General features: G+C 46.3%; 4 protein-coding genes and 1 pseudogene across 7 annotated transcripts; 2 read left to right on the top strand and 3 right to left on the bottom strand.

Moving 5' to 3' along the window:
* Positions 1 to 19,865: 19,865 nt before the first annotated feature.
* LOC143410288 (dual specificity protein phosphatase 1 pseudogene) lies at positions 19,866 to 20,963 on the bottom strand (annotated as a pseudogene).
* Positions 20,964 to 22,615: 1,652 nt separating this feature from the next.
* On the top strand, positions 22,616 to 34,452 carry Lrrc59 (leucine rich repeat containing 59). Its single transcript, XM_076869822.2, has 7 exons — positions 22,616 to 22,953; positions 24,659 to 24,718; positions 26,370 to 26,528; positions 26,748 to 26,852; positions 28,992 to 29,064; positions 31,446 to 31,619; positions 32,477 to 34,452. The coding sequence occupies exons 1-7, from the start codon at positions 22,849 to 22,851 to the stop codon at positions 32,722 to 32,724; spliced, it is 924 nt and encodes a 307-aa protein (XP_076725937.1). The 5' UTR covers positions 22,616 to 22,848; the 3' UTR covers positions 32,725 to 34,452.
* Eme1 (essential meiotic structure-specific endonuclease 1) lies at positions 34,259 to 42,330 on the bottom strand. 4 transcript variants are annotated; one of them, XM_076869820.2, is made up of 9 exons: positions 42,285 to 42,330; positions 40,122 to 40,919; positions 39,909 to 40,036; positions 36,762 to 36,848; positions 36,546 to 36,667; positions 36,228 to 36,345; positions 35,889 to 36,004; positions 35,096 to 35,300; positions 34,259 to 34,851 (listed from the first exon to the last, which is right to left on the bottom strand). In XM_076869820.2, the coding sequence occupies exons 2-9, from the start codon at positions 40,885 to 40,887 to the stop codon at positions 34,675 to 34,677; spliced, it is 1,719 nt and encodes a 572-aa protein (XP_076725935.2). In that variant the 5' UTR covers positions 40,888 to 40,919; positions 42,285 to 42,330; the 3' UTR covers positions 34,259 to 34,674. The 4 variants fall into 4 exon arrangements, with proteins under 4 accessions (XP_076725935.2, XP_076966616.1, XP_076725934.2 ...); XM_077110501.1 differs by having other exon boundaries at positions 35,096 to 35,285; positions 36,228 to 36,384; positions 40,122 to 41,099; positions 42,285 to 42,317; XM_076869819.2 differs by having other exon boundaries at positions 40,122 to 41,099; positions 42,285 to 42,317.
* A 25-nt stretch (positions 42,331 to 42,355) lies between these two features.
* Mrpl27 (mitochondrial ribosomal protein L27) lies at positions 42,356 to 48,147 on the top strand. Its single transcript, XM_076869823.2, has 4 exons — positions 42,356 to 42,429; positions 44,239 to 44,370; positions 44,639 to 44,706; positions 47,762 to 48,147. The coding sequence occupies exons 1-4, from the start codon at positions 42,390 to 42,392 to the stop codon at positions 47,966 to 47,968; spliced, it is 447 nt and encodes a 148-aa protein (XP_076725938.1). The 5' UTR covers positions 42,356 to 42,389; the 3' UTR covers positions 47,969 to 48,147.
* A 5,946-nt stretch (positions 48,148 to 54,093) lies between these two features.
* On the bottom strand, positions 54,094 to 73,763 carry Xylt2 (xylosyltransferase 2). Its single transcript, XM_076870346.2, has 11 exons — positions 73,535 to 73,763; positions 60,670 to 61,162; positions 60,255 to 60,427; positions 59,761 to 59,963; positions 59,246 to 59,326; positions 58,838 to 59,054; positions 58,584 to 58,760; positions 58,083 to 58,345; positions 57,598 to 57,793; positions 56,579 to 56,912; positions 54,094 to 55,217 (listed from the first exon to the last, which is right to left on the bottom strand). The coding sequence occupies exons 1-11, from the start codon at positions 73,667 to 73,669 to the stop codon at positions 54,895 to 54,897; spliced, it is 2,595 nt and encodes an 864-aa protein (XP_076726461.2). The 5' UTR covers positions 73,670 to 73,763; the 3' UTR covers positions 54,094 to 54,894.
* Positions 73,764 to 116,020: the final 42,257 nt, after the last annotated feature.

The raw sequence follows: 116,020 nt of genomic DNA, 5'->3' as shown, positions 1-116,020 counted from the left end.
CACTAACTGTTAAGAAAACAAATATCAAAACCACAAGATACCACATTATATCCATAAGGATAACTACTATTAAAAAATAACAAGCCATGGGGCTGAGGTTGTGGCTCAGTGGTAGAGCGCTCACCTCCCACGTGCGAGACCCTGGGTTCGACCCTCAGCACCACATAAAAAAAAAAAATAAGTGAAATAAAGGTGTTGTGTCCAACTACAACTAAAAAATAAATATTTTTTAAAAATTAACAAGCCAGGAATGGTGGTGCATGCCTGTAATCCAAGCTATTCAGGAAGCTGAGGCAGGAGGATTGCGAGTTCAAAGCCAGCCTTAGCAAAAGCAAGACACTAAATAACTCAGTGAGACCCTGTCTCTTAAAAAAAAAAAAAAAAAAAATACAAGATAGGGCTGAGGATGTGGCTCAGTGGTTGAGTGCCCTGAGTTCAATCCCCAGTAACCTTGCCCCCCCCCAAAAAAAACAGTTTGAGGCCAGCCTCAGCAATTTAGTGAGACCCTGTATCAAAATAATAAATAAAAAATAAGAGGGTTGGGGGTGTTTTTCAGTGGTTAAGCACCCCTGGACTCAATCCCTGGTACCAAAATAAAATAAAATAAAGGACTGGGGTTTTAACACAGTAGAGCACTTGCCCGGCACATTAAAGGCCCTGGGCTTAGCCCCAGCACTGCAAAAACAACAACAATGAGTGTTAGTGAGGATGCGGAGAAATTGGAATCCTTGTGCTTCATGGAATATAATCATAAAAGCATAATATGCATTGTTTATGAAAACAAAACCTAGACTAAAAGCACTTATTACTCACATGTCATGATTATAAGTGCTTTTCCTTTTTTTTTTTTTTTTTTTTTTTTAGTCATTTTGTTGGTACTGGGGAATGAATCTTGAGGTGCTTAACTAATGACCTTTTTATTTTTTATTTTGAGACAAGAGCTTGCTAAGTTGCTCAGGGCCTCGCTAAGTTGCTGAGGCTGGCTTTGAACTTGTAATCCTCTTGCCTCAGTCTCTGAGCCATTGGGATTACACTGGCTAATTCTGAACAAATGTAAAATGTACAGAGAAAATGATACAATATGCTGTTTATGGACTCAGGGACATTTTAAAAGTAAAAACACATCTAGGCAAAGTGGCACATGCCTGTCATTCCAGCAACTGGAGAGTCTGAGGCAGGAGTATTGCAAGTTGAGGCCAGCCTGGACAAACTAGTGAGACTGTCTCTCAAAATAAAAATTAAAATAAAGGGCTGGGGATGTAGCCCAGTGGTAGAACACCCCAGGGTTCAATTCCCAGTCCTGCAAAAAAAAAAAAAAAAAAAATGGTAAAAAGCGTTGGGCCTTCAGGTGTAGCTCAGTGGTAGAGTTCATGCTCAAGATCCTGGGTTCAATCCCCACAGTACAGCCACTATGGAAAATAGTATTGGGGAGAGGGGCTCCCAAATATAAAAAATAGAGTAACAGTATGATCCTTCAGTTCCACTCCTGAATATATATATTTACCCCAAAGAATTGAAAATGGGGACTCAAGACTGTGTGTTCATAACAAAATTACTCACAAGAGCAGAAAGGCAGAAATAGCCCAGATGTGGTGTATCCATACAACAGACTACACTCAGCCTTAAAAAGGAAGGAATTCTGACACATGCTATAATACAGATGGACCCTGAAGAAATGCTAAGTGAAATAAGACAGGCAAAAAGAGTATGATTCTACCTGCAGGAGGAACCTAGAGAGTTGAAGTTCTCTCAGGACAGTTGGGGCCAGAGATCTGCTGCTTTTTATTTAAAATTTTTTTTTTCTTATTTTTATTTTCTAAGAGGGTAAACATTTTTATCTCCCCGCCCCCTTACCTCCCAAGGTCCTGGGGATTGAACCCAGGGTCATACACATGCTTGGCAAATGCTCTACCATTGAGCTACACCCTCATCCCTACATGTTTTAACTTAAAATGTATTTTTTTTTAAATTTGTAGCTGTAGATGGACAGAATGCCTCTGTTTTATTTGTTTATTTTTTATGTGGTGCTGAGGATCGAATCCAATGCCTCATGAATGCGAGGCAAGCGCTCTGCCACTGAGCCCCAGACCCAGCCCTAAAAATGTATTATTAACAGGCTGAAGCAAGGTCTCATGCTAGGGGCATCAGTGGGTTATAGGGACTGATTTTTTTTTTTTCCCAAGTACTAGGGACTGAACCCAGAGGTGCTTCACCACTGAGCCACATCACCAGCTCTTTTTATTTTTTACTTTGAGACAGCGTCTCGCTAAGTTATTGAAGGTCTTATTAAGTTGTGGAAGCTGGCCTCAAAATTTCAGTTCTCCTACCCCAGCCTCCTGAGTCACTGGGATTACAGGTGTGTGCCAACCATGCCTGGCAGGGACTAATGTTTGATGAGGTTCCCACTGCTAAAACTAATTTGAGCAAAGGGGTTCCTTAAACTTGAAGTCAGGTCTTGAAAGGTTCCAGGTGACTGCTGTCAATGGCCTTGAATAAATTACTTTTCTCTGGTGTAATTTTTTTTTTCATAGCTCTCTGTTGTAATTGACTGTTTCCAAGCAGCATGTGAAAAAATGTCCATTTTAAAGAAATTCCTCACTTTTTATCTAAGAAAGAAGCTCAAGAAATGCAGTGATCAGGAAGGAGTGGTGGTAAAATGGAGATTCTGGACTAGGAATGTAACTCAGAGGTGAGCTCTTACTAACATGTGAAGGGCCCTGAGTTCCATCACTGGCACTAACAAGATAAATAAATGAGAGAGGGGGTGGGGGGGAAGGCAGAAAGGACTGCTATCATTCACATGGAAAAGTGGGGGGAGAGAAAGATGAGGGAATTTTAATTTTCAAAGAGATTTCAGTGACTTGGACCATAATGCTTATTTTCTGTCAATCCAGCCAAACAGCTTCAGAAGCCAGTACCAAAACACACACACACACACACACACACACACACACACCCCGAAAACAAAAAACAGGACAGAGAAAAATTATTCTAAAAACAGATGTTTCTGATTTTCAAACTGAAAGTGAAAATAAGGAACTTGCTCTAAACTACCTTGTAGAGTAAAACTAGTTTGAGCACAACTAATGACCGATGGTAGATGTAGGCACATATGATCTTACAACTTTTTTTTCCCCCAAGGGCTGGGGATTGAACCCAGGACCTCCTGCATGCTATGAAAAACTCTACCACCTGAGCTTCACCCCCAAGGCCTGTGAGCTTAAATTATCAGTATTTTCTTGCTGACATTTCCAAATTGAAAAGCTAAATAAATCACAATCCCAGCATCTGCCAAAGGTTGTGAAAGCCTTACTTTAAAATTTTTTTTTTTTTAGTTGCAGACCTTTATATTATTTATTTATGTGTGGTGCTAAGACTTGAACCCAGTGCCTTACACATGCCAGGCAAGCACTCTACCACTGAGCCACAACTCCAGCCCCCAAAGCCTTACTTTTGGAAAGAGAAGAAAACAAATATCTTTCTTTGGAAGATGTAATTTATCTTTTATTATTTATTTGGTACCAGGAGTTGAACTCAGGGGCGCTTAACCACTGAGCCACATCTCCAACCTTTTTTTGTATTTTATTTAGAGACAGGGGTCTCACAGAGTTGCTTAGGGCCTTGCTAAATTTCTGAGGTTGGCTTTGAACTCAGGATTCTCCTGCCTCAGCCTCCCATACTGCTGGGATTACAGGAGCACACCACCCCCTGCCTTGCTTGTAATTTTTCTTTTCTTGGGTTAAAATCAAGAGCTAAAGTCAAATGTGAAGTCATGGGTAAAGACCCCATGTTATAAGACCAAATTTAATTTCTCTTCTTTCACTATTTATTGGTCCAACAGACATTCATTAAGTGCCCACTTAATAGCAGGCATGATCCTGAGTTTAGGTCTGGAAAGATGAATGAGAGTATCTGTGGGAGACCAACCTTGAACGTGACTGAGTCACACTCCTCCGCTGGGTGATGAAGCGCTCAGTCAAGAAATATGGCGGAGCTTTCCCAACCCTTCTTGGGTTCGAGGGACAGTGTCATTGCCTGGGCATGTCTTGCTACAGCCCCATGGGTGGAGCTACACTCACCTGTTCCTTTGTAATATTACCCCTTGCCCTGTTTAGAATAGAATGTTCCATGGACGTGCCTTATGTGTGTCCCCTTCTCTTACTGTGCCCTTGGGTGTGTCAACCTGCTGACAGTGGACATCATGAAGTTAGACTCAGACCCCTGAAACCTGGCCCCTTGCCTCATTGAATAGCTTCTCCTCAATAAAATGGGTCAGCGCGTGCTCTCGCTCTCTCTCTCTCTTCCTGTGAACCCTTAAGGTCAGAGGAGCCATCACAGTGACCTCAAAGAAAAAGGTATTAGTGTCTCTTGTGTGGTTATTTTGCACAGCCCAGTCAGCCCAGTTTTCCTGGAGTGACCCCCTGAGCCTTTTAATCGCGAACAGAAACCCGGCAAGTATCCTCAAGAAATTCACTATTAGCAGAGGACCCCAACCCTAGGGCTGACAATGTCACATGATGTGACCAGTGCTGTGGGAGCAGGGAGAGCCAATCACCCACCCTAGCCACGTTGCAGAAGGTCTATTGGAGGTCTGAGCTGAGTCCTAAGAAATGAGCTGTGTGTTATTCTACTATTGTTGCTGGACAAATTACATACATTTAGTGGATTAAATGACAGATATCTGTACTCTCATAGTTCTGAAGGCGGGAAATCTAAAGTACGTCTTATGGGACTAAACTTAAGGGGTTTGCTGGGCTGGTTTCTTCTTGATGGTCCAGGAAATAATCCATCCCTTGTATCCAGTTTATGATGGGTCCAGATATTCTTTGGTTTGTAGTCCCATCACCCTAATCTCTGCCCCTATGGTCACATTGCCACCTCTTCTATGTGCCCTTTCCCCTTTCTTTCTTATAAGCACACACCTGCAGTCCCAGAGATTTGAGAGGCTGAAGCAGGAAGTTTGCAAGTTCAAGGCCAGCCTTGGCAACTTAGTGAGAACTTATCTCAAAATTAAAAAAAAAAAAAAAAAAGGAAGAAGAAGAAGAAGAAGCTGTGGATGTAGCTTAGTGTTAGTGTGTCCCTGTACTCGTGAATACACGAGTATACATGTAGACTCCACCCAAATGAACCAGGATAATGTCTGTATCTCAAGTTTCTTAATTTAATCCCATCTGAAAAGCCCCTTTATTATTTAAGGTAGCATTCATATTCAATGGATCAGGACATGGATCTCTGGGAGCCACTATGCAGCCCACCATTTATAGGATTTGCAGGAGAATCTGTGGACAGCTGATGAGATGTTGTGATTATAAAAGGAAAGCATATCCAAAGACAAAGGCATGTACATTCTGGAAATTTCTCACAATTTTGCTAGGAGAGTAAAGAGCACTTATTAGAGAGTAGTAAGAAATAAGGCCGAGCCTTATGAATGAGACAGGCAGCGCCTCTGTTGTAATGATTATGGATTTTATTCCCAGTAAGCCCCTACGTGGTGTGTGGCCTGTGGTTGGTATTCAATATACTTTGGATGACTTGAGTAAGACAAATGACTAACGAAGAATATTCATAGAACACCTACTATATAGTTGTCAGAGACTAAAGAGAATTTTCCATTTGGAGGTTCAAACCAAGAGATGAGGTTTTCAGGCCTGGGACTGGGTGTCAGGTGGCTTCCAGATGCTACTATCAAAACCCAAGCCAATCCATCCTGCCACTCTGCCATTTGCCAATGTGAAGCCAGTGTCTTTCCTCATAGTCTCAAGTTGGCAATTCCAGGCGTCACAAACAAATGTAACTAGCGAAGAGGCTCGGCACCGTTTGATTAGCGAGGAAAGCATTTCTCTTTTGATGGACTTGCCTTGGATTTCCTTGTCATTGTAGTGATCCATGCCCCAAACTCCAGTGCAAAAAGGACATAGTGCTGTGAGTCCTGCTGTGGCCAAAAGCACTGTGAGGCATCAGCAGAAATAGCTCACTTGTGGTCAGGGTGACTAGGCAAGTTTTCCTGGGGAGATGGCAAGAGAGGAGTGGGCATTCCACGTCAAACGGCGTGAGCAAAGGGGAAAAGATGTGGATGTGGAAGAGGAGGTGAGTTGAAAAGTTTCACAGGAATTATTTTTTAAGCACTTTCTAGGGACTGTGAACTTCATGTAACTTTTTTTCATTCAGTCCTTATTTAAAGTGTAGCTTGCCCAACCGGACTTAATTATAAATGTAATCTTAATTATATACTAAAGATGTACATTTGTATGTTTTTAGCCTCTCTGTTTTGTTTCATTGAGATACATGCCTTTGGATAATGTTGTGCTGTGTTGACTATTATTATTATTAGTAGTAGTAGTGGTATTAGTATTGCAGTGCTGGATCAAACCCAGGGCCTCAAAGCACTCTATCATTAAGTCACATCCCCAGCCCTTTAAAACATTTTTTTTTTTTTTTTTGTAAATTTGCCAAGTTCAGGGGTACATGTCTGTGATCCCAGTGGTCGGGAGGCTGAGGCAGAAGGATCGCAAGTTCAAAACCAACCTCAGCAACTTAGTGAGGTCCTATATAACTTAATGAATCCCAGTCTCAAAATAAAAAAAAAAAAGGCCCGGGGGGTGGGGGGGTGGGGGGGGGGCTGGAGATGTGACTCAGTGACTTAATCCCTGTACCAAAAAGGAAAGAAGGAAAAAGGAAGGAAGGAAGGGAGGGAGGGAGGGAGGAAGAATGTTTGAAAAAATTTTAAGCAAAATCTTGCTAAGTTGCTCAAGTTGGTTTCAAATTTATCATCTTCCTGCCTTAGTCGCCTGAGTAGCTGGGATTACAGTGATGTGCCACCACACCTGGCACCCTGGACTTTTCTTCTAAGGTCTAATAGCTAGTAGGACAGAGGCTGGTTGCTCTTTCCTTCTTTCTTCTTTTCTTTCCTTTCTTTCTTCCCTCCTTCCTTCTTTTCTTTCTCTTTTTTCTTTTTTTTAGATGAAGAGTCACCCTGTTGCCCAGGTTGCCTGGAACTCTGGCTCTCTAGTGATTGCCCTGCTCAGCCTATGGTGCAGCTGGGACTTCAGGTGCGCACGCCACACCCTGTTCCATTGCTATTTTTTTCATAAAGTATTCATGGTGATTTTTGCATATTCATATTTTCATATGAACTCTATTTTTCCCTTCATCTGCATCTTTGTGTTAAAAATACAAAGCTCAGTGGCAGAGCACTTGCCTAGCATGTGTAAGGCCCTGAGTTCTAATTCCTGGTACTGCAAAAAAAAAAAAATTAAAAATACAATTGTTATTCATATTCCTCCAGATGCTTTTCTTTTTTCTTTTTTTCTTTCTTTCTTCTTCTTTTTTTTGGTTGTTGATGGACCTTTATTTTATTCATTTATTTATATGTGGCGCTGAGAATTGAACCCAGTGCCTCACACATACCAGATAAGCCCTCTACCACTGAGCCACTACCCCAGCCCCTCCTCCAGATGCATTTTAAGATAATTTTTACATTGTTTCAAAAACAAAACAAACATATAATTTGTTATAAAGATTCTTTTTTTTTTTTTTTTTTTTTATAAGACAAATTCTACTCTGTTGCCAAGCTGATCTAGAATGCCCAGTTTTTTACAGGGATTTCTAATTGCAATTGCCTCATATTTGAAGGTTAACTTGGGAAGGGTCTTGGCATCACTGCGCATAGGCAGATTTATTTGAAGCAAGTCTGTATACATAAACTATCTAAACAGAGATCATTCGTGTTAAAAAATACTATGGGAGCTGGTGTGAGGGTCCCTGCCTGTAATCCCAGTGACTTGGGAGGCTGAGGCAGGAGGATTGCAATTCAAAGCCAATCTCAGCAATTTAGCTAGGCCTTGTCTCAAAAGAAAAAAGAAAAAAGGCTGGAGATGAGGCTCAGTGGAAAGGTGCCCCTGGGGTCAATTTCTGGTACCAAAACAAACAAACAAACAACAACAAAAACCCTTTAAGGTCTCTAATTCAGGGCTTTCAATCTGCCTTTTTAAAACATGGTGCTTCTGCCAGTCATAGTAGTGTGGTGGTGCATATCTGTAATCCTAGAGACTCAGGAGGCTGAGACAGGAGGATTGCAAATTCAAGACCAACCTCAGCAATTTAGCAAGGCCCTAAGCAATTTCCAGGAGATCCTGTTTCAAAAATAAAAATAAATAAAAATAAAAAAGGCTGGGGATGTAGCTCAGTGGTAAAGAGTCTCTGGGTTAAATTAAAAAAAAAAAATTTCTGCTTCTGGTTGTGAGGACAAACCTCTGGGGGCACGGTGCTATTGTCTCTTTCTGTATGTGTCTGTCTGTGCATCCTTGACACTTCCCCACACTGTGGCACTCATTTTACAGAAGAAAAGCAAAAACTTGGAGAGATGCAGGGACTTGCTAAGATTGCCCTAGAGCTAATAGTGGTAGTGCTGGTCTGACATCCAAGGTCAGAGAATTCACAGTGCCAGTCTGCCTCCGGTCCTGATCTTGATCTTTGGCTTCTCCAGGGCTGCTGGTACTGGTGTTCTCTCTGAAAACTCCCAACAACCCTTGGACACACAGGCACAAGGTGGCACTTGGTTTTGTGCAGGAGGTGCTGCAGCACAGGGCCGACAGCTGTTCCCAAGGAAAAGCCTGCACGAAATGACAGATTTCACTTCCTCACAAAGCTGCTGGTTTCCAGCCCTGATCCCTCCTTCCCTCCTACCTCCCTCTCTTCCTTCCCTCCATCCATCTTGCTGTATTGCCCAGGCTGATCTCCAACTTCTGGTTTCAAATGATCCTCCCACCTCAGTCTCCTGAGTAGCTGCTACTACAGATGTGCACCAGACAAACCAGGCTTGACCCATTCTTCAAAGCCTAACTTCAACTGCACCTCCTCTTTGGAGCCTCTTCTGATTTCTTTCTTTCTCGCAGGCTCCTCCTCCTACCATACTGGGAACTGATTCACTTCCTTGTTGTAATTGTCCTTGAATAGTTGACCTCTCAGAGCTTTAATTCCTCCACCTGGAAAACTGCCTATAAAGTGTAGGAGGACTGAGTTAAAAGAAATAATAGTGGGGCTGGGGTTGTGCCTTGGTGGTAGTGTGCTCGCCTAGCATGCATGAGGCACTGGGTTTGATCCTCAGCACCTCATAGAAATAAAGAAAATAAAGTCCATCAACAACTAAAAAAATATTTAAAAAAAAAAAAAAAAAAAAGAGAAAGAAAGAAAGAATAGTGACTGTAATTTCAATAGCTCCGGAGGCTGAGGCAGGGCAGATTCCAGTTTGAGGCCAGCCTGGTCAAGTTAGGGAGCCTTGTCTCAAAACCAAAAATAAAAAGGGCTTGGAATGGACATCAGTGGTAGAATGCCCCTGGGTTCAATCCCTAGTGCAAAAAGAAAAAAGGAAACAACAGGGGACTATGGACAGTAGTCCAGGGCAGGTCACTCATGCACAAGGTCCCGAGGCCCTGGCTTTAATTTTTAGCACTTCAAACAAATGAGAAGAAAAATAAGGAAAAAGAAAGAAACAGTATATGTTAATCACTGTTCAGGGCACAAAGGATGCTCTTGCATGTAAGCACACGCAAGCACACACAGTCCTACATATTCACACACCTATTTCATATGTATATGTCAGGGCACTGATTCTACTACTTCGTATGATAATTATTTTGTGCACTGTAGATTTCCTTGAGGCAGGAAAAATAGGGTGCAGTGAAAAGAAACAGGATTTGAGGGCTGGGATTCTGGCTCAGCGGTAGAGGGGCCCTGGGTTCGATCCTCAGCACCACATGAAAATAAGTGAATGGAATTAAGGTATTGTGTCCAACTACAACTAAAAAAATAAATATTAAATAAGTATTAAAAAAAAAAAAAAAGAAACAGTATTTGAAATCACAAGATTTGGTCTATCCCTCAATCACTAAGATGGCTGAGAACCAGAACCGTCACTTTTTTTTTTTATCTGAGCTTTGGTTTCTTCCTCCATAAGATCAAAATCACAATAAAATGGGCCTCTTCAACTTCTCACGTACTTTATCAAGGTAAGATAATGGATGCCTGAGGATTTGGGCTGCCAAATGCTAATGTATTATTCTCTAATTGCACTTGTCTTCCTCCTAGCAGCCTAGTACAGTGTCTTGCTTGGGGTGGGAGGTTTGTGCCCAATTATTTATTAAATAATAGGTGATTTCACTGACATTTGGTCTTCAGTCCCCCCCACCCCCGAGATAAGCTTTAAATTCCCATTTTGAGATGAACAAATGATGAACCCATCCTGATTCCATTTTAAGTTTGGGAGCCATCTCATCACAAAGTCATGAAAAGTTAATTTCTGTTTTACTATAAATTACTGCGATTTCTAAACTTGCCTGAAATGCCTGCCCATGCCTTGAAATCACCCATGCCTGGGTTTCCCTGACCAGATAACAACCCTCTCTGAAACCTCAGCAGCACCTCATAAATTCTGGTGTTGGGATCTAAATTTACCCCCTAACTTGAAATGTCGAACCATTTAGATCATTAACCTACTACCTGCCTTTGTATTATGCTTGTCAAAATCCTGTTATCCGTAAGTTCTGAAGATACCCCCCCCACACACACAACTTTTTGTGCTCCTAGAGAGCTGGGGTACTGTACTCTAACCCAAGGGTTTCGAGAGAGACAGTCCTGCATGGAATTACAAGCTTGGTTTAATTTGATTTAAAATTGGATTTGGTGGAATTTTCTTTGCATTGCAGTTTAACATCTGAAGGCCCCAGCAAAATCAAACCACCAAAAATTCTGAAGCTGGACCTTTGCTCTGGGACTCGGGGCTGGAATGCCGTTCCAAGGGGTGCACAACTTGAGATGTCCCAAGGCCCCAGGTGTGCCTTTGCTTCATCAGATTGCTGGAGTGAACTGCTGCACTAAAACAATTAGCAAGCATTCAGGGGAGGAGGCCTCCATAGGTAAGTGGTGCCCTTATAACATCTGGTATTGGGTTAAGAGAGATCTCTTGTGGGGACAGAGAGGTGCCTGATGAGGCACATACACTCCTGTCTAGGACAGTAGTGAAATATGGCTTTGTCCTCTGTTACTGGTTCAGTAAGGAATTCCTCTGGAAGGAAGAGAGATGTCGAATGAGGAACATACGCACTCCTGTTTGGAGCATTACAAGACTTTCTCTGCTCCCTTGGTTTTGGCACCTGGTTCTTGTTTTCTTGTGTCTTGTTCTGTGTTCTATATGTTTTTTGGGGTTTTTTTCTCCTTTTCATTGTTTTTCTCTAGTAGAAACTTAAGACAATTGAACATCAAAATGGGTAATAAGGCAAGTAAGCCTGAAACCTTTGAGCTGTGTTTTAAAAAATTTTGATAAACTTTACCCCCCTTTGTTGAGCAGGATTAGGGAAGCTATGTTTTCTTTTCTTCCCCTAGTTGACTGCCTTGAGCACACCCACTGCAGGAGGGAAATGCATGCTGGAGATCTAGGAAATGAATATCTTCCAAATTAACAGGTGAATCATAGCCTGCCATCAGGGCACCCTGGGAACCCCTATCGAAATGTAACTCTTAGAAAAATTCCTTTAAAACCCCTTATCCCTCCAGATCAAGAGAGTCACAGCCTTTGGGACAGGAGTCCCCTGTGTTTCTCCTTTGTTAGCAAAACAATAAACCTTCTTTTTCATTTTTTCTCAAACCCTGTCCTCATTATTAAATTCTCATTAATAGGTTGAGGATAGGAACCGAACTTTCAGATACAAATTTTGACACCCTGGGTGGAACTCCAAAGGTGTCCCCCCAACCTGCTTTCTTGGGGAAGCCTAGCACTCCAAGTAACTGTACTTCCATGCCAAGGATGTAAGATGAACTTTTTGAGAGCTGACGACTGGAAAGTTAGGAGATGTGCAAGTGTGCCTGGGGTTGGACCAAACCAGAGAAGCTATTCTTGTAAGTAAAGGGAGGGACTGAGGAACTCCCAGTAGCTGCCAAAGTCCCTTTTGCTTTGGGGAACTCCTGCCTTCCTTCCCTACACTGTAAGGATTGCTCCATCTCTGTCTACTTAAGACAAACAAACAAAAAACAACAACAAGAAAAAAAAAAAAAAAAAAGAAAGAAAGAAAGAAAAGAAAATGAACACAGTAAAGTTGACACACTGAGACCCTTGATTTTACATGTCTGGTTCCCTCTTTGTGGGAACATCTGGTCCACTCGTGGGGACATGGCGCCACTGGTGTAGGCGTCCTAGTTAAATGGAAGTTGGAAACTTGGGGAGATTTTTCCCTTATCTGGTCTGTTTTAAAGATTCCTGTCGGCCATAGTTTGGAGCTCCTCTCTGACTGTCATTGTGTCTTTGTATCTGTTTCTGGTCCTTTAAGACATGGGCAATAATGTGTTGATATTATAGATTATTTCTTTGGAATGATCTTGGCTGAATGGTCTACCTATAGATGTATATGTGTCTAAGATGATGTTTTGCTGTAACAATCTGGTATGTAAATGGGTTTTTGAAACTTTGTACAATCTTGCAGTTAAAAGTTGATTTGTCAGAGATAAAATAATTAATAAGGAGTCTTAATAGTCAAAAACTGAGTTGGGTGCAAAAGGTGCTGCCTCGAATGCATGAACACAGCAGGACTCTCAGGAGGATTCCTGTGCCCCCACCCCCGCCCCCATACTTCAGCTCCTCTTTCTTTCTGGAGGATGATATGAGCACCCACAGCTACTTAAATGCAGCTAATGCAGCCACAACTCTTCAAAACTTGGGAGAAAAGTTTCCTGGCCTAGGCAGCTCTCAATCACCATTCAATACAGAGCAGGCATGTTGGGCTCTGCCTTCCAAAGCTGTTTCCTACTTTTCTATCCAGCCCCAGAGAACAATTGAGTTCTTTGTTTGTATGTGGTGCTGAGGATCGAACCCGGTGTCCCAAGTTCTGATCTGCCTTAGATTTGTGGAGGTAATTTTAGCCTCAAATGCCCCAGGTATGCTTCTCCTGCTTCTCTGTAGGGATCTAGAAATCAATTGAATACAAGTGCCAGGTTTTCTGTTCTCACCTCTTACCTTAGACCTCTTAAAAATATCTGAACAGCCTAATACCAAAGATTTACTCCCCTTGAGTTTTGAGCAGGCTTTGGAGCAAGATTTATCCTGTTAGTCACTGAGAGAGGAAGACAAAACCTAGGAATGGCCACACAAGGTAGTGGACCTGCTCAACAGCAAATGGCTTATCTTAGTAAGTTAGTAAGGAACTTAACATCATAGCTTTGTTCCCAAAGGTAATAGAAAGTAAGGTATCATAATTTTAGACATTCAAACCTAATTACAAACTAAGGAGAAAAAAAAAATGGTTAAAATGCCTTAGATATGAGGTTTCTGCTCAGAACAGCAGTTTTCCCTAGCTCCTTCTGAACCTCAGCCAGGACTTACATTGAAATGCAAATGGAAGCTCAGTAGGAGATCTCAAACCCTAGGGGGAAAAAAAGTAAACGTGCCCTTTAGGGCTGGGGTTATGGCTCAGCAGTAGAGTGTTTGACTCCCATGAGCAAGGCCCTAGGTTCAATCCTAGGCACCACATATAAATAAATAAAATAAAGTTATATTTATAAAAAAGTGCCCTTTACCTGAACCTATATGAGACTAAATCAAAAAGGAAATTGTATGATACTTTACTAATTACTGGCTGGTCATTTTTTTCTAGGACTCTTGCTTTTTCTTAGATTCTGTATTTTTTGAGCTCATGATTTTGATCCTACAGACCTAAGTTAATGTTTTTCCAATCAGCCCTATTTTTTATTCAACTATGGAGTTTTTAAACATTGCAATAGAGATTTCACCTGCGAAAAGCTATAAGGCCTTTACTATTGTGTTATGTGTGCACACTTGTGTTATATGTTGTATGTGCATATGTCCATATATCATGTACATGATATGAAAATTGGCCGATATATAAGGAGCACTCATAAAATTAAAAATGGGTTCAAATACCTTTAATTCACATGATTTAAAAGAGTTCAACTTAAATTGGATAAACAGATGAAAATAAATATGTCTTTAAAATCAAACTTAACTCACAAGTTTCTCTAGGTGGTCAAAAAATTAATAAAATGTTGATGTCTATAAAATGTCTAATATCCCTTGGTTCTAGAAATTTTCTTCAATAAGGAAGAAATGGCTGATGCTGTTCAATATACTTGTCTGGTATTTTGGTAAAGAAGTTAAGTAGATTTGACATGGGATTACTCATATTTATCAATAATTTTGTTTTTAGACATCTGATTAATTTACAAGGTTAAAATGCTAACTGTTAAATATACCATCAAGTACTCTTAAATCCTTAAATTCCATTGGGTAACATTATTGATGTTTTTGTAAATTTGAAAATGAAAAAAAAGAGGGGGAGGTTAAAGTTGCTTTGTCATCACTAAAAAAGGTTTTACTAAAAATTTAAAGCCCCAAAAGGCGTAATTCTATATACTTAAACATTGTGTTTTCATGAAATGGTAAGCAGATGTAATTCTGTATACAAAGGTTTATTGAAGATTTCTATATGCAAAGGTCCAAAAGTTTCAACTGTTCCAATTAAAAGTAATGTAAACAACATGAAGTATTTCTTTTTATTAAAACGAAATAATTTGTTTAAATTCAAAAATTTACAAGAATTGTTTCATATTGTGAGCAAAACGAGGGATGACAGACAGAAAAGAGAGATTAAAAGTTCTATATGAGTTGGTTTTATATATGTATGTAAAACAATCAGTCAAGGCTATTTAAAGTTTTTCCTTAAGGTCAAATGTTAATATACTGATATAAACCAAAGTTTAATCTATATATTAAAAAGACAAGGATTTCTTAAAACATTGATTTACCCATAACATTGTGTTTATTAAGTCTTATTTTTTTTGAGCAAGTCATCTTAAATGAATTAAGGATTATATAATTATGATTAAACAACAACTGTTACTTTAAAATATTATAATGTTATTTCCTCAAGAGCTAAACTTAATATAAAAAATCAATGTAATTATGGTGCTATTACTATTATTTGTGTACTAAATATGTTCATATCTTCCAGGTATACAAATCTTTAAGATAGAAGCTTTAAAATAACATTATATCAAGCTGGTGTTCTCCAAACTAAAGTTGTATAGTAATTTTGGGCTTATAAGTATAATAAACTTTTTTGGAGATTTATTTATACCATTTAATGTTCTACAACTAGACCTGTTATCAATAAGATATAAAGTTTTTATGTTACTTTTTACACTGGGGTAAAATTTAAATATATTTTTAATTTAATGAGAGCCTAATGTATGTAAAGGTTAATATTATAAAACGAAACATTTTGCAACTTTTCCATAAAAGTTTAAAAGCTGCCAGCCTTTCTGTAATTCATGTTTTAAATATAATATCATATTGTGTTAGCTAATATTCATATTACCTTGAAAGATATATATGTAAACTTTATAAATGATATTTAAGAAACAAAAATCAGCTTCAGAACTAGAACACCTTACTTAAGATTTATAAAGAGCCCTGCCTTACCTGAGATAAGTCTCTGCCTCCCATCTTACTACATGTCAGAATGACTCCACAGCAGGCCAGACTTCAGTTCATTTAAAGTTGTATTCAAAATATTGATTTTTACTGTTAAGATTACTAGGATCTCAAACAGGGGTTTTGTCAGAGTCCAGCTCCAACAGGGGGTCTCAGGAGCTGAGCAGGATGGTGAGGAGTTGTTGAAAGGGGGGTGGAGAAACAACACAGACACCAAAGTGAAGGTGCTGATCCCAATCTTTACTTGTGAAGTTGATCATATATACTTTTCATTTTGGCAGGCTCACAGTACTTTGTGGTTACAAAACAGGAATCATTATTCAAAGAAACAAAATATTACATAGCTACAATTAGAATAGAATAATGTATCTTGGCTTATGCATAAGCAAGCATTTTTCCTTTCAGTTCGCGTTTTGCTTTGAGCTGTTTCTGTTTAGTTAACTTTTAATAATAGTTAGAAATGTCCCAACTATTGGCCTATACCTGACTATTCTTTCTTGACTTACTGACTGGAACCGGTGCCATGGTTATGGCAAGTGGTTAACTTGTTATTAATTTTAATCAAACAAGAGTAAGAGCACAAACCATTGTGCACAGGAACAAGAACAAGTTGCCCAGTACTAAGCACTAATCTGTCTTCTTAACATTAATTCTTCTTCTCTAGATTTTAATCTAATTTCTCAAAAACTTCCTTGACAGGAATACAGGGAGTTTTTCCATTAGACATTAACAATTTACGCTCCACAACTGAATCATTGCATTTAGAGCAAACAGATCTATTCTTAGAAGTAGTTGCATTAATTGGGAAAGTCATGTTTTTTCCTTCATACTTAATGGTCATATGAGAAATCGCAACTATACTTATTAAAGGAATACAAAAACAAACCAGCCCATTCCCAGAAACATACTGCGCTCCTCCAGAGGATGGACGCCTTGCTCCATCCACCTCAGTAGGGCCTTGCCATTGCCTGAGTCAGGGGAGGGGCGCAGCAGGGTTTAATAGAACTGAGTCAATGGGCTGGGGATGTGGCTCAAGTGGTAGTGCGCTCGCCTGGCATGCATGCGGCCCAGGTTCGATCGTCAGCACCACATACAAACAAAGATATTGTGTCTGCCGAGAACTAATAAATAAATATTTAAAAAAAATATATAACTCAGTCAAAATTCAAGGTAGTTAGTACACAAAATAAATATGTTTTTACTCTTGTTAATTTTATTTTGTACTTTCCTTATAAACGGTCTAAATGTTGCCTGTTAATGTTTTACAGAGGTATTGATTCAAGAACACACAACCTGGGTTACTTTAAGATAATAAGCCATCACTTAAAGGACAGATAGGATAGTACAGACTCCAATTAATAAAAAGGGATAAATGACTGTAAGGTTATAGACATTAAAATTAAAGCCCAGTATTCTTAATTTAAGACTGGTGAGATTGACTTGCTAGATATTTAAGATCAAGACAAAATTTAAGATCAAGACAAAATTAAAGTTAAATTAAAAGGGACCAAGAACCAATATTTGGCTCTTGCCTTCTGAGTCAGTCTAAAACCCAGGGAACAGGGAACTTCTTTAAAGAGCTTTGCAACTCTGGGCCACATAACCTCCCAATCAGGAAGATTCATGAGACCACTGGAGAACAGAAAGCCAATGGAGGCATTTACCATGAAGAGGAGGGTTATTGGAGAAGGGAGACATCCCTGGTGCTTGCAAGACCTGGACCCATACTAGTGCAAAACTAAGAAACTGCTCTCAAGTTCCCCCAAGTGACTCTCATGGAAACTTAGCTGACTCTTAATAATAGATAGAAATAAAAGTCAGTTTGACTTGCTTCATCTTAAACACCTAAGGAAAAAAATAAAACAGTTTAAACCAAAACATAGCCACTCCTGGCATTTAAAGATAAATAATAATAGTTAAATATAACTTAAGATATAAACTTATGGGCTTGGGATGTGGCTCAAGCTGTAGCGTGCTCGCCTGGCATGCATGCAACCCGGGTTCGATCCTCAGCACCACATACAAACAAAGATGTTGTGTCCGCCGAAACCTAAAAATAAATAAATAAATAAATATTTATTAAAAAAATAAGATATAAACTTATGTTATTCCCCAAAATAAGTAAGACTGGAGGCTTCAAAGAAAGATGCTTATGAATGCCTGATAACTATCAAAAGAAACTATCAAGAGGAACTGCCAGAGTCAGAAGTTTTTAGTTAATTTAAGGCCTACAGATATTCCTAACCTACACAGGTAGGCTTGGTGTTTGCTACTATGATTATCCAGCCCTAAGTAACAGAAATAAAGGGTTCTCTACTAGACACAGAGGTCATACCAGCAAAAATTTTACAAGATCAGATGACACTGAGTAGCTCAACTACATCTCATGGGGAGGGACATGTGCAACATTAAAAGTTAAATGTTGTGTTTACATTCCTGATAACTTTAAAGATGTTAAAGATTTCCATTCCTATACAAAGACCATGTCCACTCTGGCCTTATTATGAGGACAGCTTCTCAGTCTTCACACCTCCTGGTGAGAAATTATTAGCTTCTGTTGTCTTCATGATATTCATTGACATGTTCCAGAGGTGGGAATATGTGTTCAGTACTCATGTTTTTTGTTTCTCTTTCATAGAACACTCATCTGCATAAGACTTTACAACCTGTCCTTCCCCACCCAGACTTCTATCTGACCTGAACTCCAAAGCTGTTTGCCCCACCCCACATCGCCCCCCTCGGCTCTGAAGAAGCCAGAATAATCATTGCCCCTTTTTCTTACAACAATGAAGTCAGAAATAGATAGACCGTCAATATAGATAGGTAAATCAAGTCAGGTCAGATCAAGGAGGCCAGTTTGGGGTGAGTCCAGGAAGTTGGGGACTGTTACCTGAGGGATTAAAATTCCTTCAGAGCTCTTCCTCTACCCTATCAAAGTTTTGAAAGGGACACATAAGACAAGGGGGGAATGATGAACCCAGCCTAATTCTATCTTAAGATTGGGAGCCATATCATCACAAAGTCATGAAAAGTTAATTTGTTTTACTATAGATTACTGTGATTTCTAAACTTGCCTACAATGCCTGCCTGTGCTTGAACTCACCCGTGCCTGGTTTTCCCTGACCAGATAACAACCCTCACTGAAACCTCAGCAGCACCTCATAAATTCTGGTGTTGGGATCTAAATTTACTCCCTAACTTGAAATGTCGAACCATTTAGATCATTAACCTACTACCTGCCTTTGTATTATGCTTGTCAAAATCCTGTTATCTGTGAGTTCTCAATACACCCTCCCCCCGCTTTGCAACTTTTTGTGCTATAAAACTGTGCTCCTAGAGAGCTGGGGTACTGTTCTCTAACCCAAGGATTTCAGGAGAGACAGTCCTGGCTGGAATTTCAAGCTTGCTTTAATTTGATTTAAAATTGGAGTCAATGGTCTTTTCTTTGCATTTGTGGTTTAACACAAACTGAGGTTTGGAGTGGGAAAGCATCTCATTCATTCATTCAACAGACATCTGAAAGAGTAACTCCCATGCATAGATGGCTTAGACTCCAGGGATACAAAGATGATTAAGACAGTCTCTGCCCTCACAGCCCACTATGGACAGACACAAAGTGTACTAAAGTAGATGGAGAATTATAGCTAATAGTCATTGGTATTTTTGAAGAAACAGTTAATTGTCACGAGCTTTATTCATTCAATCCTCCTCAAAGTCTATCAGCTAGATACTTTTTTTTCATAGAAATCACATAATTTATTCTGTTGTATAAAAAAAGTCATCCTTATGTGACAAAATGTCTTCTTAGAAGAAGAAATATATTATTTCAGGTCATAAATAACCAGCAAACACACAATTGTTGGCAACTAAATAAACCAAAACTTGTGTTTTCCACCAGTGAGAACAGACCTGCTCAGATCTATTTACAAGATAGTACAGTACTGAACACAAAAATTGAGGTATTTGGTTCTTCTAGGACTAGACACTGACATTTGTGAAGGCAGACCGCCTATGGGAAAATAAATAAGGTATATTCTCTTATATATATGTCATCGGGAATGGTAATACTGGTAGGTATGTCAAGCATCAAATTTCTAGAAAAAATGGAGGCAAGCAAAAAGAAAGCAGCTCACACACGAGTCCTTTATCTTCTGCCCCGTTTTGTCAGAGGGACTTGATGTACCCACTGTATATTGGTCCGCAAAGTGCTGAATTCTCCATGGTAACTGCTCAGAACCCAGGAGAACTTGGGTGAAATTAAATAAATAAGGACCAGCACCCACAAGCCCATCTCTGGAGTTACTGCCTCTCTTCTGGAGGAAGAGTCTGCAGTCCTGGTGGGATGGAAGCTCCTCACCTGAAGGGCCTTTCAGCAGCTGAGGGAGGTGGTGATGGGGCTCCGAAGGTAGCTGAGGGCACTGTTCGTGGAGTAGACGGGGTTGGAGACAGGGAAGTTGAAGATGGTAATGGTGGAGGTGCCTCGGTCCAGCACAGCCATGGCAGGGATCCTGGCCTCTGCCGAGCAGTGCAGGGCCAGCACCTGGGACTTGAACTGCAGCAGCTGGCCCATGAAGCTGAAATTGGGGGAGATGATGCTTTGCCTCTGCTTCACGAACTCAAAGGCCTTGTCCAGCTTCACCCGGTTAGTCCTCATGAGGTAAGGGAGGCAGATTGTGGCTGACCGGGAAATGCCGGCCTGGCAGTGGACAAACACCCTTCCCCCTGCATTCTTAATGGAATCTATGAAGTCAATGGCCTCATTGAACCAGGAGCTGATTCCGCCTTGTGATTGTCCTCCACAGGAATGCTCTTGTACTGGTAGTGGCCCTCAAAGTGGTTGGGGCAATTGGCTGAAACATTGATCAGGGCAGTGATGCCCAAGGCATGTCCTTGCAGGAAGAATGGTAGGCACTGCCCAGGTACAAGAAGGGCAGGATCTCCACTGGGCCACCTTGGTTGTAAAGTGGGGTGCTGCAGGAACTGCATCCAGATTCTGCGCTGTCAGGGACACTAGTACTCAGGGGAAGGCTGAGCCCCATGGGGGTCGACTGTTTGCTACAGAGCTCCGGACAGGAAGCTGGAAAACCTTCAAACCCTCCTTTGAGAAAGAAAACTTGCACGGCCCCACGCCTCGCGACAGAGCGCTCCAGCGGCCAGGGCTAGGGCCAGGGTGCTGTCGCGCTTGGCGCCGTCCAGGGCGACGCTGCATTAGTCCAGCAGAACCACGGCGTGGTAGGCGCTGGCCAGCAGGCGGCCGCGAGGCTCGGTGTTGGGCACGATGTGCTCCAGGCCCATGGCGCCCTTGGCACGGCCGTACAATGGTCTAAAGCGGACGTTGACAGAGCCGGCGATGTGGCCGGCATTGAACGCGAGGAAGGAGCGGCAGTCCAGCAGCAGGCACTGCGCCGCGCTCCCACAGCAGCGCCCACAGGCCTCCGGCGTCCAGCGTGCCCACCTCCATGACCATGGCCGGCCCCAGCGCTCCCAGCGTGCCTGGTCCTCGCTGCTCTTTGTCCTTGGAAGTCAAAGGCAGGGCGGCGGCTTTCGAGGAAAAGCACGACCCTGGGTCTCTGCTCTCGAACCTAGCAAGGGGTGCTAGCGGGACTCCGGGCCTCTCTTGCTCTCTGCCACCCTGTCCGACCTGTGCGGGCCGCGTTGCTCACATTTCCCATAGATTCACAGATAAGACAGAGTACAAGGATTGTATAAGGTTTCATAAATAGCAGTGGCAGAGCCAGGATTCATACTCAGTTGGTTCAGTGCCAGAGGTTCCACTTAGCCATATTGTTGTAGGGACAAACGAGGCAAGGCACCGAAGATAGCAGGAAACAGTTTTATTTGGCTGCAGCCAGGTTCAGAGGGCACAGCCTTTGCGAAAATCAATCAGTCCCCTTGAACCCAGGGTTCAGGGAGTTTTAGAGTTTTATACCTAGCATGTAAGGGGAGGGGCTCAGAAGTTCACAGTCTGCAGAAGTTCACATAAAAGCAGCTTTTTCTTTCACTGTTTTGGGCAAGTTCACTCTTCAAGGACAACACCTGAGAAGGGGAGAGCTTCTTCTCCCCTTTCTTTCTTCCCCCTGCCAGCTGTTACCATGGAGCCCATTTGTAACTTATCTTAAAAATGTAGACATCTCTGTGAAGCCCAGCTCAAGGCCAGAGGCCTTGTTTGCACATTTCTTCAAAGTATATACTGGATACGTTTGTGAAAACTAGTAAGGGGGTATCTAGCACCTGGAGTGCTAGTATCTTTTCAACAAGTGGCCAAGTAAACAGGGTGACATGAAAATAGGAAGTTTATCTTCAATGGACTCTTGCTGACAGTCCTAAAATCAGCCATGGTGAAGAGGGCTTTTCTGTGGAGAAAGGGGGTGCCACTTCAATATGAAGCTCTAATATTACTCTGATAATAAGGTTGCACACCTTTGGCAGTACCAGAGCCCTAAGGAGGGACAGTGGTCAGGGGAGGTTTCCTGAAGGACTAAGAGTTAGCTATTGCTGGAGAAGGAAAGGCCTGGAAGCCACTTAGGAGGAAATGTGCACAGCATCCAGTCAGGCAGGGATAGGAGTTTGCAAAGAGGCACAGGGCAGGCTGGACCCAGGTTAGAAACGACAGTGGTTCATATCCCAGGGGCAGCTGGAGGTCTGGAGTGTTTTAAGCAAAGAAGAGACTTGGTCAGATTTCCATAAAAACCATTCCAGGAGCTGGGTGAGGGTGGATGGAAGCCACAGAGACAAGGACAGAGGCAGTGGGCGGGGGGGGGGGGGGGGGGGGGGGGGGGGGGAGAATCCAGGAAGTCCATGGTTATTTGGGGTTAAGAAAACAGTGAGCAATTTTGGAGAACACCCAGTTTCTGCTCCTAATCCAGCGGGTGGGGGTGTTCTGATGAGGTCAGTTTGGGTTGCGAACCCAGGTCTTGCTACTTCCAGGAGCATGGCCTTTCTACTTCCAGGAGCATGGCCTTTCGCTGCCTGGCTGCAGGCCATCAGAGAACCGGACTGCCACGTCTGGCTACCGAAATGCTCTGGCTGAGGCGGCGCCGTGCACGGTCCTGGGCACCAGGGGGCGCGCCCGTACCCGCTCGGGCCGCTCTGGCCCAACTCGTCTCAGTGGCCGCGGAAGGTGACGTGGACACGGAAGTGGTCGTCGTCGCAGCTGCACCGGTGGGAGCGGGGCGCGGGGATCGGAGTGCGTCCGGCGAGTGGACGGGCGGCGGCGGTCTCGCAGCGGCGGTAGCGGCGGAGGGCGCAGGCGTGGTCCGTTGGGTGCGCCTCTGCTGAACGACGAGCGACCTTTCAGCCTCTCTCCTGCCGGTGGAAATCCCGCAGTCGGGGCCCGCTCAGCCGGCGTCATCATGACCAAGGCCGGTAGCAAGGGCGGGAACCTTCGCGACAAGCTGGACGGCAACGAGCTGGACCTGAGCCTCAGCGATCTGAATGAGGTCCCGGTGAAGGAGCTGGTCAGTATAGCCCCACAAGGCCCAGGAGCCCACTATGCTTGGCGCTGGCCACTGCGTGGGCCGCCTCCTTTCTCAAGCCTCAGTTTCCCATCTTTAAAACGAAGTGGTGGGAGAATGCTAAGTGCTTGGTGGGTTGCTGCGTCCGGCCCCAGCGTTTCTGGGATGTACACGTGTCACTTTGGCGCTGTTCCAGAAGATAGGGAGGATTTGCCTGTCCGACCCTGGTCATTTTCAGGGCCACGAGTGAATCTGTCCCCGTCTTGGGGGCTTTCACAGCGCCCAATTACGTGCAGGACCCCCGGTAGGAGCGGCCACGGGGTTGCTGGATGTATTTCAGAATGAATGAATGAATGAGTCGGTCCGGGAAAGCAGGCCTCCTGATAGACCTGGGTGTGGCCCAGAATCCAGCTTTTCTAGGAAGCTGGCCATCCCAGCTGGCTGCTCCAGCCTCCAGGCATCCTTCCTTGAAGAAGGTGAAGTCTCCTTGCTTGACTCTCAAGGTTTCATCTCACCTGCGCTGAACCTGGCAGGAATCCCTGCCGACTACCCACCCCACCCTAAGCTAAGGCCTGGGGCCCCTAGGAGATCACACATATAGTTGCCATTGTAGAGCTGGGTCGCACGTCCCTGCTTTTCTAAACCACCAGATCCCCATCCCCATCACTACCCCTCTGGCCTGCCTCACTTGGGATGGCCTACACTCTCCTTCCTTTCTTCCTTTACAAATTACATTTGCCCTTGACCCTTGGCCCAGTCTTCCCTTTACTGTGGCTTTTAGTGTGGTGACTAGAATGGGATTCTCAGTTCATATCCCAGCTCCATTGCCTAATAGCTGAGTGCCCTTGGCAAGTTGGTTAACCTTTATGTCTAAATTTCCTCATTTATAAAGTGGTACTAATAGTTTCCATCTCATATACTTTTTATGAGGATTAAATTGTAATGTAAAATGCATGGAAGGTAGCATGTGCTGATAGATGGAATTGTTATTGAAGTGTTTTTCTCCTTGTAGTATCCAAAACTTTTTTGGGTGGTCATACTTCATTTTGAGGACTTTTGACAGAAAAGTCAAGGTTGGCCCAAGGTCTTTAATTAAATGTTCACTTCATTTCCCACCCCAAGAAGATGGTCAACATTGTTTTAGTCTGGCCTTAGGCTGCTCTCTGAAACAGTTTAGTCCAATGGTCAGTGCACATTATCTCCAGAGGGGAAAATCTGGACACTGTGGAAAAATTGAGGTGGGCTGTGAGGGCCTCCTTTCACTCTGGCATTCACTCTGGCATACCTGTTCCTTCAGCCACGAGTTGGCCATCACATATGGGATATTCAGTGCCTTCTTTGAGGAAGGCCCTGAATTGGGGAATATGCAAATTGCAGAGATTTATAAGACCTAGTCCCTCCCCTAAAACCTAGTAAGGGGAAAGTAAGGGGAGTGATAGAGAAGAATTTTAAAGTGCTATGGAGAATTTCTAAGAATTGAAGTTTTCCTTTCTCAGAAGTTCCACAGCTAAATCCCTCCTCTTTATATTCTTCCCTAGATCATGGTTGACTGGCTAATTTTTTTCTTTTATCCCCAGGAACATGATACTTTAGTGATTTTTTTTTTTTTAAGGCCTTTCTTAATTGGGGGAAATTTCTTTGGAAAATGAGCAGATGTCACTGAATCGTTCCAGGTATTGGTTCGACATGTTTTTCTTATCTCTTCTAGGCTGCACTTCCAAAGGCCACCATACTGGATCTGTCCTGCAATAAACTGAGTAGTCTACCGGTAAGATTGGCAAGCAACCATGACTTCTGGAGCCTGGATGCATTGTCTTCCTGTTGCTGGGGGTGGGAGGGTCATAATAATTTCAGGATTGGCCTACAGGCAGGCTCCAGCTAATCTGGGTATGTTGGGGAGGAGATGGATGGAGTGGCTTGTCTCAGAGGGAAGGGAATTGAGGTACAGGCCTCATTCTAGCAGTGGGGAAGTCAGGCCACAGAAAACAACATCGACAGGATCCTGGCTGGTCATTTACAGGGCTCATCTTTTTTCTTGCTTTATTCCTTTGAAAAGTAATTTACTTCCCTATTGCACAGAGGAGGCTAGAGACCATTTTGTTAGTTGCTTTGCATTGCAGAGAGAAAGTACGAATAGATTACCAATCCCTCCATGCATCTTGTGATGAGACACAAAGCAGAATGTGATTTTATAAGACTACCTTATCATTATCCTCCCAAAGACTTGAGTTACTTCATATTTGCTTTGTTTTTATGTTGGGCACATCTATTCTGTGTCAAAACCTTTTGATTTTGCTTGCATCACTTTTCCCAGTTCTCCCTTTGCTCTCTTGCTCCTGGGCAGGTGCTAGATTCCTTCAGCCCCCTCAGCCTCTGCTGGGGAATGACTCCCTCCTCCATAGCACTGCTCTTGCAGTCAGGCCTGTGTTGCTGTCACTGCTGCCTCTTCCACTCTTCTCTCTGGCCATGCCACTCCTTGTTTTATCCCAGGGTAGATTCCCACTGGGTTTGACTTAGGGATCAAATTCAGAAGTTGGCAGTTTCTTCTTTGGATCATTAGTCCAGTTCTCTCTTGGCATTCTCCTGAGCCTCTTACTGTCTATAGCATCTTTTCACAGCTCATCAAAACTGTTTCTAACAGTTCAGGAAGCATCTGAGGTCCCACTTCTTCCAGGAAGTATTGTTTCTAATTAAAGAAGGGTAGCAATTCCTTGCAGCTTCACACCTGCTATACATGTTGCCAGAATCATTTGGTGTCCCCAAGTGCACTTTTCAGTCTGTTTTGTTGTCTGTCCCAACAATTTCCATTTTGCTTGGCAGTGCAGATCCCCTGGCATTTACAAGTCCCCAGAGAGCATGAGTAGTGCCTCATTAGCCAGCTAGTGCCATCACTTTCAGATGGGTTCTGGGCAAAGGTTGAATGTGTTTTAGCATTTGCTGAAGAAGAGCTGGGTTATAGGCTTGGTGGGCCCTAGCCAGTCAGCCAGCTATTCCAGGAACACTCATTGAGCACCGGTGCAAAGTACTAGGTGCTGCAAGTAACAAGACTGAGATTGAGTACTCAAGGCTTAAACACTGTGTTTTGAGAGATCCTATGAAAGATGAAGATAGGGTACTGTGGAAGGACAGAAAGGTCCCTTGTCACTGTAGTAGCAGTGTGGAAGATGAGAGGAAGGAGAACAGAGGAGGAAGGGATGTACACATTTTTTTGCTAGATGGTACTATGCTGTCTTACGCGCCTGCTTCAGTCACGACCACTAGCAATGGCAGGTTTTCTCTCCATGTTCATGCTGGGAGGAAATAGCTGGTAAGAGGTAGAGCTGGGATTTATGCCTAGGTGCCTCTAACTTCGGGACTCCCTGGCAATTAAATCAAAGGGTGTGAGCCCCAGGCTTAAGTGGTCTCTCTCTGGGTCCTAGTCGGATTTCTGTGGCCTCACACACCTGGTGAAGCTGGACCTCAGTAAGAATAAGTTGCAGCAGCTGCCAGCTGATTTTGGCCGTCTGGTCAACCTCCAGCACCTGGATCTCCTCAACAACAGGCTGGTCACCCTGCCTGTCAGCTTTGCTCAGCTCAAGGTAAGAAGCCATGCACCATGGTTTCACAGCCAGGCATGGCCAGGCCCAGGGACTGATTGTGCATGACACTGAGAAAGGTAGTAAAAAATATTACCTTGCTGGCCTAAGATGGCATCCCTGGGGGTGGAACACAGAGGAGCTTCCTTTTTGCCCACTCTTCTACCTAGAGGGATGGTGTGTGAACTCAGGCTTAGCCTGCCTCTTTACCCATCTCTTTAGAACCTGAAGTGGCTGGACCTGAAGGACAACCCCTTGGACCCTGTCCTGGCCAAAGTGGCCGGTGACTGCTTGGATGAGAAGCAGTGTAAGCAGTGTGCAAACAAGGTGAGCACGGAGCTCCTGGATGTCTCCTTCCCATGTTCCCGTAGGACCTTCCTCGCCCTCTTGTTTTTTTTTCTTCCAGGGCACTGATAGCTGTTGATTAAAGTGCTAAGGCCTCAGGGAATTAGTCTGTTAAACCCTGGGGAGATTTGTTTCTATGTTTACCTTACAAGTACTAGAATACCACCATCTTCTACTTTATGCAGTACTTCCTTTTCTAAGAATCCAGGGCCTGGGCTGGGGGTGTAGCTCAGTGGTAGAGTGCTTGCTTAGCATGTGCAAGGCCTTGGGGGTCATCCCAGCAAAAAACAAATAAAAAAACCCAGTAAATCAAATGAGTAAATGAGAAAAACAAACCAAAAATCTGCATTAGAACACTATGTTGATATTGGTTTTAATGAGAAAATAGGGATAGGGGCTATATAACCCTTTTGAGGAACAGTTATTGTGTGAGTTTTAATAAAGGTATTCAGATTTATAAATTTAGGGCTGTGGATACAACTAAGTGATAGAGCGCTTGCCTAGCATGCTCAAGGACCTTTCAATCCCCAGCAGTTGGGGAGGGGATTTATAAATCTATACCTATAAACAGACAAGTCCAGTGCAGACATGACATTTGATTATAATTGGGGTCATCTGATAGAGGAGTGAAGATCTACAGGCTTCTCACTAGGCAAACTTTGCCGTTGGCCAGTAACCATGACAATGTGCTGCCCTCTCTGCTCATTAAGAACAGTATTTTGTGGAGCACAATCACATACCTGTAACCTCAACAACTCCGGAGGCTCAGGCAGGAAGACTACAAGATCCAGGCCAGCCTCAGCAATTTAACAATACCCTGTCTCAAAAAAATAAAAAAACTGGTGACGTAGCTCAGTGGTAAAGTGCCCATGGGTTCAGTCCCTAGTACTATAAAGAAATAAAGAGAACATGGTGCTTTAGAAGTGATATAAATTCTAAAAACTGACAGTAGCTACCACTGATTCTTCCTTGGTCCTAGTTGCTTTGTATATGTCATTTCATAGTCCTCCTAACTCTAGGAAGTAGGTATTGCTTCCATTTCTGTGCATACACTGTCATTTAGTTCTTCATTCAGCAGATATGTTGGATCATATTAAATTGCTATTTCACAGTTTGTGGTTTACGAAAGTAGTTTTTATTGAGTGCAAAGGTCTTTTTCTGCTCACGCATCCCTTTCAGACATGACCAGGAAGCACCATGCATTTTGGATATGGTCACAGAAGCCACAGTCTCTGGCACTTTGGCTCCAGAGCTGCAGCACACCTGTAGGCATTGTAGAGGAGTGGGTTGGGCCAGTCAGAATGATGTTGCTGGTCTCTAGGATAAAATTTGTCCTCTGGGAACTCATAATCTCCATTGGAGCAGTCTCTCCCATTTCTGAACTACCTGTGTTTTCAGATAATTAACTCCTGATGGTAGTACTTGTAAAAAGATAAAAAGGGACATCTCTTAGCCAGATCAACTGGGTAATCGTGCATTTGTTTAGTATTCACATTTTGTATTCAGACAGAAGCTTTGATGCCCTTACCATTGTGCTTGCCCTTCTCCAGACCTGCACCTCTTTGCTGAGCAGCCATTTTTATCAACTCAGCTGTCTTGGGAGAGGTGTCACGTATCAAATGCCTCCAGTTACCTACACTCTGTGCTAGCCACATGGGATACCTATGGACAGGATAGTTGCAATCTTATGACTGAGACAGGTTGCAAGGAATTACAGGGAGAGGGTTCCTGAAGTAGGTAAAGACAGGGGAGGGTTAGGAAAGTGTATTGGAGGGAATGCTGTTCCTGCTGGTCAGGGAGTTTCTGAGAGGATCATATGAAATCATGCACTTGAGAGTGACTGTAGATGGCAGGACTGTCTAGATAATAGACAATATTGTGTTCCAAAAATTTTCCTGGCAGCTTTAGTGAACTGGGTTTATATGACTCTCCTGCTACTGAGGTTGGTGTAATGACTTAGGATGCAGAAATGGGATTAAGTCATCTAGTTCTGCATTGCTGCCAGGGCCCCTGGTGATCTGGGATCCTGAAAAAAGCAGTCTTTTTTGAGACTTCCTGAGCAAACATGCACTTTGAACACTACTACTTGGAGTAGTTCAGAGCCCTCCTTTCCTCTGACAGGTGCTACAGCACATGAAGGCTGTGCAGGCGGATCAGGAGCGAGAGAGGCAGCGGCGGCTGGAAGTGGAACGAGGTAGGTGGCTGTCCCCCATCTGGTCATCTTCCAGCCCTTAACCCAGCCAATTGAGTCTTATGCTTCAGGTGCTGTGCTAAAGAGCAAGTGCTGATGGACAGTATGGTGGTAGATGGTGTCATCTTCATCTGATGACTCTCTCCAGTCCTGGCTTCTCCACTGAGCTCCACCCTTATTCTTAGAGGGTTAAAAGGCATCTCAGAAAAAATAATTTGAGAAAAGGTATCTCAGATATGGCTGAAGCAGACCCATTTCCCTTCAGCCCTTTCCCAGTCTTCCCCCTAAACAAGAAGTCACTATCTTTGTAGTTATTCAAACCTGAAATAGGAAAGATGGATCCCTTTCTTTTGTTATCAAATCTAGTCTGTCAGCAAGTCCTCTTGTGACACTTTCTCTACCTTCAGCACTACCTCTGAAAGAGGACTTGAATGTGCCATATCCATTAAACTCATCCTCACATGGCAGCCTGGGGTATCTTTTTATTTTTGTTCTTATTTGTTTGTTTATTTTGTGTGGTGCTGGGGATTGAACCCAGGGCTTTGTGCATACTAGGCAGTGCTCTAACCTAGAGCTATACCTCTGGCTTTTGGGGGGGTCTTTTTAAATAAGCAGTGCTACTGTATGCTTAAAACCCTCTAATGACATTCCATTGAATTTAGAATGAAGTCCAAATTCAGGTGTTGGGACCTACAGGCCACCTTGGCCTAATGTTGCCTGCTACGCAGTGCCATTAACTTAGCCACTGGGGCCTCTTCTGTTGCTTGGATACACTAACTGTCGCCTTGCCTTAGGGGCTTTGCTTGGTTCCTTTCCTTCAGCTGTCTCCTGGTTTGCTTCCTGTGACCCCTCCTGTCTGATCCAGTATTGCTGTAGGTCAGCCTCAACCCTTGCCAGAGCACCCAAACTCAAGTAGCCATCCTACTTGCCACCCCTCCCCCACCTCTTCTGTTGACCTGGTGGCACATCTCTCTGTTTTTACTGTGTTCACTCATGGATCGTGTATCTCTGTGCAGGTGCTAGAACCTACCCTTCCTTCTCCACTGATGCACCTCAAGTACTCAGAACGGTCCCTGGCATGTAGTGTGTTCTGCTGACTGGCTGACTTTTGGTCCCCTTACCAAGGACCAAAAGGGGTGCCTGCAGTACTGACTACAGGCAGTCCCTGAACTCACAATGCCCAAATAATAGTGTCCCTTCTCCATGCACAGCCACCATGGCAGACAAGCCCATGTTCACTCTGACCCCTCCTGCTTTGCTTCTCGATGGTGCATATTCTCTTGAATATGCTGTAGTAGGTTCTTGGCATTCTTGGTGCTCAGCCAGAACGTGGAGCTGGTGTGACTGTAGAGAAGCAGTGGAAAGCTCTCGTACTTACAGTACTGCTGTTCAGCTACATTATGATTCAGATAGGCTTTAAAGTCCTAAAAGGACATTGAACTACCATTTTGTGGCATTCGGGCTTTGGAAAAAATGTATTTTAGGCTTCCAAATAACTGATTTGGAAATGCAGTCTTAGAACCCAGTAATTTGGAAGTTGAGTGCTACATGTAAGCATACTTGAGCAGTGCTACTGTATGCTTAAAACCCTCAAATGGAACATAGATTCCCAAGTTGGTAGATAACTGACAAATCATTTGTCACTTTAGAAAAACATTGCTGTTAGCTGTAAATCTAAATGTGAGTGATCATGGTCTTCTTACTTGCCCTCCCCCGCATGCTACATTGATTTCTAAAGTGTGGGAAGATAGCAGTCCTATAGGAGCAACCCTTTCATTGTTCCTTCTCTTCATGGCTAAGTTCTAGGAGGTTGTTGATTGCTCTACCATTTGCTTTTTTTTTTTTTTTTTTTTTTTGAGTCTGGGCTCAAGTGACCTTCCTGCCTCAGCCTCCTATGTGCTGAGATCACAGGGTGCACCACCAGGCCTGGCTTGCTCTGCCTTCTGAAGTAGTACCTAATTCTAGAGGAATGCAGACCTGTCACCTGTGCTTGTCTTAGTTCCCTTTGTTATTTCACTCCAATCTCTCCTGCCTGTAGACAGGATATCCCTTAATAATCCCTTCAGCAAGCCCTGAGAGAGATTTTTAGCAAGAGCTTACTTCCTAGAGAGTAGAATGATGGCTGGTTCCTTTTTCTATTTTTGGAGGGTTTTGTTTCTTATTTGTTTTTGCTGCAGTGCGGTGACGGAGCCCAGAACCTAACGTGTGCTAATAAGCAAGTGCTTTACCACCGAGCTACATCCCCAGTCCTCCTTTTTCTATTTCTTATGTGACCCATGGCATAAAGCAAAAGGCAGCTGAATTCTTGCTTTTAATTATTGAGGAAAGCAGGCTGCTGGAGGGTTGGTGGGAGAGGAGTCATGTTTGGGTATATTTTGTTGTAGAGGCAGAGAAGAAGCGGGAGGCCAAACAGCGAGCTAAGGAAGCTCAGGAGCGGGAACTGCGCAAGCGGGAAAAGGCAGAAGAGAAGGAGCGTCGGCGAAAGGAGTATGATGCCCTCAAAGCTTCCAAGCGGGAGCAGGAGAAGAAGCCCAAAAAGGAAGCAAATCAAGCCCCCAGTAAGTTTGCTGTCTGGGCAAAGTGGCAGCCCAGGGCAGACATGTGCATGTTTTCAGGCATGAATGAGTGAGCAAGCTCATAGACCAGTTACATAAACTACAGTCATACCTGGGAGTAGTGTGGGTGTCTGAAGAGTGTGGCCACAGGGAATGGAGGACTCTCTTGGGGAGCTGGTGCTGGCTGGCTCGTTTCCCAGTGCCACATATGGGTGTGTCAGTCAGTTGTGTCCTAGAGCACTATGGAGCAGGGAGTCTCACTTTCTCTAGGGCTGACATCCTAAAGCCTATTTTTTATTTTTTCTGATTATAAATAATATGTGTTCATTGCAGAGGTTTAGAAATGATATAATCTCAGAAAACAGCAGTCACCTATAATACATTCCCAGTAGTAATGCTATTTACAAGTGATATATTGTATTACCTTTTAGGCTTTCCATATGTATATTATATAATGATGACATTCACAGTATTAGTAAATCTGGACTCTGTTCCCAAATGGGCAGTAGTCTATCCCTGCTGAACACCCTCTGATAAGCCCTTCCTGCTCCCAAGGGGCTTGGGCTATCTTCATGTTACTAAGGAGAGTGTAGGAACCTGGGGACTGAGGTACAGGAGTCATGCAGAATGAGTTCCAGTTTCCAGGGTAGTCCCTTGAGATCCCAGGGATGAGACATTTATGTTGTGGTCTCTGTGTAGCAGAGTCTTGAAGAGCTCTAATATCCATAAGACATCTTTCTCCTCAGGTCTCGAGGAGTGGCTGAGTAGATCTATTTGCAGGGAGACTTGCATAGACTGTAGACAGTGGGTCTCCTCAAACTAACAGAACTTCATTTTGTCTCTTGTGACTTTCTCTCCAGAATCTAAGTCTGGCTCCCGTCCCCGCAAGCCACCACCCCGGAAACACACTCGGTCCTGGGCTGTGCTGAAGCTGCTGCTGCCGCTGCTGCTGCTGTGTGTGGCCGGTGGGCTGGTTGCGTGTCGGGTGACAGCACTGCAGCAGCAACCCCTGTGCACCAGTGTGAACACCATCTACGACAATGCTGTGCAGGGTCTGCGCCGCCATGAGATCCTCCAGTGGGTCCTGCAGACCGACTCCCAGCAGTGAGCTTGTCCTCCGCACCTGCTGCCTCCCGGCCTTGGAGCTCGGATTCCTGTGGAATTGGCTTCTGCTGGACACAACCTTTTTAGCGTCAGACCTACTTGCCATCATCAAATGGCTGCCAGTTGGTACTTGAGACCTCCCCCTTGTAGGACTTCTTGTTGTTCCTTAGTCAGGGTTCCCTGGTGGAATGAGAAGAAATGGGAGGTGGGGAGGGATAGTTACCTGCATGCCTAAAGGAATAGGCTTGGGGGTGGGGAGAGAGAAAACAGCCTTTTCTAGTTATTGTACTAAGCTGTGTAAAGGCAAGGCTTGTTTCTACTAAATGGTCAGCTGTCACTACATTTATACTTTTGTATGTCACAAACCCTTTCTTTCATTCCTCCCTGGGTAGCCCAGGCAGATCAGGAGGCAGTGTGTTACTGGGGACTAGGGGACCACCACATTCAGTAAATCCAGTCGAAATTGGGGAGGAGGTTACCTATTTCCTAAAAAAAACTCTGAGACATTCAACATTTTAGTGACCATCAAAACCTCTGGCTATGAAAGGGACTTCACAACCCTCAGCCCCATGTAACGCTTGTAGGTAGAGAAACTGAGGCCTTCCATAAATCGCCCAGTCTCCCAGAAAATATAAGGCAGAACTAGACTCCCACTCTGGTATTCTTTCTTTCCTTGACATCATTTGGCCTCCTTTGTAAAGTTCAGAGAGGACAGAACTCACACCAGAATTCCGACTCAGGCAAGGTGTAGACACTTCACAGTAGACAGAGTCATGACTCTATTCATGCCATCAGGGTCTTGGGCAGCTCCTGTGGAGTCCTGCCCTAACTTAAATAGCTTCCACAAAATGGCAGCAGGCCCAGCTCCTTGCCTCAGGTTCAGAGCATTAACTCCCTGATTGCCAGGAAATGAGGAGGTGTATCTCTGCAAGGCTGTATTGTCTGTGACAGCTCCATTAGCACTAGGTGTGATTAAATACCTCAGAGGCAACCTGAACACTCAGCTTCATAGACACTGAGGTTCAGAATTGTTTGATTCTAGACCTATAACAGAAGGGAAGGAATGAATGCAAACTATAGGAAATGAAGGGAAACAAGTAGCAACAACGGAGCTGAAAAGTGGTGCATAAAACTAAAGACTAGCACAAACTAGGGCAGTACCGTCCATTCTCTTGGCTGCTAAATTAAGCATTTTCTTGCCTATGCTTCATCTTTTCACAACAGCTGGATGAAGGGATCAGAAGGACCATGTCTCGGTGCTCATTCACTGAAAACCCAATTGCAAGCTCCTTGCCTCTTCCCATAGGGAGCAAGAACCTGCTATAGTTTAGAGACAGAGGGCAGAGTCCAGCTTTTTAGCCCTAGTGGCCCTTCCAGGGTAGTTCTATTACTCATGACTGTCTTGGTACTGGAAGAAAGGACTTTGCTCTCTCCTCCCCCAAGGTAGCTGTGCCACGCAGGTCCATACCTTACTCAGAATCACTACACATTCCTTAGTCTTCCTCCAAGCTCCAGAGCCATTGGTATAAAATGCTTTATTGAAACTTAACACATAATACATAACAATGAAATTATGAAAATACAGAAGTCAGCCTAGTTATCATAGTTCCTTTGGCCGGTTGAGGCAGCTCAGTGACTGAGCCAACCTGCAGGCAAGAGTTCACTCCGACTTCGAGATTTGATGCTGATTCTTTTGGATTTCTACAATTATTAAATCCATGTCTGAGTGGTCTGTCTTTGTTCTTTTGTGTTTTGAGGGCTGGCTGGGGCAGGGGTAACAGCTGTTTTTGCTGGGAGAAGAGCAGAACCAAGTATCTTGGCCTTCTGCCCTGAGTTCACAAGTAAGGAGAGACTGGGCCACCCCCTGGATACTGCCTCAGGAGGTGCTTCCAGTCAGGTTCTAAGGTTGAGGAGGTAGAAATCAGCATTTTATCCTTGTCCCTGTGGACTAGCATCAGTCAGCACTATCTAAAGTGAGATCTGGCTGCAAAGTGGTCATCTGAAGGTAGACACGCCTAGACACCTCTGGCCCAATACGGCGGGAGGTGGATGTCACTCCTTCCCCGCGGCGCACCTGTATGTCTGCCAGCAAATTCTGGCGTTCTTGCTCCGAAAAACACTGCCGATAAGCCTGAAAGCAGAAAATGACCTCTTAATGCTGTACCATCCCCAGCTGTCTCCCATCCATGAGCAAAAGGGTGGCAGGCTTGGTCTGGGGAATGAGAACCCAGGGTCCCTCTGGGTCAGCATGAACTGAGCCAACCCACACTGCTGACAAACAGGGCATCTTTGGGTCCTCAACAGGGCTGTTCATGGAAGTCATCTGGGGGGCCCACTGAGGCCAAAGCAGGTTAGGTGACCCTGGAGTAGCATACCTGTACCAGGAGCCTTGGGGAGGGATAGGCATCCACAATAGCACTGGCCATTTCCAGGCTGACTCGGTTCAGCTGCTGAATCTGTCTTCTCCAGACTAGTGCCAGTCCCCTGCCAGTGCGGTCTACCTTCACCCCTCCAGCCCAGTCGCTCTCCAGGCAGAAGGAGAAGCTGTTTTCATCTCGGAGTATCCTGCAGACAACACAGCTGGGAAGCTGAGCTGCTCATTAGTCCTACACTTGTCCCTTCAAATAAGGACTGAAAAGCACTCTGTCCAGTGACCTGGAGGTGGATTCAGTGTCATATCTGGCCAGTTTGAGCCTTCAATGATTTGAGCAATTACTTCATTTCCAAGCATAGTGTTAGTTGTGATTTCCCTTAAAAAACTAATTAGTCCCTTTCATTACTATAGAAGGTACCAGATTCTTCTGCTTGTAAGCTAAAGGAGAGTATTTTATTTTTTGGTCCTGGGGACTGAACCCAGGGAGGGGCACTTTATCACTGAGCCACATTCCCAGCCCTATTTATTTATTTTTAAATTTTTGATGGTGTTGGGGTTTGAACCCAGAGCCTTGTGCATGTGAGGCAAGCACTCTACCAACTGAGCTATATCCCCAGCCCCTCTTTTATTTTTTGAGACAGGGTCTTGCTAAGTTGCTGAGGCTGGCCTCAAACTTGTAATCCTCCTGCCTCAGGTTCCTGAGTTTTTGATAGGAAAAACTAGCATGGCTGCAAGAATTATCCCCAAAGGCAAGTTCCTACATGGAGGCAGCAGGCTTTTCTGGGGACACTCACTTGAAGGGTGCCTCAGCCACGGCCTTTGTGAATGTGCAGGCGAAGTCAGCCAGTTCTTTCCAGCTCTGCACAATCCGAACCTGGGCTTCGGTATGTAGCTGCAGATCCACCAAAGCCTAGAAACCCCCAAAAAATGATGGACTGGAAGGGCAGAGAGAGACTAGTTGGAAGTGGTTCTCCCACTATTCACAGAAACTGCACCCCAGCCTCTTAGCTCCTTATTTGATCCCTTCTCTCCTACTCAGGCAAGTATAGAAAGCAGTGTCTAGTGGATAGTTTATTCTCTAGCAAATCGGATTACATGACTAGTGAGCACCCACATGAACAGGAAGTTCTTACCTCTTCCACTTCTACCCTGGACACCACAGGCCCTGCGCTGGGCTCTCGTCTCTGCTGCTTCTCCTTGGCCTGTTTACTTGACGCTCCTTGTTTCCTTCTCCTTGGAGGGTTCTGAGCCCTGGAGCAGGGGAGCAAAGTAAAGGACAGCAGCTCCAGACTGCACGCAGGCAGAGGGGTGTAAGAAGAGTGGACCAGGACATCCCACAGGGCTTTCAGGGACATCATCTTGCAGTGATTTATAGATGGAGTGAAGAAACTCACCCTTGTTGGCCCAAGAGCTACCTCATTTAACACTAAGTCTCCAGGGAAAATCCAAACCTGAAGCATTTCTCCTGATCCACAATCACCAACGATACAGCTTTCCCTGCTGTCCTTGCTGTGACGTCAGTTACAAAGCCTTGAAGTGTGTCCTTCTCTTTTCTGGCACTGCCTGGACTTCCCTGTGTGAAGGGGCAGAAGGTGCATTAACACTCCCACATGGTAAGAGGGCTGCTGTGTTCCATGCCTCAGTCCCACTCCTCTGGCCCTACCCACCTGCTTAAAGTTGCAGATCATAGACATAAAAGCTTCTGCCAGGAGTAACACAAGGACTGTTTGCTCCTCCACCCAGTCCTCTCCATCCTGCCAAAGGGCCCAGAACACAAGACAGAGAGGGAGGTCAGCAGGTGTGGGGCCCCAAGAGTGACCCAGGTCTTCTAGGTGAATGAATTCCCTGCCCCTTGTGCTGTTTCCTTCTCCCCTCACTTCCCCTTTTTTTGTGGTTCTTGGGATCGAACCCATGCTAGGAAAGCGCTCTACTACTGAGCTACATTCCCAGTTCTTTTATTATTTTATTTATTTATTTATTATTATTATTATTTTTTTAATTTATTTTTTATTTTTTTTTATTATTTTATTTTGAGACAAGGTCTCACTAAGTTACCCAGGGTGGACTAGAACTTGTGATACTCCTGCCTTAGCCTCTCAACCTCCCAAGCAGCTGAGATTACATGTATGTGCTTCTGTGCCCAGTTTCCTTTTCAACCTCCCCCAACCGAGTACTGAGGATTAAATTCAGAAGGCTTTAATATGAGCCACACCCCCAGCCCTCTATTAATTTATTTTAGTTTTAGTTTTGGGTACTGGGGATTAAACCCTAGGCATGCCCCCTCTTTTTTTCAGTGCTGGGTATCAAACTCAGGGCTTTAGACATGCTAGCAAGTGCTCTGCCAGTGAGTTATATCCTCCACAGGGTCGCTTTACTGCTGAGCCACATTCCCACCCTCTTTATTTTTTACTTTGAGGATAGGGTCTGACTAAGTTGCTTAGGGCCTTGCTAAATTGCTGAAGCCATCCTCCTACCTTAGCCTCTCATATTGCTGAGATTACAGGTATGAACACTCCACACCCAGCTTATTTTATTTTTTATTTTGAGGCAGGGTTTTGCTAAGTTGTCAAGGCAGAAGGATCACCCTTGCAATCCTCTGCCTCACCCTCTAAGTAGCTGGTATTACAACCATGTGCTACCACACCCAAACTTTTTCTTCTTGACTGAAGTCAAGGTACCAAGGAACAACACTAGTGATCCTATTCCTCCCTAGCCCTCAATTCTTTAACTTGGTGCACTGCACTTCTGAAACACTGAATAAGAAAGGAAGCATTGGGGTGCAGCTCAGTGGATCATAACCTGCCCTACAAAAAGAAAAAAGAAAGCAAAAAACAAAAAAGAATTAGAGGAGGAGGAGGAGGAGAAAGAAGAAGCTGGGAAATTGGCACATTTAAAGGGGCTGAGAAGCCAATTTTTTGTGTGCATTCTGAATAGGGGAATAGAGGAAACAAATAAACGACTGCACTTTGAAGGTAGAGGCTAAGAGTTGAATGGCCCTTATAAACACAGGTTGTGGATGAAAAAAAATCACAAGAGGAACCTCTGTGAGAATAACTCCTCTTCATAATAGCAAGGACGCAGTCAAAGCCGAGGCTGCTTCAGGGCCAACAATCCAACAGCAAAACAGTATAACGGAGAGACTGCGAGACTGCAGAGCAGGAATTTTGCAGAAAGATTTCTGATTGGGTCCCTAAAAGCAAAAGCAAGACCCCTCAGATGGTAAAGTGTAGATGGCAGAAGCTCTGGGTTCTAGTTCTGGCTGTGGTTCTGAACTAGGCTTTTAAATTCTCTGAACCTGTTTCCCAACCTGTGATGTGCAGAAAATTCCTACTTTATATGATAACTGAGACTGAAACAAAGAGAGGATACAGGAGTGCCTAGAAAGGATAAAGTGCTAGACAAATACAAGGGTTTGCTAATACCCTCAAATAAAAAGCATGAGTTATTGTTCTCAATTACTGAGAAAGTTACGAGATCCAGAAAGAGAGGGGGAAAAAAATCTTGTTTCATCTCTAAACTCTTGAAAATGATGGGTGGAGGACTGGGATGCTCATACTCAGACATGAGGTATGACAGGTAAAGTATAGTAACCTAGGGATCCTCAGTGGGGAGGAACATATACTGAAGTCTACAAAATGCTGGTGCTGGGTAATCCGAATTCCCACAACAGGAGGACTAAAGTGATGTAACAGTGTCCTCATTTTACACATGAGGTCACTGAGGCACAAAAATATGCGTAACCCAAATAACTTACCCAGAGTAGCAGCAATAAAACCAGGAAGTTGGGATTCAAAGACAGGCCCCTGTTCCCAATGCCCAGTTAGAGAATTAAGAGTCCTATGTGGATTATCTTCCCTTGCCCAACTCTGCCTGAGGAGGTGATCTCTACAGACAACACAAGGTCCTCATGTCCACAGGCTCCCAGGTGGGAACCCAAATAGGGGACTAGAAAGGAAGAAGAGTGTGAAATCAGGGTATTTCTTTCCCCGGTTCCCTCCCAGTGGGGTCCTTTGGCATTTGCTACACTTCTTCATGAGAGGACATAGTTTCTCTGAAGGTGGCCTTCTCTCTATTTCTCTTGAGGGTTTTCTTGGGGTAGGTACTGGGGATTGAACTTAGGGGCACTTTACGACTGAGCTACATCTCCAGTCACTATTTTTTTTTCCCCCCAATAGAGTCTAAGTTGCATAAGCCCTTGCTAAGTTGCTGAGGCTGGCCTTGAATTTGTGATCCTCTTGCCTCAGCCTCCCTAGTTGCTGGGATAACAGACATGCAAGACCTCACCTGGCTTTATGTCTTCAAAATTCTGCTAACCACTTTCTCCTCTCATCCCTCAGGCTCAGGGATTGCAACTGCTATGCCAGTGCCTCTAAACCAGAGCGATTTTTCCCACAAAGGACATTTTCTAAATTGTTACAACTGGGAGGGGTGTTATTGGCATCTAGTGGGTGGAGGCCAAGGATGCTGCTAAAAATTCTTCAGTGTACAGCCCCCACCCTACAGAGAATTATCAGATCTAAAATGTCAACCTTACTGAGGTGGAGAAGCCAGGAATTATGCTAGCAAGACCCTGAGCTGCTGTGCTGTCCCTTGTAGTTTCCTTGTTCCCTGCCCACGCCTTGGGAAGCAATCTCTTTATTAAATCCTCCTCAAATTATCCTAAACTGAGTATGCCATCTGCTTTCCTGAAGCATCCCTAAACGATGTATACCCTTTAAAGTAAAAGCATCCCTAAATGATGTATACCCTTTAAAATTACCCTGTAATCCTAAAAGGTAGAAGGGGAGAAGAGCCATTAGCCAGAAGACCCCTACCTCAGCCAGTCCTGCCCGTCTCCTCCAAGTGATACTGCAAGGCACAGCCTGTGCTTCAATTGCACAGCAGCACTCCATGGACTGCAGAGCTCCCAGGAGCTGGCCCCCACCTTCCATCTGTAAAAGCACTGCAACAGATGGGAAAGAGCCTATCAGTGGGTGGTCCTGAAAGCAGACAGTTCAGCTCAGGGTGAAGACAGATGCTAGGAGAACCTGGATCCAGCACCACAACGATGTGCTTTAAGCATTCCTCTGGCCTCTGGGCTTTCAGCCTGTTGACCAGCATTGCCTTCTTTCTTTCCTGTTGTCTTGGGGTGCTTTCCTTCCGGCCTGCTTTTTCCTGCAGCTGGCATCTCTGCAAGTCTCTTCTCGGAACATTCTTCCTGTGCTTGGTTCTCTTCTGGGGCGGGGGGACATCAGAATTTGTTTTGGTTACTTCCAGGCTATTGTTCTGAACAAGGTGGGTAAACTGGTAGGCTGGAAGCTGAATGCATGGATTGTCTAAGACAGGGTCCTGGTTACCTAGTACACTCCTCTCTAAGGTAACATGGAGGGGAACGTCAGGGATCTTTGAAAAGGGCTGTTTTTTCCAGTCACTTGATGCTTCTTCATTATTTTGATGATTCAAAACACTTTTAACTGGGGAGCTAGTGTCCTCAGAGTTCAACTGCTTGTAGGTCAAAAACTTACACTTAAGCCTCTCAGCTAGGGGAACAAATTCCTCTTCGCTCTCACTTCCACTACTTAGTACTCCAAATGGTTTTGTTTGTGTGAGAGTTTCATCAGTGTCTGAGACAGGTGGTGGATCTTTCAATCCTGGTGACAAAGGACAGGAGGCCTCAGAATCTGAGGAGTCAATCACTACAATCTTCTCTGCCCTTTGAGGCTGCCTCCTCTGTGTTGAGGATGGTTCCTTCTTCAGAAAGGAAAAAGTTGGCAACTCCTCGGAATCACTCTCACTGGATTCTAATGACTTCATTACAGCCCAATATGTGCTTTCAAATTAATTGCCTAAAAGGAAAAGACATAAATGGTAGTGTCGATTCAGTTCACTAGACATGTTCTTATCACCAAGCTTCATGAAAATAAATGAGCCAGGTATGGTGGTGCACGCCTGTAATACCAGCAACTCATGAGGCTGAGGCAGGAGGATTACAAGTTGGAGGCCAGTCATGGCAATTTAGCAAGACCCTGTCTCAAAAGAAAAAAAAAGGTCAAGCTTGTAGGTCAGTGGTAGAGTCCACCCTGAATTCAATTCCAAGTACCATCAAAAAAAAAAAAAGAAAAGAAAAAAAGAAAAATTTCAGTTTAGAGGGAGTAGCTCAGTTGTAGGGTGCTTGCTTAGTATGCACAAGGCCCTGGTTTTCATTCCCAGTATTGCAAAAATAAATAAAATGCACACTTTAGTGGTTTTCATACATTCAATGTTATGTAACCATCACCACTATCTAATTCCAGAACATTTTTATCACTGCAAAAAGAAATTTTATAGCCATTAAGAAGTCATCACCTTAGCCAAGTGTGGTGTGAATACTATATCTACAGCAACTTTGGGAGGATGAAACTAGAGGATCCCAAGTTAAGGCCAGCATGAGCAACTCAGAGAGACCTCACCTCAAAATTAAATAAAAAAGCTAGGTACAGCACTAGTCTACATGTGCACACCCCTGGTTCAATCTCTAGAAAAGCAAAAAAAAAGTCACTGCCTTGACAACCAAAAATGCTTCTATAAATTTGGATATTTCCTACAAATGGAATCATACAATATGTGGCCTTTTATGACTTGCTTCTTTCACTTAGCTTCATGTAATATTCCACTGTATGACTATGCCACCTTTTGTTTATCCGTTCATCCCTCGATGTACATTTAATTCCTTTCCTTTTATTTACTATCATGAATAATGTTATTGTGAACATTCACATACAAAGTTTGTGTGGGTTTATTTTCACAATTCTCTTGTGTATATACTTAGGACTGGAACTGCTGAGTCATAGGCAAGAATCATTCTTAGAACAAATACTGTGTATGGACCTAAATAACCCCTGTAATCTTCCTGGGTCTCATTTTTCTTTTTCAGTATAATATGGCTTGAAAGAATTAAATGAAATAATGCATTTACCACGCTTAGCACCATCTAGCATTTTTTTTTTTTTTTTTACTAAGTAAGTTTAATATTACTAGGGAGGGGTCCTGGGTCTCAGTTCTCCTGCCAAATGACGGAGTGGGACAGGCGGACCCCTGTGGGTCATGCTCCGCACCGCGGAGGCCGGCGGTCCGCTGCAGAACTTCCCGCACGCCCTGGCCACCAACCCCTCTGCAGTCGTGCCCAGGCCCGCAGCCTTCACTGCGGAAGGTCCGTATCCCGCAAAGCTCACCTGCAACTTCCCGCGCCACTCTTTCAACTGGCACGTATAACCCGGAAATAAATCTCCCGGTAGCGGAAGCAGATTACCAAGACCGGAAGCGAGTGTGAGGCAATCATGGCGTCGGCGCTTCTGGCGCTGAGGACGCGGGCAACTAGTAAGTGGGGTGCTGTAGTCTTTTCGGGGAGAACCGGGAGGGAGGCCGGGAGTTGGAAACTGCCCCCCCGGGTGGCCTTGAATGCGTTGGGGTCGTGCGAGGGTTGAGGGGGTTGCTGCCGCTGATCACGTGACAGGTCTTGGGCGCTCCTGCGCGGGGCGGGGAGGGTTGGGGAAGCACGTGTCCTTCCTCTATCTGGAACACAGAGAGAGGACTTCCTGGGCGGTTGGTGACGCAGGCACACCGCTTCCCCTCTCTTGGTTTGTGTGGATCCTTTTATCCATGGAAAGGACTGAGTCCAAACAAAGTTAATCCATTTGTTAAACAGATTTAGGTCGTTCTCTGTGCCAGACACTGGTGAGTGTTTAGAATATCAGAAGAAAATATGAAGACATGGTCTATAGCCGCCGGGCAGTTCTTGCTAGTAGATGGATCAGTAAGCATATATCAGTAAAATAGTTGATTTTTACAAGTGCCATGAAGAAAGAGAATATGTGCATCCTCTTTTAGATTGAATTGTCAGGAAAGTCCTCTAAGGAAACCTCTGAGGTTTAGACCTAAAGAACAAAAGGAGGCGGGGCGAGGTTGCAAACGCCTGTAATCCTAGGGAGGCTGAGGCTGACCAGTCGTTTCCAGGCCAGCCTTAGCAACTTACAAAGACCCTATCTACAAATAAAAAGGGCTGGCCTTTACTATCCCATTTCTCCTTACCAAATCCTTACCAAGTCAAACTTGGGATTCTCCTGCCTCAGGCCCTTCAGTTGCTGGGATCACAGGCCTGCACAACTCTCCCCTGGCTTTTCTGTTAATTCTTATCCGTGCTCCTTTGTTCCAGCTAGTTTCTGTTCTCATGAAAACTTCAGAAAGCTAGGCTTCCAAAATGCTGGATAAAGAGGCTGCAGACACTCAAAAAACTTCCCTACAGATGTTTGCATAGTACTCAAACCATGACTGAGTCTGGAGATCTGAAAGCTAGGACTGCTGTTCCTAGGTTTGTCGTACAGCACGAGGCTTCCATGTTAGTATGAGTTTGAATTCATTGTCCTTTTTAAAATAAATGCCCTACCTTCTTGGCCTTGAATTTGTTCTTATTAATTTAAAATAAATGCCTTTGAGCACTTTAGGATGAGGTCGGATTAACTTTTTACATTGTATTGATCTTGGTTGGACTTCTGTTTGATGTATTTTGGGAAGAAAGGGAACAACTTGCTAAAGTGTCCAGAAGCCTGTAGGAGCAGTGCTCCACCAATTGCACTTTTTGAATGTAGTTATCTGGTTGCAGTGGGTGAATGGATAGCTTCAAAAGGGTGGGGAAGCTGCAGCTGAGGCTGCTCTGGGTGTCCTGTTGTTGGCCTGTCTGGGTTGGCTGTGCCTCTCCATGGGGTGTGAGGGTGAGTGAAGTTCTGAAACAGGCAGTGCTGTGGTGTCCTCTTGCTGGCTTTGTTTTTTTTTTTTTTTTTTTCCAGTAGGACTGAAAGGCCAGGATCCAGAACATGTGATTTTTTTTTCCCCATTAATTTTTTCCTATTCTACCCACGTCTGTACACCCCACTTCCCAGTGCGTACATGCACACATATACACTCCTATGCCCCTACCTCAGTCAGCACTAAATCTCCAGACAGTACAAGAAATGAATGGTCCCCTGCTATGGGAGAAGGCCAAAGGACTTCCAGGAATTCCTTGAAATCTAACACTTAGCATTTCTGTTCCCCTCACACATCTTTCTTATTTCCCCTGTCACCTCTTAGCTTAGCAAATGGGCCATGGAGGCAGAGAAAGATCTAACAGTGTTTCTGTTTTCTCTGCAGTTATAGCCCTGTTGAGCCCTCCTCCAGCTATAACTCTTGCTGTCAGAAATGCATCCAAGAAGACAGGTGGTAGCTCCAAAAACCTTGGTGGAAAGTCACGAGGCAAACATTATGGCATCAAGAAAATGGAAGGTGAGAATGTGTTTTAGCTTCCATACTTCAGTTTAAGGCTAAAGTATCTTGAAGCTGAGTAAGTGTGAACTTTAGCTATGAAACTAGAGTGAAGAGGCTGCTGGGTAGGGGATTGGGCACTGCTTGGACCATTTGGCAGTTGTTTCTGTTGAGGGACATGCTTAGAGGTTGGTATGCAACACTTGGGCCAGCCAACATGTTTTCCTAGAAATTTGCTGTGCTGTCATATCACTGGGGCTGAGACCACACTTGTGGACTTCTCTTCTAGGTCACTATGTTCATGCTGGCAACATCCTTGGGACTCAGCGCCAATTTCGCTGGCACCCAGGTGCACACGTGAGTTGCTTGGGGACCCTCCCCTTTTTTCTAGGACCACCTTTCTGTCCCTAACTACAGTAATGATAACAGTTGCATTTATTGGATACTTACCATATGCTAAGCATTGTGCTTATTCCTGCCCTTACTATCTCATTTCTCCTTACCAAATCCCTGTCAAGTGGGATCCATCCCCATTTCACAGGTGAAATGCCAGAAACTTAAGAGAGTGGCAGGGCCCAAGTAACAGTGTTGTCTAACATTAGATGATTGCACATCCTATGTTTCATTTTCTTTTCAGTGGGAAATAGGAGTGGGTTATATAATTTGGTACATGGGGCAACTGCAGCTACCTGAGCACTGAGAAGTAATATGCTTAAGCTATAGTAATGCAAAGATGGAAGTTTTAAATGTTTTTAAAAGTTACATGTTTTTTTAAAAGTTTTTAATAATGTACAATTCTAAGCCAGGCATCGTGATGCACATCTATAATCTCAGCTACTCAGGAGGCTTAGCAGGGAGGTCACAAGTATGAGGATAGCTGGGGCAACTTAGGGGAGACCTGTCTCAAAATTAAAAAAGAAAAAGGGCTAGAGATTTAGCTCAGTGATGAATACCCCTGGGTTCAATCCCCAGTACCAAAAATAATATTTTTTAATAATAAAAAATTAAGAAAGTAGACATTTCCCTTTGTATGACTGAAAGGAGCTTTTAGAATTAAATTCAGAAAATCAAATTCAGTAAATTATTTTTCTTCTGTTAAAAACTAATGATGGTGGCTGGGGTTGTGGCTCAGTGGTAGAGTGCTAGCCTAACATGAACGAGGCACCAGGTTTGAGCCTCAGCACCACATAAGTGTAAAATAAAGATGTCTACTTAAAATTTAAGAATAAATATTTTTTAAAAAATTTGAATAAGGGCTGGGGTTGTGGCTCGGTGGCAGAGCGCTTGCCTAGCATTTGTGAGGCACTGGGTTGGATTCTCAGCACCATCTATAAATAGATAAAATAAAGGTCCGTTGACAACCAAAAAAATATTAAAAGAAAAAAACTTGAATAAAACAACAACAAGCAGTGTAGTGAATAGGGAGTCTGCCTAGCCGTGTTTGCCTTGGTGTTACGTTAGCCTAACATTTTGGTTCTCCTTTCCAGTCCTCAGTTCTTAGAGGGTAAGATGCCTTGTAAGTTCAGATATTTTCTTTTTTTTTTTTTTTTTGAGTCTTAGGAAATTAAGTTCAATTTATTCATTTTTCATGATTTCTAAGATTTTTCTTTGCATAAACTTGCTATGTGGTTGAAAGGTAGCTTGAATTTAGTAAAAACAATTCACTGTGTGTGTGTGTCAGAAATTAGATCCATACCAGGCAGGGATTCCAATTTCAGCAGGTTGGGCTTAGTTCATGAGATAGAAGAGTTCTTTGTTAAGACAGAACTATACTGTACCCTTCACATTATTTTAAGTAATAATTTAGTCCCCCCCCTTTTTTAAAATCATCTACCCTTCCTCAGTTTAGTTTCCTTTGTAATTAAGCTTCCCACCTCTTTGTTGTGGGTAGGAGGTTTTTGTTTGTTTGTTTTCTAGTGCTGTGGAGCAGATAATAGCCAAATGTTCCACATTCAGCCATACCACCAGCTCATTTATTGCTAATTTTAATAGACACAGAAAGGCTGATAGTAATCTGTAATTATTTCAGAGATGCTAATTTGAATGTGAATTGATTTCAAATGCAGTAGCTTTATTTTTTTAGAATTTAAAAGACATTGGATGTGTGGCTAGAGAACTCTTGGAACTTGCTAAAATAACAGTGGTAAGAGCCAACATGTTTTTGAGTTCATAGCATTCTAAGCTCTCGGTGACCATGAACTCATTTAGTCCTTAAGATGACCTATAAATTAGTTAGTATTATACTGAGACACAGTAAAATAAATTGCCAAGGATATTAGTGCTTAATAGTTGTCATCTGAAAAATGGGACTGAGAATAGTACGTAATTCACAAGGTCAGGATTAAATGAGTTGATACATATGTATACATATCTGTGTGTATGTGTATGTATACATATATTTGTGTATGTCATTAAACACCAGTTTGATGTACATTTTCATTTATATAAAGTTCAGGCTCTCTCATAAATATAAATTGCCAGGCATGGTGCTACACACCTGTAATCCCAGCGGCTTGGGAGGCTGAGGCAGGATTGTGAGTTCAAAGCCAGCCTCAGCAAAAGCGAGGTACTGAGCAATTCAGTGAGACCCTGTCTCGAAATAAAATATGAAATAGGGCTGGGGATATGCTCAGTGGTCGAGTGCCTCTCAGTTCAATCCCTGGTACCAAAACCAAAATAAAACGTGTGTGTGTGTGTGTGTGTAATCAATGTTTTATATATATATATATTTTTAGAGAGAGAGAGAAAGAGAGAATTTTTAATATTTATTTTTTAGTTTTCGGCGGACACAACATCTTTGTTTGTATGTGGTGCTGAGGATTGAACCCAGGCTGCATGCATGCCAGACGAGCGCGCTACCGCTTGAGCCACATCCCCAGCCCTGGATAATATATATGTTAATACAACAATAATAATAAAGACATTAGTTACTGTAGTGCTTACACATAGTAAGTACTGTATTAGCTGACATTATTATTGCTTTATTAACATACATTATCTATAAAACATTGATCTATATTTTCCATAGAGCCTGGACTTTCTATAAATGAAAATGTATATTAGACTGGTGTTTAATATGACAATTTTTTTAAAGTATTTTAAAGTCTAAATAAAGCACGTTCATAGGGACAATGATTTGAGGCATTTCCCCTGGGAAATTGGGACCATTCAGTGTGGCTTCCAAGCAGCGTTCTGACACAGCATCTAACAGATTTGGCTGTTGGAATTTTCTTTTTCCTCTCTGTTATGGAGCAGAAGGCAAAAAAGTACTAAGCAGTGGGAAGGGAAACATGGAGTTCTCTAAACCTCACCATTCAGCCCCAGGACCTGAATCTTTGGGGGAGGTCTATGTGGAGGCTCTAGGATGTACCACCTGGCTCTTGATCCAACTAACCAGGTCTGTGTGTTGCAGGTGGGGCTGGGGAAGAGGAAGTACCTGTATGCCCTGGAAGAGGGGATAGTCCACTACACTAAAGAAGTCTACGTACCCAATCCCAATAACTTGGAGGCAGTAGATCTGGTCACCAGACTGCCCAAAGGTGCTGTGCTCTACAAGACTTTTGTCCACGTTGTTCCTGCAAAGCCTGAGGGCACCTTCAAACTTGTAGACATGCTTTGAAGTCCTGGTTGGGGCCTTGGAACAGAGACTGGAGCCCAGGTGACAGGAGAAGGTGATACCAGAAGTCAAGTATTAGGGTTACAACAGGGCCTCTAAGGAAGAGGTCTGTTGGAAGTTGACTCTGCAGGAGACTCGGAAGACCTGTCCTGGGCCTAAATAAAGCCTGCTGGAATCACGAATCTGTGCTGTTTGGGGACAAACTTAGATGTAGCTGCTTACTGCTTTGTTGGTTCTTACCCATCTTCTCTTGTGCACACTAAAGGGAGAAAGCAGGAAGGAATCCTGTCAGAGTGAGGAAATGAAAAGGGGGGCTTTGTTTTGAGGAGAGGGTTACATTGGCACCATTTCCCAGAGGAAAAGAAAGAGGAGAGCTTGGTATCCCAGCTACTTTCCCTGTGTATCCCCTAAAAGTCCAGGTGCTGGGTGCTGGGAGGGAGAGAGGTCAATAGAGGAAGCAATACAATTGTATTCTCTCTTAAAGCCACATGCAAAGGAGCAGGCTTTAGCCCCAGAGATGGCTACACAGTAGGCCCCTGCCTGTCTGAGTCCAGAGCAGAGTCTAGCCAGGGATGGCAGGAGGTTCAGTCAGGCCCCATCTGACCTGGAATATCAACGTCCTTCCAGTGGTGAGGCAGGCAGGTAACGAGTGACTTCTTCCCGCTTACCACAATAGCTAGACATAGTTAGCCCACATTCTTCTCTGGTTCTTAATTTATCTCAAACCATATAGCAGCAAACAGTCTGGCTTTGGGAATACTTACTGAGGACCCAGAGCAGGCTGGGGGCAGGCATTCACTGTCAACCCAACCAAACACTTAAAAGGCCTGGCAGGGCGATTGCAGCCAGGGAGGGTAGCCATTCCTGGCTGTTGGCGGTAGGTGGGGTTGGCTGCAGTCCCAGAAAGGAGCTTATAGAGTCCAGTGGCTTTTTTTCTGAGGACTCTCCTCTGCATATAGGCATGGGCTCCAATTATTTGGGGGCAGAGAAATCTTTTTTTTTCTGAAGTTTCACCTTGAACTTGTTACCTTGTTCTCTCAGGACATAACCCTGGATTCCCCACTTCCTGTAGATCCTAGGCAAATGTGACCTGGGGTTTGTGGGGGTCTACTTTGGCATTTTTCCATGTGAAGTACCAGAAAGGCCCAGTAGAGCTAGTCCTTAGGCAAAGGAGATTGGTGAGGACTGTCTCTGCAGGCATAATGCTGTGTCTTCAAGGCCCCTGAAGAAATAGGAAGGGGCAAGATGGGGTCACTCCCTTCTACAGTGATGTTTCCCTGAGCAAGGCAGGTGGCTGCCTCTTGGTGGGTGAGCAGAACCACAGTTGGGTAGTAGTGCAGATAGTGGCAGAGCCTCCTCATAACTTGGTGGCAATTGAGTGATGGAAGAGCAAAGGTATTGGCTGTATACTTACCCTTTTTTGGACTGCTGCTTTTGCGTTCTCTCCCCCAGCAACAGGTCCTTCCTGGAAATAAGTTGGCTCTTTTGAAAACCTCTTTGCAGGGATCTGGTAGGCCTACATTGGCTAAGGTTTGTCATCCTTCCCTATATACAAAGGGAAGTGGAGCCTCCAATCAAATTCTAGCTCCTTCACTAATGGCCCTTTCTTTGTTCCAACCCAAGGGTCTCTAATGAGGCACTGTGTATGAAAGAGTGATACGGGAAAATCAGTTCTCGCGCCACTAGGCTAGGAGGACTGAATGTCTACCTCTGCAGGCCCAGAGCCCAAAGTGTGCTGTCAGCTGGTGAGTCTGCTGCTGCCAGTTCTGTCGAACAGTCTACTTGGGCAGGTGAACCAGCTGCCACAAGGTCCTCTATGGCTCCTGGGGAACCTCACACAGCATACCCCATCTCCTTGGGGATAACACCGTGACCAAGAAAAACCAATGGAGCCAGAAAGACATGCCACCATTATCCAGCTTCTGCCTGGATCCCCCTAATAGGAGTCCCACATTCCCTCCTCCCCAAGAAGCCTCTAGGCTTCATCTCATTCTTTCCTTCCCTTGCATTCTTCATAGTCTCCTTAACCAAACCAGGCTCCTTGCTGGCTTCAAGAGCCAGCACACAAATCTTCCACCACTCCCAGATGGTAGCCCCAAAGTTCCTCCCTCCCCTGCATACCTCAGGACTCCTGTTCCTTCACAGGGGCGTGCCATGGTGCTGAGGTAGGGATGGAGGCAGTAAAGCTTGAGTCACGAAGGATAACTCAAGATGAAAAATCAAGATTTAGGATCATTGTGCAAGAGAGTAGAGTCCAAATGCACTGTCTTGTCCCCAGTTCCCTTTCCTCCCATCCTTTAGACCTCTCTGCCAAGTCCCAGGCCACAACTCAGACCCTCAGCATTTCTGAGATGCATAGAGAGATTCCATTTCTTTTGGGCCACTGGTTTATTCTCTCAACCTGACAACCACCTCTGGTGAGCTTTGGAGGGAGACCTCATACTCCTGTCCCCAGCTCTTCATCCTGGACCTGATGCAGAGGTGGGAGCTGAAGCTCAAGATTGCCTTTGCTTTCTATATAGATGCCATATGGTGCCCTTGTCCCTGACTGCTGATGTTGCCACTTGCCCCTTGGGCCTCTGGGCTTTCCCTGGAAACTGGGAGCTGGGTGAAGACACTGAGGTTTCCCTGCAGTGTTTAACAATGGCCAGTATGTCATTAACCCTTTCCATACTATTGCCCTGACCCACTGGGAACCTAGGCTGGAAGAGGATACATTCAGAGAAGAGAGCCCAAAGACCCCTTCCTACTGAATAACTGCTTCCCCTGAGCAGGGGCCCTCTTGCCAGAATTGGGGAGGTAAGGGCTTGCTGGGGAAGAGTGCTTACATATTGGCTGGGATAATAAAAGAAGAGAAAGGAGCAGAGGACCTGGCAGCACTGGGGGTGGCGCTGGTACAATAGCAGGATGGCAGGAGGAATACCAAGGACAAAAGTACCCTCCCAGAGGCTCAATCAGGGACAGCCTGGGACTGACTGTGGCCCATTTCCTCCCGGGGTTAGAATCCCACTCCAGAAGCTGGTGTGGGAATGACCCGCTTAACACACAGGGCAGACTGGGGTGCAGGCAGCTTCCTTTCTGCTGCTGCATCAACTCTCTGGGCAGGAGAGCACAATGGCTTTGTCCTATGTCTCCCTTCAGCCCAGGGAAGCAGTGCCATGTGTAAGGGAGACTTTACAGAGGGACACATTTAGGGAGGAGGAGCAGATAACCTTAGAAACAGTGGGTCTGAGGAGGCAGGAGAGAACCCAAGAGCCTGAACTCAACCCTTGGTACTCAGCCCTCTCCTGTCAGACTGTGGCACTGTAGAACTTGACACTGATGGGGAGAGACAGTGACTCATAGTGCCTCCATACAGCATTCTTCCCAGGTGGTTTTGGGAGGAATGTTGTTACAGGGGGCCTATTGATGGGGCTGGGCTTCTGGTCTATAGTTAGGGGCTCAGAGTGCATCTGCTCCAACCCTATGACTTGGAATGGCAGTAGGTACTGATCATGGCCGTGACTATAGCTAGGAAGCTGTTGTCCATGGTGTGGACACAGAAGCAGTGGCATGGAGTGCCAGGAAAGGGCATTAGCCCTGAGGGTGGCCACCAGGACCACTGGTCCTCCCCGGAACCAGAGGGTCAAGAGGATCAAGCCCTTCAGAGCCCTGGTACCTGTGAGCACCTCTCCAGGTTTTCCACCCCTTCTGCCTTCTTTTAGGAGTACTAGGCCATGACCTGATGTCCTGTAGATGGCATTCCCATCTGTATGCCTTGAAGCCATGAGGGCATCTCTATCACTTCAGGAGAATGGGTTGGTGGGAAAGGACTCGGCTTCTGCTGAACCTGACAGCCAGGCAGGGGAGCTCCAGTTTGCCAAGGTTCTGCACTTGGTCTCAGATCTCCTTTCAGTCTGACTCTGCCCATCTCTACTTCTTATTGGCCTACATAACTGGGTTCTGGATGCCAATTGGCTGTCTTCTGGTCTGGGCTCCCACCTCTAATGGAACTGTGGATTCCATGGTTACCCTGGAAACTGGGCTTGTACCACAATACACAAAGGCCTCTCTGCTGGGGTTCTTCCTCCTTCCAGAGCAAATATTGTGAGCTCTGGGGACTTGGCCTGACTGAGCTTCCAGGCTGAGCTAACTCTCCCTACTAAAAGACTAGGGATTCTGGCAGAGAAGCTGCTCTCAAACTTGCCTCAGTGATGTGGACAAAGGAGGGGAGGCCAAGAGGGCCTCCACTTTCAAGCCTACCTTCTACCTGTTGGGAAGAGTCCTAGACTCTGGTCCTGGGTCCTTCTACTTCACTAAAGCCAAGACAAGGCAGCCAGAGCAATAGGGCTGGGACCAGACTTTCCTTGTTCTTCTGCCTGCCTGCAAATGAGCATCACTGGCGAGCAGTGACAACCACTGTTGGACTGTCAGACCAGTTAAACCAGGTTCAAGAACCCAAATACAGAATGTTTGCAGCAGATGAGAGCAATATGGAACTAAGACCTGGTGTGACATAGTGGGAAAGACAGGGAATGACACACAGTGCATGAGCCACCCAAACTAAGACAACAATGGTTTGAGAACTGTTGTGCTAGGCAGCCCTGGTTAACTGTGGGCTGCTTTGTGTGCTCTGGGCCAGCAGTTCAACTGTTTTGGTTTGGCCTGTGTTTAATATGCTGAACCCAGATAGTAATTTTTCTGTTTAATGGCCTAAGAGTTGGGCTGGAGATGTAGCTGAGAAGTAGAGCACTTGCCTCGAATGCACAAGGTCCTGTGTACCAACCCCAGAGCCAAAAAACCCTTCAGAGTTGATGTTGAGAAACAAAACCCCCAGTGATCTGGAGGACTAGAGTACAGCTTCAGATATTCACTAAAATAGGAGTAAAACACAATTATATTCACCTCTGAACCTGAACATCATGAACTATATGCTCTTGCTGTTTGCCCCTTCTGGTTACCTGTCTAGTCAAGCCCTTAAGAGAGAGCATAGTTATTTCAGTGGCTAAGGCTTTCTACCTCCTTCTGAAGTCTGCTGCCACCACTGGATGACAAGCTTTGGGCTTGTCATTTCACAGTTCTGAATCTCAGTTTCCTGATAGGCCCCAGGAAGGTAATAAAAGTGCCTGACTTTAGGGGTTGGGAGGATTAAATGAGAACTGCATGCAGTCAGCCCAGTGACTCTGGTGCTGTTATTAGTGGTCAGGAGCGCCCTCTCATGGCAACTAGGAAAATGACATGGGGCAGCCTGGGCGGAATTGAGCCCTTTAATATACCAAACTGAGTTGAGACCAGTGTGACCAGCAGTGGTGATTTGGGGTCTAGAAACCTTCACTCTTGCTCCCCACATTACAGAAGGTGTGAAGAACACTGAGCCCTTGCTAACGACAGGAGGGGAGTCAGAGGTGGGGAAGGGGCTTAAGAAAGGGAAAGGAATAGACAAACCTTTTTTTTGAGGTGGGGTACAGGGGTTTGAACTCAGAGGCACTAGACCACTGAGCCACATCTCCAGCCCTATTTTGTATTTAATTTAGAGACACAGTTTTACTGAGTTGCTTAGCACCTCGCTGTTGCCAAGGCTGGCTTTGAACTTGCGGTCCTCCTGCCTCAGCCTTCCACCGCATGCAGCTAGACAAACCTTTCTAGGATCCTTTCAGGTCCCAGGTCAGAGGCCAGGAAACCCAAGTCTTACTCCCAGCTTTAAGGGACAAACTCCAGCATGACCATCAAGCCATGGCTGGGATTGCCTCTGTTCTTGAGGGTGCTCCACGAAACAGAACAATGAGGGCTTCCAGGATGGGCCCAGGTGACACTGAAGGCAGAAAAGCCAACATCTGCTGCAGCCTGGCGAGGTGGAAGTGCTGGATCAGGGGTCTCAAGAACGAAGCTCCCCTCATGGTGGCCTGCTGAGTGGCAATGAGGAAGTCTCTGAGCCTCCCAGGGCCGTTGACCTCTCAGAAAAAGAAAGGGTTGCACTAGAGTTTTTGCATCCTTTCTGGCTGGGATGGATTTGAAGCTGTTCCTCCTCTGGGGGGCTGGGATTTCTGCCTTCTCAAGGCCATCAAAATAGCAGCTAAGACTCCTAAAAGAAGGTGGCCCTGGGAACAGCGATGGATCCCCGACACGCAGGAGGAAAAACACGAAGCTGCTTAGAGAGATAGAGATATATTTCTTCTGTTGCATATTTCAGACTTCACACCGAGCTTCAGGCACAATGCGACTCTGGGTTCTTCTGAGCCCCTGACAAGCTTCCCACACTGCTAATGAGGCTCACTGCCCTAGGGCACACCTGGGAGTACCTGGGAAACTATAATGGTCTCAGTAGGCCCTGATGCCCTACCTTTCCCATCAAGGGGCAGGGTGTGCTAGAAAAGTCCTAGACCCAGACTCCCTCACTGCTCTAGGGTCCCCTGGCTACCAGGGGAGAGGCTGTCCCTCTAGAGCCCAGCTCCACGGTGGCTCCTGAACACCTGTTCTCTGGGCCTCAGAGCTGGCAGGGTACCTGTACCCTTGCAGGGCCTCAGCCATGAGCACCACAGCCCAGGCTGGGGGACCCAGCCTCTCCAGAGCAGTAGCAGATGGGCTCAAAAGGCCCCGCTCCCCCAGCCATGGCCCACTTCCTGGGGCTGCTCTGAGCCCTATTGCACATCTTTTATTTCTAGTTCCTCCCCCACACACACCCATTTTAAATAAAAATAACAAACAAACTAGAGAGGAGGGGGAGGAAGAGTTGGGTTCGGAATGCTGCTGGAGCCCTTCTCAGTTCCTGTCAACCCTCTGGTCCCTAGCAGAGACATTAGCCCACCTTGGCTGCCGTCTGTGCGGGCTCTGGATGGCTGATGTGGTGCACCCCCAGGGGGCCTCTGGTTCCTGCCTGTGGGAGGGGATAGCCCTCCATTGTCTGTAAGGTGCAATTCCCGGGTTCTCCGGGTGTGCTGGCTGGGGCCCTGCTACCTGAGTCGCCCGTCTGATTTGACAGGCCCCAGCTCTGATTTGGGGTCTGGGGACAGAGAACTCCAGCTGGTCAGTCTGCAGAGATCCAGGGAGGGGCAGGCAGAGGGGCCTATGGCACACAGTCCTGCCACAGACCAGAAGCGTCTCAGTTCCCCATCTGTCCAGGCCTCCAGAGCAGGACCTGTAAGCTCTGCGCGCCGCCGGGCGGCCTCCTCCACAGGCTCTGGCTGAGGCAGGTTCAGGATGCCGCTCAGGCCCTGGAAACTCTGCTCCAAGTATTCATTGTGGGGTGGTCCCGCGTGCAGCCAGAGGGCATCATCTGGAGGTACACAGGGCAGGCAATAAGTACGAGGTCAGACCCCAGGAGTCAGTCGGGTCTGAGTAGCCCAGTTTCCATCCCAGCCCTGCCATTGAATCTCATCTGGTGGAGTGACATTGGACTAATCCAAGGAACTTTCTGTGTCTATAAAATTGTAAGTTATAGGAAACCAAGGATGTACTCCCTGAATTCTCAACTGTTTCATTAAGTCAAACAGAGGATTCAAGGCACTTTAGAAAATAAGGTAACAACCTGGTTTGTGTCACTCACATCCCTTCTTGATCATTGTCAGTGGCTCCTGGAGCCCTTGGCAACCTATTAGATCCTCCCTGTGGGCCCAGTTGCCTGGCCAGCTGGCCTTCCCATCTCCTACTTTCCCTGAACTCTCTGTCCCCTCATCAGATGCCTGCCAGCTTTGTTCCTCCCACTTACATACAGCATGCTCTGCCTTTGTTCTGGAGACCCAGCCCCAATCCCCACCAGCAGGGCTGCCTCTATTCCTTCTTCTGTTTCCTTCACCAGACTGAGTTCCAGGAGGCCTGCAGATGTGGCTCACTTGCCCTACATCTCCCCAATCCCCAGTGTCCCCCGCCACCCTCAACCTGGGTTAACTTTTCTTGAGAGAAGATGTGGAGGGGGAAGGAAATATCTAGCTTGAGCACCCAATGCATACCCCCAGCTGTTACCCAGTACTCGTCCCTGGTATCTCCAGCTCCTTGCAGGAAGCTGCCCAGCCTCTGCTGCTGTTCACCTGCTTCCTTAGCCTCAGCCAAGTCAGGGGAGAGCCACGTGACTCTGCTCAGTCAGTCACACAGTAGACTGAGATGACCAGTCAGAATTGCTGTCCCAAGATCATGGAACTTGGGGACCCAGAGGCCCTGATCAGGCTCTGCTGCTCTGAAAGGCCATGTATGAAGAAGCTGATCTCAGAGAGACTAGGACAGGGGACAAGCTACCTCCAAAGGATAGAGGAAGCATCCTGTATTCTTCCAATGATTCCCCTTTTTAAACTTGAGCGAGTTTAATAATATGTGCCACAGGCACCCAGGAGGTCTGATAGTTGCACTACCCTTCTTCACATGTGAACAGACTGAGGCTCAGGAAGGCCAAGTAATTTCTAAGGCCCAATGAAAGCAGCAGAGGCCTGTTCCCAACCTAAGTCTGATTGACCTTAAAGCTCCCCTTTCCCCTATACCACACTGTAGGGCCCTGCATGCTAAGGAATAGAAGATCAAGGTCCCAACCTCTTCCCTTCCCTTATCTTAAGGATGGGGTCAGCTCTGATGGTCACCTTCTTGAAGTCATCTCCCTGGCAAATCCTATTCTGTCTTTGGGTCATCATTTAGGCACTAGATCCTTACCTTTCCTGAGAGGTAGTTTGCGGTTGAAGGTCAAGGGCAGCACGAGGAAGTGGGTCTCACCCAGAGGTTCCCAGAACTGAAGCAGTCGAACGGTCCAGGCTCCTGGCCGCAGGGGCCGGCTCAGTGGAGGCTTGTACTGTGTGACCTCAGTCTCCGCATCTACCGTGATGTCATATGATGTGGCCACTACGTAGGTTGGGTCAATCCAGACCACGGTGGCTGTGAGGTTGGGGCCCCGGGCCCAGCGCTGCATGGCCACAGGCTCATCCAGTGGTCCCAGCAACCCCCCAAAATTCCGGAAAAGACGCTCTTTGGGGTCCCACTCAGTGCCAACCTGTAGGGAGGGAGGAGGTGGGTAGGAGCCTGGAGGAAATGTCCTTCTCTCTTCTGATGCTGCTCTTACTGTGTAACCTCAGGCCAGTCACTGTTTCTGGGCCTTAGTTTCCCCGTATGAAAAATAAAAGGGTCAGACTTGGAGAATTTTTTTTTTTTTTTTGTGGTGCTGGGATTGAACCCAGGGCCTTGTACATGCAAAGCAAACATTCTACCAACTGAGCTATATCCCCAGCCCCTAGGATAATCTTAATCTCTTCAGCTCTGAGATTCATTCTAGGCTTTCAATCTGAACTGCTCTACAGTGGTGGGGCCATAGGCAGACCATCCCACAGAAGGTAACTAGGAAAGAGAATGAGGAGGCACCCAAAAGCTCAACAGGAACATCCTTATATCCCTAGAAGGATCCTTGTAGTGTAGAAGGACTGGGCTTGTGTTACGATGGAATGACAATCCCTCCCTACTCACTGCATGTCCTATGTCCCCATCTGGGAGAGATCCTCAGAGTGTACATGCAGGGTGACACAGGCATGTCTGTGTGGGACATCACCAAGGCTGCCATTACTGGGAAAGAAGATTCCAATGAACTCAGCTTATGAAGGCCCTATAGAGAATCTGTCCCTCTCTCCCCGCTCCCTTTGTTTTGCTAGGGGTCAAGAGAAACCAAGGGGGAGGACCTGTCCCACCTCCAAACTCTGGAGCCGGCTGGCCTGGTCACTGCGCCCCAACAGCTTCAGCGACCCCTGGGGCATCAGCCACATCTCAAGCGTCTCTGCTGGCCCTTGGACTGAGGGCTGCACCGTCTGCGTCACCAGGTAGCCCTGGAAATGGTCGTCATAGAAATACAGGTGCACGCTGGACGGCAAACCCCTGGGCTCAAACCTAAGGTTCCAGCAGGGAGAAAGGGAGATGCCATCAGCACACCTGACTCAGCCTGGAGTCCCAAGGAGGGGGCACTGGGGAGTCCCATCCCCAGGTACTTCCTTTGCCCCAAATCTCACAACCCATAGCACCTATGTGCCTGGCTCTTGCCTTCTTTATCATTATTTTTTCTTACATTTTTCCTTGCCTTAGACTGGGGACTTGCTGTGGGCAGGGACTGTCTTTTTGATTTGCCTCCCAGAGGGCACCACACCCTGAGGGCCTGCAGTATGTCAGAAGGGGGTCTCACCTGCACAGTGAGGTGGCCGGTGGAGGTGCGGCAGTGGCAGCATGGCGCAGGCTGAGGCGGGTGAAGGCGGTGTAAGCAGTGAGCATGACATCGCTGAGCCCGCCAGGGCCATCGGCCACGTCATAGGTGTTCTCCCAGTAGGCTTTGAGGGCTGGCGTGCCAGCGGGGTAGCTGCCATACAGGTGGAAGTCCAAGATTTCCAGGACCTCCTGGTTCACAGTCGACTCAAACTTCCGGGCGAAGAAAGTGGGTCTGGAGACTTGCTGGAGAGGGAGACGCAAGGAGAGTGAAGGGCTCTGGGACCCCACAGTAGGGCAGAAGCCGGCCCCTCTCAGCACTGCCTAGCAATCAGCCTCCCCGGGCTTTTTCTGCTGCTGCTGTGGGCCCAGACCCCAGGGCTGCTCCCAGTGGAGGCCCATCTTGCCTTTCTGACCTGGAAGGCTCCTGGGGAAAAGCTGGGTGAAGGCCTAGCAAGGCGGCCTCTCAGGCCATGGCAAGCACCTGCAGCCGTAGGAAGTCCTGTGGCTTGAAGTCGTTGGGGGAGCAGCCACACCAGTCCACGATGTGCTTGTACTGGCACTTGCAGCCCAGCTTGCGGTTCCAGTTGGTGACCCGCAGGTTGTTGTCCACGAGGCTCTCACAGGCTGGGCTGTTCTCCAGCACGGTGTGGAAGAAGGACTGCAGGTGGCAGGGGTGTGGAAGATGAGCTGTGGGTAGCCCAACCCGCACCCTCTCTGGCCGGCCCAGGCACCCACCTCAGCTGGGAGCAGCGTGTATGTGTAGAACTGGCGGAGCTGGGCCACAAGTGGGTCATCCGTGTACACCACATACTCCACAAAGCTGCGTGTCAGCACAAACCAGTCGGAGCCACCATCCACCACGATGCCTGAAGGGATCTGCCGCTCACCCAGGCGCCACATGTGCGAGTCACACTCGTGGAAGAGCCGGTCCAGGCCCTGTTTCTTGATGAACCTGGGGGTAGCAAAAGGACCATGGCGAGGGATCCACAGAGCGGGGCCAGGCCTTCTCATCTCCCAGCAAACAGCACTCCTCCATCGGTGATTGGTCTGGAGACTCTGGAACCCAAGGCTGGGGCCACTAAGTCCCCCTGTGTGGGAAGGGTTGTGACAAGACACTAGGGCCTCCTTCCACACCTCCCTCACCTGGAGTTGTCCCGGCCATGTGACTTGAGGAAATTCTTGTCCCGGTTCTTGGATAGGAATGCTACCAGCTCCTCATTGGTCCTGGTGAGAGAATGGGGTGTGAGGGGCGGGTGCTCAACCACTGGCCCGAGCAGACTTCCTCCAGCACTTTCCCTTGGACCTTTCTCTCTTGCTGGGAGCTCTCTGGCCATGAGCCTTATCCCTCCCTGGCTAATTCTCTATGGTGGTAGGCACGTGAGGTCCCAAGAAAGATCACATCATCTTCCCTCCCTTGCTAGATGTACCCAGGTACAGACCTCTGGCTCCTCCTTTTCCCCTTCTCTTATCATTCCCAATCCTCAGATCACCTTTACCAGCTCCTCCTCTAATACATGGCTAGGACCAAGGGGGCCAAGAGGGTCATGTATGGATCCCAGAATGAGGTTCAGGGAGGAGGAGCCCATCAGGGCCCTCCAACCCTGACTGCCCAGCTGGGGCACCCTCCCACCCAGAGGTTCAGAGCCCCATCCCCACACCTGGTTGGGTAGTCAGTGGCGCTGAGGTTGATGAAGAAGTCCCAGGCCCAACCAGGTACCTCTAGCAGGTCCCGCATGCTCCGCAGGTACATCCTCAGAAGGCTGGCCCCACCCCAGATGGTGACCATGCGCCAGGGTGTCACCCGCACATTTTCATACCGCTGGGCCAGCTCCACCACCTCCCGGTGCAGGTAGTTGGAACGCTGGGGAAGAGGGGGTACTCAGCTGGGCGCTACTCAGCTGGGCCCTAGGGTTACAATTCCCCAACTCCACCCCAGGGGAGAGCACAAATAACATGGAGTAGAGAAAGCAAAGGGCAGGGCTCTAGTTCCTAAAGGGTTGCGCCACCTGCTGCTGGACACGTCCCCATTCTGAGCTTCAGTCTCCCTGTCTCTCGGCTGCCTAAGCCAAGACAGAGACCCTGTCTATTTGTGATCTTTGTAGTTTCTGCTCTGCTCACTCCAGACACCCTTGGTCTTTCCTGCTCCCAGTACCTTGTCCACATGGATATAAAAAAAGTGCTGCTCATGGTAGACGGCCTTGAGGAGACGCTTCAGCTGGCGGATGGCGCGGCCGTGAACCACCAACATGTAGGCGATGCGTACCAGGGGGCCATCCACGGGCTGGGCTCGAATCTCTTCCCACTGGATGCCAGGACTCATCTTCCCTGAGAGTAGAAAACAGACACATCTTTGAGGTCCACACAAGGTCACAGGGTACGGGTGAAACACCTTTCAATGGAAGAAGCCCACATTTGGAGCCCTGGGTCCCAGCTCCCTTTCTTCCACTTAACACATTTAACAAAAGCTTGGGCAAGGAGATGGGCCCTCTGGGAAATAAGGGTGAAGATCTGAGCCAAGCTACGTCCCCATCCATGCCTAGGAAGGATCAGAGTGCCCTGTCCCTTACCAGCCAGCTGGCAATGCCGCGGCACAGCCTTGGGCATAAGGCTCCCGGCCTGGTGCAGGCACACCACGTTGGCGATCTCCTGCTGGCACTGCTTGGTGCTGGCCCGGGCCAGTGCAGACAGCGCATCCTTGCCCACGATCTCGCACTTAGGGGTAAAGCCGTTGTCTGTGGGCTGGGGGGCACCCTCCACGCTCCCTGTGTCTCCATGTGGTGGGAAGCCGGCAGCCCCTACCAGCGCCTCCCCAGCTGCTGCCCCACTCAGGTTCTGGCGCCCTGGGGCCTCTGGGGGTGGGGCAGGGGGGACCCGGCGACTGGCTCTGTGCCTGCTGGTTACTGCCCGTACCACCTTGGCCACGGGCAAGCCTGGGCTCTCAGCACGGCCCCGCCAGCGCCCATGCCTTCTGCCCGCGCTGCCCCGCCGCCCCGCTGAGCTGTCTGTATCCTTGGAGCCCTCGCCAGGGTCCAGTGGTCGTGGCTTCCTCTGCCTTCCTTTCTGTAAAAGATATGCAGACAGAGGTCACTAGGACAGTCACTCGCCTACTCTGCCTCCTTGAGCTCTACCTTGGCAGGGGGCACCCTCAGACTTAGGAGCTCCTGCCTTTCCCTAGAGAAGTCCTGCGCTCCCGAACTTGGCACAAGGTCTGCCTGTAGGTGGTAAGTCCCTGAGCCACCACCACACTTGGTCCCTGGCTGGAAAGGTGAGGCTGAGCTGGGCCCACAGCTGGAGGCTGTCCAACCTGAACTCTCAGCAGGTTCTCCCAAAGGAAACAAGCCCTCCACGAGCCTGCCACATCCCTGCTTCCTGGCTCTAAGTGCTTCCTCTAAGTGCCTGCTTCCTCGACTCCAACCCAGGCACTTCCCCCATGGCCTGGTCAGCTTGAACCACCCTCCTCTCCAGTCCTGTCTCCCCTTCCCTGGCTGGCAGCCATCACACTTGCCCTAGAGTGGGGATACACTGAGCTCTGAGGCCCTGGATGTCCCTGTAGCAGACCATGGACCCCTTGAGGGGAGCCATGGCAGCCCCATTTCCCCAGAGTCCAGTGGAGTAGCTGACACACAGAGGCATTTGGCTGGTGTCTTGAGACATGGAAGTGACAGAGGAAAGAGAGGTCCCGAGTCCCCAGAGCTCTGAGCTCAGCTCTGCCCTATCACCAACAGCCGCTCAGTCTCCCTGAGCACATGCCCTCAGCCATGAGTGAGGGGCAAGAGAGAGAAAGCATGGAGAAGGCAGCTTGAGAGGGTATCTCTACCACTGTCCCATTCCCCTCCTGCACCCCGTGCGAGCCCTCTCTCATGGCCCCTCTCCTCCAGCCCTGCAAGAGCTCAGTCCTTTTCTCACGTGGCCTGTGGGCAGCACACCTCAGTGGGGCAACCTCTTCCCTTGGCTTCCAGGAGACCCTCCTGGGCCTTCCCACACCTCATCAGTCTCTCAGCTCCCAAAGGGAACCCTGGGGCCTGTCCCCAGCTTAGTGCCTTCATTTCTCAGTGATCTCACTCAGTGTCTCAGTCTCAGTGTCTAAACTTCATCCACACTCCCAGAATTCTCTCTCTCTCTCTGAAGCATTTAAATAGCAGCTTCCCTGTCATCTCTCTTGGGAGCATAAAGACCCCTGACCCACAGGTCCGAGTGGGAGCACCTGCTCTTCCTCCCAACCTGCCCCTCCTTCAGCCTTCCTCTCCACCTCAGTTAATGACAACCCCATCCTTAAGTGGCTCAGGCCAAACACACTGGAGTCAACTTTGATTCCTCTCTCCCTCGCACCCAGTCTATCAGCAAGTCCTGTTGGAGCTGTCTTGTGCCGCTGTCTGGCTGGGCACAAGATCACGAGCCACTCAAACAGGAACAAACTTTATTTGAAAGAACCGCCAATAACACGTCCGCCCGGGAAGCTTCCCGATCCACCCACGCGGCGTTCTGCTGGTTCCTTCCCGGAACTCTAGCGCAAGCGCCTCCCCGGAATTCCCTCCTACTGCACTTTCCCAACCAATGGGAACTCTCCAGGAGTCCCGCAGCAGGAGTCCGGTATCCATATGAATGTACTTTTTAACATAATCGTATCATCTCAATGGCTAGCTGGCATCACCTTTCAATCAAAAATGCCATGCATCATATTAATTGGCTGTGGCTCCCAGCATCTCCCCCTTTCTGTTTAATTAAGCAACAAGTAATGTGGCTAGGGACCGTGCCTGTTAGGTTTGTCCAATTCAACATATGGTTCTTACCCGTCATTGGAAAACTGACCTTTAGGCGTCAGCCTCCTGTCTTAGGTTGATACCATTGCAATTGGATCATACCCGTCACTGACTACCGATCCAGCATATAGCCATACTTGTGGATAGGCCTATGCACCAGTGGGGGGGTGAGGTTCTTTGCCTCACCTCTGTTGGCCCCCAGATTTGGCCTTGGTGCCAGTGGGGGGGTGAGGTTCTTTGCCTCACCTCTGTTGGCCCCCAAAATTAGACCATCACTAGTAGAAGGGAGGAGGATACAGAAATGCCACAACACCAAATCAATTGACGACTCCTAGGGAAAATTGCATCACTGGTGACACATCAGCAAAGATACGCCAGCATTACCATAATTTGTTGTATCAACAGATAGATCACAGTGCATACAAGTGATACATAGTCCAGGCAAGTTTTGTAAGCAGTTCAAAGTGGAGGAATCTATCAATATGTCCATTTCCTCCCAAGATCACTGATGTATCAGTTTATACAGTTTGTTGTGATAATTATCGAAGAAGTTGTAGTTTGGTTTCATCTTTGTCTTCACCGGCACTGGGATGAAAAATAAGAATTCTGACAATGATGTTAAAGAGAGAAAGAAAAAAAAAAAAAAAAAAAAAAAAAAAAATGTAACATTTTAACAGGTACTAAGAAAACATTTTTTTTTTTTTTTAGAACAATTTACATTATCTTGAACAGAATTATTAAATATAATGAAAAGGAAAGATGAAAATAAACAAACAGATTTGTTAACCTGCTTATTTGTACACATATTAAAATAATTTTTAACAGCTGTTTACCCAATTTAAATTAAACCATTAAAATTACGTGAATAATAAAAAGTACTTGGATCCATTTTTTTTTTTTTTTTTTTTTTTTTTTGAGCACTCCTCATATATGATCTATGGACATACGCACATATAGACACATAACACAAAACAGAAGTGTGCACATATAACATACAACACATAAGACAATAGTAAAGGCCTTGTAGTTTCACCTAGGTGAAATCTCCATTGCAATGTTAAAAACTCCACAGTTAAAAAATAAAACTGATCAGAAAAACATCAACCTAGGTCTGTATGAGCTCAAAAATAAAATAGAACCTATGATATGGAAAAATGCAATAATAAAATAGATATTGAAAAAAGCATCCTGGTTAATCAGTCGCAGATGTAAGAATGGCCAAGCTGGAGTTCTGGATATCAGCTGTTATGGATTTGAGTCAAATTATCTTCTTTTTGATCTGTAGAAATCGTTTTAGTTAGTCTTTCTGGAATCCAAATCGGCTGCTGTTCTCCCTGTGGAAACACGCAAACAGAGCCCCGACTCCAGACAATTACTGGGTCAGGACCTTTCCATTGTCCTGTTAGAATATCTTTCCAAAGAACTTTAGGCTTATGCACATTTTTTGGATACATATGCCTTTCCGCAGCACTAAGTCCTGATGAATCCAAATTTAAAAAGTTTAGAGTAAAGAGGGTTATTTTAAGTTTATCTTTGGGGGATATATACCCCTTTCCAATTCCCTCCTTTTGTTTTAATAAGTACATTTTAATAGTTTGATGAGCTCTTTCAACTATGCCTTGTCCCTGTGGATTGTATGGAATTCCTGTTATGTGAGTAATGCCAAATGATGAGCAGAATTGTTTAAAAGAGGTAGAAGCATAACCGGGACCGTTATCTGTTTTTAACTGTTTTGGAACGCCCACAGTGGCAAAATTTTGTAAGCAATGAGCTATAACATCTTTAGTTTTTTCTCCGGCATGAAGGGAGCCCATCAAAAATCCAGAAGAAGTATCAACTGTAACATGCAAATATTTTAATTTTCCAAATTCTGGCAAGTGTGTGACGTCCATCTGCCAAATATGGTTAGGTATCAGTCCTCTAGGATTGACTCCAAGATTAACTTGTGGTAAAAATGTCACACAATTTTGACATTGTTTTATTATATGTCTGGCTTGTTCTTTAGTTATTTTAAAACGTTTTTGTAAAGTATTAGCATTGACATGAAACCTTTTATGAAAATTTATAGCTTCTTCTATTGTGGAGAAAATATGTATGTCATGTGTAGATTTATCTGCTAATTCATTGCCCAAACTAAGGGCTCCAGGCAATCCTGTATGTGCCCTGATATGTCCTATAAAGAATGGATCTTTTCTGTCCCAGATTAGACTTTGTATAGTGGAAAACAAAGAGAAAACAGTAGAAGAAGGGGAAATCCTACCTGCATCTTCAAGGGATACTATAGCATTAACTACATATTGACTATCAGAAAATAAATTAAATACGGAATCTTTAAACATCATAAAAGCTTGTAATACTGCATTAAGCTCTACCTTTTGAGCTGATTGTTTGGGTACTAAAAATGTAAAAGTTTGATCAGGGGTAACTACTGCTGCTGTACCATTATTTGACCCATCAGTGAATATATTTGGAGCATTCATGATAGGGGTCTTTCTTGTCATTTTTGGAAAAACTACAGGATGCTTAGACCAAAAAGACAACAAAGGATTAGATGGCAAGTGATTATCAAATGAAACATTAGATTTACACATGATTATTGCCCAAGTATTTAACTCATTGGCTAACTCATCAATTTGATCCATAGTATATGGAGTAATAATTTTATTGGGAGAAATCCCAAACACTCCCTTTGCTGCTTTTATTCCTTTGAGTATTAATTGTCCTACAGCCTCAGGATATCTAGTAAGAATAGTATTAGGAGAATAAGATAAATGTATCCACAATAATGGACCTTCTTGCCAAAATACTCCTGTAGGAATATTTTTTGTTGGTAGTACAATAAATAATAAAGGCAAACTTATATCAATTCTATCCAAGTGCATATTTTCCATATATGTTTCAATGATTTTTAATGCCTTTCTTGCTTCAGGCGTTAGCATGCGGGGTGAATTTGGATCTGATGGACCTTTTAGGATATCAAATAAAGGTCCTAGCTCTCCTGTTGGTATGCCTAGATAAGGCCTTATCCAATTTATGTCTCCCAATAACTTTTGAAAGTCATTAAGTGATTTGAGTTGATCTACTCGTATTTGAATTTTTGGTGGACGGACCATGGTTGAGGATAACAGGACTCCTAGATAATTAATTGGAAGATTTAATTGTACTTTATCTATTGCTATCTCTAGATTATAATTTTTTAATAAGTTTGTAAGTGTGGCATAACATTCCAGCAATATGTTTTTATCTTTATGTGCCAATAATACATCATCCATATAGTGAAATATTTGTAGTTCAGGATTTTGATTTCTAAGTGGTTGGATTGCTTTGTTAACATAAATTTGACACATAGTTGGACTATTAGCCATCCCCTGAGGGAGTACTTTCCATTCATATCTCTGATCAGGACCTTCATGATTTAGTGCAGGGATAGTAAATGCAAAATGTGGACTATCCTCAGGATGAATAGGAATTGAAAAAAAACAATCTTTAATATCTATAGCTAAAACATACCAGGTTTTTGGTAAAGCAGACAATTGGGGAATCCCTGATTGAGCAGGTCCCATAATAACCATCTCATTATTAATGGCTCTTAAATCTTGTAATAATCTCCATTTACCAGATTTCTTTTTAATAACAAAAATGGGAGTATTATGGGGAGATATGGAAGGTTGTATATGTCCTTTCGCTAATTGTTGTTTAACCAGATCATGGGCTACTTGTATCTTTTCTTTAGTCAGGGGCCACTGAGGAACCCACACTGGTCTTTCTGATTTCCAAGTAATTTTTATTGTCTCAGTGGCCCTTTCTGAAAATCCAACCCATGTCTGTCTGTTCCTTGATCTATTTGAATTGGTGCTGCTATATTTTGTCCTTGTTTTCCTAATCTTTTTTCTTTTTTAAAACCTTGTTTAGCCCTAGTAGTGGGCGCATTAGGATTGATGTTATTTGTTAACGTTAAACCTAATTGATCTAGGACATCTCGTCCCCATAAATTTATAGGAAGATGATCCAATACATATGGCTGTATAGTTCCCTCACATCCTTCAGGATCCTTCCAATCTAATACCATTGCACTTCTATGGGGATTAGTAGCCACTCCTAGGCCTCGAAGCGTTTGAGTGGCTTGTTGTAATGGCCAATGTTTTGGCCATTCCTGACTAGATATGATGCTAAGGTCTGCACCTGTGTCCAGTAGCCCATTAAAGTTGTATCCTTGAATATTTAGTTTTAGCATGGGGCGAGAATCTAAATTTAAAGACAGCATAGCCCAATCTACACCTGTGGAGCCCAATCCCCTGGTACCTCTTTCTACAGTACGACTAGAAAATTTATCATGTAGGCTGGGTATTATTAGTAACTGTGCTATTCTATCCCCTGGTGAGATAACTGATATGCCTCTTGGAGAACTAGCTATAATTTTTATTTCACCTTCATAATCGGGATCAATTACCCCGGGACTTATCATAAGTCCTTTTAGTGTGGAAGAACTGCGTCCCAATAATAAGCCTACCGTTCCTTGGGGAAGAGGTCCTTTTACTCCTGTGGGAATAATTTGAATTCCCATCTCTGGAGTTAGTACTGCTCTTGCGGAGGCGCAGATGTCCAGCCCTGCGCTCCCTCTAGTTTGTCTGATGAGGGATTTAATGGATAATGTGTCCTGGGCACTACCTTGATGGTGCTGTTGGGTTCCTCCATTGCCCCGTATATTTGTGGTTTTGGGCCCCGGAGCATTGGGCCCTCCAGTCCGTTTTTTGGCAATGGAGCCTGATGCCTTTCTCCACGATATCGTGGGTAAACACTTGATCCTTGTCCGTTTTTTGATAACGGAGTGCCCTCTATGGTAGTTTGAGAACGGCATTCATTAGCCCAATGTCTCCCTCTACGGCATCGTGGGCAAATACCTGGTATTCTATTTCTTTGATACCTAGCTTTGTTAAACCCTCCTCCTATGGGACAATTCCTTTTAAAATGTCCTGTCTGATCACAATTGTAGCATGTTTTTGGCCTGGCATCTAAAGCCTGTTGTACTGCTGCTAAGACTTGTCCTTGTTCATTAATGTCTCTACATAATTTAATATATGTGTTTAAATCTTCATGTTTCCATGGTCTAATGACCTCTCTGCAGCAACGATTTGCTTGGTCATAAGCCAGTTGTTTTATAAATGGCATTGCTTGTTCTACATCTCCAAATATCCTAGAAGCTGTCTGAATAAGCCTATCTACAAATTCAGCGTAAGGTTCGTTAGTTCCTTGTATTACCTTAGATAACTGTCCTTGTAAATCTCCATGCCCCTGTAAAGTTTTCCATGCCCTAACTGCATCTGCAGCAATTTGTGCGTATACACCAGGATCATATTCAATTTGTTGCCGTTGACCCTCATAAGGTCCCTTTCCTAACAACATCTCCAGATTTCTTTGAGGGTAACCGGCTGCTGTATTTCGCCTAGCTGTCTCCATGCAGAATTCCTCATTGGCAACCTTCCATAACAAATATTGTCCTCCATTTAGCACAGATCGACACATGTTAGCCCAATCTGCTGGTGTCATGTCTAAGTTGGTAATAGATTCAACCATGCTTATGGTGAAGGGTGCTTGCGGGCCATAGGTTGTTACAGCCTCTTTTAATTGCTTTACTGTTTTGAAATCTAGAGCGCGATGAATTCGTTGCCCTCCTGCCTGCTCAAGTACAGGGCATGCTAGTCTTTGGGATCTTGCCTTAGGATTTTGTGCATTAACTACAGGAATTGAGGGCCGCTCAGCTCTTACGCCCTCTGGTGATAGAACGGAGTTAGTAGCAGCCTCCTGTTGTAACTCCCCAACTGATGGTCGTTTTTCCTCTAAGCTTTCTTTCTTCAAATTTTCCTCTGTCTGACTAGCTGGAGAGACCTTCTCTTTTGCTTGACCTGACATGTTTTCTACCACAGTTTGGACCTCTAACAATTTACTTAACAGTTTTTCGGTTTGTTTTTTACTAGTTTCTAATCTACTATAAAGGTAACGCAACCCAGTTAGGTAGCATAAAACAAACCCGAAACAGAATGAAACAAAAACGGAGCAAAGAATAGTTGTATCAATTTTCTCTTTCTCCGGGCCAAACAACTTCAAGCCTTGAGCCAACCATTTTTCCCAGTTTGCCTGAGAAAATTCTAGGGATAGGCAGCTTGAAACAAAAACAAAATAAATCAAAAGAAGAACACATTGTTTTTTGAAATGGTCACCCATTCTGTCGCCTTCCCTCAGGGGCGAGCAATTTTACTCACCTCCAAGCTTCAGGCGCTCCCCGTACAGGGCCACCAGTTGCCGCTGTCTGGCTGGGCACAAGATCACGAGCCACTCAAACAGGAACAAACTTTATTTGAAAGAACCGCCAATAACACGTCCGCCCGGGAAGCTTCCCGATCCACCCACGCGGCGTTCTGCTGGTTCCTTCCCGGAACTCTAGCGCAAGCGCCTCCCCGGAATTCCCTCCTACTGCACTTTCCCAACCAATGGGAACTCTCCAGGAGTCCCGCAGCAGGAGTCCGGTATCCATATGAATGTACTTTTTAACATAATCGTATCATCTCAATGGCTAGCTGGCATCACCTTTCAATCAAAAATGCCATGCATCATATTAATTGGCTGTGGCTCCCAGCAGTCTTGAAGATACATGCAGAATCTGACTCTTTCTTAGGACTTTCTCCATCACCCTCTGCCTGGATTCCCCGGTCTCCTGGACCTGCTCTTGTTCTGCCTCAAGTCTCTAGGGCTCCAGTTAGAACTTCAGTTCCATCTCACCATCCTGCTGCTGGAAACAGCCAGTGGCCTCCCCTGGTGGGATCTGGCAGCCCTGCCCTCTGACCTCTCCTCCTATGACCCCTTCTGCCTCACTGTCATCCTGTCACAAGGGCCTCCTCACATCCCTTCATCCCACCCTCCCACTCACTGCACCCAGGACCTCAGCCCCTCCCACAGCTTGCTCCTCACCTCCTTCAACTGTGCATGAGTGGCCTCCTCTGAGGGAGCCCCCCACCATTGTTTTCAAAATACTGGCCCTCCCATCCTCTGCTTTATTTTCTCCACAGCACTTGATACCCTTCATCATCCTGCCATTTATTTATATTGTGTGTTTTAGGGCTATTTGCTAATTTGTTCCTACAGCTCAAGAGTGTCTGGTGATCACAGGCATTCAGTAAGCACCGGCCGAATGAATGGATGTCAATGGTCTTGGTTTTAGTCTTGGCTTAGGTGCATTTATAAATGTGCCATTATTTTCATTTTAGTTATTGGAAGGGGAGAAGGAAACAGTTAAATGTGAAGTCAAGAGAGGCCCAAGACCCTCAGACATCTTAGACAGCAGTCGGCTGGCCTCTCCCTGCCCCCCACTTCCCTAGGATCTTCATTCTCTCCCCTATCTGAGCACAGCAAGAACCTAACATCCACCTTCAGGCCAGAGCCCCTCTCCTATACCCTGGCACCCAGGCCCTCTGTGCCTAGAACTGAGCCAGCCCTCTGATGACTTAAGAGGTTCCTAATGAGAGCTGGGGAGGTTCCCCATCTAAGAGAAACCTGAGTGGAGGCAGCTGATCCTGTTCAGTACCCACATTGGGAAGGGCACCCTGGGCTGGGCAGCCTTCTAGAAAGGTGAGCCTGGCTACACAGCAAGCAGAGAAAGACATTCCCAAGCTTCGGTGGGTAGATATGGCAGAGAGGTATAGGTTCCCCGGGTGGAAGTCAGTATCAGCGAGTCAGGAAGCTGGTCAGGAGGGCAGGGCACAGGGCACAGGGCCAGGCTGGCTGTGGTGGGAGACAGGATATGAGAGGAGGCAGGCATGTTGGTGCTCTGCACTGCAGCAGGTAGCTGGCTGACCCTGAGAAGGACAATCCCAGGGGAGGCTAGGGGACCAGGAGGCAGCGGTGAAGAATGAGAGAAGCCTGGATAGCCCCTGCCCTGTCCTCTCCCAGGTAAGTCCATGTGAGCATCAGCAGAGCCTCAGGTTGTGAGGACTTGCGGGGACCCCTCTGATTACTAAGGATGGGGACTGGTCCTCAAGCCTGGATGCATATTGGCTTCAAAGGCCCCCTGTTCCCCACTGAAGAGGCACTTAAAGTCCTTTGCCAGTTCCTGGCTCTGAGAATCCCCAGAATCCTTCTCTGAGCCATGGAGACAGTGAACATAGAAATGCTCACCCCACACCCCACCTCCCTGGACTTCTCAGACTGCATTTAAAGTAAGCGGTGATAAAACAAGTGGTGAGAATGTTTGTGAAGGCTTTGAAAACTATCAAGTGGCTCTTTGGAGTCTAGTGATCATCCCAGGTAGCCACTCCAGCCCTCCCACAGACAGCAGAGTGCACATCTTAAAAGCACATTGGATCCCGGGTGGCGCTCTCCTGCTGCACTTAGAACAAAACCCCAGGCCCTTCCTGTGTCCCCTTCAGCCATGCAGTATGGATTTGTTTTCAGGGAAAGTGCCACACCCTCCTGTCCATTCCTCAAGAGCACCCAGCTCAGCCCACTCCCAGGGCCTTCTGCCCAAACTCTCCTGCCCACCTCTTCCTGCAGAAAGCCTTTCCAACCTCCCGATCTAAACCAGCCTCCTTGTTAGTCTGGTGACTAACCTTTTCACTGTCTGTCTTTCTCTGTAGACTCTGCCCGTGAGGGCCAGGGCTCACCTAGTCTTTATTTCTATCTCTCCATATTAGCACAGTGCCTGGTGTGAACAGAACATAATAAATGTTTGTTGACTGAATGACTGAACTCCTGTCCCCTAGGTGCAGTGCTGAGATAATAAGTGTTACATTACTGACAGCTTATCATGTGCCAGGAACTCCTACAAATGCTCACAGGCATCGTTTCACTTTGTCTGTATAAATCCAACAAGAGAGGTGCTACTATTACCCAGTCTTGAGGGGGTACTGAGGAGGATATGGAAAGAGGAGCGGTGATTCACTGGTGGTGTGCTCAGCAGCAGAGCTGGAACAGGATGGTGAAGAGGACAGTCCCACTTCAGCAGCCGCCTTCCCGAGCACTGTGCTATGCTGCCTGGCAACCCCCAAGTCTGGTGAGGTAGCTGCTGAGGGGTTCAAGCATCAGTGGCTGCCTGATGCTCAACATTAGCTCACTAAGGATCTTTTTCCATTCAGCCCAGGATTCCTCTGTCAGTTTCCTCCAATTTCTAAGCTGGAGAAAGGGGTGAGGCTGGGGGTATCCCAACCTCTCCACTGAGCCAATTCTCCATGCCAAGCTATAAACAGGGAAGCAAGGTCCTCAGATCATCCAGAGACTCACAAGCGAATGCAGCACAGGGCCATTTGCTTCTGAGAAGGCTCCGGTGCTTTGACATCTCCCTCCCCAGAGTGGTCACCAGTTTCTGCTCACATATTTCAGGGTCAGGGGCCCTCTAACTCTGTTGGTAGCTAGTCCATCTTAAAGTCTTATCTGTCCCAAAAGACTTCTTATACCAGGCCTGAAACTCTCTTCTCCTCTTCCTCCTGCACCCTGGTCCACACAAAACAAGCTCATTCCCTCAGAAGTCACAGAGCCAGCCTCCCCAGTCCCCACCCTCAACTCCTTATGGAGTAATGGTCTCATGTAACTGTTCTTGCTCCCCTCCCCATTCCAGCTTCTGGTTCTCCCCCCAAAACAAGAGAGATCAGCTCTTCTCCAATCTCCACACCAGGTCGAGGTGCAGGAAGTCAAAGTGGACACGGGGGTTCCCTTGGCCTTCAATTCCCAGGTAGAGAAGCCCAAGAGGGCAGGCAAGCACAGCCTCTGACCAGAGCTCTGGAGGGACCAGAAGTGGAGGCAGGGGCAGGAAACTCCTAACTTGTAGCCACAGCTTAAGAGTATGGCTCACCCTCTATGCCCTTTCAGTTCCAATCTTACTGGACCCTTCTGAACCACCCTGGGGAGGATGCGACTTGGCCCTCAGCTGAAAACACATCAAACAAGAATGAGGAAGACTCTTGGATCAGGGAACCTGGGCGCTGCTGAACAAGCTGCTGTCGTCCCTATCCCCTTAGAGCCACAGGGGGTCTCTCCCGGATTCCTTAATGTTCTGAAGCCAGCTCAACTTTTCCCTCCCAAACCCCTGGCTGAGAAGCCACAACTGGGGGACACTCCAGCTTTTTCCCTCAGGGTCACTCCCTGTTCTCTTAGTTCGTGGGGGTACACACTTCGTCACAGGCCGTAATTCCACTCCAAAGCTCCACTTTCCTATCTGTCGCTGCCTCTCCAGCGCAGCTGGGCAAAGATGCCCGGGGTCCCTCCGCCCCACTCCTCCACCCACGGCGTGCACACCCCCGCCCCCTCCCAACTTCAGAAAGTTTGGCCTGGGGCTCCCCACCTCGGAGCAGGCTCCAGCCCAGCCCCGCCTCCCAGCCCCGTTCCCCGCGCCTGACCTTCACCGCTCCCGCGGCAGGAGACCACCCCACCATGACCCGCTCCTCCCGCCCCAGCCCCCAGTCCGCCCGCGGCCCGGGCCTCTGGGTCACCCACCACGCCGAAGCACAGCCCGTCAGGCCCGCCTGGGAAAGCGGAGTCAGGAGCCGGACGTCGGGCTCCTGGAGGCCTCCAGCTGCCCACACGCACGCTGCCGGCACCCCACTTGCTGGCCCGGGCCGCCCGCAGCCCGCTAGGACCCCGCGCGCCCCCGCGCCCGGCCTGCCCGCCCGCCTGGCCGCTGGAGCACCTCGCTTGGCTCGTCCTCCTCCAGGCCGCTGAAGCTCCACACTACCAGGCCCTGCAGCAGCAGGATGGCCAGCGCGGTGGCGATCGCCAGCTTGTAGCGCCGCACCAGCTTCTGCACCCGCGCGCTCGCCACCATCTTCCTGCCCGGGACGCGGGGCGCGCGCCCAGCCCTGCAACCCCGCCGCGGGCGCGCGCACGGACGCGGGGCCGAGCCCTCCTGCTGGCCTAGGGAGGTGGGCCGGGCGCGAGCCTGGGCGGGGCCAAGGGCGGGGCCCGGAGGGCCGCGCCTCGCAGGCTGGGGCGGGGCCCGGGCCGCAGAGCCTCCTTCCCGGACCGCTGCGGGCTTGGGGCTGCCAGCTGGCTGTCGCCCGGCCTCCCACGCCGGGTCTGCATCCGGCGTGCCTTCCTCGGTGTGTGCCCCAGCCAGTGGTCACCTCTTCCCGGACAGACCTATTGTACTGGGGTACCGAGGGTCTGCGGCCCGACCGCTCGCCTGCCTGGTGTTGCGGGGCGTCGGGGAGCTCGGCTCTGCCGGCGGAAAGCTCTCCACCCAGGGTCCCAGTAAACGCTACAGCTCCCAGAAGAGCCAGGTGGAGTGGTGGTGTGAGTGCCCCAAGGCCCCGCTTCAAACCTTCAGGCCGTAACCTAGGACAAAGTCTAACCCGTTGACTGCCTCCGAGGCCCTTCAAGAAAACATCCTTTACTCTCTTCTCCCTTATCCTAAGCAGCTTCTGGCCTTTCTCCCCTCCCTCATCCTAAGCACCCTGAACCGTTTTCCTCCTCTTTCATCCTGAGCATTTCAGACCTCTTCTGGAGTTCTGATTCTCAGATCTTAGCTTGCATCAGAGTCACCTGTAGGACTTGATAAGACAGATACTATCACTGGTCCTCACCCCCGGAGTTTCTGCTTTGGTAAATCACGGATGGAGCCTGAGAATTAAAATTTTCAACAGGTTCCAGGCGATGCTGACGTGGCTGGTCTGGGACCACACTTGGAGAACCACTAGGCCTTGGCATATGCTGTTCTCTCTGCCAACTCCTACCAGCTGTTCCCCCGCCCCCGTCCATGGCATCTTTGCTTGTGCTCACTATCCAGTGGAGCACCATCACATCTGGTCGCCTTTTCTCCGGGATCATGCCTTATTCACCTTCGAATCCTTACCACCACATAGGACACCCAGCAACGCTCAAGAAATGCTGAGATGCCGGGAGTGATGGCCCACTCCTGAGATCCCAACTACTCAGAAGACTGAGGCCGGAGGATCAACAGTTTGAGGCTGCCCTCGGTAACTTAGAATCTAAAGTACAAAAAGGGCTGGGATGTAGCTCAGTGGTACAGCACTCCCTGCGTCCAGTTCTGTACTGAGAGGGAAAAAACAGTTGGGGAAAAAAGCAGAGGAACCCCAGCTACCTAGCTGACCTCAACATTTCTCCGCAGTCTGTTCAAACATGGCATTTGCAGGGACTGAACATATACAGTCTCTCCTGAGCCTGGCAGGATGGCGGAGAGAAGGAAGAGGAGGAGCGGTAAAACAGTGTCCCCCAAAGTAAGGTGAACAGAGATGGCAAAACCAAGAAAGAAAATTTAAAATGAAGCTTTAAGACCACTACAGAGAGGGGTGGAGAGAGGAAACAAAAAAAAAAAAAAAAAAAGAAAGAAAGAAAGAAAAATTCAAGTCTAACAAGTTTGAAGTTAATGGTAGCGGTGTTAGGAAGGTGCCAGGAGATACCTTGGAGAAAGAATTCTCAACTGGGATGAGCACAGGGCAGGCCGTCATTTGAGGCACTTCAATAAGACTTTCTTTAATCCTCTCCTGCTTTGACATTTGAATTCGGTCCATTCTTCATCTTTAGTTAAATGGAAGAATTATAAACAATGTTTCAGATGACAGTTTGGCTACTTAAGAGAACCTCCACTTCAAGGATTTGGGAAAACATCAGTTGACATGCCAACAATTGATATGTTAATTAAATATTGATCTTCCTTGCTCATTAAATCAGGTCCCCTAAGGACCTCTACCTGCCAGTACTCCCCACCCCCGCCCATGGAAATAGCTTTCTTTCCCTCTGATTATATAAATACTAAATACTCACATAACATTTAAACAAAAACAAAAATAAAAAGGCACAAAGTTAAAGTTACTTGAAGTCCACCCACAAGATAATTATCATTAACATAATGGGGACTATCCTCTCTCCATCTTTTTATGTGTACATAACTTGGGTGGGGGTACTAGGAACTGAACTCCGGGGCACTTGACCTCTGAGTCACATCCCCAGCCCTGTTTTGTATTTTACCTAGAGACAGGGTCTCACTGAGTTGCTTAGGGCCTTGCTTTTGCTGAGGCTGGCTTTGAACTTGCAATCCTCCTGTCTTAGCCTCCTGAGCTGCTGGGATTACAGGCCTGAGCCTGAATGGCTGGGATTTCATCACTCATGGTGTTTAGTTCAGGGCACTCTACCACTGAGCTACATTCCCAACCCTTTTTATTGATTAATTAATTAATTAATATTTATTTTGAGACAGGATCTTGGCTAAATTGCTGAAGCTGGCCTCAAATTTGCATTCCTTCTGTCTTAGCCTCCCTCCGGAGTAGATGGGATTATATGTGTAGGCCACCATGCCTAGGTGACTCGTGCCTGGTTAACTCATTCTTTTTAATGACTGCATAATATTCTATTCCTTCCTTGAATGGGCATTCACTAGGTTTTGAGGATCTTGCCACAAAACTGCAATAAATATACTTCTAGGCTTAAGCCTATGACTGAGGCTTTCATTTCTATGGCAGAATTTCCCAGGAATACTGTTACTGGGGAAAAGGAAATTTTAAATTTTAACAGATATTGCCAAATTTGTTCCTGAAAAATTTGTTCCTGTGGAGAGTCACATTTCCAGCAACAACGAGGATATGAGGGTATTGTTTTCTTGCATCCTTCCAGCAGCAGGTGTTACTCTGTTTTTAATTTTTGCTAATCTGATAGGTGAGAAGTGACCTCATTTTTTTTTAATTTGCACTTCTCTGCTGGGCACTGGCCATTAAATTGCTTTATGTGCTGTTTGCATTTGCTGTTTTCTAGTTATGCCTCTTCACATTCTCCCCAAATTAAATTTATTGCTATTTATTGTTTGTCTTTTTTCTTATGAATTTTTAGTTTTTGTCCACTTAACATGTAAAGTTACCCTTAATTTACCATTGCACTTTGGCTTTTTAAAGACCATTTAAACCTTTTTTTTTTTTTTTTTTTTTTTTTTTTTTAAATAATCAAATATGTTTCTAGCTGGGCACAGCAAACACTAATTTTAGTATTTGAAAATACCAAAATCCCAGCTACTGAGGTAGGACGATTGCAAGTTCAAGGACAGCCTGGGCAACTTAGCTGAGATCCTGTCTCAAAGTAAAAAATAAAAAGAGCTGGGGATGTAGCTCGGTGGCAGAGCACCTCTGGATTCAAATTCTCAGTATTGGGGGTGGGGGGAAGGTTCTTCTTTTCTTTTAGCGCTTCTCATTTTCCACTTTGGTTTACTAGATCTCTTTAGTCTTTGATGATGCTTACGGTCTTATATGTTCTCCTACTATTTTTCTTTCTTTCTTTTATCTTTTTTTGCATTCAAGTCTTTAATCTGGACTTTTAAAAAATATGATACAAAATAGGTGTGCCAGAGACTTTTTTAGCATATGCACTTCAATAAAACATCAGTCTCTACTTAGGGTGTTTTCTTTGCGGGGGATGGGGGGTGGGTGGGTGGTTACTGGGAAGTGAATCCCAGGGTGGTCTACCACTGAGCCACATCCTCAGTCCCTTTCATTGTTTATTTTGAGACAGGGTCTCTCTTGCTAAATTGCCCAGGTTGGCCTTAAACTTGGCCTCAATGGCTGGAATTCCAGGTGTGAGCCACTGCCACGGCACCTGGTTATCTGTTTAGACTTTACTATTTTTAAAACAAATTCGTTATTGAGATATAGCCTTCATAGATTGCTCTAGATTGGGCCGTATAAAATGAAAGGTTGATTGTCCTCTCGGTTCCCTTTTCTCTTTAGTTCTCTCAATAAATTTCACTGTGCTTTATTCTTTTATGGTGGAAAGTCTTGAAAATACCAAAAGGTTTCTGGGAACAGCAGAATGGGAAGGCACCCTGTAGTCGTAAGCAGGTTGCTGTGTGAGGTCCCCTTTCCCACGTGAGGGAGTTGTCCTGCTGTCCTCGTTGGCAGAGCTATTTGAGGAGGCGTGGGTGCTGAATGTTTTCAGGTGTGTTTTCCACGGCCAGAATTTAAACGTGGCTCAGCACCAGAGGGCACAGGGCCCCCCTGCAGGAAAGGCTCCAGGCTCTGTCTTTCTGCTCATCTGTCCAGTTCCCTTGGATTGACACATCACGAGGCTGTCCACAGCCCCGAGACCGGCTTCACCCTAGGATGAAGTTCACCTAGTTCTTTTTGGTCACATTCTGCCAGCTCACCCAGAACCCGTCTCTGGTTCAATGGATCCCTGCTTGTCAGAAAGTTCTGACATCTCTCGAAAGCATCATATGGGTTGTTCCAATGTGACCTCTTGAGAGGGTGAATTATTTAAAAAATATTTCCCACATATTAGAACAACTTTTTCATCTTTATAGTAAATATGATTTGCTCACAGTAGATTTTAAAATTTTATTTGTTTATTTGGTTCTGGAATTGAACCCAGGGCCTAGTGCATGCTGAGCGGTGCCCTACCACTGAATTATACCCCACTCCTGATTCTTGTGATTGTATTGGATTTACTGGTATTTTACTTAGTTTTTTACATCTATGTTTATAAAGGAGATATACCAGAGACTGCAGACTGGTGACTTGGGACTGATAATATTTGGCAGGGTTTGGGAGGATTTGATTCCGAGTTCCTGGGTAAGGGGTACATAGTCTCCATTGTCTGCAGCTCCTGCCTCCTTGGCATTGCACACCCAGTCACCTGTACCCATTCGTGTCACTCTCTGAGCCTTACAAACACTTGACTTTGCAACCCCTACTATATGGTTTTCTTTCTTCATTTAAAAAGAATCTGTGGTAGATTTGGGTACCCAAGTGACACTCGTTCACCACACAAGGGGAAGAGCATTCCTTCTTTATTCTTTTTCTTTTTTAGTGCTGAGCCATGGCCTCGAGCATGCTAAGTACACGTTCCCACGGAGCTGTGCGGCCAGCCCCTCTTTTTGAAACAGACACTGCTGTTCCTCAAGCATTTGAAAAGGCTTGTCAGCAAAAGCATCTACCCCAGGAGCTCCTTGGGGAGCTCATTCTCTTGTAATTTCTATTTCTTTTTTTTTTTCTCTCCTGGTCATTGGCCTATTCAGAATTTTGTGTTTCTGTTTTGGCTCAACAGTGTAATTTATGAATGTTTTTCTGGAGAAAAATTTAAACACTCCATCTCTCTTATTTTTCCTCTGCAGTTATTTCTCTTGTAATGTGTGCCAACAGTATGAATTGTCCCCAAAAATGAAAGGTCACATCTCTTTCATCTTTCCAGTTAGGCCAGCTGAGAATCCACGTGTGTCAGCTTTCTTTTTGGTCCTCTGAGTCGCCTGTCTGCCTGCCTCTGTTTCTCCCAGTTGTCTAAAATGCCCAGGACAGGCACATATAAGGGGTGTAACCAGAAGAGCTCTGGGATGGAGTGTTCTTCTCAGCAAGTCCCCTTCCTGCCTCATAGGGCCGTTGCAGGAAGCTGGTCCTTCATTAGAAGCTACCCGGATGGGCTTCCACTGGTCTGGCCCACAGCTCTGAGCAGCCCACTAACCCCAGACAAGATGCCCATGGGACTTGGACTCCCACGGTTGCCGTCTGTGCCTGGGTCCTCACTCCTAGACTCTGTCAGCTAGCATGTTCCCACTGTGAGAAGCAGACAGTCCCTCTTAACATTAATAAGAAGGAGGTCACACGTGTGTGCTTTGACACACCCTCCAAATACCTAACAAATACCTAACAAATAGGCATCCATATGACAAAGACAAGTTAAAAATCTGGATGAACATCTCAGGGACAAGAAAGAGAACTGGTAAAGCAAAGTAGCGAGAAGAGCCAAAGCCGAGGGCCTGTGGGGGAAGGGGGGCTGAAACATTTTCAGAGAATGGAGGACAGAACCAGATTCTGCCCAGCCAAGGACTGGAGCGAGGCCACCACACTTTTGAAAGGAGCCTGGGAAAAAAAAGAACAAAAAAAAAGCAGCTGAGTAGATCTCAGGGGCTGTGGCCAAAACAAAAGCATGGGCCCAGGGAAGCTGGAGAGCAGGGTCAAGCCGTCCTCTGACTCTGTGATTGAGTCTGCAAGTGCCCCAGTGTGAGGGAAGAGCAGCGATTCCCAAGGCCCTCAGAAGACAAGTTCTGGACCAGGATACACTGGATGCAGCCACCAACTAAATCCCCCAGATGTAAAAGGAGAGAGAGAGAGAGAGAGAGAGAGAGAGAGAGAGAGAGAGGGAAACCCACAAAGAAATACAAAAACTCCCAGCCATAATGAGCCTATAAACCAAAATTCCAAAGCACTTCAAGAAACCAAATGCTAAAAATAGCCGCCAACCAATTCAACTACTGAAATATGAGCCCACTACAGTCATTGTTGGATTCATATGGTAAAAAACACACCCAGAGATAAATGAAGAAATCATTTTACAAAGAGGAAATTTTTCAAAATTTAATTTGATTTTTTTTTTGGGGGGGTAGTACTGGAGATGGAATTCAGTGGTGCTCTACCACCAAGCTACACCCCCATTCCTTTCTAATTATTTTTTTCTTGAGACAGGTCTGATTAAGTTGCTGAGAATGGCCTTGAGCTTGTGAACTTCCCTCCTCAGTCTCCTGAGCCTGGGTGGCATTACAGACATGAGCCACTGCACATGGCTAAGAGATTGTGAAACAAATGCAGATTAAAAATAAGATGAGAACATAAATATGAAAATAAAATCATGAATCTCAGAAATTAAATATAATCATAAAAAAAAAAAACCTAAAAGGCTAGGCAGGCATGGTGGTGTACCCATGTAATATCAGCAGCTCGGGAGTCTGAGGCAGAAGGATCAAGATTTCAAAGCCAGCCTCAGCAAAAGCAAGGTGCTAAGCAACTCAGTGAACCCTAAATAAAATACAAAACAGGACTGGGGATGTGACTCAGTGGTCGAGGGTCCTTGAGTTCAATCCCTGGCACCCACCAAAAAAATTTTTTTTAAAAATCTAAAAGATGGAATGAATTTTATACTGGAAATAGTTGAAGATAAAATTAGTGAACTGGAAAATAATTCTAAATAGATCTACATGGTATGCAGTGCAGAGAAACAAAGAGAAGTAAGAGAACATTTTCAAGAGTAGGAGAATAAATTAAAATACTCCAATATATTTCATAATTTTTTTCAGAAGAAGAAAATAAAGAAAATGGCAGGAAAATAATATTGAAGACACGATAATGGAAAATATTCTAGAATTGAAGGGAAACATTAGTAACATACAATTGATTTTTTTAAACCCAATCTGATGCTCTGTATTTTATTAAGTGTGTTTAATTAATTTACTTTTATTGATTTTGAAAATGTATTCAAAGTTTCTTTTTTAAAAAACTACAATTCTATATTTTCTCAAATGGGTCTGTGGGAGACAGGCTTTGAAATACCAAGAGGATGGAGTGCCCCCTGGCTTCTGCAGAAGGATGTGCATGGCTTCTTTGAACTTCACCAGGCTCCAGGCTAGCAGGGAACTGAAACTGGTTCAGGAATAAGCAGGAACTGCACCTGTTTTCCTTAGTAAGTAAGGAGGTGGTTTGCTAGGGGACCTTTCCTGAGAGGGTAGATTGGGGAGGAGGACTTAGGGTTAGGCCCTCTGAGGCCCTCTGAGTTTCACATAAGTCAAGGCAGCATTTCATATTGGGCTTGAGTTTTAAGCCTCCCACACATTGTGCTGTTTTCTTGTTAGTGCTAAATAGACTGTTTTTGCTATAATCTTCCTCAACAATTTAGAAGACAAATTGCCAGGCACGGTGGCCCATACCTGTAATCCCAGCAATTCTGGAGGCTAAGGTAAGAGGATCACAAGTTTGAGGCCAGCCTCAACAATTTAGCAAGGCCCTAAGAAACTCAGTGAGACTCTGCCTCAAAATAAAAAATAAAAAAGGACTGGAGATAAAGCTCAGTGGTAAAGTGTCCCTGGGTTTAATCCCCAATACCAAATAATAGTACTAACAACAACAATAATTTAGAAGGCAAGAATTAGAATTATTTTTCTAATTCTACTGTGTTTATCTTAAGGCTTTTCAGATATTTGTGATATGAAATTCAGCGATCACAGTCCATACAGAACTATAATTTTATACCTGCTGTGGAAAATTTTCCCCATTCATCCTCATTCTTTCTCTCTCTCTCTCTTTTTCTCTCTCATCAGGGATTAAAAAGGGGCACTTTACCACTGAGTCACATCCCCAGTCCCTTTTTATTTTTTATTTTGACACAGAGTCTCAATAAGTTGCTTAGGTCCTTGCTAAGTTGCTAAGGTTAGCCTTGAGCTTGTGATCATCCTTCCTCAACCTCTCCTGCCACTGGGATTACAGGCATGCTCCACTGTACCTGGCTCATTCCTACTTTTTCAAATTTCATTTGGGACTATAAACTTCATTGTTTTTCTTTATAACATAGCTAATCTCTTTTAAATGAACAGATACTATTTTGGATCATCAATTTTGAAACAATTTTAAGAATACAGTTGTTTAGAGTAATACATGTATATTAATGTGTTTAATACCCTTTACCAAGTAAGTTTAAAAGTTGGATTAAAAATTGCATATATAAGATCCGGGAGTGGTGGCACATGCCTGTCATCCCAGTATGAGTTCAAAGCCAGCCTCAGCAAAAGCGAGGTGCTAAGCAACTCAGTGGAGACCTTGTCTCTAAATAAAATACAAAATAGGGCTGGGGATGTGGCTCAGTGGTGGAGTGCCTCTGAGTTCAATCCCCAGTACCAAAAAAAAAAAAAAAAATTGTATATATAAGGTAACAATTCAGTTCAAAATGTTTCAGAATAGCAAGTGATCTCCCCTAACTTTCCCTCTGCTCCCCGACTTAGAATAAAGTTTACTTTGTTCCTTCTACATCTTTCTCTCTGCTCATGTAAATATGTAAACTCTTTAATAGGGCCCCTGCCTAGGTTTTAAAGGAGCAGGATCATGTAGAAATTCTCCAGTTTATAGCTGGTTGTGCATGCTTGTAATCCCACAGGCTCTGGAGGCCTATGCAAGAGGATTATAGTTTCAAAGCCAATTTCAGCAACTTAGCGAGGTCCTAAGCAAGTCAGTGAGACCTTATCTCTAAATAAAATATAAAAGGGGGCTGGGGAGGGCTGAGGTTGCAACTCAGTGGTAGAGTGCTTGTCCAGCATGTGTGAGGCACTGGGTTCGATTCTCAGCACCACATATAAATGAATAAATAAAAAATAAAGGTTCACCATCAACTAAAAAAAAATATATTTTTTTAAAAAAAAGGACTGGGGATGTGGCCCTGTGTTCAATTCCTGGTACAGCTACGTACGTTTTTTGTCACCATTTTATCAGGGACGTCCCTCTAAGTTAATAATACATAGATGATATCCTAAAAATATAGCTAGATGATATTTATTACTTTAGTATGTAGCTACACTATAATTTATTAAAACATGAACCTGTTTATTGTACATTTATGTCATTGCTAGACTTTGTTAGTATTGCACATTTATATCACTGCACTTATTACTGTAAGTGGCATTTTAAATTGTATAGCCTGAACTACTGGTGTCTTTTTTTTTTTTTTTTTTCTGGTATGATGGATTTCCAAGAGTGAGACAGGTATGTACATTTCAACTTTCAAAGATATTCCCAGAAGATTACAAAAAAGTGCTAGCAATTTACATTCTTTAGAGACTACATGAAGACTTTCCTGCTATTAAACCTCTAAGCAGGTACTTCAAGTTGGATTTTTTTCTTGTTCTTGAGTTTTCGTGCCTGATTCTCCTGCCCCCCATGTCCTAGCACACATCCTCAAGTTATTTATGCAAGGAGAGTCCTCAGAAGAGTCCTCAGTGGGATTAATTTTTAAATAACTTCAATACCTGGAGTTTTCTGGTTGCCTCCATATGTGAATGACAATATGGTTTTTCCTTAGGTCTTTCTAGATTGGTGTATTTTATAGCCCACCCAATTTAATGGATTGTGACTGGATTTTAAAGACATCGAGTGGCATAGATAAGAATAGAAAATAAAGTACATTGGATGCAGTAAGGATAATGACTATTTTATGAATGCCTAAAGCTCCAAGTTAGAGGGAGGTTTAATTTTCTTTTTATATCTTTTATTCTGTTTAAGAAAAAATATAAATATGTGACAAAGTAAAATGTAGTTCTAATGATGAGATAAAAATAAATTGATTCTTCTTTGGATGTTGCAAAAATTCTGGGATCATTTTAATTTAGGATTTTTGTTATTTTTTTCCCATTAGTCTGTGAGATCCTTATTTATTATTCCTCCCCCAATTTAGACTGTTTTTAAAATGATGAAAGAAATATTTATAAATGATATTTTAAAAAGAGAGAGAGAAAAGCTGGGTGTGGTGGCACATGCCTGTAATCCCAGCAGCTCAGGAGGCTGAGGCAGGAAGATTCAAAGCCAGTCTCAGCAATATAGCAAGGCCCTAAGCAACTCAGTGAGACCTTCTTTCTAAATAAAATATAAAAATGTAGAGCTGGTGATGAGGCTCAGTGGTTGAGCTTCCTCGACTCAATACCTTATACCAAAACAAACACCCAAGCCAGGCATAGTGGCACACAAGTCAAAACCCCAAGTACTAGGGAAGGTGAAGGAGAAGGATTGTAAATTCAAGGTCAGCCTGGGCAACTCTGTTTCAAAAAATTTAAAAAGGCTGCGGGTATAGCTTGGTTGTAGAGCACTTGCCTGGCATGTGTAAAGCCCTGGTTCGGTCCTCGGCACAGCACACCCAAACACACACCCACAGAACAAAAGATACAAAGAGGTTAAAAAACCCTCTTTCTACCTCAATTTCCTCCTCCAAGAGGTTGTGTGTATGTGCGTTTTCCAAATTTTTCTTATTTTTTAATTTTTTTTTTTGCAGTGCTAGGGATCAAGCCTAGGGTCTTCCACATGCCAGCAAACATTCTACTTACAACTGAGCTCCATCCCAGCCCTTTCTTAACTTTTTTTTTTGGTACTAGGGATTGAACTCAGGGGCACTCTACCCCTGAGCCACATCCCAGCCCCATTTTGTATTTTATTTAGAGACAGGCTCTCACTGAGTTGCTTAGTGTTTCAGTTTTTGCTGAGGCTGGCTTTGAACTCTCGATCCTCCTGCCTCGGCCTCCTGAGCTGCTGGGATGACAGGCATGCACCACTGTGCCTGGCTCCTTTCTTAACTTTTTAACTTTGAGAATTCCATCCTAGCACGTCTAAGTGTGACCCACCCCACCTTTTTCATTAACCTTGCTTGGACGTCAGGACATATCTCAATTTCCCACTGAGTTCTTTCTTTATACCCCCAAAGTCTTCTCCTTCCATTTCTTTGATCATTGCTTTCCCCACATCTGTTTTGCCCTCTCTGAAATTCCAATTGTTCCTGCCACATCTCCTGTGTCTGAGCATCTGCCTTCCTTCTTTTCATCTTTTTCTCATTTTACCCTTGCCCAGGTTAATTTTCCCTTCTCCGGTGTCTTGACTGCTATTTCCAGCCTACATCCTGGTTTTGTAACCTGGCTATTGTGGTTCTGACTTCTTGCTCTACTTCCTGTTCTCAGATGTTTCCCTCTTTTTTGTGATCTTTTTTCATTTCTAGGTCTTTTCCAAAGCCTGCAGAATCTTGTTGATAACTTGAATAAAATATGAATACTTTAAAATATTTTTAAATACTTAAAAAAAATTGTGATTCAGAAAAACTATATTTCCCCCCGCTCCCCAGAGAGGCAGCTTCCTCAAAACTTTCGGGATATTTACTTTTGGAGGCAGAGTCTGTTCCCAGGTGTGAGCTTTGCTTGGCCTCCCCTTCACAGGGAAGGCCTGAGCCAGACAGAGAGCTGCTGGGGTAGCATCCTTTCTCCCTGTGTGTGTGGGGGGGGGAGGGTGAGAATAGGTGTAGGGGTGTCAACTTAAGCCACAGAAACTGTCAAGGCCCACTCTGCAGAGGACTGTCTGATGTGACTGGTGGACATGGCTCAGCCCCTTCTCAGGGTATGTATTGGGCTGCTCTTTGCCTGCAATAGATGCCTTGGCTCTGCAGGAGGCCGTGTGTCAGGGCTGATTTAAAGTCTGTCTAATTCGGGTGTGAACCACTGGGGAGCCCATTCCATTAAGGCGCAAAAGCCACATGCGTCAGTGACAGACCTGACAGGTTGATCTCCAGCTGCCTAGTTCAAGTGACCTGTTTCTCACCTGACCCTGCCTCCAGGAGGGCCAGAGAGATACCATTTGTTGCCTGTCTAACTTCAAGTCAAGAAGGAACTTAGCTAGGTTCAGCAGGATGGTGGTAAGAGTACTTGCCCAAAGCTTTCTCAGATGCAGAAGGAAGGAATCACAGAAGATTGGCAGGAAGATTGGCAGCAAGCGTGAGCCTCTCAGATGGCACACAGCCTGGCAGGAGCGGGAGAAAGCAAGAGCAGAGTAGCCACTGCTGGGAGTTTAAGAACCACCTCCACAGATGAATTTTTAGAAAAGGAAAAAAAAAATGGAATCATTATTTTTAAATTCTCAAGAAAGCATTACAAGTGCCAGTGAGTTAATAAAAATTTGGGGGGACTTCCTGATAAGCTGGTGACATGTCTTTCTGAGCCATCAGCCACTTCTTGGAGCTTCTTGGGATGGTCTGGAAACTTCAGTGATGCTGAGACGGGGGAAGGTCAGGGGTGCATCCTGGCCTCATCATCCCGTGGGCCAGACTGGCCTCCAGCCCCTGCCAGCAGAGTGAGTGAGAAGCCCCTCCCCGGGTGATGGGCATCTGCTGAACACACAGCACTGTCCCTTGGAGGTGGCTTTCCTTCTCCTCACCGTGCCTTCTGCTTCTTCCACAGGGACAGTCTGGCCATTCCTCGTTTTCTTGGTGTCTAGCTAGTTACCAGGGTTGTTGTGTAAGTCTTCCTTTTTTTTTTTTTTTTAATTGTTTTTAGATGTCGATGAACCTTTATTGTATTCATTTATTTATATGCGGTACTGAGAATCGAACCCAGTGCCTCACACACGTGAGGCAAGCTCACTACCACTGAGCCACAAGCCCAGCCCCTAAGTCTTCCCTTTTTACTGGTGGCCATTTCAGGAGGGTTTTGTTGGAACACAGTGGGGTCAGAGACAGAGAATAAGCCCAGTCTTTGCTACCCATGGACCAGGTATCCCCAGACGCATGTTTCTCGCTTATTTGCCATTATTATGTCTACTTGAACTTCAGAAAGCAAGAAAACTCAACGATTTCCTATTCTTAATCCATGTTCCATGCTTTTGGATCCTTGTTCTCTGATTATTGTGACTCCTGCTGAGTCCAGGCCCTGAGGGCAGCAAATTCTTCAAGAAAACAGTGCTGTGTTAGAGCCGCTTACAAGACCTCCGAATAAGACCCCTGAAGCTCCTGCTGCCTGTAGCCCTGGGTACACCGGCCCCATCTTCCAAATACAGCTCAAGGTCCCCTCCTCCTGGGCCCTGTTCTCCCTCGGACTGAGCTGACCCTGGGTGCCCCCTGCACTACCTGTGCTCTGCTTGTCTCCTTCAGAGAGTCCCCGTATTGAGCACGTGTGCCGCTCTTGGTGTGTTCTGATTTTAAAACTTTGATTTCTGGTTGTGAAACACAGTCTGCAACACTAAAGCCCTTCCCAGTTCACCAAACTAGGTTTGTGTGCTGAAGAGACAGTGCCGGGGGCTGGACCGTGTCTGGAGGAAGAGTTGTAGGGAGAAGGGGTTGGAGACCTGGAGGGCTAGAGCTGGACAAAGGGCCTTTGGAAAAGTGGAAACAGTTGCATGCACTCTTGAATTCTCCTTTGTGCTCAGGGGATTCTTATTCTGAGCAAAATCCCAGGAGAAAGGGAGCCCCGCCTCATCCTTCCTGGGGAAGACCCTTGAGTCACTGAGCAGCCTGTGTCCCCAGATGAAGTAAATTGTCTGCTTCCAAACATTGAGGAGGTCAAGTTTGTGCAGAACTGGATCTCGGTGTATAGGCTTTGTAGTTTTCCAAAAGGACTTCCATTGTCTGTCTATAGTGGGTGGCTGTGGCTATGGCCACGCGCGTGTATGTCTTTTGGTGGCACACTCACAGATCAATATGAGTAGGCACACCGACCTGACCCTGTTTTCACTTTGACTAAAACGAAATCCTCCTAGGTTTGGAAGGGTTTAACCGAGTTCAGGGAATTCTGGCTGGGTGGACTGGGGCAAGGGCCACATCCCTATTGACCCTTGAATGTGCCAACAGTTCCATCAACATGCACGCTGGGAGGATCTGGATCTCATCAGGAAACACCAGAGCCTGGGAGGAGGGTCCGAAGCTGGGAGGAGGGTAAAACTCCTCTCTGGGTTTGGTAGTTGTTGGACCAGGGCTGGAATGTCCTCAGGTGGGGAGGATGTTCAACATGCAGTCAGTGGATTTTAACTGCGTCCACACTGTGTGCCGGGTGCCATTGTCAGTGGCAGGATACAGCAGTGAATAGTACAGAATGGAATGAAGAGCAAGAGGGGCCAGTGTGACTGAGATGACCAACAAAAATCACACGAGCCATTCCGTAGTGGCAGGAGCCATGAGGATAGAGAGGCAGGCCGAGGTGGCAGAGACGGGCTCGCTGAGGCGGCAGACGGGCTCCGAGGCTCTTGTAGGTAGTGTGTCACTGCTCCTCCTGGAGCAGTGCTGTGACAGGAAGGAAGAACCAGAGACGCCAGCAGAACAGAGGTCCTGGCAGGCAGTTGTCCCAGGACAAGCACAGGTCCTGTGGGGGAAGGCAGCGGGGCCAGAGGGGCTGTGGGTGGATGAGCAGGCGCCGTGAGGAGGAGCTGCCCTCCATGGGGAGGTTGCACACACCGGGCCTCAGCAGCCCTGCAGGATGGGCCAGGGTTTGTGGAGAGTCAGTGGAAGCATCTGTCTTCCTCTTTCTTTCTCTCTCCTCAAACCTTCAGTCATCTCCAGAAGTTGGGACCTGAGCTACCGTCATGGTAAACTGCAGGAAGAGACTGAGCCAGTGCCAGGGATAAGAGAGTCACCTGCAGGAAATGGAAAGGGGGTGACAGAGTGGGCAGTGGGTGGACAGGGAAAGCCAAGCAGTGGTAGGAGCAGAAGGCTGGGTGAGGCACAAGACTGGCATGAGGGGACATGTCATCATCCCCCGAGTCTCAGGAGCACTTGGAAAGTTTGGACTTTCTGTGATTGAGTGGAACTCACACTAGAGCCAAGGTGTGGCTGGAGGCAGTGTCCTCATGTAGCTGGGTCTCCCGGCTGAGCCCAGACTATAGAACTGGAGTGGGGACCTTGTGGGTTCTAGATCTGAAATGGTTCATCCAAGGCCTAGGGCTTTTGTGGTGAATGATAAGGCATGAGGGTTTCTTTTATCTAACTTTTTTTAATATTTATTTTTTAGTTGTAGTTGGACAACAACCTTCATTTTGTTTGTTTTTATGTGGCGCTAGGCGAATGCTCTACTGCTGAGCCCCAACCCCAGCTCCTTAGCTTTTTTTTTTAATCATGCTACAAAACTATTATGTGCTAGGCATTATGGTGGGCACAAAGGATATAGTGGTGGGCTGGAGTGTAGCTCAGAGGTAAAGCACCTGCTTACCGTGCCTAAGGCCTGGGTTTCATCCCCAGCACCTCAAAAAGAAAAAAAAAAGAAAAGAAAAATCCCCTGACTTTATGGAGCTTACATAAGTGTGTGCATGTGTATGCATATGTGTGAGCCTGTGCGCGCGCGCACACACACACACACACACACACACACACACTACCAAGAAGGAAATCCAGGAGAAGGATGTGAGGAGGAGAAGGGAGGGAAGGTCCTGGTGTCTCCCAGCCCAGCCTGGACACTAGATATAGAACCTTCAGGGACATACCTGGTACCTGAAGTTGAAGGATACTGGAGACTCTGGACACCCCTGCCCCTCCCAGTCCAGGTGATGGGTGGGGTAGAGCTGCGGAATGACACTTGTTCCTCTGCTCTTCCTCCTCCTGGTCTCCACAGCAGTGTTCATGGCCTCAGGGCTCTGGTGCTACCAACAGGGACAAGCTGACCCCCTGCCGTGGCATCAAGAAAGAACTTGGCATGACCAGTTGCAGAATCAATAGCGGTGCTAGGCCTCTCCCTGAGGGGCAGGTGGGCAGGGGCTGCCTGGGAAGGAGGCTCAGGCAGGGAGGCTGGCCGTGGGCACCGGGAGGCCCTGTACAGAGACGGGGGCGGGTGGCGAAGTGCTGAGGGGCTGTGGGCTTTGTGGTTTGGGCACTGATGGTGATACAGCTTGGTTTTGACCCACAGGCTGTTGAGGTCGGGGCCAGTGTGACTGGGAACTGTGAGCACCTCTTCCAACCAACCTTCTTTAAACACTTATTAAGAGGAAATGGAGAGAAACAGATGTTCTGTTAATAAAAACTGTCTGTATATTCCCCACCATTAAAAATGAGGGATTTATTGCATATATTTGTTACAGGCTCTTTTCTGAACCAGACAACTTATTGGGAGGCATATCAAACGACTTAATTATTAGACAACAAAATAAATCTCTCCTTCTGGGAAAGGAGATTTCCCTTGTGTGCTTTGGTTTCATAATTTCAGCTGACTGCAGCTGCCGACCTCAGGGAGCACGGAGGAGAGTCCCTGGCTGGGCTGAGGTTGGTGCTACCCTTATAGCTGAGCTCTCTGATTGACATGTGAGCCGTGAAAACACCCAGCGGAGGTCCTGTGGGGTTGCTGAGGAGTATTTAAAAATTTCCAGCTGAGGGCCTCATTCATTCTGGCATGAGTCGGGTAGTTTACGTAGTTAGGTTTGGAAGCACAGGTGGAGACTGTGGTTACCTGGCATCATCTTCTCATGAATCCCAGAGCTCCCCAGGCAGCGGCCATGTGGGTCTACCTCTCAGCTGGCTCTGGGTTATACTCAGAAGCACCTAGAACTGGTCTCAGCTAGAGGTAAGTGTAAGCCTCACATCTGAAATAGTGGGAAGGTAAGGTAAGGTGTGACAAATACCTGAGATAAGCAACTTAAGAGGAGGAAAGATTCATTTTGGCTCACGGTTTCAGCCCTGTCACCCTGGGCCCGTGATGAGGCAGAACATCAGGTTGAGGAACACGGGGCAGGGCAGAGCTGCTGACCTCATGGCGACGGGGAAGCACAGAAAGAGAAAGAAGAGGGCTGAGGTTGTGGCTCAGCGGTAGGGCGCTCGTCTAGCACGTGCAAGGCCCTGGGTTTGATCCTCAGCACCACATTAAAAATAAATAAATAAAGGTATTGTGTTCAACTACAACTAAAAAGAGAGAAAGAGAGAGATAGAAGAAGGGGCAAGGGTCTCAATATCCCTTTCAAGGACATACTCCCAATGACGTACTTCCTCCAACTAGGCTCTTCCTCCTAAAGTTTCTAGCACCTTCTAATAGCACCCCCAGATGGGAAATAAATCTTCAACACACAAGCCTTTGGGGAATGTTCCAGATCCAAGCTGTAACATGAAGTCTCATCACTAGACAAACAATCCTGAGGCTGGAGCTTTCAAAATGGTGGAGAAACCTTTACCCCTTTGATCACTGAACCCAACTCAACGGGCATCAGAAATCCCTCCTTTCTGGCTCCTTGTTCTCTCCCCTCTCCTCTATATTCCTCCCCCAGCTCAGCTCCCAGGCCATTTTACCCATTTGCTTTTCTGTTCCAGAGTCTTAGTCTAATGGTTCTTTCTGGTTTTTCTGTCATTGGAAGTGGAGGTGGTCGGTGTGTGACGGGAGGGTTTTAGTTCCCTCTGAGTGAAGCATTAGCCAGGCAAACCATTCTTCCTTTTATTAAAATGGATCCTTTCTCTTTTTTGTTGTTGTTGTTTTATATCTTTATTTTGTTTATTCATTCTTATGTGGTGCTGAGGATCAAACCCAGTGCCTCACATGTGCGAGGCGAACGCTCTGCCCCTGAGTCCCAGCCCCAGCTGGGGATTGTTTCTTGAAGCACAACTTCATCAGACTGCTCTGCTCACAAAGCCTCTGTCACTGATCTTCATCTTATCCACACACTTTCTTCTTGATCCCAGGTTGACTTGGAGCCCATGGGTCGGGGAGGGGCAGGAGCACTTCCCTGAAGGGTGGGGAGAAATCCTGCTTAGTGTTTCCCGGAGGACAACTGTTGCCTTGGAGGTAATGAGCATCCTCTTCTGCAAGTGTTCCTATGGAGGCTGGTTAGTATGAGTTACTTTTTCGGTGAGAGACTAAACCAAATGATCTCTCAATTCCAACTAGCAATAAGGACCTCAGGACATTTTTCTTGGCTACTAGTCATTGAATTTGTTATTATCCTGGACATCTGCAGTTTCCGTCTCCTGGCACGCTTTATCCCATCTGTCAAAACTTTCTCTATTACTCTCTGGTCTAGGGGGGGGATTAGTTTCTCTTCAGCCCCTGGGTGGTCCTCCTTGATCACATTAACATGAGATTCCAAATTGTCCCATCTGGACCCACTCTTATGGTCTAGCCATACATCTTGCCCCAGACTTTCCCCCCCTGACTTTCTAAGGTGTCTCTAGGCTCTTGACCGAACAGCCAAGCCATCAGCAACAACCCCCCGCATCCATGAACATTCTTCCCTCCGACCACTTTCTTCACATGAGGTGGATGGCCGCTGTGTCACGTGAAGCTGTGCCCATCGTGGATTTCTCCTCCCTGTTCTGCCAGAGCCATCCTGAGTGTAGCTTAGAGCAGCAGAAGCTCACTGGTGGCTCTCATCCATGCACCCAGCCAACTCACCCAGGAGCCAAACTTATCCTAAAGTGGCTATAGATAGCTGTGACCTAAGTGGGAGGCATGAGTTGACGTTGGTGGAGGAGCTTGGACACCAGCTTGCACAGCTCTTTTTAACCTGCTAGCCCTGCTTGGTCCAGTCTTGGAGGTACAACTATACCTGGGTCCTGCATTGCTGTTGGGCCTGCCTGGCACTATGGCTTTGTGCCTCTGACGCAGCTAGCTCACAGGGACAGCCCTGGCTACCTGGTCACTCAATGTCCCGTGGTCAGATGCTGAGATGGTTAATTTTATGTGGCAACTGGACTTGGCTAAGGGATGCCTGGAGAGCTGGTAGACGTGATTTGGGGATATGTCTGTGAAGGTGTTTCTGGAAGGATTAGATTGAAGAAGAGACTGCGTAAAGAAGATCAGCCTCTCCAGGGTGGGTGGGCACCCTCCAGTTTGTTGAGAGCCCCAAAGAAGGCAAAGGTGGAGAAAGGAAAACTCTCTCTCTCTTTTCTTGAGTTTGGAAAAGACAGAGCCCTCAAGCCCCTCTGACTTCTGGGGATCTGCCTCCACTGTGCCTCTCTTCCATTCATTTCCCATTCCAGTCCATCCCCAGTGTCTGAACGTAGTCCCACTTTCGCATGCCATTGGCTATTGGTGTCCCGCCTTCTAGCTTCTGGCCCAAACTACCTAAGTCTGGGTCCCTGGGAACAGATTCTGTGATGGAGACTTATATGCAGGATGTTTATATGCAGAAATAATATCCTTAAATGAGGGAACGAAGCAGGACCGAGTAGGCAGACCTGCGGACCTACAATGCAGTCACACCAGGAGACTCACAAGATCCTGCAGGGAGATTTGGAGCGGAAGTGGCCCTTCAGAGTTATCTCAGATTCAGGCCATAGGACTAGGCCTTTGACTCCATAAACTGGGCAATCTTTGGGAGGCCACATAACTTTGGGCCAAGCAGAGGATAGTATAAGGATGACAGTAATGAAACCAAACATTGACAAACATGAAAGGTGCTAGGAGGACTGCGCTGTGAGCCATCAATAGCCAGGTCTCCCCATAGCCAGGTGCTGTGGTCCCAAGAGAGAGAGGGAGTTGCACATACTAGTATCCACTGCCCTGAAGATGAGCTTGACTCAGCAGAAGGCAGAGCAGAAGGGCAGAAAGATATGGGGTCCTTGGTGAGATCCTTTCAGCTGCTGGATGAAACCTTGCCTGCAGCCAGATTTCAATTAGACTTTTAAGTATGCAGGTGAATTTTCCTCCTTGTTTAAGTCCTGTGAGTTGGACTTTTATCATTTTCAACATAAAGACTATCCATGAATCTGAGTACACAGATTAATGGTTTTATTGCTTTTTGAAAAGAAGATTCAAATTGTAAATTGGAAAATGTATCGGTAAAAAGGTCTCTGTACAAATTAATGATTGTTTTCTTGGTCTATGGTGCTACTAGAATATGGAGCAGGAATCACTCATGAAAATATTTACCAGCTTATACTGCAGGATAATTGGTGCTTGTTTGAGCACTTCATTAATATTTAATTTTATATCATTTCTTGAACTAATTTATTGGCATATTTTCAGCTTTCCGCTGAGAGCTGTAACATAAATCACATTAAAAATAAATAGCACAAGAGCTTTTTCTATTTCTTTTCTGACCTATCATTTAAAGATAATTTTCTGTGACATGGAATTCTAAATGTAATATCGAAGACTTGCTTAATGCCTGCTTCAGCCACCGACAGGAAATATAATGTGATTTTAATTATATTTATGTCTTTGGCTTTTTGTTATTAACTCCTGTGAAGTGTACCAGTTCATAAAGTATTTTCAGCCATCCGTGGAAAAGCAGGCTTGCTCAGACAAGTACTTGAAGTCAAAATGAAACTACAGAATCAAGTTGATCAGATGAAGCAGGAGTTTCCTTGTGGGAACTGGGGCAGGTCCTGCCTGTCCAAGTGGCAAGGACCTCAGTTCTTCAATGGGTCAGTGTCCAGGGGCCCCCTGCAGGCCTAGGGAACTCCTTGCTTTGCATACTTTTGGAGCAAGGGTGCCCACTCCCACTCCCGCAGTCCCGGGGGAGTGCTGTCAATCACAGGGCCCTCCCAGCTTCTGCTACAGGGAGGACTTGTGACTCAGGCTGAGCTGGATCCTAGCATCTGTTTTCCTGTTCCGACAGTTGCTGCCTCCCTCTCAATTACTTGAATTTGCGGAGTCACAGCTGCTCCCTGAAGCCAGGAAGAGCGGAACCCACAAATTCCCTGGTGGCTCAGCCCACTCTCAGCAGCGCGGCTTGGCAGGGCCATCTTCGGGGCCTTTCTGCCTTCCAGGGCTCACTGTGCTGGTTTCTAAATGTGCCCCCACCATCTGGTGGATGATTCACGCCCGGCTGGATACAAAGTCGGGGCTCGATTTGGGTCCTTTGGACTTGAATTCATTCCAAAATCAAAGGTGTCAAGCTTGGTGGCCTTAAAATTCTGGAATCATTTTAGGAAATGAGGACAATACTTGCCCTTGTACAATCTCTTGATCTGTCTCTCATTTTCATAAAAATGGGAAGAAGGCTCTGAGAGACCCCTGGTGTGGTTCCTTCCCCATCTGGGATTGTGTCCCTCTGGACCAGAGACTGGGCACCCCTGGGCAGCTCCCTCTCACATTCTTTCCCCCTCCTGGACAGGCTGGCGGCAGCTGGAGGACTTCCTTCCTCCCTGCTTTACTATTTTTTGCCGGGGTTGGGGGGTACCAGGGATTGAACTCAGAGGCTCTTGACCACTGAGCCACATCCCCAGCCCTATTTTGTATTTTATTTAGAGACAGGGTCTCACTGAGTTGCTTAGCACCTCATTTTTGCTGAGGCTGGCTTTGAACTCGAGATCCTCCTGCCTCAGTCTCCTGAGCCGCTGGGATTACAGGCTTGTACCACCTCCCCTGGCCCAGCTTTGCTTTTATACCCCTTGTTACCCACCCCCTGACACTAGCTCCCACACCTCCATCTCAGGGACACGCCCTCACCCCGCCACCCCCACTTCCTCCCCTGTGATCCCCTCTCTCCCATTCGCCGGGTGCTTCTGAAGCACAGGAAGCCACAGCAGCCAGGAGAGAGCTCTTTTTCCTTTCTGATCAGTCTACTTGGCGGTTCTTAAGCAGGGGTGCTGGGACTTCCCGGAGACAGTCTGGGGACATTTTTGATTGTCATGACTAGTGGTGGTGTGGCAGTGGCTCCAGGCAGCTAGTGGGTAGAGGCCAGGGAAGCAGCTCCGGTCAGTTTCTTCCAGCTTGGCCAAGCACAGCCGGTCCCAAGAGGTTGTGAAACTCTCAGTCAACATAATATCACTTTGGACTTTAGACTTACTTAATCCTTAGTGGGCCTTTTATTTGTTCCAAGGGAGCGAGTGCGAGACCTCTCTGAGTCTTGCTCATTGTGAAAGGGGCTTTGTTAGCCCCAGCCCCAGACCTCTCCCTCTCTCCTCCCCATGGCAGGAGGTGTGAATTGTCTGAACTCCCAGGGAGAAGCCAGGCGCACCCCCTCAGCCCCTGTTCTTGGGAGCCAGGTGCCCACAGGAAGCCCACATTCAGCTTCACGCCTCTGGGCCCTGGGTCTGAAGTGCCAGGCTCTGCCCTGGCCCAGGAGAGCTGTTGTCCAGGGCTGCCTGTGGCTGGGGGCCTCTCAGCCTGGTTCTGGGGTTGTCATTGTTTGGCCAAGCCCTGTCGTCTTCCAGTGGCCATGGCTTAGACTCTCCCCTGCCTGACTTCTTTGCCAGCCTCTTATCTGGTTCAGAACTGGGGGAGACAGTCCTAAGTATAATTCATTGGGACCCTTGACCCCAATGGTCACCTGCCTCTCTGCCTCAGGCCAGTGCAGGCAAACACCCAGTGGGGACCTGGATTAGGCGCAGGTGGTTAGTGTGAGGAGATTCTCCAATTTAATGAGAGAAAACTCCCCGTGGTTGGGTTTGGGTGGAAGAAGCCATGGGTGGGCCCCGGTGTCTCAGCCCAGGTGGAGGTGAACACAGGCTCAGGGGACTGGCCTGGCTGACCTCGATTTGCTGACCATATTCTGAGGCAGGCTGTCCCCTTGGGGCAGCTCTCGGTGGCAACCAGACTCTACTGACAGTTCAAGTGCCACTGAAAAGCAGGAGGCTTGCTCGGCGGATCCCAGCAGTGTTCCGGTGCTCTGGCCTGGGACATGGCTGTCTCCTGAACCAAAGCTGCTCAGAACCCAGAGCGTCTTCTCATGCAGTGGCCCCAACGCCCACTGAGAAGGGACACCGCACCTCACTGTCTGCAGTAGCATGACTTGGCTAAGACATATGAGCATGTGTTTCTCTACTCCTCTGGGACTGTCCTAGCCAAGCAAATGGTTTTCACTGTTCATTATAGGAACTTCCAGAAAGTTCTGTCACCTTTTCAAAGAAAAGTATTGACAGCCTGTGCCCTAGGATTCTCAAGTCCTAGGCTTATTCCTTCCACCAATCCTGGGTTGCTGTATTGTGACTCTCGCTCATTCTTTAGCAAACCAGCCCTTCCCTCCCCCAAAAACCTGCTTTAAAGCAAACTTTCAATTCTTCACCACCCTGACCTCATCTTGCTCCTCTGAGACACTGCCAACCTGTGCAAGATGGGGACCCAGGGAAGCCACAGCCAAGCTTCCTCTTTTCAGTAGATTTTATTGCTAATAAAGCCAGCTTTTGACACTGAGATGGCAGATTTGTCCCCCAGGGCATGGAGGCTGGGTCTGCAGGGCAGAGTGTGAAATCAGTGATTTTCTGTCCTTCCTCTTCTTCCTTGAGCTTTAGCCCTGGACAATAAGAATGTGGCTGGGTGTCAGGAACGGCTTCCTGGGAGCAGAGGCAGGGATGGAGTTGGTCTGAGGAGGTTTATTGGGGACAACACCCAAGTGAGGGACAGGCAGCAGCAGGGGGGGGGGCAGGGGCAAGGTGAGGTGTCAGGTCTCCCTATGGGCTTTGTTAAAGGATTCACTTAGGCAAGTCAAAATGTCCATGAGTTTATGTGAGCATTCCAGGGTTCATAAACCAGGCCACATCAGACAGAAAGTGGCCCAGTGCCTCATGGAGCAGGCAGATGCAGGAAGTTTTTATAAAGTGTTAGTGGAAGAAAGACAAAGAAAATATTTGATCCCTCAACGTGGAAAGTCCCAAATTCAAAGTTAGTTTGGTAGTTCCTGATTAGCTAAGTTTATGTTTATGTTGCGTTGGGTTTGGGTTTACTTCCATGGAAACCCAAGGCAGTAGAGCCGTCTCATCCTCTCTTCCAATTAATTTTTATTTTTATTTTTTTTAAGTACTGGAGATTGAACAAAAGGGGTGCTTAACCACTGAGCCGCCCACCAGCCCTTTTTTTATTTTGAGATAGGGTCTTACCTACTTGCCCAGGCGGGCCTCAAACTTGTGATCCTCCTTCCTAAGTACCCTGAGTCTCTGGGATCACAGGCTTGGGCTACCACATCTGGTTCCAGTCAATTATTTTAACAGCTGAAAAGGTCCCTCCTTCAAACCCCACAACTTATCAGTCCCTGGATGCAGGGGGTGGGGCATGAAGTGTCCGGTGAGCTCAGGGGTGAGGCAGCTCCCTGGGAGGGATGATAGCGGCCTGCAGTTTGGACAAATCCTTGCTAGAAGGGTTTCTGGATAGCACATCTAGTCCCACCACTGAGCAGAAAGCAAGTGTCTTTAGCACAGAGTAATGTTTATTTATTTATTTAGGAGATCCAACCCAGGGACACTCTACCACTGAGCCAAGTCCTCAGCCCTTTTCCATTTTTCTTTCTTTCTTTTTTTTTAATTTTGAGACAGTCTTTGGCCAGGCTGGCCTCAAACTTGCAATTCTTCTGGCTCAGCCTCCAAGTTGCTGGGATTATAGGCGTGTGCCACCATGCTGCCACCATTTTTAGAAAAGGGACAAGACAAAGGAAAAACCCTAGGAGTCCCTAGGAATGGCAAAATGTGGGAAGGCAAATATAGGGCATTCGTGTGTGTGTGTGTGTGTGTGTGTGTGTGTGTGTGTGTTTCCCATCCTCCCCCTCCCCCTTTACTAGGGACTGAACTCAGGGGAGCTCTACCACTGAGCCACATGCCCAGCCTTTTTTATTGTTTTTTTTTTGTTGTTTTGTTTTTGAGACAGGGACAGGGTCTCACTAAGTTGCTGAGGCTGGCCTTGAACTTGGGATCCTCCTGCTTCAGCCTCCTGAGTGGCTGGGGTTACAGGACTATGCCACTGTGGCTGGCAATAAATGGCAGGTAAAGGCTATTTAGAGAAGCTTGCTATGTGAGATTCCTCTGGTGCTGATAAAGGGTCTAAAGTTGTCTCTGGTGATCAACTTCTGTCCTTCCTGGTAGAGAGGGGAGGAGGGTCCCTTAGTAAATAAATGTATGACCTACTTTCAGGTACGTGGGGGAAGGAAGACAGCTTTCCTTGTGCAAGCATGCCTTTTTATTGTGCCTTGAAGCTATTATGGTTTTTACAAATTGAAGGTTGGTGGCTGTCCGTGAACAAGAGTATGGGTGCCATTTTCCCAACAGCATGTGCTTGCTTCATGTCTCTGTGTCACATTTTGGGATTCTCACAATGTTCAGGTTGTTTTTTTATTGCTATTTTTTATTGCCATATTTGTCATGCAGACCTGTGATCAGTGACCTTTGATATGATCGTAATTACTTTGGACTGCCTCGACCTGTGCCCACATGGGACAGTAGAGGGGCAGCAGAGCTATAGGTTGTTACGTTGTGACTGCTCCACCTCCGGGCTGCTCCACCTTCTCTCTCCCTCTGGGCTGGAGGCAGACACAACAGTCCTGAAATGAGGTCAGCAAATAACCCTACAGTGGCCTCTAAGTGCTCAAGTGAAAGGAAGAGTTGAAGTCTCTCACTTTAAAGGGACGGCTAGAAGTGACTAAGCTGATTGAGAAAGACAGCTCCAGAGCCAAGGCAGGCCCAACCGAGGCCTCTTGTGCCAGCTAGCCAAGTCGTGGAGGAAGAGAAGTGTTTTTATTATTTTTAAATTTTTTCTTTTGTAGTTGTAGATGGACAGCATGCCTTTATTTAATTAATTTATTTATTTTTATATGGTGCTGAGGATCAAACCCAGTGCCTCATGCATGCTAAGCAAGCGCTCTGCCACTGAGTTACAGCCCCAGCCCTGCCGAGAAATTTTGAAGGAAATTAAAAGGGCTACTCCAATAAACACAGATGATAAAAATGTGGAACAGTTTTGTTGCTGATATAGAGAAAGTTTTAATGGTCCGGATGGAAGATCAAACCAGCCACGCATGGCATTCCCTCAGCCTAATCCAGAGCAAGGCCCTAACTCGCTTCAGTTCTGTGAAGACTGAGGTGAGGAAGCAGCAGAGGAAAAGTTTGAAGCTGGCAGAGGTTGGTCATGAGATTTAAGGAAAGGTTTTGTCCCTGTGGCGAATGTGCAGAGCAAAGAGGCAAATACTGATGGAGGAACTGCAGCAAGGTACCCACAAAACCTAGCTCAGATCTGTGATAAAGAAGGGGTGCACTCAACAAGTTTCTTTCTTTTCTTTCTTTCCTTCCTTCCTTCCTTCCTTCCTTCCTTCCTTCCTTCCTTTCTTTCTTTCTTTCTTTCTTCCTTTCTCTCTCTCTCTCTCTCTCTCTCTCTCTCTCTCTCTTTCTTTCTTTCCTTTGGTATCAGGGATTGAATGCAGAGGCACTTATCCACTGAGCCACATCCCCAGCCCTTTAAAAAAATATTTTATTTAGAGTCAGGGTCTCGCTGAGTTGCTTACAGCCTCGCTATGTTGTTAAGGCTGGCTTTGAACTCATGATCCTCCTGCCTCAGCCTCTGGATCCTCTGGGATTACAGGCGTGTGCCACCACGCCCGATTCTTTTTTCATATTTTTATTGGTGCATTATAGTTGTGCATAATGATGGGATTCATCGTTACATATCCGTACATGAGAGCAATATAGCAATATAATCTGGACAAATCATTCCCTTGTATCGACAATGGATTTTTCAACGTAGACTAGACAGCCTTATACTGGAAGAAACTGCCGTCTAGGACTTTCACAGTCGAGAGGAGAGTCAGTTTCTGGCTTCAAAGCTTCAAAGGGCAGGCTCTTGATAGGGACTAATGCAGGTGGTGACTTAAAGATGAAGACTATGTTCCTTGGCCATTCTGAAAATCCTAGGGCCCTTAAGAGTTACACTAAATCTCATGGCAGCAGAAGATCTAAAAATGACCATCTCCCAAGTCAACAAGTGAATTACAACTCTGGACAGAGAACACATGGAATGTAGCCTTTGAACCACCTGTTTAAAAACACCGTTTCCCCTGATGGGCAGAATCACAGTCTCTGGGACAGGAGTTCCCTGTGTTTCTCCTTTGCTAGCAAAGCAATAAAACGTCTTTTCTTTTTCTAAAAAAAAAAAAAAAAAAAAAAAAAAAAAAAAATTAAACTAAGTCTCTTTCACCTGTGCTCTAGAAATGGAACAACAAAGCTGGGGTGACAGCACATCCATTTTAAATATAATTCACTAACTATTTTCAAGTCACTGTTGAGGCCTGTTGCTCACAAAGAGCCTTTTCAAAATATGGCTGCTCACTGACAATATACCTGGTCACACAAGAGCTCAGATGTGCAATGAGATCGGCATTGCTTTCAAGCCTGCTAACATGTTCACACGATATCTATTCAGCAGCCCATACGGATGAAGGAGTAAATTTCAACTTTCAAGTATTATTACTTAAGAAGTCCATTTTGACTCAGGTGTGGTAGTCCACACTTATAATCTCAGAAACTCAGGAGGCCAAGGCAAGGGGATTGCAAGTTGAAGGTCTGACCATTTAGTCAGACCCTGTCTCAAAATAAAAAAAAATAAAAAGAGGGTTGAGGATTATAGCTCGGTGGTAAGGTGTCCCTGGGTTCAATCCCCAGTACAAAAAAAAAAAAAAAAAGAAACAGAAATATATTTACATTCATCATTCTAGAAGCCATAAGGACATTCATAATTCTTGGAGGAGGCCAAAATATCAACATTAACGGAAGTTGGAAGAAGTTGATTCCAACCCTTCTGGATGACTCTGGGAGGTTCAAGACTTCCTAGACTTCTTATGGCCGAGCGAAGACAGTGGCTTCTTGAAATGGAATCTACTACTGGTGAAGATACTGTGGGCGCTGTTGAAACCACAAAAGGCTTAAGAATATTCCAGAAACTCAGTGGAGAAAGCAGCAGCCGTTGGAGAAGATGGACTCCACTTTGTAAAGACCCTCTGCTGTGGGTAAGATCCTATCCAACAGCATGGCTTGCTGCAGAGAAACCTTTGGTGAAAGGAAGAGCCAACTGATGAGTCGAACTGTATTGCTGTCTCATTTTAAGAATCTGCTACAGCCACCCCAACCAACATGATCCGTCAGCACCGTGGACATCAAGGGAAGACTCTCTCCACCAGCAGAAAGATGACAATTCACTAAAGGCTCAGATAATCATTAGCATTTTGTAAAGCAATAAAACATTTTAAAATTATGTATATATATATTATTTTCTTAGACATTAATGTGACTGCACACTTCATAGATGATAGTATAGCCATAAATATGAATGTTATACGCACCAGGAAATAAAAAAAATCGTGTGGCTTAATTTATCTCATGTTTGCTTTGTTTCTAGAACCAAACCACAATATCTCCCAGGTTATGTCTGTATCAGTTTTTTTTTTTTTTTCACCCCAGGAAGTCACACGTGCTGGGCAAGTGCTCTACCACTGAGCTACATCCTCAGCCCCGTGTCTGCTTCCTCTCAATTGTCTTCGGCTCAATTGCTCTCATGCCAAAGAAGCACATCGGGGAAGGCATACTCTAGCCTCCTATACCCCCCTAAAAGAAGGATTGGTGTTTCCGTTCTTTTTCAGAGTTAGACCTCTTCATGACTAACTTGTGACTTGAAGAGATGGAGAAAGGATGAGTGGTCGGGGGGCTTACCTGGGTTTTCAGTTGTTGGGGGAGGAAGTGAACTGGCAGGATGGAGGGGCAGTTAACTGTGTCTTTGTGGCAAAGGCCCTTGGGTCAAAACCTCCCCTTGGTGACAACAAACTGTCCCCGCTTCAGCAGACCCTCCCCACAAGACAACTCCACCACCCCACTGTGCAATTTAAGAGAGAGTAGGTAAGGGAACCGTGCCTTTGATAGGACAAGGTATGAAAGGAAAGAGGTGGGGTGGAAACCTGGAGAGAGACGCAGCAGCCCTCGGGAAACCTTCAGACAATGACAGATAAAAGGCATCGCCATCTCATCCAGATCAAGGAGCCCTTTGGAGACCGATGCTAAGGCAGCTCCGCCAGACACACCACAAGAGGCCCAGACTCCACAAGAGGTGGCCTTGTGCAGGGCCAGTTCTGAGTTCTGTCCTTGTTATGCTATTTAAATCTCCTCTGCTGCTTAGGTTGGTTTGAGTTGGACTTTCTTTAGTTGCTTCCCACCCAGAGCGACACCTATATGTGGATGAGCTGAATGCAACCCGTCCAGGACCCCTGAGCTGGGGCTGTGGGAGATGACTTCCCAGCCAACATCAGGACAAACCTCTCCTCGATTCCCCAAGGGCCGGCCACCTCAAAGGGAGGAGCTGGGCATTTCCTGGCCTCCTCTTTTGAGGTTGTCAGTTTGGAACAATTTGGCTTTCTAGAATGTGTATGTGCCTGGGGTGGACCTGTGGTAGGGGGATAGACTTCTATTTTATGAGAGAAGTCACTTAAATCTAAAAATCTTCCTTTTAAAAATCTATTAATAGGTGGAACACAGGAGATTTTTAGGGCAGTGAACTGTTCTATTACAGTGTAATGGTGGATACACGTCACTATACATTTGTCAAAACCCACAGGGTATACAAAGAGAACGAACCCTAGTGTAAACTACTGGTGTTAGTTAATAATAATGCATCAATATTAACTCTATTATAACAAATATACCATGCTAAGGTGGGCAGTTATTAGGGGAAACCCACATATGCGGCAGGTGAGGAGGCATGGGGGGACTCATTGGACTTGCCACAATGTTGTTATAAATCTAAAATCCACTCTAAAAAACAAAGCCTATTAATTGATTAAACCAACCCCAAAAAGTTAATGCAAGATTGTATTTCTAGGGCTGGGGCTGTAGGTCAATGGTAGGGCACTTGCCTAGCATGTGTGAGGCACTGGGTTCGATCCTCAGCACCACATAAAAATAAAGAAATAAAGGGCTGGGGATGTGGCTCAAGTGGTAGCACGCTCGCCTGGCATGCGTGCAGCCTGGGTTCGATCCTCAGCACCACGTACAAACAAAGATGTTGTGTCCGCCGAGAACTAAAAAATAAATATTAAAAAAAAAAAAATTCTCTTTCTCCCTCTCTCGCTCACTCTTTCTTAAAAAAAAAAAAGAAATAAAATAAAGATATTGTGTCCATCTGAAACTAAAAATATTTTTTAAAAAAATTGTATTTCTATTCTCTTTTAATTAAAAATTATAGTGCACAACTACGAGTGTATTTTCTGCAAAGAAAACCACTCAACACACAGAAAAAAGTGACGCGGTCTGGTCATGCTTCAGATCAGCTGTAGATACACAAATTGTCACTGACCCAGATCCCCGGATTCACTAAGAATCTTGCAAAGTTTGCATTGTTCTCATTTTAACAGTTTCAACCATTCAATTATTCATCTTAGAAAAATACCAGAGCCTTGGATAAATAAGCTACATGGAGAGCTCTGAGAGACGAAGTCACCTTCAGGTTTCCCATCTCTGGGCACCCTCCTCCCCCGAGGACAGAATTCTTTGCCAAATAAGTCTTCATTCCAACTTGGAAGAGAAGTTTATAAATACACAGGCACAGACACACACGGAGGCTTCCTGAAAATATACAGCTCATCACTTAATGAGTCTGAGATGCTCCCCACTGTGCCCAGGTCCCTTCTCTTTGCTACTTGTCTCCAGTCCATGTTCCAGGGCCCCTTCCTCCAGACAGACAGCAGGGTCCTCCTGCAAGGGGAGGTAGCCTCTTTTTCTTTTTTTTTTTTTTTTTTTAGTTGAATGTCTATGCCTCTTGCAGCCTGGGTTGGCAGCTTGCCCCGTGCCCTCCTTAGGGACAGCCTCTTGCTGCCAGCTGCCACATAGCCCTGTTTGCATGTAACATTTTGTTCTTAACAGCCACCATTTCGGTGTTTCCCCCACACCGTCCATATGTGGCTAGCCAGCTCCCTGCTAGTCATCCACGGCCCACACAGTTCTGCTGCTACTAGAAGAGTCTCTCCCAACCCTGCAACAGGGTAGAGGAGAGTGTGGCCTTAGGAACAGTGGCATCCCTGCCTACCCACGAGGCTCTTCCTGTTTGGAGTCAAAGGCTCAACTGTTATGTGCTTCGTCCCCAGAGATGCCAGACATTGAGGTCCCGACCCTGCCTCTCATGTGCCCACTTCAGGCCCTCAGATCCCACACAGTCGAGGACCACTGAGCATCCGGGGCTGCGCCGCGGGCTGCAGAGGCAGGCCACCTGGGTACGATTCCTAGATCCTTGCAGTTATAACCTAGTGATCTGGGCAATCTCTCTGGGCCTCCTGGTCTCCCTGGAAAGTGGGTATCAGAGTCACACCTGGCACCTCCGGTTGCATAGAAGGGAAATGCTTGCTCTGCACAAAGCCTGGCTCCTGCTTCAATGCCCTCAACTGGAAGCTATAGTCTAGTCCCTATACTCTGAGTGGTCCCCAGGGGACAGTGAGGGACTCCTCTCCCAAGTCCCCTGCTAAGCTAAGGATTGCACAGGTCCCAGCTGTCCCTTCCCTAAGGTTAATGCGCCGCTGCCCCAGTAGCTGCAGTTCACAGCTATTTTGAGCACATCAAAGGGCAGCCCCTGCCCACAGCAGGATGGAGCAGCCAGCCTCCAGAGGGGTGGCCCGTGGACGGCCCACTCCACCTGAAACAGCTGCTGTGTTGCTCTCAGGGTGTGCAGACGTGCGGAGGGGCACGGTGGCCACGGTTTAGGGGCTGTCTGGTCCTATCCTTGAAGGCAACTGAGCCTCCTTTGGGGGTCTCTTCACAGATATGTGCCTTCTGTCTGGACGACCCCTCCATGTGCAGAGCCTAATAAAGCATCTTTCTAAGGGTTCTTTCAGAGTCAGTCCCCCAGTGCTCCACACAGAACCTGGAAAAAGGTAGGCTCTGCCAGCTTGTCCGTCACATGTCCCGAGTGCTGATACTTTCTTGACCCACTGGAGTACCAGAGGGACCAGGGCGGGCCAAGAGCACCACACCCCGCATGCTTGCCCCATGGCTCCCTGCGCCTGGCCCACCACCTACCTGGCTCCCCCGGGTCAGTTGCCGGTTTCTGAGGCATCTGCTTACCCTTTCTTCTCATCCAAATTCTGCAGACGGGGGCCCTTGCTCAGTCCCCTGCTCTTATAAAACCTCTGGAATTTTCCATGCATAAAGACACAGAGAGAACCCAAAAGAAAGATTAAGTGAGTTGAATATATCAAAATGGAAAACTTCTGAAAGTTAAAGATATAATAATGTTAAAGCCAAACCACAATCTAGAGGAAAGATTGGCTGTCAGTAAAAGACAGCATCAGTGAAGAGTGGCAGGGATACCTTTCTTGGGGGGCTGGGGAATGGAACCGAAGGTTGGTGTAGGATTTGATTAAGAAGTCTCCAGCTGGGCATGGTGGTGCATGCCTGTAATCCCAGTGGCTCCGGAGGCTGAGGCAGGAGGATTGAGAGTTCAAAGCCAGCCTCAGCAACTTAGTGAGGCACTAAGCAACTCAGTGAGACCCTGTCTCTAAATAAAATACAAAATAGGGCTGGGGATGTGGCTCCATGTTTGAGTGCCCCTGAATTTGATCCCCAGTACCCCACCCCAACCCCTGCAAAAAAAAAAAAAAAAAGAAGTCTTGAATGTGCAAAGGCCACTCACAGGAGCATATGGGAAGGCTCCGGGCAGGGTCTGTGAGGAGCCAGGTGGCACAGAGCTTGGTACATGGAAAGCCTGAGAGGATGCTTAACATAGCTGGGCCATAGAGAGCAAGGGCACAAGGCCAGGAGGTGAGAGTGAGGACATCAGCAGCCGTCAGACCACTCCAGGCCTTTTTTATTTTACTTTTGGACTTTATTCTGAAAGCCACAGGAACCCATGGTTGGACTTTGTTTTTCTTTCTTTTTTAATTTTTGTTTTCTTTTTGGCACCAGGGATCGAACCCAGAGGTGCTTAACCACCGAGCCACATCCCCAGCCTTTAAAAAATATTTTTATTTAGAGACAGGGTCTTGCTGAGTAACTTAAGGCTCCACTGAACTGCTAAGGCTGGCTCTGAACTCGCAATCCTCCTGCCTCAGCCTCTGGAGCTGCTGGGATTGTAGGCATGTGTCATGGCATCCTGTGTGGTGGGATTTTAAACAGGATTTGCCTTTTGGAAAGCTTTCTGGGCCCGTAAATAGGGAGAGGCTGAGATGGGTAAGAATCAACACAGAGTCTTGATCCTACATACCAATGGCCATCCTACGAGGTCAGCTGAAAGATGGCAATGATGCGGAGTAGGGGGTAGCACTGTCAAGTAGGAGGTAACTTGTAAGAGACTTGGTAGCACTGGAGTCCAGGGCAAGGCTTGAGCAGGGCCATGGGGACAGGTTTCCTACGGGGTGGGAATGGAATTCAGTTTTGCAGGTTCTAAGTTTGAGAAGCATATTGGTAATTCTCAGTCCATGTTAAATAAATGACTAACTCACTCTATATACCATGTCTCTGCTGGTATTTGGAAAGAAAAGACGACACGTGGAGGTGTCAGAAGCTGGAGCAGGCAAGAGAATCCTCAGTATCAGCCATGTCACCAACTGGCAGCTGCCATAGTGGAATGATTATTGTGTGCCAGGCTCTGGGATAAGCTCCTCTTGGCACCCTGACCAGGAAACCCCCAGCACTATGGCATTGCAGAGATATGATGCCCCAGAGAGACCTTCAACACTCCAGCAGCTCTGAATCAGAATTTGACACACACAATAAACCTGCTCATTCCATTCTGTCAATAAGCAGTTATTGAAGCATCTACTATGTGCTGGGCCCTGTACTCAGCGCTAGGCTTAAAGAAGCACCCAACCCAAGGATACACACAACCTACTTTGGTGCAACATTGAGTCTGGTGGATGAGATGACATAAACAAATGCTTATCTGAACAAGAACTCCATGCATTTGTGATCAAGGTTGCCAAAGGAAAAAATACGGGGTACTAGGGAAATAAACACCAAGGAGACCTATCCTAGGGTGCAGTCAGGGAAGGTCTCCTGGGGCTGACATGTTGGGCTGAGCCTAAAGGTAGATGATAGGATGGAGGGAGGCAGCCGAGGAAGAGGGATAGAAGTCCTGAGGGTGCCTGAGTGGCCCAAGGGGCTGCAGTTGAGTGGGTCTGAGGGATGGGCCATGTTCAGAGCCTGGAGGGTTACTAGAGGACTTGGGGGAGAGGTCGGAATGTGCAGGCCTTGTAGGTCCCTGTAAAGCTTTTGCATCTTAGTCAAAATGAAGTGGGAGGACCCTGCTCAATTTGGTGAGGTGTGATTTGTGTGTCCCTGGGAGGAGTTAATACACTGATTGTGTGATCACTGAACAATTGTTTGATCATTGATTCCCCATTGAGTCCCATGTTCCTTTCAGAGCCATCTCCCATGGATGTAGCCACTAAGAGGGTGCCAGGGATGCTCGCCGCCCCGTCACCCTTAAGGAGTCCCCTCCCACCCCTCCCACATAGTTCTGGTCTGTGAGCCAAGGAAGTAGGGCGATAATGACTGCGTGTCACTATGGGAAGGTTAGAAAGGCTCTGGCCTCTCTCGGTCTTGAATCACCTGCACTGGGGGCAGCTGGCCTTGTCACGAGGACACTTGGGCAGCTTCTGGAAAAGAACGGAGGCCTCCAGCCAACAGCCAGAAGTGAGTTTAGAATGAGTTCTCAGCCTTCTGAGGCCACAGTCCATTCAATGGCCTGATCATGCCATCCCGGGAGGCCCAGCCACCCACCTGAGCTGGGTCAATATGCAGGATTTTTTGGGGGGAGGGCGGGGGGAGAACGTTCTTTTTTGTGTGTGTGGTGGAGGTCTTGCTATCTTACCCAGGTTGGTCTTGAGTTCCTGAACTCAAATGATCCTCCTGCCTCGGCCACCTGAGTAGTTGGCACCACAGGTTGTGCCACTATGCTCAGCTAAAGCTAAAGCCACCTTCAGGTGCCTCCCCCTGGCAGAGCAGGCAGGCAGCATGTTAACAATGATCCTTCACGTGATCCAACACACACATGGATCACCTCGGTTATAGTGCCGAGACAGAGTCAGTAGGTTTGTGGGGGGAGGCTGAAACCCTGCATTTCTAACAAGCTCCCAGGTGCCCCCAAGGAGGCTGCTGCGAGGACTATGCTAGGTCTGGAACATAGCACCAGACCTCAGTGTTCTGGGTCCAGATCCTTTATCTTAGGATGTGGCTCAGTCTTGGAAGTTCTTCTGCAGGGGCAGCTGGAGCTACTTCTGTAAAAGTCCCCTCCTGTGATCCTGATCTTTTCCAAACACCGAAAGGCACCTGCAAAGCAGCTTTCCATGTTATTCCACCTGCCTCTTCAAGACGAGGAACACTGACCTCTCCTGAGCTGGCCCTGGTCTCCCTGGCTAAGTCCTTGCTGTTCTCATTTCTTTGGGTCTGTGTCCCTGCAGTACCCCTTACCCCCAGGCAGTGGCAGCAGAGGACCAGGAGTCCCACAGGATGGCCCACCACTTAATGACAGGCACTTTTAAGTGCTTTTAACGCCCTTTAAATGGGCGGCAAGACAAGTTGTGCCAGTTCACATGTTGTTTGTTTAGGGTTTAGACTCCAGCTCCCCACCCAGCCGAAGCATTATGCCATGTGGGGGAACTGGGGTTTGAAAATAGGTCAGAAACCATCAAAGACCTTACCTGGCACCTGAGCTCACCTTCTAGAGCTAAATTTGGAGTTGGAAGTCCATGAAGGTCAACGGAAGGCTGCTGGGCATTTGGGGCCAGGAGAGAGGCAGAGGCCATGGCCTGCACTGGTCTGAGATCACACTGTGACTGGGGACTGCAAGCTTATCTTTCACCCTGTGCTCACCACCTGTGTGGCAACAGGTTCAGTGAGGCTGGCTCAGTGGCCACTGTCCCTCAGCTTAAGTGGCAGATCTCTGCCTCAGGGCCTGAATCCTTTCTCTACACCTCTCTGCCACCCCTGGGTGACATGATCTCACTTTGAGCACAGCTGCCCTGTTCTCATTTATAGAAAGAAGGGTTTGTTAGTTAGTTAGTTTGGTTTTGTGAGATTAACTCATCAGAGTGTATGTATATTAAAGTGACCTGGGGTCACGGGTGGGTTTATGCTGAACCACATTAAAGGTTGAGGAAAACGGAAAACTCGGCCATTCGTGGAGACTGAGAGAAACTGGTCAGGGCCTGTTTGTCTTCTGAGAGTTTCCTCTACTCTAGAGGCACCTGGATCCCCCACTTGCAGTTGTCTCCTGCTGTCCCTTTGCCTGGAAGACACTTCCTCTGTCCTGCGGGATCATTTCCTTACTGCCTTCAAGCATTTGCTCCAGAGACTTTTCAGAGGCCCCTGGCCTCCCTCTTTACTTACATCCCCTGGGCTCTGGGGACCTCCCCTCTTTGCCCTCTTTTTTTTCTCCCTAGTAGTGTTCCCTGCCTTTTAATAGACTATACGATTTATTTGTTTATTATACTTAATTGACTTATTGCTGTGCTTACTATACTGTTTTTTTTTTTTTATTTTAATTTTTGGTACCGGGGATTGAATCCAGGAACACTTAACCACGGAGCCACATCCCCAACCCTTTTTAACTTTTTTATTTTGAGGCAGAGTCTCACTGAGTTGCTTAGGACCTCGCTAAGTTGCTGAGGCTAGCTTTGAACTTGAGATCCCTTGCCTCAGCCTCCCGAGTTGCTGGAATTACAGGTGTGGGCCACCACACCTGGCTGTACTGTTGTTATTATTATTATGACATTTATTATCCTCAACATAGGCCCTGCAAAGACACCGGTTTTCATCTGTATGTTCACTGCAGTATCCACAGATTCTGCAACAATGACGGCCACACAGTAGGAACTCAACAATGAATGAATGAATTCAAGTCACCCTGATGGTTACATGTCAAACATATACTGGACCCACAAGGGAAATATCAGCCCTCAGACAAGTGAAGTATATGGGAAATTCACATGGGACATGCCTCTGACATATGAAGGACACTTGACCAACCATGGCAGGCACTGAACCAAAATATGGCAGAGTGTCATGACAGGGTGACATGTGTCCACTCAAGCAACACACAAGTGGACACATGTAGATCAGGTAACAAGCAGTGGCAGAGCCACCATGGTAACGCAAGAGCTGAGCATACTCGCTGATGCTGGACAGACCCAGGCAGGGCAGGTGAGGAGCCTAGTTCAGGGATACCTGTCACAGCTCTCAGGACACAGGACCCCCAGAGCCGTTTCGTTACAATGCAGAGGTAGCTTTATATGATGTCCGTAGCAAACAACTTCTGCTTTCCTTAGTCTAGCTAAAAGTCTGTGTTTTGTTTTGTTTTTAACCACTGTTTCTTTGACTTTTTTTTTTTTTTTTTTTTGTGGTGCTAGGGACCAAACCCAGGGCCTTGTGCATGCGAGGCAAGCACTCTGCCAGCTGAGCTGTATCTGCAGCTCCTTTTTTGATCTTTTCTATTGTTTTTGTGTCTCCATTTCATTTAATTTTGCTTTGATCCTGACTATTTCCTTCCTTCTCTAACTTATAGCCTTCATTTGTTTTTGTTTTTTTCCTAGTACCTTGATGTGTAAGGTCAAGCTGCTTATTTAAGAGCTCTCTTCTTTTGGGATGTAGGCATTTACTGCTACATAAACTACAACTTATGTAGAAATAAACTGCTTTTCCACATGTAGATTTTTGTTGTGTTGCTCTAGTCCAGAGCCCTCCTCCTGCCACACCCCAGAACTACAGGGAGTCAGCCTGTCCAGGCTAAGGAAATTCAGCTTCCAAACTCTTTTCCTTCAAGGAGGTAAAACATTCCGCTCTTAGAGACAAAGAACTGTGGGTTTTCAGGAATGGGTTTGTCTGGAAGGAGGAAGAAAGAGCACCAAGCAGGGACTTCCCTGTCTGCTTGCTGCAGGGATCCAAAGCCAGCAAGCCGGGTCCTACCTTTGCAGCCAGAACTGGGAAGCCTCCCAGTGGAGTGTGAGCTGGAGCCATCCCTGAGCCCTGGGATTCTAGCACAGGGGGCCCTCTGAAGCTGGAACTGAGTAGGAGCTAAACAAGAGGGAATGTCGTTAGGAATGGCCGTTGGCCATCCACACCATGTCCAGGGGCTCAGCCACCTGGGAAGAGGCACTGGCTCAGGATGTCCTGGAGGAACTTGGCTGGGACAGATTACTATCACTGAGGAATTCCGAGGGACCACAAAGTGTTCTTAAAATTAAGTCCTTTGCTTCTTGTGGCTTATTCTTAGGCCTCTCCCGTCATTGAGACTTGCAGAAGCCCCTGTGCAGTCTTGGTGTTTCCCAGGTAAAGGAACCACTCCAATGGCAAATGGATCAGATGACATCTGTCCTGAACTTGCGAGGGTAATTCTGACCTCAAGGACTCTGTGTCTCTGTCAGGTCAGATGTCCGAGTTCAGACTACGGGAAACAGAGAAATCATAGGTGTGGATCAGGTTCGTGTGGGAAGTGGAGGCACATTCCTTGCTGTTTAAGAGGTTTTGCTGGGCTTTATGAATTGCTTTTGTTGGCCCAGAATCAGGCAGAATTGCTCAGAGAGAGACGATCATCTGCTGGTTTAGGAAAAGCACCTTGGTGAACACAGTTGTTGGCCTCATCAGAACGGAAAGTCTCAGGTTTAAAGAGTTAAAATACTTTTCAGAAGGGGCTGCAGGCTGCAGTGTGGGGCCCTCCAGGACACACAGGATAAGAAGAGAAACCGAGCTACAGGCAGGGCCCCGGGGGTCACCGACGGAGGCAGAACAGCCTGTGTTCTGAGATGTAACTCTCTGGGAATTCTGCTGGTGGGATTTGAGGCTGCCCCAGGTACCCCTGAAGGGCCATTGACTATAGGAGTCTCAGAGGACTATGGAGGACAAGGGGTTGGGAAATGCCAGTGATTGTGGCTTCTTGGGTCCCCTGGGTTCCTGGGATGGTGGTTAAAGGATTCTGTCTGTTTTGGGGTGGAGATCTGGCAATCCTCAGGTAGCTCAAAGGGGGCTCACTAAGTCACATGTCCCTTGGCCACCTCTTTGAAATCCCCACAAGATCACTTCATGGGGTTGAAACACTGCCTATGGTCGCCAAGGACCTGACTAACGTACTGCGCGGTTCTGGAGAAGTTCTTGCCTGACTACAGATCCCATCTTGCTACATATTTCCTGTCCAGGCAGTTAGGTCATCTACTTGGCAGGCCACTCTGTTATCCCCATATATTATCACATTATGCCTCAACTCCTGAAAACCTGTCAGGGCCCATCACACCCCTCTGTTATCCCGAACCTTCGAGAAGGGTCAACAGTGCTGGATGGGGAGCTGGAGGAGGGCTGTGTCTAGTGTCAGGTGAGTGGGGCTGGTAAGGAAACTGCACAGCCATGCAGCCGGGGCACCGGCCTCTCCTGCAAGCCATCTTAATTTCTATTAAAAATCAGGGTGACCTCAGAGGACGGGAAAACGTGGGCACCCACCAGCAGCAGACACTTGACTGTGTCTCTGATCTCTTTTTTCGCCTTGGTGATGAGGATATTTATTGACTCAGTTTAATCTGAATCCTGCATAAGAGTTTTGCAGAAAGGCCCAGGCCTCCTTTGCTCCTGCCTTGCTGTGTGAGAGGTTGCCCACACGTGGAGCGTGGCGCCTGTTGGTTCTCACCTCTCACGGGCTGACTTTGTTCTTTCTAGTCTCAGTTTCCTGCGCCAGCCCCCGAGATACCAGGTCTCCAGTTCTGTTTCGGTGATGGTTTTTCTATTTTCGTCTTTCTCTTTTGTTTTGTGGATAGGAGGAGGCCTGGTTGAACTTCCCTCCAACTGGGGACTTTGGAAATCTCCAGCAGGCTCTGCAAGCATCACGTGGCACCCCGGGAAAAGCAGCTGAGCAGAAACAAGTGAGAGACACCACTGGGACACTTGCCATTGAAGTCACTGACCGTGGCCTTAAGGAGGTTCCAGCCTTCCTCAGAGTCTGTTTCCTCATCTGGAAAGTGAGGAGGGATGGTCTGGGAGGATACTCTGAGCTTCGCCGGTTGCAAGTAACAATACACCGACTTAAAGTAGCTTGAGCGAAATGGAGGATGTACTAGCTTTTGGTTGCCAAAGAAGGGTGGAGTAGCCAGGCTACGGCAAGGCAGCTGAACCTCAGGAATAAGTCGAACCGGGCAGTGGAAGGCCGTCAGGACTCTGTTCCCAGCCTCACTTTCCTGGGAATGTTGGCTGCGTTCCTTCTCACTCAGCCAGGTTCCCTTGTAGCCGCTAATCTGGCTGCAGATGGCTGCAGGTGGCTCCAGAGTCTTCGTCTGACTGCTCCACTCTCCGGGCAACCTGGAGATTGGACAGATTCCACGGGCTGCAAACCTCAGAGGAGCTCATGGAAGGGCTCTGACTGGACCAGAGTAGATCAATGCCCCCCACCTCTGAAGAGCAGTCAACTGTGGCCAGGGAGGGATTTGAAAATGGGATTTTATAGTGAAATACTTTTTTTTTTTTTTTTTCTTTTTGCAATGGACAACACAATTGCTCTCAGCCCCACAGATTGAGGGTGGGGACAATCCCAAGACAAACCAAGAGCCCAGATTTCTGGCAACAACGTGTGCAGTGTGACAGGTTTGAATCCAATTGTCCAAAGTTCTGCCATTGCTGTGTCAGAACCCCACACTGTCGCCTTGAGATGCCAAAGTTCTGCCATCCTTCATGATCTGAAAAGGTCGACAGGAAACTCAAGCAAATTTTGAGTCAAGTGTTGGTGAAATATCAGTTGAATTCAGTATGGTGCAGCTAGATGACCAAGAAACTATCCTCTCTTAGGCTGAAGTCCCTCTCCTCTTGTCTCGTCATCTCTGGTGTGACCAGGCGCTACACACTCAGCTATAGGAAGGCCGACCTCAGGTGAGGAGGAGGGAAAAGCCAGCCGTCTTCGTATTCGTCACTGTACTCAAGTGGCTGCAAACTCCCTCCCTGCTCCCAAATTACTGTAGTTTAAATAAACTGCAACCCATAAAAAGCCATAAATTGGGCCTTTTATTGGGCACTAGGAGAATAACCTACATTTGATCTAATGACATTTGCCACTATAAAAAGCTCTTGAACCTAGAAGCAGGAAACTGATTTTTCAAAAACTTTTAATTTTGAAGTCCATATAGAGCCACAGGAAGTTGCAAAGATGAAACAAAGAGGTCTCAAGTTTCTTTTGCCCTAGTTTCTCCCAAAGCCAATGGTTACATTTTATATCAAAATCAGGAAATTGGCCTGGGTGCAATGCATGTGTAGAGTTCTGTTATTTTATCACATTCAGACAGTGGTGTAACCACCACAACTACTGAGATGCAAAGCTATTCCATCACCATGAAGATCCCCTAGGGAGAGCCCTATGTAGACCCACCTGCTCCTTCCTGTGTCAACTGCTACTGTGTCTCCATCTCTAACATTTTGAGGAGACTGAGTTCTAAATCCAACTTCTGACCCTCCCAGCTCTGTGTCCTTGGACCAATGACTTCTTTCTTTCTTTTTCTTTTTTTTTTTTTTTGATGTTGACCTTCTCATCTGTAATGAGACAAGACTGAATGACATCAGCATTTCTCTGGAATTTCCATGGGATGATGTAATCTCAAAATTCCACAGTGATTCTGAGAGGGAAAATGGGATTTTATAGTGAAATGCTTTTTTTTTTTTTTTTTCAATGCTGGGGATCAAATCCAGGACTTTGTGCATGTTTGGTAAGGTTAGGTAAGCATTCTACCTCTGAGCCACAACCCCGCTCTTATGGTGAAATAAAATGGGAAATTGTTGCTTTAAATAATGAGAAGGTGGCTTTTTTTTTCCTTCTATGAATTCTTAGCCCTTTAATAAATGCAGGTGAATTCTGACCTATGTGAGATATCTATTTTCCAAATATGTTGGAACATGGAATGTTATTCTGGCCCCTTTAAAAAAAATTCTTCTAGAACTAGCTTTTTAGGGAAAATACTTTTCAGATAATCTCTCAGGTCCCATAAGAATGTCTAGGGAAGCCAGACACAGTGGCGCACTCCTGTAACCCCAGTGGCTTGGAAGGCTGAGACAGGAGGATTGTGAGTTCAAAGCCAGCCCCAGCAAAAGCGACACACTAAGCAACTCAGTGAGACCCTGTCTCTAAATAAAATACAAAATAGGGCTGGGGATGTGGCTTAGTGTTTAGTGCCTGAGTTCAATTCCCGGTACCACCTCCCCCCCAAAAAAGAATCCTCTGTAGTGAATGTAATTGTGTTCCCCCAAAAGATACATCTACCCAGAGCCTCAGAAGGAGAACTTATTTGAAACAAGGTCTTTGTGGATGTAATTT

Source organism: Callospermophilus lateralis, chromosome 11 (genome assembly GCF_048772815.1).
Source record: "Callospermophilus lateralis isolate mCalLat2 chromosome 11, mCalLat2.hap1, whole genome shotgun sequence".
Taxonomy (NCBI): Eukaryota; Metazoa; Chordata; class Mammalia; order Rodentia; family Sciuridae; genus Callospermophilus; species Callospermophilus lateralis.
This window is presented reverse-complemented; position numbering and strand designations above follow the sequence as displayed.

What these genes read in the sequence shown, in the direction of transcription:
- Mrpl27 (XM_076869823.2), top strand. Translation starts at nt 42,390, where the DNA reads ATGGCGTCGGCGCTTCTGGCGCTGAGGACGCGGGCAACTA. An exon ending in GCTGAGGACGCGGGCAACTA is followed by an intron (nt 42,430 to 44,238) that starts GTAAGTGGGGTG and finishes TTTTCTCTGCAG; the next exon opens with TTATAGCCCTGTTGAGCCCT. An exon ending in TGGCATCAAGAAAATGGAAG is followed by an intron (nt 44,371 to 44,638) that starts GTGAGAATGTGT and finishes CTTCTCTTCTAG; the next exon opens with GTCACTATGTTCATGCTGGC.
- Lrrc59 (XM_076869822.2), top strand. Translation starts at nt 22,849, where the DNA reads ATGACCAAGGCCGGTAGCAAGGGCGGGAACCTTCGCGACAAGCTGGAC. An exon ending in GTAAGCAGTGTGCAAACAAG is followed by an intron (nt 26,853 to 28,991) that starts GTGAGCACGGAG and finishes TTCCTCTGACAG; the next exon opens with GTGCTACAGCACATGAAGGC. An exon ending in GGAAGCAAATCAAGCCCCCA is followed by an intron (nt 31,620 to 32,476) that starts GTAAGTTTGCTG and finishes CTTTCTCTCCAG; the next exon opens with AATCTAAGTCTGGCTCCCGT.
- Eme1 (XM_077110501.1), bottom strand. Translation starts at nt 40,887, where the DNA reads ATGAAGTCATTAGAATCCAGTGAGAGTGATTCCGAGGAGTTGCCAACT. An exon ending in CGTTGTGGTGCTGGATCCAG is followed by an intron (nt 40,037 to 40,121) that starts GTTCTCCTAGCA and finishes CATCTGTTGCAG; the next exon opens with TGCTTTTACAGATGGAAGGT. An exon ending in TGATCTGCAACTTTAAGCAG is followed by an intron (nt 36,668 to 36,761) that starts GTGGGTAGGGCC and finishes CCCTTCACACAG; the next exon opens with GGAAGTCCAGGCAGTGCCAG.
- Xylt2 (XM_076870346.2), bottom strand. Translation starts at nt 73,669, where the DNA reads ATGGTGGCGAGCGCGCGGGTGCAGAAGCTGGTGCGGCGCTACAAGCTG. An exon ending in AGGAGGACGAGCCAAGCGAG is followed by an intron (nt 61,163 to 73,534) that starts GTGCTCCAGCGG and finishes TATCTTTTACAG; the next exon opens with AAAGGAAGGCAGAGGAAGCC. An exon ending in CAAACTACCTCTCAGGAAAG is followed by an intron (nt 55,218 to 56,578) that starts GTAAGGATCTAG and finishes GTGTACCTCCAG; the next exon opens with ATGATGCCCTCTGGCTGCAC.